The 121,896-nt window shown below is 41.8% G+C and overlaps 3 protein-coding genes across 8 annotated transcripts; all 3 read right to left on the reverse strand.

The window, feature by feature from the left end:
- Positions 1-34,410: 34,410 nt before the first annotated feature.
- LOC146962769 (chemokine-like protein TAFA-2) lies at positions 34,411-86,528 on the reverse strand. 2 transcript variants are annotated; one of them, XM_085769050.1, is made up of 6 exons: positions 85,947-86,528; positions 49,813-49,916; positions 44,989-45,141; positions 40,853-40,977; positions 39,660-39,717; positions 34,411-34,926 (listed from the first exon to the last, which is right to left on the reverse strand). In XM_085769050.1, the coding sequence occupies exons 2-5, from the start codon at positions 49,913-49,915 to the stop codon at positions 39,688-39,690; spliced, it is 411 nt and encodes a 136-aa protein (XP_085625176.1). In that variant the 5' UTR covers position 49,916; positions 85,947-86,528; the 3' UTR covers positions 34,411-34,926; positions 39,660-39,687. The 2 variants fall into 2 exon arrangements, with proteins under 2 accessions (XP_085625176.1, XP_085625175.1); XM_085769049.1 differs by having other exon boundaries at positions 44,989-45,144.
- On the reverse strand, positions 75,057-76,744 carry LOC146962770 (uncharacterized). Of its 2 annotated transcripts, XM_085769520.1 has the most exons (4): positions 76,685-76,744; positions 75,920-76,072; positions 75,724-75,828; positions 75,057-75,578 (listed from the first exon to the last, which is right to left on the reverse strand). In XM_085769520.1, exons 2-4 carry the CDS (start codon positions 76,052-76,054, stop codon positions 75,390-75,392), a joined length of 429 nt encoding a protein of 142 aa, XP_085625646.1. In that variant the 5' UTR covers positions 76,055-76,072; positions 76,685-76,744; the 3' UTR covers positions 75,057-75,389. The 2 variants fall into 2 exon arrangements, with proteins under 2 accessions (XP_085625646.1, XP_085625647.1); XM_085769521.1 differs by lacking the exon at positions 76,685-76,744 and having other exon boundaries at positions 75,920-76,193.
- A 1,767-nt stretch (positions 86,529-88,295) lies between the features above and the next one.
- etv6 (ETS variant transcription factor 6) lies at positions 88,296-121,061 on the reverse strand. 4 transcript variants are annotated; one of them, XM_085769013.1, is made up of 9 exons: positions 120,979-121,061; positions 119,239-119,349; positions 117,466-117,592; positions 100,367-100,531; positions 95,467-95,601; positions 91,957-92,568; positions 91,555-91,697; positions 88,855-88,955; positions 88,296-88,748 (listed from the first exon to the last, which is right to left on the reverse strand). In XM_085769013.1, the coding sequence occupies exons 1-9, from the start codon at positions 121,006-121,008 to the stop codon at positions 88,640-88,642; spliced, it is 1,533 nt and encodes a 510-aa protein (XP_085625139.1). In that variant the 5' UTR covers positions 121,009-121,061; the 3' UTR covers positions 88,296-88,639. The 4 variants fall into 4 exon arrangements, with proteins under 4 accessions (XP_085625139.1, XP_085625138.1, XP_085625141.1 ...); XM_085769012.1 differs by having other exon boundaries at positions 117,466-117,595; XM_085769015.1 differs by lacking the exon at positions 119,239-119,349.
- Between the last annotated feature and the right edge of the window lie 835 nt (positions 121,062-121,896).

The following is a 121,896-nucleotide window of genomic DNA, read 5'->3' on the forward strand; positions in this document are numbered from 1 at the left end:
GGTTCATTAAGAAGGTTTTTGGCTGTTTCACTAGTGTCTCTATATGGCACTGATCTCTAACAAGTAGCATTGTCTCTGTGTGTAGTTTTAGGCTCTGAGCTCAGACCACCTCACAGATGCTTATTCATTGAAAATGAACAAATCAAATGTCAAAGGTCAGACATCAAACTTTAACATGTTGGAGTCATTTGCTCCTGTTTTAGTCACAAGTTCCTAAAAACCTGTCATAGGGGAGGAGCTGTGACCCGACTTGAAACAAAAAGTTCCATCTCTAACTTGATGCCGTTAACACAGTGTTGCGCTGTAGATATTTTATCTCTATGGTGATTTGTATGGAACACAAATCCTTTGCACTGTTTCTCATGTGGCAATCATGCACCCTAAAGCTCCCCACTTCAGTAGATAATGAAACGATGTGTTCACAGCTGGGGATGCTGGTGCCACATATGCTGCTGTCAATATTGTCTAGTAAAACCTGAGCCGATGTCCCACTCTAATGCTACACTTTATACTTTAACACCAGTCATACGACGCTGCGTGTTGCACTCATATACATTATGCTGCACTAAAAAAAGAAATGACCACACTCCCCAGACACCTGCTACAGTCCAGTGTGTTAAATCATGGTTGAATGTGATTTCCTTGCTGGGCCTTAATAAGGTATTGATGACCAAAAACCATCCATAGTGGTTTTCTACACAGCCCAACGAGCAACATACAGGGAAGCATATTTCCAGTCTATTTATCTTTGCCTTAATGTGATGTAATGTACTGACAATTGTGAATACTTGATAGTATGAAGCTGATTCACTTTCTTTTTTGTGTTACACATGAAACCAGTGTAATCTGTTCCACTGTCTAACAAGTCTGTACTGTGTTGTCTCTTTAACTAACACCTAAATGAAAACTATTGATATTAATGAATGCTAAGTCCACCTGCATTTACTGTCATGGAATGTGCATTCACATGGGTGGGACATAATGTGTTACAGTTTAACTGTATGTTGCTGTATGTGTATTTAAATAGTCTGTCCATTCCATGTTAATCTTGTGATCTGAAGCTGATATGAAATAATGTCCTAACAAAGCCTGACTCTAATAACAAATGTAAGGAAAAAGAAAAAGAAATGTTTTTCATTCAATAGTTGAGTGAACCATCTTTACACAAAGAAGTCCTCTCCTCCTATGAGGTCATCAGCTGAGCTCTGTTATGAGTTCATCTAGAAAGTCCCGCAAATCAAGTCAGGTCAGCTGACTGAGCGCACGGTGCAATGTCAGGGAAAAGAGACAGAGAGAGGTACAGGTTCAGACATGCAATGTGAATAAAACTGATCGTTGAACTTCACATCAGGCAAAACCATGGTGTTCTCAGTGTGAAGCACCTTACCTTAGCCTGTTTTAAAGCAGTAACATGTAGACAAATCCAAGTTGTCATGGCTGTATTAGGACAGAATAAGGTGTTTATTAGACACCAACTTTATCTGTCAATGTAGCTACTTAAGGTCCCAAGATGCACTTTGTTCACCAGCATTTCATGTCGGCTTTAGTATTTTGATGTGTTACCATGTTTCTCATTCCTGATGAATCACATCAGCACCTTCTAATTACTTGTCCTGCCTGCACTAATTAGTGGAAAGAGGGACTGACCTCACTGTGCATGATGACTCTCAATGAGGGAAACACACTGCTGTACAATCACTGTCTAGCAAATAATGCTGCCCTCTGCTGGTGGAAATCCACCTTCGACAAAAGGTAAACTCAACTCACCATTCAGGACAACACTAGTTTTAAGACATTTCTGTCAGCACCATTCAAGAGTTTCGTGCATCTGTGCTTTTTAATTAATTTGGTGGTGGTATTGTCAATATGAATTTGCTTTCTTTAAGTTGATCAAAACACAGCCCTTTAATGGATTGATAGAACTGAGAGGAATTACACTGAATGTATTGTGCTACCTTATCATTAACAGACCAAAAAGAGTTTTTTCCTTTTGTAAATGTGGAAATATGTCCAACATATGCAATGAAGTAGTTCCCAGCCAGGGTGTCAGGACCCTGAAAGTTGTCAAGGATGTATCTATGTAACTATGTAATGTGTTTTTTTTTTGTTTTTTTTTTTAATTAAGGGCAGTTTGTTCTCTTTGGGTTGCTTAAAGCATATTTCATCTGTGGGTTGAAGTAATTTCACTTTCTTTAAAAGTGATGGAAATCAAAATGTTGGGAACAACTACTTTGGAGGCCCCTAACATTAACCTCCACCCCCAACCCCTTTTCTGCCACTGTTGAAGCAGTTGTTGTTTCCATAGTGACAACACATGACATCTAGGACATTTGGTGTTATTCTCTTTATTTGACCTTGTGATATTATACCATGAAGTCTTCAGATCTAAGCAATACAAGTATATGTATTTGATACAAAACCTTTATTATAAGAAGAAAAGATAATATTATAAAATCATTGACTTAAATATAAGTAGCTAATAGGATTCAACATGCACCAATAGCCTTATTAATTACAAAGATTGCAGTTATATTGTCTTTCTTTTCCTTTACATTTAGAACTCTATTCAGAAAATTTTATTTTAAAAAATTAAGACACCTCTAAGACCTTTAGTGGGTCATGGCAAGCAGGTTTAAATGAACAAATTTATTTACTGTTACTAGTATTTCTATGAACACACAAAATGCATGTTCACTGGCTGAAACTTGTTTTATTGTTTAATATATAGCTTGGCCGGTTGTGTTGGATTTTTTGCGATGTATGAAATCAATAGAGAGAATGTACAAGAATGTACAAGATTTAAAGTGTATGGTCCTGTTGAAAACCCTTGGTAGCTGACTCTCTGAGTATATCTAACCATCTGATTGAATTCATCATTTCAAGGTGGAGCTAAGAAAACTGAGGCAAAAAGATGGTGTTTCATAGAAATTAAATTAAATCATGATCTGATTTTCAACTTGTTTGTATTATGTGCAGAATTCACACATACTTATTTTTCTAAACTGAATTTTCATGATTTTATTTTGTGTTTTGACTTTTAAAAATTCAGATTTTAAGCCATAAATTGTATCCTTTGAGCCAGTGGGTTTGTTTCTGCCTCTGTGGAGTCTTTTTTAGAAGAAGACTCCAGTCTAGGATTAACTCTTCCAGCTTTGCTTATTGATGTGGTGAGAGGATACATGTTTGTAGAGTGAATACCAGGTAATTTGCCACTAGGAGGTTGTGGGTCTGTTAAGCTAACTGTGCCTTACTGTGCTACACTGACCATTATATAAAAAAAGCTCTTTGTGTATGAAGTAACATGATATTCAAACATTCAGTTCAGTTCATTACTGCATTCTGTCATTGGTTGTAAATAATCAGCATATGTAGCTACTAATCCAGAGTCCACTTCTGTATTTCTTTACACATGAACAAACAACCTGCAAGAATGTATAACACCACATGTAGTCTGTTTATCACTACATTGTTTAGTCTTTGGTGTGTTTACTGTATGTTTTGTTAAATGGTCTTTGTGTACAGTGTTAAGGATGCAAATATTTCTGTAAAGACTCCTGAGGACAGTGGTGTTAATGTTTGGGCCTCCTGCTGTAGCTCATTCAATATGTACCTCCAGTGGCAGAAACACTGTGTGCTTTCCATCAGGGCAACTGTGATGTATGGCATTAAACCAAGTTTGTCAATTGTGTTAGTCTTTCCGCTACCTCTGCAGCCATCAAGTCAGAATGAGGAAAAGTACCACACGGGTATTCAAGACTGATGTTTTTGTAACTGCAATGTGAAGTACTAATTCTTATCACAGTAGACCAAATGAATAAATGATATTCAAACTAGAAATGTGACTGTTCATAATTCTATGTATTGACTGGTGTTTATTACCCCTGTATGGGTTTTCCCATAGTCCTCAGTTAAACAACGATCAGTTTGTTGGACATACAATTGGGCTCTGGGGGGTTAACTTAAGTTCAGGAGCAGGGCCACGCCTCAACCACACATCTAATCACTCGTCAAACCTCTAGCTGGCTACCTGGTCAACCCCGTCTTCCTCCATTTGCCTCATGGACCCCAAAATGCACATCAATTTACCTGAGTCAGACAGTGATCTCTATCATAAACTATAGTTCATCTCCAGTCACCTACAGCCTCAGATCTCCCAGCAGAGCCGCACGCCTCGGCTCTTAACGATCTCCTACTCCCAGTGGATCCCTAGGCACTTACTTTGTTATCCCGATATAACCCTTTTCTAGTGATATCTCAAAATAATAAAGTCTGTTTTCTTGTGATAACTACTAAATTTGTTATCTCGAAATAAGAAAGTCCGATTTCCCATGATAACGTATTAATTTATTGTAAACCTGCTAATTTTAAAAGGACACCGGCAGTAGCGACCACTGATCTGTACTGGCACTGTTGTTATCCTGTCACCTGAGTTAAGCATCCTACTTTGAATGGTGACGTCATGGAGATAAGGGCCATCATTACTTTCAGTGTATTTGCTGGAGTTGTTGCTTATTCCTTTTAATAAGGCCATGACCTTGCTCTATTATAGAGACAAAGCAACAGCTCACAATGTAAATTGTGATTGGAGATGAGATTCTAATGGATGCAAATTGACAGTTTAGACCAAATCCAGGATTTATTATTTTTATTTTTCTGAACAAAGTAAAAAAAAAAATCTGACTGGAAGTCTATGAAGTTGAAGATAAAAGACCATCTTTCATTCTTACACAAAAGCAAAACTACTGCTTCTACTCTGAAACCATCCTATAAATAACTCCCCACTGGCTGCATGTAAAACAACAGCAGAGAAAGCTGGGCTAACACCGCCCTCTAGGTGCAGGCTGCTGCTGTTCCCTGTACTGTGGCACACTGTCCTGTAAAAAGGTCGGAAAATTAGACTGAGTGTACAGAATCAGGCAGCAGCCGACAGGAGGAGTAGGCCTAAAGGTCTTCTTTTTACACAAAGGAGCATCTTAGGGGAAATCAGAGCTCCACGTTCCCATGTCCCTTCAAGTGCATCATCAGAAGTTAAGACCTCTAAGTCTCTTACAAAGCCATGGAAACTGAAGAGAGTGTCACAACCAAGACTTGATCAGTCTGACATTAACAAAACTATGTATGGCAATCCACCAACACTGAGAGTAAGCAGAAATATAAGCAGCCGGTTTCAACTCAGACTTAAAGCAGAAGTAAGTGATATATTTGTGTTAATATAAGTCTTAAATAGTTATATCTTCCGGCAGCAATCACTTACATAGAGTGTTTGGACTGAAACACGGGTCTGTCAGTCACTCTGCTCTGCTCTGAGCCGAAGAGAAAACATTTATCGTATCCTACAGTTTTTATCCAATGAGGAGAGAGAACGGCATGCAGGGCTGTGTGTGCAGCCAAGGGACGCCGTGAATGTGGTGACGTAGCGACGAGGACTGTTATGGTGCGTTCAAGGAAACTCGTATTTTTCCGACTGTGAAGTGGTACCAGTTCGATCTGGTACGAGTTCACCGGTCGGAAGTTACGAGTGGCCGTTATAGTGACTTTCACCGGTAAAACAGGTCGGAAAAACACGAGTGGGTTGCCTGAAACGCTACAAAGTCGTAAGTTGTGACTTGAAGCTGTAATTTACGATTTAAAAAGCCTGCCTGGAACGCAGCATTAGCGAAAACGACCGGACCACTTACTTCTGCTTTAAGGTTCCTAGGCACCCAAATTAAGGAGGACCTGACCTGGACTGCAAACACCCCTGTGCTTTTGAACACCAAAACGGAGACTGTATTTCCTGGATCCTCGGGAAAAACAACTCGGCAGAGAGACAAATTTGTGATGCTATTTTTCTTTTGTGAAGCATTTTGTAATTCATGTGTTGAAAAGTAACACATAAATATTTTACTTACTTGCTCCCAATATAAATAATTACTTATCCTTCGTTTTGTGTTAGCTTTCTACTGCCAATGGTGTAATGACCCGAACACCAGAGAAGGGTTATAATACACCACGTGTGCATTATACTTTTATATCTACATTTCTATATGTATACAACCAGGCTCCCTTCTCTATAAGATCAGTATGCTGTTTCTAAAGTCTTCCTGGCACTGAGCCTCAATGAGATCCACTAAGTGAGCAGCAGAGCCAACAGCCAGCTCTTCAATACACAAGCTAGCTGTGGAACAGACAGATCTGCTGATATGCCATCTATAGCCCCGGGCCTTTTCTCACTTCTAAGGGCTTCTGCTGTCAAAATGGGGCGCCTGGGAGAGCATGACACAAAAGTTAAATGAAGGTTAAATGGAAGAACTTCAAAGTAGGAGATCTCCACAGACAAATAACGGAAGGAAAGGTTAATATGTGTCTTGTTGAGACACCGGCACAGCTTGTAGCTTTTGGGTATATGACGGTTTGAGGTCCAGTTTGGGTCAAGCAGCCTCAGGGCCACCGTTTATTGGTTTCATTCAGACTTTAGCCGTGTGCAAAGTGATAAGGGGGTTTAAAGCGATGCTCTTATCCTGTAGCTCCACGTTTATGTTGTACTTGTAAGTGTACCATGTCACTTTAAATCATTGTTTTTTTAATCTCTGAGATTAAAATGGGGCCGTAATCCTTATCCATACAACTCAGCCACCAGCAGCTATCTTAGTGTAGAATTAACAATGCACATAGGGGAGCATGCAACTCGGCTATGTCTGACAACAGCTTTTTTTTCCATTTGCAATGACTGTTTGATCACTTCATTTATGAGTTGCACAGCTGGACTTTGTACATTACATTACATTGTGTAACCCTTTTTGATGTGTCTTCTCAAAGCAGGTAAGGAATGTCTTGAAGCTGATTTCTTGTTAACAGCAGGTTTATTATCTGTACTCCTGTATTCATGACAAAAGGGTAGTGGGCACAGCGCATGCTCTCTTGTTTGAATCCTCCATTACACTGAGGATTACCTATTCACACAATCACAAATAAGGTCTAGCCCCCTAATACAAATAAAATAAAATACAATACAATACTTTTGCTGTCATCGTATATAGTTGGTGTTTGATATAATAGTGAATGTGTAAATAAAATAAAAATCTATTTTAAAATGAAATGCAGGCTATTTTTTTTTTCAGTAAGCTGTTACCTTTTTATGTTTTTATATTCAACATGGTTGGCATGGAATAAACACGAAACAATTTCACACTAACAACAGGAAACACTCATCTGCTGTCTCGAACATTCTCACACACATACCTGACAAAGATACTCTATAAAGATACCCCATGAGAGGCTGCTCCAATGATGGTAGGCCTACAGTTCCCGTCTCCTAAATGGGCGTGGTCACCCGTCCCCCCACCTCATGCTGTGAACCTGTGTGGATTTATAAAATTTGTATAGATGAAAGTGAGACATTTAGTTCTAAATAATTTTTGAATTACTGTAATATGTTTTTATGTCTCCTAATAATTTTATACAGATTTTGTTACCTTTTGTATCCTTAATATTGTTGCTAGCCTAAGTCATTTTATTCTCCTGATTATCTTATCATATTTGTCCTAGTTTTTATTCTATTCTATTGGACACAATAATTGCCTGCAAAGGATTAATAAAGTACTATTCTATTGTAATCTGCAGATGATGAAATAATGTCTGTTTCCTTTTAGAAAGAACATTTTTCATGTAATAAAACCTGAGCAGACTACAGTAAAAACAAGGACATTTTGTTTCTCTTTGTAAATACATTCACAGTGTTAAACCCTACGTGCTTTATTCTGACTGGTTTGTTAATCTCATGTCTTATGCCAGCATATAAAACTGAATTGTATGTTGTCCAGCTGAGGGGACACATGAATAACTCCACGACATAAAAAATTCAGGTGAATAGTTTTTTCATGCCTTAAGAGTAACAAAAAACTCTGTTTAAAGTTGTCATAATTCATGCATTAAAGAGTTGACTGATGGAGGCTTTACTGTAATAACTGATAAAGTCGGAGCACTGGAATCTCCGCTGTAATATCTGATGGAGACTCCACTGTATCATCTGATGGAGTCTCTGTGTTCTGGATTGGTTTTACTCAGTAAAACTTAAAGCTCTTGCAGCCTTTCTCCCGCTCCAGGCACTGTCACGTCTCTTTCAGCCCAGAGAAATGGAGTTTGACTCGGGCTATTCTTGCTGTGAATCCCCCGGGGGCTGTATTAAAAAGGCATTGCAGCAATGTTGACAGGAATACATTTATCGGGATTGTGTCTCCTTTCAAGAGGCAGCTGAGGGTGGAGCTGACTGCCACAAGTCACTGTGGCTGGCCGCTAGGTCATCTGATCTCCATATCACCTGCAGACTCATACAGCTCATACAGACTGGCTCTCAGGACAGTACGGTGCAAACAGAGATCAGATGGAGGATGCTTTTTCCAATCATTTTTTAAAGCTCAGTTTTGGTAAATAAATGTGTGAGCAGCACTTACTGTTCATCTCACATTTCTCATCAGGTTTTGAGTAACTGTCCAGCTCTGAGGCTGTTAGAGTATGAGTGTATTGTAGAAAGTAATCAGACCTGCATAAAAGATGCTGCAGTGTGTTTAAAAGCAACGAAGATCTATGCCAAAAAAGCTCAGTAGGTTAGTGACGCTCTGTCTTTATGGTGGTGGAAGTTGTGCTCCAAGATCAAAACCAAAAAATAAAATGCAAGCCAGAAAAACAAACTTTTGCAAAAAACACACAAAATGATGTGGCGCCAGTTAAAGCTGTGTGTAACTTCTATCGCCCCCTAGAAGATTTTTGCGTTATTACAACAATACGGCCAGCATCTATGGCCCGGTGTAACTCGCCCCTCTCCCCACCGCTACCCCTGTAGCTCTCCATGGTACCGATCACACACAGTTAACACTCACCAGACACATACTGTTCAACAAAGTAACACTGGCTACAAAATGTGTAGGTTTGCTCGTCCCGTTACACGGACTAACACTCGCAACAAACCACATGCTGCTGGTCACGGACCACGGTTCACAGACTATAACACTCGCGACTCGCCGCACACTGCTCGTCACAGCACACAGACTCCCCGCAGCAAGTTACATACAGCAACACAGGCTACACACCTTGTAACTTACTGCTCGTTAGGCTAACGATGTGGCGAACACCAGGCTGCTAACAATTACATTCATAGCTGTGTTGCTTCTAGCAGCGCTCTCCTCCCTCCTCCCTTCTCGTTGTCAGGTAATACCAGCGACGTTCTAATATGAGGAGACAGACCACTCTGCCCGTTTTGAATGGGGAAAGCTGCGACGCCAAAGATGGCTCATGTCCCGCCCCTTTTCACCAGCAGCCAATCACCTGCGTTGCCAGAGCTGAACTAGGCCAATCATGTTGTTGCACCAGCGCATGCTGTAGATTTACGACAGACAAACCTACCTGGTGGCAACAACAACGAAAACTAAATGAACGAAAGAGCTACCTCGGGGCTACGTATACAGAATTCACCACATTCACATCAATAAGCGTTTTACAGTGAACCGATCAGTCCACATTTTCTTTAATTTAATTTTTGAATGTATAGTTTTGTTCGTTTCATTTTTTAACCTAAACATTCAAACTGGGCCCCCTCCCCTGGGGGCGTTAGCCGATCCTGTCCATGATAGCAGCAGCAGCAGCAGCAGTCCACTCCAAAAAAAAAAAAAACACACGGGCGAAGCACTGGAGCCGTGGACCGATAGACACCGTCACCATTAACGAGAGTCTCTATTGTTTTATTGTACCGAGTACGAGAGGCTTGTTGTGAGCTGAGAAGCGACTGTTAGCGGCGGATGCTAACCGAAGCTAGCGACGGATGCTAACCGCTACCGCTAGTCGAAGTTAGCATCGAGCTAGCGCAGCACAACGCCCCTCATGCTTGTTACCGGTCGAGGCTTTAGTTGTCAGTGATGGTCGGTAATCCAGGGTTGCCAACTTTTGGTCCTGGGCTGGAGTGAGATTCTGTTGGCGGGGGGGGGGTTGTCTATAATAATAATAATTATGTTTATTGTAGTTTTTCTCTCTGTCTCTCTCTCTCTCACACACACACACACACACACACATTATACCTGCAAACTGAGTAGGCTAGAGGTGTAATAGGTGACAAAATACGTATATCCCTCTAGGGGGGTCTGGGGGCACCCCCCCCAGGAAAAAATTGTGATTTTAACATGTATTTGAAGCATTCTGGTGTACTCTGAGAAGAAAATAAAGGGAAAACACAACATTTGCTTCAGATAACAGGGGGAAAAAAGCAGATCTGTGGTTCCTATCATTGTATGGCTGGAGTGTATGAAACTGGTCTAGTGGGGAGCTCTGGCTTTTGGCCTGGACCATAGAGGCCTGGACCAGCCTATTGAGCCTATTAATATATGAAAGGACAGAACAGACATGTCCAGTGATTTTCAGTCTTCTACTACAGCCTGATGATACAAGTCAGGTCCTGAAATGTGTGTTTCTCTTCTGTAATAAACATTCTACAGTCCTGACAATACCCATTCGGAGTTTGCAGGTATGGCCCACGTGCATGCGCAGTTGCGCACACACGTACACACAGACGTACACACACACACCTGTTGCTGCGCTGTCTCTCTCTCCTCTGCTCTCTGGACTGAGCTGCCTGGCTGTACTTTTGTGCTACCCAGTCTGCATCTTGATGTTATAGTTTTAACGGACTGGCCCAACCAGCCCGACCGCAGGCGTCAGTTCGAGCCGCGTTCAGTCTGAAAACATAACTCAGTCAGGTCAGGTTGTGTCTCGGGCTTCGCTCTCTCCCTCTTTTTTTGGCCATCGGATTCGGACCAAGTCGGGTCCAGGCTTCAGCACCGTGCTGCTGTTGGTGGGGGGGGGGGGGGGTCGCGGATCGACAACTCCCCGTCCTACTGTGCTGTGATCACAGGCTTGAGCAGCCGTCCAATCGACACGCGGATAAGCAACGCGCACACCAATCAGAGAGCCTATTGACGAGTGCCAAGCTTGCTTTAATTTTTTTTTTTTTTTTTTTTTGCCAAATCGCTTGATTTTGGCGTGAGAATTGTTTGAGTGGCGTGAGAGCGTGAGACAGGACCTAAAAGCGTGTGACACACGCCAGATGCGTGAGAGTTGGCAACCCTGCGGTAATCAGTCCGTGGCTCCAGCGGTTCACTCGGACTGTATTTATTTATTTTAACTGAATGCTGCTGCTGAGACGACATGCTAGCACTTGATAGCATCCGAGACAGCTAACGTTAGTGGGGCTCGGGGGAGCAGACACAGTCACCACACACAGGAGCCCATAGGTGATGATGAAGACGGATTTCATAAGTCTAGCGTTTATGTTTGGGCAAAAATCTCCGACTCAAGCCAGAGCAGGGCAGACCGGTGTAGGTATGCTCGGGCTGCTGCTAGATCACGGACTCAGCCGTTACAGCCGTACAGTGACGGCGGTGTCGTAAATCCGCGCGCATGCGCAGTTGAGTACTCCCTGTGGAAAAATAGCGATTTAAACGTCATTCTGCGGTAAAGTCTATGTTTTTTTTGGTTTTTATTTTTATCTTATTTCACTGGCTAGCACGTCTGTATGTTTTTTCCGCCCTGCTATCACGTTAAAGGGTGGATTTGACCATCCCTCCATTCATTTAGATAGGGGTCTGGTCTCCTTGGGGTTTTAGTGGCGTCGCCAAGATGGCCGCCGAGTGGCATGACTTGCCTAGAAGGACTTTGGTAATACCGAGTAAAACGTGTCGTTTCGGTCGTTTCCTGTGAGCCAGCGCGGCAATGTCGCCGTTCTACACCAAATACAAAAAGAACAATTATAGCTGCTGCGCAGCGATGGGTCGGGTCCGGGCTACTTTTGGGCAAATTTAGGCAATTCTGAGCAACAAACAGGAGAATAGGAAGACAAGACAGTTGACCTTATAATGTTCAATTTGCATCAGTTGAGGATTGAACCCACAACCTCTAGAACCAAAGACTGTTGTCTTTCGCACTGAGCTAATTGACAAATGGCATACAACAGTGGCTTCACAAATTGAGTAAGCCATTCACTGTCGTGTAGGCAGATTTGAAACCACAGTAAAAAGAAAAATCAGTTTTTGAGGTAAAATAATGATATGTATTTGTCAAACATCTACTATGAATCTAAGATGTTAGGAGCCTTTGCACATGGTCCAGTCCAAGCTATTTGGATTTTTAAACTTAGAGGCTTTCTGTGACTCGACAATTAGGACAATTGTCTTGTATTTCATGTTGAGGATATCAACATGAGAGCCAAGAACCAGCTCTTAACCCGCTGAGCTAATTAGCTGGTAGAGAGACCTGCTGTGTAGCTTCATTTATCCACTCAGGTGAGTCAGTGCCCGGGCAGCTGTTGTGAACGCAGATTTCAAAAATGGTCAAAAAGTCAGAAATTCTATTATCTAAACAAAAATCTGTTAATACATAAATTGCATCTAGACAGCAAAACAGCTTGAGGACATGTGACATTTTGATCTGTCATCATCATCATCATCACCCTTGCTGGGTCTCGAACCCACAGCCTCTAACACCAAGAACCAGCTCCTAACTCGCTGAGCTAATTAGCTGGTAGTGAGACCTGCTGTGTAGCTTCATTTATCCACTCAGGTGAGCCAGTGCCCGGGCAGCTGTTGTGATGAAATGGTCAAAATTTCAGAAATTCAGTCATCTAATCAAAAATCTGATAATACATAAATTGCATCTTGACAGCATGGAAATGTTGGTGATTTGTTTTTAATGATAAGTGTTTTGCTTCATAAGAGAAAATATGATGTTTATAAATTCCACTCTCACATTGGCTGCAGTTGTTCCCATGAGAGCAGAATTCAAAATGTTCTCAAAAATTCAGTTTTTGAGATAAAATTCTGATATTTGCCAAACTTCATCAACCATGACTCCAGAATATTCTCATTTTTTTTCAGGAAGATTGAAAATGTATTTATCAAGAATTTGATGGTATATGTTTACAGTACTGTTTACAGTCAAACGTTTTCATGCACTGTAGGCTCAATTTTTGCTTAATCAAAAATCCGAGAAACAAGTTTTGTGGAGGACGGTCTGGAGATGCTCTGTAGCAAGTTTGGTGTCAATTGAGCAAAAATTGTGGGAGGAAATACATTTTAAAAGTTTTACAGTTATTGAAAAAAACAGAGTGATGGACTTCATAATTTGTAATGAGTTTAAGTGGACAAAAGTTTCAGCAGTATTGAGGCTACATTGTGGTGAAGTTTCAACACTGTAGCATCTACCGTTGGTTTGGTAGGAATTTTTAAAGTTTTTAAATTTAAACGCTTATTGTGCCCCCCCTAGGAGGGGGGGGGGCACATGTCCTTGGAGTTGAGTGAATCTGGCATGGGACTGAACCTTTGTGCAAAGTTTGGTGAGTTTTCGCCCATGGGAAGTATGACTTCCTTGGAAGAAGAAAGAAAGAAAGAAAGAAAGAAGAAGAAGAAGAAGAAGAAGAAGAAGAAGAAGAAGAAGAAGAAGAAGAAGAAGAAGAAGAAGAAGAAGAAGAAGAAGAAGAAGAAGAATTCCTAGGAATACAATAGTGTCCCGGCAGCTTAGCTGCCCGGACCCTAAATACTGAAAAATGCCGCGAGGTGTTAGAGGAGCTGAACGGCTTAATCAGCGTTGTATCATCTCCTCTTGTAGTGGCTTGGGTGAAACGGATATTTACAGACACGTAGAAGTTACGCACTATGGCTTAAGTCTCAAATTTTAGATACCAGACTTTTTGTTCACTTTCCTAAGATACTCATCTGCATGTTCCTGAATCCAACAGTGATAAAATCCTATTTGCTTTAAATTTGTTTTACAAACAAATGACATGAGTTCATAAGCTACAAGAAAGCTTTCATTTGTATGCAACTGTGATTAGACATTGGTAAATACGTATTTATGAAAGCAATAGGCTATTTGATTTATGCTAATAAAAAGCCAAATAAGTTCCTCACTGTACCTGTCACTTAAAGGTAAAGTTGAGGACTGGGTTTGCGTGATACTGATGCCTTAGTCCAGTGTTTTGCTTTTTGGTGTTGTGCCTGCCTGCAGCTCAAACACCATCATGGGTAGAGTGGATATGAAAGTTGTGCCTGCACCTCTTCACCATATTGAGTGCCCTTGTGTACTGGTTTCTTTCCAGTCATAATGTTGGACCAAAAAAAAGTCAACTTTTTCTGTCAATACTACTATCCATGATATACAGAGGATTGAAATTGGGTTTCTCTCAGTCCATGGTTCCATTTAAATAAGAATAAATAGCCTAAGATGTATTTGATGCTACCTCTTGTGTGGTGATAGGTGGTGGTGCTCTGACCACAGTTCATTTAGACAGGACAAAGAGAAATCTGTTGCATTGTGGTGTTGAAAGTAAACTTGAGCAAAATCATTGTCAGTGATTTCTGTTAGTTGACAATTTGGATTTCATCATAGGCAAATGTATTATAAATGTAATTCTTGCTTATTTGTCATTTAGACTGTGAATTTCGATCATTGACAAATGGCCCTTTAGTTCTTGATTTATCCCTGCAACATGATACTCTCTAATCAGAAACCTGAAAACAAATCATTTTAGCTACCTGCTCTTTTGCTTCATCCTCAGTTGGGCCAAGTAAACTCTGCAGAGTTCAGATGGCTGTGAACACAGAGCTGCTCAAACCAAATACACACAGCCAAAATAGACTCGCTCAGCCCCGAATGATGCTCACAAATGTGTTCTGCCACATGAGTGAGATAAAAGGACGCAGTGGGAAACTAATATGAGAGATATCCCTGCTCAGATTGTTGTTATGTCTCAGTTACTTGTCACAGTCTTTGTAACCTCTGACTGGCATAATCTTTTAATATCTGAATATGTGTGTGTGTGTGTGTGTGATGGAGTTGGGGGTCGGTTCACTGAGACAGCAGAGAGTGTTTCTGGTCACAGTCTTATCACCGGTCTCATTTCACCCTGGGAAAATGAAACCGAGGGAAGGTAGCACACACAGCTGTACTGTAATGGAGAGATATCATGCAGCAAGTTCAGCTCAAAAACAAATTTCTTGAATCTACTGTTTTCTTTCATTATACCACAAAGTGCTCCTCAAAGTATGAAGTCATTTGCATGTAAAGTGTCTTGATTTCCAAACCCTGGCTTTTATTTTGGCTGCAGGGGGAACAGGCAGTATCGCTCATTGCTGCTCACACTCGCAAGAATTTGCTGCCCACCCCTAAATCCACACAGTCTTGTAAATGCTTCCTTCAATGTTCATGAGGGAGATGGAGGACAACGCCATGACCTTAACCTTCATACATACACTATCCCGGTCATTTTTTTTTTAACTTTCTTTTTAATTTTTAATTTACATTGACAGCAAGACAAGCTCATCAGAAAAACAACACAAATGTACAGCCTTCCGCTGTCGCGAACACAACATACAACACAAAATAATACTACATAATATAATAAGAACCAAAAACACAAAAGACAGGAAAAAGAAAAGAAAAGAACAAAAAAAAAAAAAAGGTGTGTGTGTGGGGGTGTTGTCTTAATTTACACCAACACTTATTATTGAAGGCCACTCGCATCCAAAAAACATACTCAGGGGGGTCCACTCTTTAACAAATTCATCTAAGGTTCCTTGCACCACATGAGATAGTCTTTCATAAGGAACAATTGATAACAGTTTCTCATACCACATTGCTAACGTAGGCGGGTGCTCGTCAAGCCAAGCATGCAAAATTGACAGACGTGCGGCATACAACATAATATTCAACAATTTACCCGTTTGACCAGACAAAGACAAAAGATCGATACCAAGAATACACTGTTTAGGATCCATTACCATTTTAATGCCAAGGAACTTCTCTATCTCTGTTTGGACAGTAGACCAGAATATTTTAATCAATGGACATGACCACATTAAATGAAAATAAGTGCCTGGTTGTTTTTGACACTTCTTGCATGCTACCGAACATGAGTCATCATATTTACTACGTATTTCAGGAGTCACATGCAGTTTGTTAATTATCTTATATTGTACTTCATGTGATTTGTCTGATCTAGTAATTTTCTTGGCATTATTTAACACCTTACGCCAGGTCTGGTCATCTAGGTGAGCACCAAAGTCTTTTTCCCAACTATTTTTGATATTAATTATAGTCCCATCATTCGTAAGCAACTGATCGTATATATAAGTAATCACTTTTTTATTAATTGTTGCTGCTTTCATGATGAGACTATCAAGAATATTCAGCTTACTACCACTTTTGTAATATGAAATTGAGATTAAATAACTCCTCATTTGTAAGTAACGATAAAATTGAGTTCGAGAAAGCTTAAACTCTTCTTGCAGTTGCTGAAAAGACTTTAGTGCACCACCTATATACATATCACCAATTTTTGTAATACCAGCGGTCTTCCAATCTCTGAATCCCACATCTACACAAGAATTTTCAAAGTCAGGATTATTTGCAATGGGTGCTAAGAATGAATATTGATTTAAACCAAAGTATTTACGTATGCTGGTCAAAGACTTGCATATATTTGTAGCTATGAAATTATCCTTCATCTTAATTTGCAGTTTCCTAGAACATACAAAGGGAAGGTCTGCTATTAATACTTTATCTAGCCCTATACTTTCCAGATCTATGAAGGAAACCTGACTATCTTTTACCCAGTCTGTGACATATCTCAATTGTGAAGCCCAATGATAATAAATAAAATTGGGTAAAGCTAAGCCACCATTTTTTATGGGTGATTGAAGCTTTTGCAGCTTTAACCTAGGACGTTTGTTTCTCCAAACAAATCTACGAATTGCACCATGTATTGATTTAAACAATTTTAACGGAATATAAGTAGGTAGCATCTGAATTGGGTACAATAATCGTGGCAAAACATTCATTTTAATAATTGCAATTCGGCCTAATAAAGACACTGGTAAGTTCACCCATCTTTGAAGGTCTGATTTGATTTTAGTAACTACAGGTAAAAAATTAAATTTAGTTAAATCAGAGAGATTGGGCGAGAAGAAAATCCCAAGATATTTAAATCCGTTGTAGGTCACCTTAAAAGGCAGATATTCTGAATCACTGCAGGTCTTCCCAAGAGGTAAGGCCAGGGACTTCTCATAATTTATTTTATATCCAGAAAAAGTACTAAATTGATCTATAATCTTAATTAAAGCTGGTATAGATTTAGATGGCTCCTTCATAAATAAAAGTACATCATCAGCGTATAATGATATTTTATGTGTTCTGATATTAGTTTGAATGCCCATCACCTGATCACTTACTCTTACAGTCTCAGCTAAAGGCTCTATAATCAGAGCAAAGAGTAAGGGAGACAGTGGACAGCCTTGTTTTGTGCCTCTCTCTAAGGAAAACATCTGGGAGGACAAACCATTAACAGACACAGCAGCTTGTGGAGATGCATAGAGCAATTTGACCCAATCAATAAAAATACTACCAAAAGAAAATTCATTGAGTGTTCTAAATAAATAATTCCATTGTACTCGATCATAAGCTTTTTCAGCATCTAATGTAACTATAACCGCATTGTTCATATTAAGTCTTGAATACTGCATAATGCCCAATAATCGTCTGATATTTGTATACGAGTGACGATTTCGAACAAAACCAGTTTGGTCTGTGTCCACTAATTTGGGCAGCACTAAGTTAAGTCTTGTTGCCAAAATATTGGCCAATATTTTAGAGTCTATATTTTGAATTGATAAAGGTCTATATGAAGAAGGGTTATCCGGATCTTTCTGTTCTTTCGGTATTACCTTGATAGTGGCAAAATGCATTGTCTTAGGTAGTTTCCTAACCTGAAAGGAATACTGAAACATATTTGTTAATACAGGTACAAAAATAGATTTAAAGGTCTTATATACTTCAGAAGGGAAGCCATCTGGGCCACAAGCTTTTCCATTTTTTAAATTAATAATAGCTTTTTCAACCTCTTCAGATGTAATTTCAGCATCAAGCCTCTTCCTATCACCATCGCTAACTTTAGGTAACTTAAGTTTTTGAAAGAAAGTATTCATCCCCTCCTCTTCTCCTGAATTTTCTGATTTATATAATGAGCAGAAAAAGTCTTTGAAAACATTTGAAATCTCAGAGGATGTATATACTAATTTACCATTTTTATCTTTCAATTTTGTAATTATATTACTAGGTTTTTTATTATTAATTAGATTAGCTAAATAATGTCCTGATTTATTTCCATATTCATACCTCTTGTGCTTCTGTAAGAATAAGGCTCTTTCTGACTTTTGAGATTGCAATGTATTAAATGCAGATCGATAAATTAAAACTTTGTCCCAGCTTTCCTTAGAAAGAGTCAGCTTGTGCTCCAATTCTGCATCCTGTAGCTTTAATTCTAATCTCCTCTGTTCTTCCACAAACTTCTTCTTTCTGGCAGAACAGTACGATATCATCAGGCCCCTCAAATAGGCTTTTGTTGTCTCCCATAGGTTTGATGGATCTGTTTCCCCATTATCATTCACTTCTAAAAATTCCAAAAGTTCCCTTTTTATCATAGAGCAAAATTCAGGGTCAGACAATATTGACCTATTACACTGCCAGGGATGTCGATATTTATGTGATTTACTTATGGAGATCTCTATTATAATTGGGGCATGATCCGATATATGAATGCTCCCAATACTGCTACTTAATACAAGCTCTGTAGATACTTTAGATACCAAAAAGAAATCTATTCTAGTATATGTTTTATGTGGATTAGAGAAAAAAAGTATAATCTTTATCATAAGGGTGCATTAACCTCCATATATCTACAACATCTACCTCATCCAACATTTGCTGTAGAGCTCGTTGTCTAGGATTCCTTTTCGTTGTGTTCAAACTTGGGTTCCTATCTAATGTATTGTCCATTACACAGTTCCAATCCCCACCCACAATCATAACTGGACAACTATATTTAAGCAATAAATCAGTCATAGTAGTAAAGATGGATACATTTATATCAGGAGCAGCGTACACATTAAGGATAGTAATTTCTTCACCATACAAGGAACCATGAATCAACACATAGCAACCACTTAAATCAGCCTCAAAGTGATCAATAATGAGCGGTAATTTTTTATGGATTAATATTGACACTCCTCTACTTTTACTATTAAATGAAGAAAAATACACTTGCCCTACCCAGTCTTTTTTAAGCTTTTTATGTTCTTCATCCGTTAAGTGGGTCTCTTGTAACATTGCAATGGAAACATTTTCTTTCCTGAAAGAGGATAATAGCCTACTTCGCTTAACTGGATTTTTACAGCCCTTGATATTAAGGGAACAGATTTTAATCGAGGATTGAGGCATTATCATAGCAGACAAAGTGTAGTATATTCCTCAATCCAATAGGCCTTTTGTAAACCATCTAATAAGAGTGATCTCAAAATAAATCTCCCCACACTGAAAATAAAAAGAGCAAAAACCCCAAAAAACTAACAAACAAACAAAAAACAAAAGTTGGCCATATATCAATCTCATACTGATATAAGCCATCACCTTACCCTATCTAGACTGGGTATGTCTGCCATTTAAATATCATATAGGTTCCACTACATTTAGCACTTCATACTTATTAACCAAACAAAATGGAGGAGAGAGAGAAAAGAGAAATAAGAATACATAAATAAATAAATAAATAAATAAATAAATAAATAAATAAAAATAAAAAAAGGGGTAAATAAAAGGGAGGGGGGGGGGGGGGGGACACACACACAAAAACAAAAAAAAGAAAAACAAAAACAAATAGACACATCATTCCTGACTACTAAGTCTGTCTCAAAATAAAAATAAAAAATTTATTATTATATATATATATTATATTATTATTATAGTAGTCTATATCTTAGATTTAACAAAAGCACAGAGAGCACAAATGAAAGAGAAGGAAAAGCAGAACATTCTACTTTCCCCTAGCTATATTCACAAATTATGGACTCCTGGTGCCCTCAACAGTAGCAGTCTATCAGCTTTGTAATGAAAAATAAATCATCTCTCTCTTAGTCATTTCATCGGTGATTCTTCACTGTCCGCTTCCAGTTCATTGAGAAAATCCTGAGCCTCAGCGGGAGATTTGAAACTCTTTTTAGAGCCCCTGTGCTTGACAAAAAGCGTAGCAGGATAATGCATTTCATACCTTATGCCAGCGGCCTGCAGTCTCTGTTTCACTGGAGCGAAGAGTTTACGTTTCTTCTGGACGGCTGCGCTGAAGTCAGGATAAATAGAAACCCTTTTGCCCTTGAAAATGAGTTCTCCTCGTTCCCGGGCACAGTGCATCACTTTTATTTTCTGTTGATAATTCCCAAACTTCACGATGATAGGTCTTATCCTCGATGTGTCCCGTGTAGAGATGCGGTGCGCCCTTTCTATTTGCAGTGGGGATTCCGCCTGTATATCCCGGCCCAGGATCTCCGGCAAAAAGCGGCGAATAAACGCCACGGTGTTCTTCTCTTCTTCACCCTCCATCACGCCATAAATCAGCAGATTGGACTGTCGACTTTTATTTTCCAAATAGTCCACCTTCGTTTCCAAGATCTCCACTGTTTTAAGCAGCCCCGTGATCTTCTTATCAGCGACCACCACATTATCCTCCGTCGCACTCACTCTGATTTGAACTTCAGCAATTTGTTCATTTAATGCGTGCATTGAGGAGCGTATTTGAGCCATTTGTTCGTCAATATTCGTCAATCTGAGCAAGAGTTCATTTTTACTTCCATTCACTGCTTCCCATAAAGTTTGCAAAGTGATGTTACCCTCAGCCATTGTTCCGCGAGGCAGTCAGCAGGTGCAATCACTCAGTAAGATTGACGTAGATTTTTCAGGTCGCTGTATCAGGCTCAAAAGTAAGTTTCTTAGTAATATTGTGACATCAACAGAAGGTCCACTGGCAAAGTCACATTTAACTTCGAACTTGAAGCGTTCAGCATATAGTGCTACCAATGTAGAAGTTAAATTGGCAGACTACCCTGCGCTGTCTACTCGCGCACGTCCGACCCGTCGGCCGCCATGTCATAATAGGTCATAATAGTACCTATTCTGGGAGGAAACCAGTGTGAAGTGAACAAATATGTAAGGCAAGGCAAGGCAAGTTTATTTATAGCCCGTTTTTACAAACAGTTTGTCTCAAAGGGCTTTAACAGCATCATTACAACATCTTCCCCCAGGACGGGCAGACGTGCAATAGATGTTGTATACAGACAAGAAAACAGTTTACAACATGCAACAGGCTGGGCCATATACAGGAAAGGCAGGGAGAGCAGGCCAGCTTAATGGGAGTACTGGAGGACAGGCTGGGCCATAGGAGCAGAGGAAAGGGGGTGATGTAGGTGGCAGTTGGTTGGTGCAGGCGGATGAAGATATTGCAATGTGCTGTAAAACTGTCATAAAACTTGAGCACCATTCACTCCTGCCCATGTGAAGTTTGATGGTCACAAAAAATGAAAAAAAAGTGATGGAAGATGGGAATGTGATTACAGCTGGCCCTCGTTAGCGAACCTGCTGGATTTTTTTTTTTTTTTGAAGTATTCACTCTCTTAGTTATTTATATGAACACCTCCCTGTGCTTTCTCTCTCCATCGGCAGAACAGCACATTTTATCAGCGGCAGACTGTACCAGGAATCATTTACCTATATAATTACATATTGACAAAAGGCAATTTGTACTGATGCCAAGTGAATGGAATCAATATCACCATCCAGCCTTTCTGGTAAATTAAAGGTCTTTGAGGTGTGCTTTGTCTCACTTCACACACCCACATGTTACTGTCTATTTTATATTTGCTTTATGTTTAGCTCTGCTCTGTATTTCACTGCCTCATCCAATCACATTCCTCAGCCGCAGATGAAGTAATGCTGCTCAGTTATCATTTAGATACAACAGACTTGGGGTTTTTTCATTTTCTCATGCGTAGGAGACCAGTTTTTCCACCTTAACATGGTGTTCTGTTAAAAGTTTCAGCTCCAGCTCACAACTTGACTTTTTTAATGATATAATGTTCCATACATGCCATTACATCCCAGTCCTGATAATACGTTTTGATTCATGTGAGAAACAGTTACAGAAGTTCAGAGAAATAAACTGCCTCTGTCTGTGTACACTTGACTATCCTTCCAGCAGTTTGCAGTTTATACAAATAGATTTCAGATGGGTTGAAATGACTTCCTTTTATGAGGACGTCAGGTGATTGATTCCAGAGAGAAACATCATGCAGTTACAGTATGATGTGAAAACAGAACAAGGCTCCGGAAATTATGGGTGGAACAAACTCTGTGCTTGTTAACCATGATGGATGATCTCACTGTGTAAGTGCTGTGCCTTATGATGAGCTGCAGTGAATGGAAGAATACTATATTTTTGTCTTTTTTATTCAGAGAAGGGCCAGTGCTGTCTGTTCTCTGCTGTTGTCTATTACCTACAGTGGTTTGTTTGGTCTCTAATCAACAGTTATTTGACTATTGAGACTTTTAGTTTTTTTTGTTTGTTTAATAGGTTTTAGGTTTAGAGGTGCGGTTTCAACAAGATTCTTAAAAGGAAAGATAACCATCCTGTAATGAGATTATCCACAACCCTCAACCTTCTTAAGTTTATCCGAGAAATAAAGACCCATGTAAAGTTTTATTTCGATTCCAATCTAATCCTTTTGTGATTTGGCTACAATGGATCCTGGTATTATAACCTAATTACTGTGAATGAAAAGGGTTTTCAACCTGTGACCTTTTTCTTATAAGGAGGCGATAACTCTCCTCCAGCCTTTCACCCTGTGCTGCCACATTGACATAAAAAATGTACTTTTCAGTATTTTATTTTATTTATTTATTTAAATTAAAGTACTTCAGTTCTTAAAATATGACTGAACAACTTGGACTTGTATTTGGAGTCATATTTGACCAGGGGGTTCTATGCTTTGACTCACTTGACGGTGCTGTGGATTTTATTCACCTGTGTAGCTGTTTTCTGTCAAATATTTAGGAAGCTGTTTGGTGTTTGGTGATGAGTGGGAAGGTGGGTGGGGTTAGTGTCACAGCATCAGAAGGTGGCAATGCTGCTGGGTGTTGTGGTGGTTTTGTCATCCTCCAAACTTTAAAGGGGAACTACGCAAGTCTGGTCGCTTTTCCACTGTTTTGCTAACGCTCCTCTTGTCTATGTGTATTTGTTTACAACAAAGCTGGCGAAAAATCAATACATGGAGCGGTGGATTATGTTATAGATGTTATGACGTGTGTGTTTGTGTAGTCTTAACCGTCTTAAACAAAGGATTGCTGGTTACAGAGCGCGTTTGTGTGGCGGTGTGCAGAGAGGAGAGCTGGGACACCGGGGCGGCGACCGAGTAACTACCCTGATGTTACAAGGTTGGTTTTCTGCCATGAGACGCCAGGTGAAGGCAGAGAGCCTCCATTCTCACTCGTAACAAGTCACAAGTCATGTAGTAAACTATCACAACTATCACAATTAGTCTGGAGCTTTTTATTTAAGGTAAAAATGTAGCATAGCCACAGGAGAAATCCTACTTAGTTCCTCTTTAATGATTAGATTTTCAAACAAGGAGTTTCCAAAGATTAATTGACTTGATTCCATCATTTCTAGCAAATTCAAAACTAAATACTAACTAAAGTAACCTAATGCCAGTATGGGTGGAGAAAGGGTGTGGTCAAAGCTGCATTTGAACTGCAGCATCACTTCTGAACTACTACAGTAGCTGCCATACTCAGGTGACTGGGATCTCAGGTGAAAAACCCTGCCTACTTGCCACAGGTAATTAAGGTAATCCTTAAATCTACAATATGCAAAGACATGAGTCCTGGCCCTTGGTGTATGTGGTGTGACACACGCAGACACACACACGCACATACAACTCGGTTGACTGATTCAGTAAGATGACAGGTCCATGCAGGAGGGAGATGGAGGCAAGGCCTTGAAGGAGTACAATTGTTGTAAACAAGGGGAAAATAATCAGGTGACGGGGGGCCTAGAGCTCTCTGAGGGCCGTGCTGCAGTCACAGACCAGGAGCCAGCACAGTCCTGAACCACTAGGCTACATACATCCTGCTTAGAAATCACATGTGTAGCTGCAGTCAGCTTTGCTTAGCCTCTCACTCCTTATACACTCCTTACATAGAAGCTTTATTAACAATTGTTTCATGCAGCCATCACTGCATTCCTCAAGTTTTTTTTTTCTTTTTTTTTTTTTTTTCTTAAAGCAGAAGTAAGTGGTCCGGTCGTTTTCGCTAATGCTGCGTTCCAGGCAGGCTTTTGAAATCGTAAATTACAGCTTCAAGTCACAACTTACGACTTTGTAGCGTTCCAGGCAACCCACTCGTGTTTTTCCGACCTGTTTTATCTGTGAAAGTCACTATAACGGCCACTCGTAACTTCTGACCCGTGAACTCGTACCAGATCAAACTGGTACCACTTCACGGTCGGAAAAATACGAGTTTCCTTGAACGCACCATAACAGTCCTCGTCGCTACGTCACCACATTCACGGCGTCCCTTGGCTACACACACAGCCCTGCATGCTGTTCTCTCTCCTCATTGGATAAAAACTGTAGGATACGATAAATGTTTTCTCCTCGGCTCAGAGCAGAGCAGAGTGACTGACAGACCCGTGTTTCAGACCAAACACTCTATGTAAGTGATTGCTGTCGGAAGATATAACTATTTAAGACTTATATTAACACAAATATATCACTTACTTCTGCTTTAACATTTTTGCAAATATTTCAGTTCTTGTTGCCAAAAACATATTAATACTAGTATTATAGCATGTTAATATCAGTCCTGCATCCTTAAAGAAGTATGGAGAATCATAATGATGTTCCTCAGGTTGGGGATGTTTTCAAACATAGACTTGGTTTAGGTGTAAGCTTTTTTAAATTCTGGCCTATAGGCCTAAGACATTAAAATGTGTGAAGATATAAAATGTTCATGAATTCACCATTAAACTTTTTTTTTTTTTGTACATTATGTTCATATTGTTTTATATTGAGTGCTTACTGCTTAGCCACATGTAGTCCGCATGTCTGTAACTCTCTGAAAAAATCATATAAAAAAAAAAATGTGGACAGATCATAAAAGATAGGACCAGACACAAAGAAATAAATGTTAGTGGGTCTTTAATACCCCGACTGACCTCGAATGAGCACAGCATTAATTTCCTAATTGTGAGGCAGATGTTTGTCACAGTCAAATAATACTGTTTCCTTTCTTTCCTGACAATCTTACAACAACGCTTACAACCCTGTCGATACAAAACAGACAGCAGCAGTGGGCGTATTTTCCTAGCTTGAGAGCCTCACCCCTCTCCTGGACGTAGCACACAGCTCTATCTCTCCTGCTGACCTGTGGCCATCTACTGTAGGTCGGCTCCCAGCACAATGGAGACCATGAACACTCCCTCTACCAATGAGAAACAAGCGCAAAAGTCTTCAGTCACAAACGTCCGTCGGTCGGCTCAGTTACACTCTAATCGTTTAACTCTATCAAGTTCTCAAGTCTCATGCAATTTCCTTGTTCTCACGAAATTTTCGACCTGGCTGGCCTTACTGACATTAGGCATTGTACTAGGGCCCTGCTGATACAAAAAACACAGTAATCCCTATCCACTTGGCTACAAAAAATAAAATATTTAAGAAGCATATAAACACTTAATGAAAAAATCCAGTCTCAGGCCATCACAATTAATACATCAGAGGTACAACAGGTAGTTACTGTGAGGAAAAAAAAACAACAGAAACTCCAGAGACCTGTCCTTCCTGTGCACGGGGATAGGTTTGTCTACAGGAATACACCAATGCAAGAGTAATTTGACCTGTGTGTGAATGCCATTTAAAGGGATATTTCAACATTTTGGCAAATTCGGCTATTCCCATAATCCCTATAGTTTTACGAGTAGGTTTATTACCTTTAATTGTCGGTGCATGTTGTTTTGAGATCTGCGGGGGAGAGACGGAGGCGCATGGTATTTCCATGTTTCCCTCATCAAACTAAATACACAATCCAATCCAAAAACTCAACACAAGTTGTGACCTGCACATTCACCATGCTTCTTGACTCTGACTGTTAAAAGGAAAGAAAAAAAAACAGAAGATGGAAATCTTCAGACTTCAGAATCTAAATCCTGTACAGCTTTAAAAGGTGAAGACAAAAAGGTTTTCTACTGAATGTGTGAACTCAGCTTCATGTTCGTGGTCTTCTCCTCCGAGGCCGCTGCCATTATACAAGGAAAGGCAGGTTTTCAAAGAGGGCAATTGTTCATTAAATTAGTGTGGAAATTAGACTCTGCTGGTTGTGTACTGATGAATTACAGTGCTAGTAATTTGCACTGTAATTAAAGATTTGAGCTCCTCACCACAGCATGAGCATCAATCCCATTTGTAAAGATGTGGAGCAGAATCTAAGGAGCTCCCCCTCACACAGTTTACACAGATTAAAATGGAGCTGTGATCACACTCTATGACTACAGCAGCTCTACCATTAGAGAGTAGGGGTGTGCAGAGCATCCAGTATCTGTATTTGTTGAGAGGGAACAAAGTATTTGTATTTGTATTTGTATTCAAGTGTCAAGTGGTAGTTTGGCTGATGGGAGCACAGTGCGCACTTGTCACCAAAACCTCACAGGCAGGTTTCCAGAATGCAATGAATAATCACAGCAGCCACTATTCAATGAAACTATCTGAAACAGCACATGAATGTATATCTATATCGATTGGTGTGATCTGTGCACACTGCTCATCTTTGTTACACGGGGTTTAAATAGAGGTACTTAATGTGAGTGTCTTTATTAGTGGACAAAGGGTGTTTATTTTTTCACTGGGCAACGGTTCTCATTATCAGGGCAAATCTGATTAATGATATTGGTAACCTCCTCCCAGACTACTTTTGCTCATTTCCTGTGGAGGTCTGTTTGTGTTACAATACATTTGGCCACTGTGAGCTTGGACCTCCCGCACCAAAACATCAGTTTCCTCCTGGAAAAAGTTTGGCCGTCTGGCGTCACTGTCTCCTTCGTCCTTGTCGAAATATAAAATTGCAAAGTTGCAATGCGCCTTGCCCACAGCGCATTTAAAGGTGAGGAGAGGGGCTCATTTGATTGGTGAAGATCTGAGTCGGGGTGCGTGGCGTGCCAAACTTGCAAAATGCGCCTTGACACCTGCTCTGCGCTTTACTTGTGCCTGGGCCCTGTTTCAGGAAGCAGGTTTAGTGAAAACTCTGAGTTAGTTGACTCAGAGTTAGAGGAAACTCTGGGTTTTCAGTTTCACAAAGCCGGTTCAGCTTAAAGGACAATTCCAGGCGAATTCAACTCAGGGGTGTATTTTCATATCATTTTAGGTCTAAAAGAATGAATCTGAAGATTTTCAGTTTAATCGCTCCTGTTTTGCGGTAGTTGCGTCTGTCCGTGCATCGCCACGGCAGCAATGAATGGGAGTGGATGTAAGTTCCGCTGTTTAGGCTGTTTCCAGCCCTCAAAGCCGCATTTTTTTTCCACAGACAGCATCAGATGGCTACTCAAACATGCACCGAGAAGTTTATTTACTTCAAGCAAGCCGACATGTTTGTAAAAGTCAATCTAATTCAAAGTCTCCCGGAGTCTCGCGCGAGCCCGAAGTTGCAGTGCTGGTGTATTCAGGCGCAGTAGGAGCTACCGCTTGTGTCATAAACACAGGAATATCAACTCTTTACTTGCTTGAAGTGTACATTTTTTTCCACAGACAGCGTCAGATGGCTACTCAAAGATGCGCCGAGAAGTTTTTTTTACTTGAAGCAAGTAAAGAGTTGATATTCCTGTGTTTATGACACAAACGGTAGCTTTTCCCACTGCTCCTGAACACACCGTGCACGGCAACTGGGTCTCGCGCGAGACTCCGGGAGACTTTGAATTAGATCGACTTTTACAAACATGTCGGCTTGCTTGAAGTAAATAAACTTCTCGGTGCATGTTTGAGTAGCCATCTGATGCTGTCTGTGGGAAAAAAATGCGGCTTTGAGGGCTGGAAACAGCCTAAACAGCGGAACTTACATCCACTCCCATTCATTGCTGCCGTGGCGATGCGCGACATACGCAACTACCGCAAAACAGGAGCGATTAAACTGAAAATCTTTAGATTCATTCTTTTAGACCTAAAATGATATGAAAATACACCCCTGAGTTGAATTCGCCTGGAATTGTCCTTTAACTCTGAGTCGATGCACTTATCAATTTATTTTCAGGTGTGACTGATGACTACACACACATCCCCATCACGTTATAATGGAGCCAAACTTAAAAATATGCAAACACACATTTGGAGACTGCAGTGTAGACATTTAGCTAGGTGTTGCTTTTAATTTTTCAAAAATACTGGCAGGGTTGGGACAGCTGAAAAATTGACTTTTTTGCTAAGAATATTTAATAATAGTGATAGAAGATCTGCTGCCAGTGTATTTAACTGTTGGCAGATGGTCTTAGACCTTACTGTGTAGTAAGTACATAGAGAGAGAGAGATTTCACTCTGATGATCCAGTGCAATAGGGGATTTTAACCATGTCACCCTCACCCCTCACTCAGCATGTTGACAGTCCCACAAGAGAAAACAAGACACTTCATCTGTTGTATGCAAATGTCAGGGAGGCTTAACACTGCTTCGGCTCTACCAAGGCTTTGCAGATCAGGTCATAATCTGTTTCTTCTGCAGTCTTCCAACAAAGGAATGTTTTGAGTGCACAGATGGGAAGGTGCTGCTGGAGCTGCAGGATAAACAGCAGGAACACTGACTGAAGGGACATCAGTAGTGGCTGATGCCTTTCTCTATGCTTCAGTGTGCTGTCTGACCTGAACACTAGCTTGGTCTGAAGTTTCTGAACTCACTCAGGACTCTTGTTGAGTCATACAAAGTGAGATAGACAGTACCAAACCTCTGAACAGGCAAGGCAGGCAACTGCTCCTCCAAACAGGAGAGGAGACAATAGAAAGATTAGGATAATGTTTAAGATGATAATGAAGACAACAAAGATGAGGGGGTTTGAATTTGGATATATTTTCACATGAGGACGGAGGCCCAGTCGGAGTCTGAGGTCGGAAAAACTGAATACATCTTCAACCTCAGTGACTGCAGAACGCCAACAGCTCCTAATACCATCTGTGTTTGTGGCCTGATGCTTCCTGCTGCCTGTTGTAGTCACACAGATCACACACAAGACGCTGCTACACTGACACTCGCGGTCAAGATCCATCTATCATCCCCAGCCGGCAGCAAGCTCGCTTCACCCTTCCTGTGAAGTGCTACAGTAGGAAGGAGAGACCATCATGCCTCCTGGTCTAACTGAGAGCAGGGTTGAGATGAGAGAAGTTCTGAATTCACCATGACAACAGCTCTCCCAGTCAGGTGATGCTGCATGCACTCTGATAAAGTAATCATCAGGTTTTCACATTACAGTCACTGGGACATGAGCTCAGTCTTGACAACTGGTAGTTCTCCACTCAAGTGAACCAAATCGTGAACCAAGTCCTGATCAGATCAGGGCCCAAATGCTTTAATTTAACAGCTTCTGGAGATCTTTGACATGGAAGCTAATGGCTGATAATGAGTTCAGGACTGTGTGCATATTGATTTACTTTACAACCATTTCTGAAACAATGTCATATTTGTTTTTCACCTTCACTAAAGAAAACATAAAAAGATGACTATCTGATGTTTGTTGGGCCTGTAGTAAAACGACATGTTCCTCTGAACCGTCATTATCTGCTGCACCTTGTAGTTTGGCCTTGGTGTCTCACACTGTCTCTGTGTTTCTTGAGCTCCCCTGCTGTTAAACCGGCCTGCCCTCCCTGCTCCTATGAACCAGCCTGTCATCCAGTACTCCCATTAGCTGGCCTGCTCTCCCTGCCTTCATCAGCTCTTGTTAACTGACTGATTCCATTTCCATATTGTAAACTGTTTTCTTTTATACAACATCTATGTCACATCTGCTCATCCTGGGTGAGGGATCCCTCCTTTGTCCCTCACCCTCTCCTGTTTTTTCTTGGGAGTTTTCCCTCAGTGGATGGGAGGGTCTAAGGACAGAGGATGTTGTTATGATGCTGTGTAAAGCCCCTTGAGACAAACTGTTTGTAAAAATGGGCTGTACTAATAAACTTGCCTTGCCTTTGAGTAGAATACACTCTGTAGGCCAGTATGCCACCATATCATTACAACATTGCATCACACATTATAGCTCCTATATGATTTGTATATTGTTCTTTGTCATTCTGTGACTTTGATGGTGTTTTGATCGATCACAGTGGATTCCTCTATTTGATTGAATCTGTAGTGATTAACCCATTGCACACAACTCTGTCAGAACCAGCTTCTTCTTGGATGTTTCAAATTGTCTTACACTAAAAGCAAGCTGGGGTTGCTATGGTTACTGTGATTGGTCAGGTCACCAGACTCTGACCTGAAAATATTCTCTATAAACATCTCCCTGCTTGCTGTAGAGAGAACTCAGGGTCACATGAGTTTAGCTGCTTCACAGAGGTCACCGATGTTTCAACAAGCAAAGAAAGTACCGGTAACACTTAACAATAAGGGCCCCTTAATTTACGTTAGTTACTACATTATTAAGCATTAATTAACTGTTTACAGAAATATTAACAATCATTATTATGTATAGGATTAGGAAACACATTAATTAATGTAGCCTTAATTAATTAATGTTTACTACTCAAAGTTAGTTAATAAATTATTAAGTAATAATAAAAGTTGAATAATGTAATTAGTTATCATTGCATTACTCAGCATTAATTAACATATTATTATTATTACTTACCTGTGGTTAGCACTGTTGCCTCACAGCAAGAAGGTCCTGGGTTCGAATCCCGGGCCGCCCAGGGCCTTTCTGTGTGGAGTTTGCATGTTCTCCCCGTGTCTGCGTGGGTTTCCTCCGGGTGCTCCGGTTTCCCCCACCACTAAAAACATGTCGGCTAGGTTAATCCTCCAGTCAGTGCCCCTGACCAAAGGCACTGGCTCATAATCTGGAGTTGGTCCCCGAGCGCTGCACCGCGGCTGCCCACTGCTCCTCAGGGATGGGTTAAATGCAGAGAAAGAATTTCACTGTACTAGCTGTATATGTGACTAATAAAGTACCTTTACCTTTACCTATAATGTACTAACTAACGTTAATTAAGGGACCCTTATTGTAAAGTGTTACCGAAAGTAGCTCTCAGTTGGCTCTGCGCTGTTAACATCTAATTAGAGGCTTCATACTGTAAAAATACATCATGTTGACTCTGTTGCAGTGGCAACAACCTCACAAGCTCACATTTACACCTATGGAAAGTTTAAAGTCATCAACTCACACACACACATAGACACACCCCTGCACAAAGCTGCAAGTGTTCAAATAGAGTTGTAGAAACGGGAGAATCTGCAGCTTTGAGAACAAAAGAAGAGGCCAAGCTGGAGCGAGACGGAGAGACTCAGTGAGATTAGAGCCGTCAATTTGACCTCTCCAGTGAGGCCTCCTCGTGGGATCAACAAACAAAGTAGTAATAGAGATGAAGGAACTTTTCTAGCCTGCCACCACTCTCTGCAGCCCCTCCCCTTCCATTCTCTGTACAGCAGGGCCAGGTTTGAATGAGATTTCAGTGGGTGGGGAGGCTGAAAAACTTTCCCTGAACTCTTGTTGGATTTGTGTCTCCTGCTTTCATCTCAGGTCACTGTCAGTGGTGGGTTTATCTAGTTAAGGCAGCCCCGAGATGAAACAGGGACTATAGAGCTGGCCTGGGCCTGAGTTGCTGCTGTTTTCTCTCCACATACGTCAGAGTGAAGTTTTTTCTTTGGGGTGAACACGGGTCATTTCATCCTGAACTGCAGTACTCTCCTCTAACTAATGAAGTAACTGTGAGAAATAAAATGCACACATACAGTAGGTTTCATTATTCTATTCTTGATAACTGAAGGAGTATGAAAAGATATCATCTGGGGCAGGGGCGTAGCACCAAATTCTGGGCCCCGTACACTGGTAATGTCAGTGGGCCCCTATCCATGCCAGTGCACGAAGCGCAGAGTTGTTTTTGAGGTAAATTTATACAAAGCCGCCAAAGCGTGTTTCCATCTGGGGCAGTTTTTCGGCAAGCAATCTCTTTTCGGCACTATACTGGCTTTGCATTTACCTCGAAAACAACTCGTAACGTCCCGTTATGATCTCATATCATATCTCCGCCAATCTAAAAATAGCTTGCACCGACAATTAAAGGTAACAAATCTACTCCTAAAACTATAGGGACTATGGCATTGGGCCAATTTGCCAAAATGTTGAAATATCCCTTTAACAGTTGCTTCCCCTAATTCTGCCTTCTTTCTTTTTCTTTTTCTGATACCCCGATTTATGTTTTTTGGGTGGCATAATGAAAGCTAGCCTCATTCAATCACTGACGTTACACTTGTCGCCGGCCGCTGTCTATGGGCGGACTAAACCATTTTACGCCTCCCAATATGTGGGGACCCACACTCTATATCCTGTCACTGCACAGATAGCTGGGCTGTGAACTCTTTTAGACTGTTCTTGTCCACACTGCACATGTGACACCGACTCACCTGTTTGCCTCAAAGATGAGATGCTCATCAGAGGATCTGGTTTAGGTGTTTACTGTTCAGACAAAGAAGAGTGGGAGGAAACAATGTCTACTGATAAACTGGTGCTGATTGCAACTGAGCCTCTTTACTGTGATGCTGCTGCTTCTCTGCAGATGAAACATTGCTTGGATGCTGTGACACATCTCTCTCGTAACATCTCTCTTCCTGCCTGGAAAGTTTTGGGAATGATTTCCCCTCACTCCAGTGCCTGTTGTAACACGATTAAATGAAATTAGAGAACAAAGCTGTTGATAGAATCGATGGTTTACTGAGTGGCTGTAATGAAATTTGTACTTCCAGAGAATGAATGAGCTCTGTTCCCCTTGTGGACTGTATAATTACAAAAACCCTCATTAGATTATGAAACTATAGAGCATATGGGGAGAGGATGAGATTCCTTTGATGTGCTTGTGTAATGACTGCAGCGAAGGGAGAGAGAGAAAGAGAGAGAAACTCGCCAGCCGTTGCTTCATTTAAATCTCTTGAAAGAAATCAAAGCTTTGAAAAGAGGTTTTCTGTTTTGAGCCTCCCTGCCCCCGAACCCTGCCTCCACTCCTCTGAAGAGACTAGAGTCTGGCTCTGACCCTGTAAATGGGTTTTGACAGAGCAGGGCTGGCGGAGGTTCACACTTCTGATTCACAGGGAATAGGCCCTCACTCCTCATCCAAGGGGTGAGAGAGAGTGAGTGTGAGTGTGTGTGTGCTCTGCAGTTGTAAACCTCTGGAGGAGATCACAAACATGTCTTCATATAATTTCCCCAAAGAGAAGAATTAAAACTGAGGCATCAGCACTGAAGTAAGAAAAAAAAGGATGTCTTCTATGACTTCACTGACTCAGCTCCTCCAGATCTAGATTGACTTACAGGCCTGTTGCTCCCTTTATGACCAGGATATGGAATATTTAATAAACCTGATTCCCCAAGCAATGAGAGCAAATTCCTCACTGGAGTCCATAGCTGAAACAATTTAACCACCACCACCCTTTTTAAAACACAAAATTATGGTTAAACAGACGATTTAACACTGCAGGAAAGAAAAGGGGAAAAAAAGTTTTCTGATCAGCCATCACATGACACAAGAGAATGAACTCTGACCTTATCTGAACCTTTTGCATCAGGACCAGAGGCTTTATCTTGTTAGATTGTCTGTTCAAATCAATTTGCCAGACAAAAACCTGGGAAACAAATTAGATGGTGAGTTTTCTATGAGCATCAGAACCAAAAAGTCAACAATTCGGGTGATGATTCTCTTCACTGATGTCGCTTTAGCCAACAGCTGGCTTCCAAAGACATCACAAAAAGTAGGAAATATTATGTGTGGCATATTACATACAGTACATCATCTAAATCTTTGTACATATATATTATTATGTGTAATTATATTTAATATATTCTATTATTTTGTGAGTTTGGCCTTAATTGAAAGAACATCTGACTTTGAGCTAGACCTCAACCTAAAGGAGGGAACCAACCTACCTTTTTGTCTCTCTCTCTATCTCCTTATTATTTCAGTCACAATTGTGCCCTTCAACAACCCTGAGAGCAAATTTGATATTCCTTATCATAAATAATAACTAACAAACAATAACTAAGGTTAAGCATAATCAATCCCTGGTAGTCTGCTGCAGGTGAAGCCACTTGATGTTTGCTGTTGTCTCCTGTCATTGTCTCCTATCATCACATTCTTGCCCAACGCTCATCTGTATTGATATGTGACAGCCAGGTAACAGACAAATGCTTAAAAGACACAAAGCTGTAGTTACACAATCATAGTTTAATTCTAATGTCATTAGTTACACAGACAGAGAGAATGTTACCCACGGAAGGTGATCAGACCGATGAACTAGTTGTTGTTGTAGTTGTAGTTGTTGTCCAGTCACTGACGAGATGTTGCTCTCATTTACAAAGTTGTAATAGAGAGATACGAGTCAGAGTGAGGTCAGGACTGAATCCAGTTGTGTGTCTGTCAACATCTGGGTGGATGCTTAACTTTAAGTTGAGTTGAATATTTGTAATTCTATCCACGTAACTGCCTGCTGTTCACAGTGGTCGACCTGTGATGCAAAATCCCCCTTAAAGAACATGATTCTCTATAAATTAACATATGGGAAAAGTTTTCCATTGTGTTCCACTACAAGCAGTAGAATGTCAGAGTAAATCCTGTTGTCTGGTCAGGGTCATCACGCGTCTTTTAAGAAGAAGTGCTGACTGATCAGATCTACTCCTCTTCAGAGGTCAGAGTTTTACAAAGATTCACTGCAGTCCAGAAGAAAAGAGGCCTCTTCACAGAAAGGTCCTCTGCTTGACTCCCCTTGTTCTCCCCTGATCACCTGACAAAGGCCAGAAGCGTTGAGCCACCTGTGAAGACATCATTAGTTTTAGAGCCTGTGAAGGCCACATCTACACATGGTTAAGTACACAGCATTCTAAACTTTTATATAACACAATAACAACACCAAAAAAGATAACATGAGCAGAAAGAAACAAGTGTAACCCACAGCATTGCTGACAGAAAGTTGCCTAAAAGAGTGGACTAGTTCAAACAGTTGCTGATGATGATGTTCATCATTCAACACACTGAAAATCATATATGAGGCCAGTTCCAGTTTAGTGTCAGCTGGTATCAGCTGGTTTTAGTAAAAACAATGGTTAGGCTGGGGCTTACCAATTTTATCTTATTTCCTTCATAGCTGTGCTCAATGATATCAATAACATAATCATTGACATTATATCCAAGGTTCATAAGCTTGCATTCTTAAGGTATGAGGACATCTTTAATTTTAGCATTTACATTCTCCAAGAATTCATGGAATTTCAATCAGACAACTCTGGAATGAGAAGAAATCATTTATTGAGCGTAAGCATAGCAAGCTGAAGCACAGCATGGACAGCATATTCTTGAGCATGGCTGCAGCAGGTTTGGCGTCAGGCTCTGACTCATATTCGTTCCCTCAATGATCTGCTTTGCCAGACATTACAGGGAATGAAGCGGACCCCCCACAGGGAATCAAGAGACAGAGCCCACAGGTGGATGCTGGGGAGGTGGTGGGTTTGCAAAACCCCATGGGCAGCAAGGCAGCAGCAGCAGTAGCGAAGGCAGAGCGGCAGCAGAGTAGCAGCAGAAGCATAGCCAGGGATGAGCAGGTAAACTGGGGATTTAAATAACCCACCCTATTTGTGACTGATCAGCTGATCAGGATGGGCGCGGCTTGAGTTGTCTGCCTGAACTAGCTCCGCAGGCTTGGCATCATTAATGCCATTCCCCAAATATGTACTTATGATTGGCTCTTTTTTCTTTCTTCAAAAAAAAAATGTATGGCCCATTTTTACAAACAATTTGTCTCAAAGGGCGTTACACAGCATCAGAACAACATCATCCCCCATAGAACCTCACACCGATTGAGGAAAACCCTTAACAGGTTTATTCCCGTATGTCTGTCAACATAATTGTTGTCATTTCATGACAGGCATGATGAAGTTACATTCCAACTCAAACTTGCTCCATGTCTTCAAACTTGTCATGATGTGTTGAGCTTCCTACATGTTGAACCAATTTGTCCATGTCTGTCTCCCAAAACAGACAAGATTTAGGGCTTTTGTGTTTTGTATTCTCATCAACATTATGTCCTCATTTTCTAATCCTGAAAACCCATTGTATTCCCAGCCTTAGTTATTGTGCACAACTCAGTTATCACCCCCAGTGTGGAGGTCATGGTCAGTCAGACTCACTTGACTTGCATCTATCATCATATGCAAACCACCTGAGCAGTCTCATTTCCCATTCTAATTTGTGCTGTTTAATTAGATCAAACCAAGTATTCGGTCAGTGAGACCTAATTGGATCTAATTAATCTTGCAGTGACTTCACTGCTTCATTGCTACAAATAAAGGTCTGAACTGGGGTTTCCAGCACAGTTCTATCAATATTTTTCCACAATATACAGTAGTTAGTGAGACACAACTTGACTTATTGATTAGAGTTATATCTATTTAAATATTTTCTATCACTGTGCTTCTCTTCCCCATTGTCTCTCTGATTCCTGTCAAAGCTCCACTGTTCTGTCCAAATAAAGGCCAAATGCTAGGAAAAAAAAAAGAAATATTATTTATTGAACCATAAGAAAAACAGCCATTTGTATTTGATAGCAACTTCACACCATCCACAGAGGTCAAACTTCAATCTTCTGACGCGGTGATCTGTCCGAGTTAACGGTCAGAAACACCTGAGGGATCTGATAATAGACTCACAGTTCTGGCCAAACCACAAGTGGCTTGTTCTTTAGTGTTCAGGATAACTGGGTTTGTGTTTCATATTCAGGTTTTCTACTTGATGCTGTCAGACACTTTGAAGATCTGCTTTCTCCTTTCGCATTAATTGCTGTCTTGAGGCTCAGTTTTTGACTGACATGTCCTTTACTTGCCCAAAAGTACATTCCGGAAAAGACTCTCAAAGAACATAACAACCTTTATCACAACGTCCACTATCGATTCCCAGCTGTCAGCTGCCATGCAGGTTTGATGGACTGAGGTTAGCCACATTGAATGTGTAAAGCTCCATTATCAATGCTGAACCCCTGATAGGAAACAGACAGCTCTAACAAGCTGTTTTGATGAACTGGTACAGTATATGGTTGATAGATGGTATGACATAGTGCAGGCCAGAGCAGCAGCATGGCTCTGCAAGGCATCATATAAATCACCCCCAATTTTGCAAGCAAAACATTTAGAAACTCCATCATCGTCTCTGAGCTGCTCGCCACTCTGCTCTGCAGTTCTAAAAATAGCTTGCACTGACAATTAAAGGTAACAAACCTACTCCTAAAACTATGGATTATGGCAATGGGCCAATTTGTCAAAATGTTGAACTATCCCTTTAACAATGTTTAACTGATTGTTAATGCTAAAATTACAGGTAGCTAAACCAAGTCTTCAGTAGGTATTGCTTTCATCTAACTGGTGGCTGTTAAGTGTTAATTTATCAGGCAAAGGATTCATTTGCCCTCAGAGTAACTGGTACACTGTGGTGTCCTCCTAAGCAATATGCTTTCTGTTGAAAGTCATCTGGAATGACATCTGGATTGTTAAATAAGGATCAGGGGGGAGAAACAAGCAGTTCTGCTTTTTACCTAACAATTTGTGATACATAGCACTGGGACTGGGTCACAGAGATCCCAATGTCCAGAAAATGTGTGACCACATATAAAACATTGACTAACATAGACTACAGAGATTAAATACAACAGTGGCTGTTTTTTCTGCTAACATCTTTCTTTTAGGGTTGCAAGCTGGTGCTGAAGTTGTAGCTTTTAGTGTTTTCCAACAAGCTGCAGTTTCTCTTTAAGTGCTGCTTGTCTGAGTCCAGGGCATAATGATCAGTAGTAAGTGTGAGTGCACAGCCAGAGTAAGCATAGGCTAGTGAGAGGTTGACTGACAGGTAGCCCAGCAAATCTTTGCTCCCAGCCCAAATGAATATTTAAACTTTTAATGAGGTGGTGTACTATTCACCTGAGGAAAACATCTGACGACCACTCTCACTACATTATGAGCCACTATTAAAATTTCACATGTTCATTAACATCAGAGGGCTATCAGAGTGTTAGCGCAACAACAGAGAAAAGCTCAGGTGTGTGCAAGAGGAGCTGAGAATCACTGTGGATTCCTGCTCCACATCATGTCAGGGTGCATAACAGTGAAACGCACTCTCTCTGCTCTGTGTTTCCAGATCCACCGGAGCTCCATCTCTCTGCACCAACTGCCGCCTGCATCGCCCCCTTACCCCCCTTTCCCCTGCTGTTAAACCAGCCTGCCCTCCCTTCCCATGAACCAGTCTGCCATCCAGTCCTCCCATTAAACTGGCCTGCTCTCCCTGCCTTCCTCCCACCAGAAGCTGCCTTCATCAACTTTTGTTAACATTTCCATGTTTTGCATATTCTATGCTATAAAACTGTTTTCTTGTCTGTACCCTACTGTATACAACATCTATTGCATGTCTGCCTGTCCTGGGTGAGGGATCCCTCCTCTTTTGCTCACCCTGAGGTATCTCCAATTTTTTCCTGTTAAAAGAGTTTCCGGGTGTTTTTCCTCAGTGGATGTGAGAGTCAAAGGGCAGAGGATGTTGTTATAGGCTATACAGATAAAATTGCCTTGCCTTGCCTTGCCCTGCCTTACAGTATCACACAGTGAGCAGCCTATTTTCATCATAGGATTTCTGTGTTATTAGAAATTATGATCGTTCAAATAAATCTGCCAGCTCCTTGAAAATGTACAAATGCAGCATTTTAAACTTGTTTAAAAAAACAAAGCAAAACAAACATTTTCACATTTTGAATTGGGAAGATGTTTCCTGTCAATATGACTGCATGTCTCATATAGAGCAGTGGAGGTCAGTATTGCATTTGTATAGTGACATCAGACTTAGACAGTGATGATCCCTGCAGGGAGAATAAAAACAAGTAGAATTATACAGTAGCTGCAACTACTGCAGCAATGGTCGGGGCCAGAGTTTTGGCAAAATTAGGCAATTTGAAAATAAAGGTTCCAAAGCTGTAGCACAAAGGTTGATTTGTTATGAATTTTCAAAATTTTGAAATTTTCTTGCTGTAGTGCCACCATCTGCTAACACCCTGCTAACACTTCCATATTTCGCACATTATGTGACATAAACTGTAAACTGTTTTCTTGTCTGTAACAACATCTATTGCATGTCTGTCCGTCCTGGGTGAGGGATCCCTCCTCTGTTGCTCACCCTGAGGTTTCTCCGATTTTTCCCTGTTAAAAGGGTTTTCCATGGAGTTTTTCCTCAGTCAATGTGAGGGTCTAAGGGCAGAGGATGTTGTTACGATGCCATGTAAAGCCCTTTGAGACAAACTGTTTGTAAAAACGGGCTATACAAATAAAATTGCCTTGCCTTGACTTGCCATCAGGACTATTGGCCTGTTTCTGCAGCTAAGGTAATCTGGCATGGGACTGGACCTTTGTGCAAAGTTTGGTGATTTTTCACGGGATGGGAAGTAGGATTTCCTCGGAAGAAGAAGAAGAAAGAAGAAAGAAGAAGTACATGCAGGATAACAAGAGATAAAAATACTGTTTACCTGGACTCTGTAGTGAAGGGATCTGACGTTACCACAGTTGGTCTCTTTCTCCAGAGATCTGTCAGTCATCCACAGAGGACAAGAACAGAAAAGACATGGTCAGCTTTCATCAAGATCTCATAATTACCAACATCTATTTCCTGACAACACACACACCCCGGCTTGGGCCCCGGCCAGAATAAAAATAAAAATAATATAAAGGATCCCATTCTGAGGTCCCGACAAGTCCCAGAATCAATAGCCTCAGGCTCCAGGCTCCGGGCTCTGGGCTTCTGGCTCCAGGCAGGTGTGCTGTGGGCAGTTTAAATAATTAAGTACACAGAGAGAAGCAGAACTGAAGTCCATGGGTCGTCATAACACAGTGAAGAATCCAGCATTGTGTTACCATGTTAAAAGCAAGTAATTGGAGTGAGTAATTGGCCAGTTTGTCTGCTCATAGTGGCCTGAAAGTGCTAAGGAGACATCACAGCCCATTGATTACCAGCCCCTGGGGGTCCAAGAACAGGCGGCTCTTTTTAGGTAATCATGGGGCAGACGACTGTAACAGGAGCCTCGGCCTCTTGACTTTGAGGAGTCACAGTGCAAAGTGTGATTCAACAGGCGTGAATGTAGCGACAGATTCTTAGTATCCACAATAGTTATTTTTTTTATTGATTCAGTGTTTCAGCCACATGGAAACACTGTTTTTGGAGCCCAAAAACTATAGGAAACAGAGCCCAAGGGTGAATCTTAAAACGTCCCCCCAGCTTTTTCGTGTAGACAACCAAAACGGATCTTTTGTAAAATGAGGATGTCATAGCGTTAGGGTTATCCCCACCCCTCTAACCTGTAACATGAACGACAGACACGTAAAAACAACAACAATGGTGGACTACTGTCTCGTCATCGGATACTGGACCTAAAAGCATCTATTAAATTATCATATTTGGACAGATATGACTCCAAGTCAATATTATGTTTGAAGATTTCCACATCTTCTACATTTTTGGTATATTTGTGTGGCAGCATTACAGCGCCAGATACAGGCCTGGCATATGTACTACAGCATCTTGAGTCATTTTCAGTGGATTTGTGTGTACACAGACATTTCTTGAAAGCATGCTGTGAATATGGAAAACTTTTTCTGTTTATGCAAAAAAAAGAAGATCTTTTGGGAAATCTCAGTTTCCATGTGGACAAGGCCTTTAACTTACCTTGGTGGTTTTGATCTTGTTCCCTGTAGCACAGCTCCAGCCCTTCAGGTCAGGAAGGACTTTGCACTCCTCCCCATCAAGGCATGGCTGCATCTGACACCACCACCTCTGCTCTACTATGGAGGCTAGAAACACACATGAGGAGGTCAAAATGTTACAGTTGTTGTGTTCACTGATCAAATCATGATGAAATGTGTTATAAGATAACAGAAACCATTGTTTTCCAAACTTTCCCAACGCATGACCCACTCGAAAAATCTCAAAGATGCTGGCAACAGATTTGACATTTCCCATGTGAACAAAGCTTCTTTAGCTCAGCTGGTATAGGACATTTACTGTAGTCTATCTCTAGTAGAATAGCTGGATAAGTTCTGTAAGTGAGTATTTTTGTTATATGCTATGACGTTCCTGGATTTTCTCATGTGCCCCAGAAACAGCATAGAAAAACAACTGTGTTGTCACACACCAGTTTTGCTACATGGAAAACTCGCATGCCAGGACTACCGCACGCCAGGAGTAGGTTGTAAAATAAGAAAAAGAAGCACTGTATAACGTCATTGTCTGTCATGGAGTTTTATGGATCAAATAACGTGTGTCATTCATTTGAGCATTTGTTTATTGCCAAGGGCAGCTGGATTTTGAGTGGGTTATGTGATGAAGATGAGAGTTTTGCATCCTTGGTGGGCAAAGTGAGGTATTCGTACATATGCTAAATGTTGGAGTTCTGTATTGTTGCTGCTTGGGTGGAGTGCAATATTAATGTCATTTCATTGTGCTTCAAATAAAATAGATGTGTGGTTTAAAAAAATATGCTATAAAATTGTGTGGATATTAAATAAGCTTGTCAATAATGGGAATGCTATTTGAAATGAATTAATATGAAGATATGTACTATTTTGGATATGTGCAAAACGTATACATTTAAGTTTATCTGTGCTCTGCAAGGAATAAAAGATTATGCACCAGTTGAGCTTCATGCTTACTGCAGGTTCCCTCTTCAGTCCAAAGAGATGCACAGTAGGTTAACTGAGATGGTGGTGGTGGTGTGGACAGAACAACAGAGGACCAATCCAGGAAGGAATGCTTGCATTTGAGATGGCAAAGGACAAGCTGGCAAAGGAGGCTCATAATGACTTAACTGGCAAGGAGTATAGGTGCTTAGTTGGCTGATGAGGGGGCGTGGCTGGCAGGTAGACTGGAGCAGAGGGGGTATGAGAGAAAAAGTACTGGGATATCAAGTGAGCAATGAGCCTGATTTATCTGATTCCTGGAGAAAACACTCCATGCACACATAGACAAACATAACACTGCCTCATTCATTGATGTAATGTTAGCAGCCTTCATGTTGCTTTCTGGAATAAGTGCACTTTGTTTCTAGGTTGTTTGTTGTTTTACATACAGTAGATGCTCCCTAAGGAGATGTTACTATTAACATATCATCATCATTTACATTATCAAATGTTAACTTCAGTATCCTGCCATTAGAAGAAGCAACATTTAAAGCTAAAAAGCAACATCAGTTGATTGTATCTATGATTTATGTCTCTGTTTTTGCAGGAGTGACTATGATGCTGTGATTTGGAAGGTGTGAGGCCAGAGAGCGGTTGGCTTCCCTTGGCAGTCCTGACTAATTAGAGTTTGGCAGTGGCCTAATGGTATTGTCATGTGATCAGTTGTTTATTTTTATTTATTTTTGACTGGCATCAGGTATAATCTCCTTCAGTTGACTTTATGGTTTCAGGACAGGGAGCAGCAGTGAAGACAACTACAGAGAATACTTAGAGAGTTCAAGGGTTTTTTAAAGTGACAACTGCAGTCTGAAAAAAAGGCAGGGGAAGCGTGGTTGCCCTTGGCCTCCAGGAGGCAATACGTATATCAGTATGGACGTTTTGTGGACGTGTGTGTGTGTGAGAGAGATAGAAAGTGAGTGAGTGAAGAGAGAGTTAGAAAGCACGAGTGTAGCTGTGGGGTTTAGGCTGTTAGTCAGTAAATACATGCTACAGCTCCTCAAGTTCCCATCTCTCCCCTCTGCTTCAGCTATGGAGCAGAGGATGAGCCAGGAGAGGTTAACAAACCTGTGGCTGGAAAATGCAGGGTCTTCTACATCATCAGTTATCATCAGTTGGTGCAGGTATGTTGCAGAATATTTTGAGGTTTGTTGCCCTCTTGTTAAAGGTCACCTCTGGTTTGCTTGTATTAGTTGTCATAAGCATCCACACCACACTGGATTTTGAGCTTTAAATTAGTTAATATGACCTTGTTATTTAACCTGTTTCACGACATTATCTTTCACAGCTTAAGGGTGTCATGAGTCTAAAATATAGTGTCTCCCTTCAAACACCAAGCATCATCATCATCATCATCATCATCATAGATGTGTGACATTTTGACTGCTGTCTCAAGTGATGTAACATTTGCTCTTTGACTGGCAACACTCACCCAGTTTGGCCTGAACACATGAGAACTGACTGTGCTACCACCTTCAGTCTGAGGACTGTCACCATAGCTAACAGAGTCAGACGTCATCAAAAGCTATTGTGATTGATTTGTTAAAGGTGCATTCCACAAGTTTAGCTAGTGGGGTGTTGAGGCTGAGAATAGTTGAAAGATTAAAAACAATTGTTTTTGGTCAAAAGATGTGTTTTAGATTTCCACTGAAAACTTCTGACAAATCATTTCTTCAAATGTAGGCCTACCTATAAAGTGAAGGTAACAATCCATGTGCTCAAAAAATTAAATAAGATATATGCAGTTCAATAATATTGTCAACAGAGAAATGTATAGAAAATAATATCACTGGGAACTGTAGAAACTTTATCTCTATGTGACACAGATACAGTATTCTCTGGATCCTCAGAATTTTACATACAGGTTTTTTGCATGTCTGCAAGTTCATTTATCTTCCTGTCAGGTGGAGATGTCTAACAGCGAGAGGAGCGAGGTAAATCCCTGGTTGTAGAAAAAAGAATAATTAAAAGGTTAAGTGCTGATAAGTTTTTCCTGAGATCACCCATGGAGCTTTAAACTGAGGCTGCTGGCTCACAGCTCTAATTTGCAGAAAATGTCAATAGTTAAATGTCAAGGAATAGGTCAAACATGATTGGCTCCAGAGTTCAGCCATAAACCTTTGCTTTTCAGACCAAAGTGAAGCATCCACTTTAGCCAATTCGGGGTTCTAACCTATTAGCATGCTAACAGACCCTCTGAGTCGTGGACTTTACAATTGACGGCTACACATTTATTCAAAGGTGATGAAAGAAAATGTCCAGCAGAAAGGATTCAAAATCAAGAAGTACTGCCAACACAGCTGCCAATGCTACTGAAAATAATCCTGCTGTTATCAGGGCCCAGAGAGGAGGCCTGATAAAGGAGATTCATACACACCGAAGTAGATATAGTAGATATACCTGGCAGGCACAAATTGCATTAAAACCATCTGCCTTCATCTGTTTGTTCGTTACAGTTTGTTTTGTTTTTGTTTTTTACTTTCGGCAAAACACAGTTTTTAAAACTATGGAACCTTTTGTCAAAACTTAACACACAAAAACCAAAAACAGATACACAAAATACAAAATTTCAGACACCTCTTGCACAGCAAACACTTCATTCAAAACTACTGTATATAAACTTTTTAAAAATTGTACTTTTCCATGTCAACTTTATACACAAATAGCATAAGACACGTTTCCTACACACACTGACTACTAGGGACTGGGAGATGGCTCTCTGATTGGTTTATTAGTTAAAAGTTAATGCTGAAAACACAAGAAACAATAGGCTATAGTCTGGGTTTTTTGAAGTGGAGTTTTGTGCGGTCTTGCTCAGTAGTTCATTACAGACAGTTAAACAGTGCACTCTCAGTTGGAGAGCCGACTGGGAGACAAGCAGGGCTATGCACAAAGCCACGCAGAAAAAAACATGTTTTAGACACTTAATCAACAAAATTGGTTTATTCCCATGAGTGTTTCGGTGTTTTCACATTGAAGTGCAAAAGGAAAGTGTTTTCTTTTTTCATGGGAAGATAATCTCACTGAAAGTACTCTACATGAAGTGTGCATTACTGTAACAGATATTCATTTTCTCACAGAAAGGAAGAGAGAGAAAGTCATGAAATGAATTAAATTGCTGCAGCATACCGTCTACACATGATGGGGCAGCTCTGGTGGTGCCGGCCACTTGCCCAGGAAAACAGGAGCACTTCACCGTCTGTGACCGCTCCTCAATTTTGTTCTTGTTGCAGCAGCGATGCAGCGCCACCACCTCACAGGTGCCTGTCGGGGCACGGTGAGCTGCTGGAGAGAGGATGGGAGACATGGAGTAATCAGTTGTAGTGCAGCAGTTATCACCCCCATCAACGGCCCCATCCTGCTGCCATTGGACTAAGTGCCATAAGAGTCTCATGCATGGTTCTACCATCTCCACTGCTAGTGGAGGTCAGTCTAGTAGTCTACTGAGCACATTTCCAGATGAAGTTATTTCATTAAAGCTACTTGGACCTCAAATGAAGATTTTTTGAGTGCCACATATTCAGAATCAGCACAGCCCCAGGTAGTTGTATATTTAAGCAATACATCACTCCAGGCCATTATACCACAGCTAAGGGGCGTCGTTAGCGTCGGGCCGAAAAAACCCATAGCTGTGGTATAATTAGCGTGGAGTGATGTATTGCTTTTATAATACAGTTACTAATAATGAAAATATGAAATAAGAATACACAAACAATCTTAAGTCATTTTTATTTGGGCGGAAACAAAATAATTACACCGTTAGGACATGAAAAACATCAGCACCTACTTTGTTTGTTGTTGCTAGCACTTTGGTTAGTCTAACGTTAGTGGTGGATGCTATAGCCGCCACATGCCACATAACCACTTTCGTGCTCACCGCGACATCCCTTCTACTCTTCATAGCCCTCGAGGCTCGACGGCCATGGCCAAATGAATGTTTGACAAAACCCTGACTAGGCCCTGACCATGTCAAGTCTCTGGAGGTTTAAAGACGGGGAAACCAAAAATAAATATGTGTTTTAAGTTTATAATACCACAGGACAACATATTATTAACCACTCTGTCAAATTTGAAGTCAAAATTGAAAGTTGTTAAGTAAGGCCTATATAAAATTATACTGTACATCAAAGTTGTTGATAAATGAGCAGCATTCTCTGCCTCAGGACGGTGGGGGCGTGTCCGCTGCAGGCAAAGAAACCACGCCCCATCACAGAAGAATGTCTCTGATACAACCTAAAAATGTACGCGTCGTCAAAAAATATAGAAGGGAAATTGGTCAGAGTTTTGTCAGTCCTGCAGCTGCCACAGAGGTCTGATTATTTCCGTTCCTTTTTCTGAATGCATAATGTATTGACAACTCTAAGATAGAAGGACCATTTCACCCAGTATAACAAAAAGTGTTTCTGAACATCATGATTGCCTACCATAACTTTAAATCATTATCTAAATATTAATGAACTCAAATTGCATTTAGGCTCCTACACTTGTCACAGTCCTTCAGCTCCAGACTGAACACAGCTGATGGAGAATGGACACTGGTGTCTGTCTGGTAGTTACTGCTTTTTCTGGGTTAACAAGAGTTTTCTCTCTTGGTAAAATGCTTTTTATTCACCACTTCATTTTATAACATTTGAGGTGCAGAGCCAGGAACATCTGTGATGCATACAGGACAGGTAGTATGTTAAGTAAGACACCAAGGTCACACGTCACTACAACAGGAGAGTGAGTGTGTCTAAAAACACATCAAATATGCCTCCTCTCAGGTTCACCTCCCCTCACAAACCTATGAGCTCTGATTCTTGCTAAGTGCTTTCACATTGTGGACTCTGAAATTCAAGGCTGTAATGTGTCTGTGGGGATTACAACGTAATCTGAAGGTCAACAGCTCAACTCTTTGCACTCACTTAGGAACAATGAACCACAACGGCTCTGTGAGCAGATACATGCTGTATTAATAAAGTCACTAGCTGCCGGTCCATATAATGGTTCAGAAACTTGTTCCAATCAATCAGTTCCTCTTTACATAACTGGTTAATTATATTGAAAAATACAAAAGGTAATGCAGTAGGCTAGATAGAGTAAAACCCAGATGAGCTTCCATTTGTCACAGACTGGTTCAGTGGACATAAAAAAAGAAATTCACATGAAGATAAGAAAATAAACAGCATGCTGTGGAAATCAGCAGTGCATGGCTCAGTGTAATGATGATCCAAGCAGGGCTAAGAGTACACGACAGGTTGCTTCACACACTCACGTTCACATCCATGGGGACTTTAGATTCACTAATTAACATAGTTTGCAGTCTCTAGGAAGCTAAAACACAGGAGAGAACTCACAGGTTGCATAGAGTCTCCTCCTCTCCACTCCTTAAAAATGGTGGTGAGTGTAGATTGACGACAAAAAAATGAATTTTATTTAATGAGACCCATTACCTATGTCTCGTAACGTTCCATTATTATCTCATAGCGTAGTGAATGTGCAGGTCACAACTTGTCCACCAGAGTGTTTTGAGTTGCTGGATTGTGTATTTGATGAATTTGATGAGGGAAAGACAATGCCTTCGTAGCGTTAGCTGAGCAGCTCGTATCTCTGCCCCGCCAATCAAAGAACAGCTTGCACCGACAATTACAGGTACAAATCTACCCCTAAAACTAAAGGGATTATGGGCAATGGGTGAATTTGCCAAAATGTTGAACTATCCCTTTAACCTTTATCATATTCATTTATATCGCTTTAATGGCTGCAAATTGCAACACTAGCTGTGTTATGAGGAGGGAAAAAACAAAAGAATTCTGATAAGCTCTTTCTGATTCTCACTATTAACACCGCAAACATGAAATCTGCAATACCACCCCGACACACACATAATAGAGACACACACCCTCGCACCCCCCGCCCCACCCCCCCACCCCCCTCGCTTTTGAAGCTTGTGCTGAAACATCCTCTTCAATAAAGACTGAGCAAAGGCAAATCCTCAAAATAAAGTGGCTTCACATCGGAGGAGAAAAGCATGTTTGATGGAGCAGACATGATCCCGTCTTCACTGGCACCCAGCAGTTATTTAAAGTGGTCAAAGCCTGTGTGTAAGTGAATCAAGTCTCCTCTATGCTGAAATAATCTACACTTGCCCTGGTTTCTAGGGGGGGGGGGTTGTCCTGCTTTGTTGTCCTCTTCTCCTTTTTCCTCTTCTTCTGTATTTTCTGTAGGCCCTCTTCACATGCTCTGCTCTTCGTTTCATCCGTTGAATGATAATAGGTATGCAGCTACAGAAATAACACCCAGGGGAAATTAGGAGGATGCCGTGGCAATCACAGAAATATTGTACGCGAGTGAGATCGTTGTGATCCACTTCCTGTTGAAAACATGCATGGGGGGTTAGCTTCCAATCAAAGCCATGCATATCAAAGCAGCACTGTGTTGCCTTCTAATTGGTTGACAAAGACAGGAGAGGTATGCATGATTTCTATCATGCTCGCAATTGGACAAGGCACCAATTAACCTGAGGTGGAAAGCTGCCAGAGGGATGATGGTGGAGCGAAGTCGGCCTCCACCTGTGATGTTGTGAGCTGCCATAATTGATCTCCCTGGGTTTTCTAGTCATGATTCCACACAACATTAATGAGGAAACGAGTCCCCCATCTGACATGGTGTTGTGTAAGGCCTTTCAGGTGGAAGCCTCTGTCTTTCTGATGTCTGTCCTCCAAATGTATGTCTTGCAGGTGTCTGTCCTCCACAAGCTGAGAGTTGTAAACAAGTCTAGACATGTCCAACTGGTTCCTACTCAGCTGACTGGACAGGTGGAAGCTGTTACTTCCTTGTTTTCTTTCCAGTTCCATATTACAGACTGAATAACCCAAGTTATCCCAGCAGTAATATGTCATGTAGCTGAGTCAGTGTCTTTTTCATTTTATTCCTTTTTATCATTTTGGGTGTGTATTGTATTTCTGGCTCCTTTTGAATGGATTGTTCCTCATAGTTGTCAATTTAATATCTGTAGCAAAGAGGGCCATGGATCAACAGAAATGTACAGTAAATACAAAAAACCAGAAATGAAATGAAATGAAATGGTATAGCAGGGCATAAAAAATAAATGAAAATGTGAAAAGTTATAATGTTTTGAAAGAAAGAAAATGTGCATAGAGAGGAGGCCATATTTCAAAGTAAAATGCCATTTGGGTTAAACTGATTTGAAGTTAGCCAGTATTAGCTGCAACTGCTAATGTTAATGGTAGTGTTATGTGATGGAGTTGAATCTTCCCACCCCGAATGACAACGTAAGCAAAGATGACGACGCTGTGAATATGGCTAATTGTCACAAAGTCAGTCTTCTTCTGTCAGACTTCTTCCTTCATTTGCATGTTTGCCTCAGAGTCAGAGAGGCAGAGAGCCGTTACTGTGTGTTCACTCTATGCCTTCTCGCTTCTCTAGAACAAATGAGCATATCCTCATTCCTGTTACACATTGTGTTCTTCTTTCTGTGAGCAGCTACTCCGAGAGACCAGAGCTGAAGGATCAAATTAAAAGCAGGAGCGAAAAGTCAAAATAATCCAAGCCTTTCCCCTGACCTCAGTGGGAAAGGTCATGAGGTCAAGGACTGGACAGATGACTGGGAGAAGATTCAGATGGCACTGACACTTTTCAATGTAACTTTATTTTACACATGGATGATAAATCCATCTGCAAATCCTTTAGTAAGCACAGAAACACAGGGAATAGGACTGAAATGTTGAGTCAATTAGAGGACAGGACATTCTGACATGAAACAAGTTTATGCAGGAGTGTTGACTGAAATCCAGTGTTTGAAAGGCTTAAAGAGGAACTACGCAAGATGTTTACCTTTATAAAGTTTAGATTGTTAATTTATTGAACAGGAGTAATTGTGATGGCTAAGAAAAAAAAAACAACAACTTTTCAACCACTGACCAGGTGTTCCCGTTGCTGTGGAGACCTCACCTGTAGCTCCCTCTGTGGGCGTGGTCATCTCCCAGACACTGATCACCAGCACCATGACGAGTAGAGCCACTTTACTTCCTGTCTGTGTGTGTCGTTGACTCATCCTGAGAAACACAGAGGAGAAAACATGAGGGCTGAATAAATAAATAAAAAATCTTTGCACATGTGTGTGTCTGTGTGTGTGGGGGGCGCTTGGCAGAGGTTCATAAGGGACTTGACGGAGTATTGTCTTGAAATTTCCAACCAAGTCGCAGAGTTTAACTTCACTTTCGTCAACTTACCAACTGAAGCTTTAATAGTGTGTACTTACTATAAAGTGTTCCCCCTTTTTTTTGTTCAAGTCATGTGATCCTGCTCTTAACATATCACCTCATTGAATCATTTTTTGGACGTCGCTGTAACTGAATTTATCTTGGTGTTTTTTCTCTTCATATGAAGAAGTTCATCCATGGATCTGATCATGTTACTGCTGCCTCTTTTGCTTTAATGTGCTTGTAGCCTGGGATAACTGAACAAGCTGATGACGAGCTTCCTCGTACAGGTTTATCATGATGGACAATGCAGGGCCAGCCCCTGGGCAGGATTTCCTGTATTGTGTGCCCAATAATTTCTCCATCTCAAAAGCAGACAGTTTCATGCATCACATCATGATATCAGACAGTGTTCATTATGCTGTCAACCTGTGACTGACAGTTCAGGGGACGCAGTATGTCTATTTTTGTAATCAGGGCCTGAGTGCGCTGAATGAAACACAGCGATGTGTGTGAGGAACTTTTAAAGGGGGTCAAATGCCCCTAAGTTTAACCTGCAGGAACAAGAATCAAAGGTTCGACTGGGTCTTGTATTTCCATCACTGCTAATCAGTGCTGGAGCAGATAAACACCTGCAAATACACTGCAGAGTCATATGACCTGAGCCTTAGTGGGTTTTGACATATTACTTCATGTGTGATCCGGATATTTGGTCGTTTCGTGATATTTATTTCAACACCAGACACTGCCTTATTATCCATCATCATATATCATCATCTCCCCAGCCAGTCACCATTTCCATTGTGAGCCTCTCTTAGATTTGAAGGCTTGATGGCTAAGAGCAGTAGGAGGAGGAGGAGGAGGAGATGCTGCTCTAACCCCAACCCTAACTTCACCATGGTTTATCTTGTCTGAATGTCTGTTTTCTCTTATCACACAGAGATACTACAGCCTCTCATCCCTCTCCTTGCTTTTCAAAACAATCTACAGCTGTGAATACTGTCTCCAAATCCTCCCTGTCCTCCCTCAACCTCAACCACCCCCACCCCCCCCCCAGCAGAGTGGATCCTCTGCTGCCCCCGACAGGCCTCTGTTGGCCACAGTCCTTCCTGCCATGATACCTTTCCCTCCTGCTTAATGAAGTGTGGTGTACCAGGGGCCACACAGCTTACTGTAAACCACCTACAGTAGCTTAGAATGCCGTCTCTGACATGCTGCGATCACGTTTCAGCTGTAGGAGCACGGCAGTAATTAAGGACGGAAAGAGGCGGGTGTCGTATAACATGAGCATACACCATTACAAGCTGACTGTATGTCTCCTGCTTCTTCTCTGACTCCCTTATTGACATATAGATAGGCTAAACTATGTTGGGGTTCTCTTATCTTGCCCACGAGTAAAAGTCCAAGATTTACCCGATTTGTCCCATCCCTTGCTTGGCTTCTCTCTCTTTTTCTCTTTCTTTTTACCAGTGGCGCTCATAATCTAGCAGCAGCAGTGAGGTAATGAATGAATGTAAGTGAAACACTGGATCCTGACCAAAAATACACTACAATACAGAAAGTCATTCAGAAAGTTTGTTTACTAGTCAGTGTCAGAGCTCTCTGAGCGGGACGGGGGAAGCTGTCAAAGAGAGGAAGGTTCACAGCTCAGAACAGAAGCTTCCAAATAAATGTAAATGATTATTACTGAATGAATACAAAATTGACAGAACTTCTGAGAAACTTCTTGTGATAGCAGAACAACAGTAAGGGGAGATTAACTGATCAGAGATGCCACTGTTTTCTCAGATGGGTTGAAACATTCTAAAATGGGTTGACAAAATGAGTTTTTCCTCAGACTCTGAGCTAGAAATCTCCACTTGAGTAGCACCTACAGACACCAAACCCTCCAGTTTTATCCCTTTCTATATTCTGAGGATTTTCACAGAGGAGTTTGTTGATACGGTACTATATCATTCACAGCCTGATTTATACAACATTTTAATTTTTTTTTTTTTTTACAGCTGATGACAGTATTTTCTCATTTACAGATTGATAGAAAAGAAAATCCCCTCTGTAAAAACTTCTGACTCTAAAATGTCAACAAAATAAAACAAGAATTTTGAAAGTAGCTTTATCCATTGTTCAGATTTCTGTTTAGGAAATATGATTATGCAAATCGCATATTTAATTAGACATTGCCTTATTTACATACTTAAACATAAAATTTGACAAGACTTGACATAAAAAAAATATTTGTCTCAATGTAAGTGATAAACTTGGGAAGTTTCATGGTGATATCCAGGGACGTGCACATGACTATAGAGGGGCAGGGGCTCAACATCAGAAAAGGGCAGTACCTATGTACAATTTTTTCAGGCCTTAATATCAAAATAAATAAATAAAAAAAAAATTACAGTTACTATTTAGTCGGTAGAGAAAGCCTGCACGCCTTCAGGACTGCAGTCAACATGCTGGACCAATTTCCCAACTTCCCGAAACAGAGTCATGACTTCTGAACTGGTAGGCTAAGGCTAATATTGGGTGCACATTAACATGGCTTGCAGAAAAAAAAATCATGTGAGTGCAAGTGCAAAATAGAAGTAGGCTAAGCCTACAGGCTACACACACAAAACCAAGAAATGACTACTGTGACTGCTACTGTGCATATTTCAGAACAGCAGCAATATTTACAACAGCAAAGTCACAATTACCAGTAACTCAACATCTGGAAACAAATTCAAATAGTCAGTGAAATCAAGCGGAGTGAGTGATTCCTCCTGTTGCTGTTGTTCACTACATCCAGGTGATGTTAGACAGAGGACGGGGTGGGGCTTAACTCTTAACAAGCAGTTAGCTAAACAAACACAAATGGGTCTTTTCTGAAATATGACTCATTAAGCTCCTTGAATAAGTGGACGGCGACTTGTCAGAACCGACAAGGAAGTTATGTTGGTGGATTTATAACTCACAAGATTCGACACAAGTCTCTCCACTGTCACGTCTCATCTACATGCGGCACACACAGAGTTATCGATGAGGCAGCTTCTACTTCTCTCTCTCTCTCTCTGGACGTGCATGTGAGGGAGCGCGCACCGCGGGGCAGCTCCCCCCCCCCCGCCCCTCAGTGAGGGACAGAGCGGAGCAGCAGCGGACAACACACACACCGACGTACATACACAATACCGTGTGTATTACAAGGAAATGCGTACGGTAGATAACCTAGATAACCGTGGCATTTTTACAGCGCGGTTGTTTACATCCTCATGCACAACAGGAATGCATTTATTGAAAAAAACAAAAAAAAAAAAACATAACAAAAGGGCACTTTTTAATACGAGGCAAAAAGGGCAGGGGCTCAAGCACCCTTTGGGCCCTATGTGTGCACGTGCCTGGTGATATCTGTTAGTTTAATTTTTTTTTTTTAACCCTATTCACCTGTAGTGTCTCACTCAACAAAGACATAACTGATATTGTAATAACAAGATGTTTATCATTTTAACCATGACAGGGTCTGGTACGGGTGACACTAGGGGCATATTACAGTGGTTATGATTTCCCTTTCCTCTAATACATTACAGACTGTTTAAGCTTACACTTCTCCCCAGGTTTCTTTTGTTTTCTCTTTTCATGTGCGTGAATATGACTTTTTTTGACACCTCTTTCCAGGACAATTTCAACATTTCAATCATTTTCTGTTTTTTTGTGAAATTGCGTTCAGATGTAAGAGTAATATTTCATGTAATACTTAATAATGAAGACCGGCTGAACTGACCTCTTTTCTCTGCTGTCCCACTTGTGTCACATGTCTCCTGATTCGATGAACTAACATAAAAACACAACATTTCTCATTAAGCAGTGAAGGACAGTGTGACCTCCACCTATTCCTAGGAAATATTGTCCGTAAAGGAGCTGCAGCAGCAATGAATTGGCCCTCATGCTCCTGTTCCTGCACATCACATCATATACAGCTTTTTCACCAAAAATAACCTGGTGCTAGTTCGGTGCTGGTGCCAGTACTTAACTAGTTCAACTCTGGTTCTTCCAAAGAACCAGTTTGCTTTTCCGCTGGTAAGGAGCTAAGTCATACAGGGTGGCCAAAAAGATGTGAAAAAAAAAAAAAAACGCTGCCAGTTCTCACTATTTTTTATGAGTTTTCAAGGATGATAAACTCTTCAAAGAGCAAATTCGTTATGATAATAATTTTCAGTGCAAAACAAAAGTCTTTAGCTAGTGGCTCTCACATGAAGACTCTGGAGCAGGTACATGAAGAACATGTAATAGACTCTTCAGTTTGCCTACAATGAACATACGTATTCATAGTCACTGACTTCTCTTGTTTAGCTTAGAATACAGCTAAAACATTAGCACTATCAACATGACATGACATTTTCCTAACCCTCCTGTTGTCCTTATGGGTCAAATTGACGCAATCTGTTCTCTTCCTCCATCCTTCCTTCTTTCCACAATCCTTATTCCCTTCCTTCTTTCTTTCTCCCCTTCGTCCTTACTTACTTACTCCTTCCTCTTTTGATCCAATTGACCTGATCTGTTCCCTCCCTGCATCTTTCTTTCCTTCCTTTTTCCCTTCCTTCTTTCCCTTCTTCCTCCCTTGAACGAATCTGCTCCCTCCCTCCATCTTTCTTTCCTTCCTTTTCCCCTTCCTTCTTTCCACAATCCTTATTCCCTTCCTTCATTCCTTCCCTTTGTCCTTACTTTCTTCCTCTTTTGATCCAATTGACCTGATCTGTTCCCTCCCTTCTTCCTTCCTTGAACAAATCTGCTCCCTCCCTCCATCTTTCTTCCCTTCCTTTTCCCCTCCCTTCCTTTCTTTCCTTCGTCCTTACTTCTTCCTTCCTTTTTGACCTAATCAACCCAATCTGTCCCCCCCCCCCTTCCTTTTTCCCTTCCTTCTTTCCTTCCATCTTTCCCTTTGTCCTTCCTTCCTTGACCCAGGAGGACAACAGGAGGGTTAAGTCAGATCATCACAGGCTGCTCACAAGCTGAATCAGGAGGTGTTTAACTGACCCATGTCACATCCACACCGTCTCCTCCTCTCCTCGTTGCTGGTTCAAACATCTCAGTGAAGTACCAAGACAGACTGTCAGTGTCACTTTGTGGGAAAGTTTCTTCCATTTAAAGACTGTGGTATTTTCCATAAATATACTGAAGCAGCTTTAACAGTAAACTATAATGTGCTTTGCTGTCACGCCACTAATCATTTTAAAAGTGTATGATTCAATTTTTACTTTCCCTCCAATTGTAGCAAGATCCACCACTGAAACGCACAAGGCCAGTGTGTAATCCACAGTATCACAGAGATTGCAGGGTGGGAGCTGAGAGCGTTACTAAACTGTAAAGAGCTGGACTTTCCCTCACTGTTTCTACAGCTGGATTTGCTACAGGGATTACCCCAGCACCACCGCCCCCCTGTCCATCTCTATCTTGCTCTTCACTTGGACTGCGGAAGAGGCTGTCACCTTGGACGGCTGCAGGGAGCCGATTGCTCCGTCACAGAACAAACATCGCTTGCTCGCCAGAACACAGATGTTCCCTTCTGACAGCTGAGAAGGGACGCTCTCAACCCTGTCACACCAGTGAGCCCCCTCTTTGTCAAACACTCTGCTACAAATCCTGCTCAGCTCACTCCATGGAGATGATGAGACAGCTGTCAGGTCTGTGTTGAGGACGATGTAGGAACACATGTCGACAATTAAAATATCCTTTCTTTAGTACATTGTCCTGACGTTTAGTTAATCAAATCATTATCCAGCAGCCTGCAGCAACACAGAGCTGTGCGCATCTCCATCCAGACTCACTCCTCAGGTCTACATGCTCATTTCAGAATAGATCTGAATAGATTTGACAGATCTATGGAACAATTAAAAAGAAAATCTGAATTGATCACCAATAAAACCTTGGCTTTCTTTGGTCTGTGGGCCCTAACAGCTTTACAAACTGACAGTGTAGGATAAACATTGTGGATTTCAAAAAATCACAAACCATCTGATTCCACCTGCTTTTGACCAAACCTGCAGAAAGCGAAATATCGCTTCTCCGCTCACTCTGACTGTAAACGAGATCTCTGACTCACATGTAACAGAGAAACTGAGTGAGACCCTTCCCGCTGTGGCAGTGGAAAGGCCTTGATTTCAAAGGAAGCCACGGCAGGGCAGAGACCAGGCTGTTATTCGACACTAAGGGCTGAGTGCCCTCTCAGAGTTAACCACCACCACGACCTTCCGTAACGACATCCAGATGCCATATGAGAGGCCGCTCATCAAAACCGCAACAGCCAAATTGTCTCAACCTTAGTTTTCCTTTGTTCAAAGTGTCTATACATCAGTCTCGGGATCCAGTGTGCTGTTTCAGGCCATCATCCGTCACCATCAGCAGTAAGGAGCATTCACACACATCACATTGCACTTGTGAGTCTTTTCATAGTGAGGATCTGATAACCGTAACTCGTTGCTTGCTTCTCTTTAATTGCTCTTTTATCTGAGCTTTATGGATTATCATTGAGCCGGCCTGAAACTTCTTGGTAAAAATGAGCAGGTAGGTGGTTCAACAGAAACACATATTCAAATAATAATATCACTTTCCCAAAATCAGCTGTGCTGCAGAACTTTTAAAGAGCTTTACTTGTTGAGGTCTATATTTACCTTTAATGCTTACATGGCACATAGATGAATATTGGTTTTCTCCTGCACAACAATTCCATTCCGACTTGGTCATAGTTTGAAGTCTGATTATCTCATAGAACATGCTGGATAATGTCTCATAAATGGTAAATTATAAATCAATATAGAATTATTATACATGACATAGACTTTGAGCGTGGTGTAACCTATAAGGTGATATATTATTGTCACATATGCACATCCTCAGCCTATAAACATTTTTATAAATGTTGAATACAGCAGTCAAAATGCTGTTTATACAATTTACAATAATACAGCATTTAGAATTACATTTACACCTTTGGCAGAAGATTTCATCCAAAACAAGTTACAAGACCATTATACTAACAATCAAACTAGATCAAATAAAAGCCTCCCAACCCTGAAAAAAGGGTTAAAATGGTAGAAGGTTGCGGGACACTATATATCTTCACACTCATACAAGACAAATAATTTGTATAATTGAGATATCATTTTAACCTACACCATCTCTGTATTATAATACAGTCAAACTGTGCTCTGATGTCCAGAAAGTCTGTTTTCTTCTTGCTCTTTGTTTCATTATGTTACTCAAAAAACGGATTGTATTCAGCAAGAGGCACAATGGAGTATCACTATATAGTTAGCATAATAGTAACTCACTCACATACCTGCAGCTTGGGCTCTTCGCTGACACTCTGAATAACTTGCTTCAGCCCTTTTTAAGATTAGATGATTTAAGAGAAACTGCAATCCAAACAGGAAACACAGACTGAAGCAAGTCATGGTTCACCCTCCTCATTAATATTCATATTAATATTCAACATATAATGCCTATGAGAGGAGGGGATCTGAAGAAACTCAGAGAGAGAAAGAGAGATGTCTGACACCAGATGTTCAGTTTGAAGTTTTTTGTAAACTAAAGACTGTTAAGTGACCTGTAGCTACTTTTTTATTTAGCAAAACTGATGTTAGGGTTTTGATCAGGAACAATAATCTGTGAAATATTACAGTACAGTATATATAGGAGGTGGAAGTTAGACCAACAACTCTCTGCCATAGCTGGACCCACACGATGAAAGTGAGTGGTTCCCAGTTTATTAGGTCCAGCCCATAATGATGTGAGAGTTTCACTGTCTGCTCTCTTTTGTTTCAATTCAAAGTTGAACATGTGCAGCATGGACATGACACTGTGCCAAATAGTTCAGCAGGTATGTAGACATCTATAAAACTACAACAGGTCATGACTTTTATCTAAATGAAAGGAACAAGATCAACGTGTTAAAGGGTGCAGAGGTGCTGGTAAACAGTTAGATGTTTCCCCTCATTTCCAGTTTTGATGTTAATGTTCTAGGGCCTCTGTAGTGTCCTTTTATGATCTGCATGTGTTTCAGGGGTTCTTCTGTATCAACCACCTAAACAAAAGAAAATTACTGCACCTAGTCATGACAAAACATCAGTCAAAAAAGCTGCAATTTAAAAAGAAACGCTCCGAGCACAGCAGTCCAAATCCACATTTACAAGCTTCAGCCTTCATGTGCCCAGATGGTTTTTGAAGGACGAGGCGGACAAGTTAAACTGTCAGGGCTGCATCAAGGACTAAAGTAGGTTAAATGAGCAGCACTTTAAAGAGTGTGTCAGAATGTGGTGTCAGTGTGCCCTTGCAACTACAGAGGCTGTCCTGTAACTGGAGGGACGTGAGTTTGACAGCCCAGTGTCCTTCTCCCTGTCATTGTGTCAGCTCAGTAACTGCAGAACAACATGGAGGATGATAAATAAATGATGTATGAAAGATTATATTTGTCCCTGACAACCCAGCAGGTGTGTGGGAGTCAGCAGGAAGATCTCTGATTTCACGCTTTCATGCTGCTGTAGTTTCTAATGTGTTATATATTTGCTTTGATTAATTCAGTTGGCTGCAGTTTTTTATTGTCTGACTGCCGACTTGCTAACACTTCAGACACACAGACAGATAATAATAGTTCAGGGCATCTGGGGCAGGATAACAGGACCGGACCAGAGTCTGAGTGACTGCTCCTGCTCCTCAGCCCCATCATCAGTTTGAGATAACAGACAAGTCAAAGACATTTTCATTTTAAATGTATCAGAATATTAAATGTAATTTCCGTTGTTTGATAACAGTGGAATAATCTGGAATCAGAGCAGGCCGGAGCTACACCTGGGAAACTACTGATGACTGTATCATGGGTAAGTTAGGAGTCAGCTGATTCAGTCTACTGCTGCTCAGTTGAGTCTTTATTCAACAGGAAAAGAAGGAAGAGAAAGGAGAGAAGGAAAAAAAAAATGTTTGTGGGCGAGAAAGTATTGCCAAAAATCTTATGAGCCTGACCAGAGCCTGAGATCTTCCAGCAGGGCCCTTTTAGAGGAACCTAAAACTCACCTGGTCCCTGAAGAGGACCGGGTCTTTGTTGCCCGGGCCCCTCAGTTATGAAAGGCCCTGCCTGGAGATCTCAGCAAACTAAATTATCCTCTTTTAAATCACTTATTAAAACTCACTTTTATCGTCTGTTTTCTTATGTGACTCTCATAGTTGTTGTTGTAGTTTTTTTACATATTCCTGTATTTTAATGTTATTTTATTCTTATGTATTTCAATTATATTTATTGATAAGCACCTTGTAATCTTGTTTTGAAAGGGGCTCTATAAAATTATTATTATTATTATAAATTATTATTATAGGTCTTATAGGCTTGTGCCGATCGGAGACCTGATCCTCTATCGGCGACATGAGAGAATGATCGTTGATGTTTTTTTGGTTTTTTTTGTCTTTTCGTTATAAAACACACACTGCTACTGCTTTTCTTCAAAGCATCTGTCAGGTTCGCAAAAGCGTGTGGTGGTACATGTGTTGGTAGGCCATTCTTTCACTTTTGTTGTGCATGTGTACCTGCGTACCAGTTATGTTCATCCCTGTTTATAACACATTTTTACACAGAGCTGAAGGAAAATGGAAAGAACACTTCTCAGGCAAGGCCTCACTGTGCACATTGTGATGTGTGCACAGTCGTCAAGTCAAGTTAAACAGACTGATCGAGTGTTCGAGAATTAGCTGTGCAGAGAGCAGAGGAGGAAGAAAAGGACAGACCATGAGTCTCAGTCATGACACTACCTGACACTGTGTCTTTATTTTATTTGGTGCCTTTCTGACTCATCCCAGTTGTGACTATAAACGTGTGTTTGATAACAGCCTCAGCCTCGGCGCTTCAGTCTGTCTGATCGCAACCCCCAAAATTCCCACCTTGGATTAGTTGGAGCCAATTTGCACAGCACACTTTGATGAGAAGAAAGGGTGAGGAGTGAGGTGTCAGAGCACAGGGGAAATCTTTTTTTAAGCGTCTAATGAAACTTCTCAATGCTGCGCCGAGGACTAGAGAGAAGTTGACAGGTGATTATGATAGTCTTTAATTAGCTCCCGAGCTCTGCTGTGGCTGTTGGCCAATTATCATCACTGAACACCACGTTTCAAGCCTCCTACCTGAGCTGCATGTCACAAGGCCCAGGAAATACACATTACATGATAAAGGTTTTTATGATACAGCATGTATGCAGGACAGATGAGACCTCATCATAGGAACAAGAGTCTTCCTCAAGAGGAAGGAGGAGGAGGAATATAGGACCTGAGCTCTGAGACAGGATCAGTGTAAAACATCAATCAACTTAAACGCATTTTTGCAAATGTAGGACATTGGTAAATAAGATTTTTGTAATTGGTCAATAAGCTAATTATTTGACAATAATATTTAAGAAATCAGTGTCCATCACAAATTCCCATTTTAAGGTGACGTCCTCACGTCTTGTTTTGTCTCATGGATTCAGGTGATAGTGACACAGTGAATCAACCATTCCTCACATTTGACCACATTATTGGTTGGGCTTAGGCAATGAAGAAAGGAGTTGGTTAAGTTTAGTAAAAAGACCAGGTAGAGGCTAGACAGGCTAGAAGCATAATGAACGTTATATGTCATTAATATGAAGTGCTTGTTTTGCAGTTAATTATGCACATGATCCATTTGACCCCAAAAAGTAAAAAAGGATCAATGCGCATTGCGCACTGCACAGCCTCCGGTTCCTTTCTGATTACGTCCGTCTGTCCGTTCGGAGTGGGGGGATTTCTGAATGGAGGGGTTTCCCCAAAAGCCTTTTCGGAATAGCGGGGTCTTTAGAAAAAATAGAAAACCCCATTCAATTACGATGAATGGAAGTCTATTTTCAGAAAGGCGGGGTGTGACCCTTGTTGTGCTGTGCGCGTCACCTGACTGGCTGAGCCAAATGACTGTCAGTGATTGTTACATGCTGTCATTCCAATATCCCACTATTTAGACATACTGACATACCGCTATTCCGACACACGAACGTCCCACCATTCCGACAAGGCTTTCAATATGTGCGTTTCTGAAGGCCCTCACAGAGTCGGGCATACTGTGCACGTACTGTGAGCCGCGCACACTGTCCACGGATGTTTGAGGTTTTTGTCGGGGCAGGATGTTTAAATGAAGAAAGAAAAAAACACTGTCATTCCGACGACTACATGCTGCTATTCCAACATGCCGCTATTTAGACATTGACTTCGGCATTAACATTATTTTTCAAGCGTCCCACTACTTTGACTTTTTTTTTTCATTGTTGGAGTAGCGGCACTTTACTATTTTTTCAAACATTCCACTTTTCTAACGTTGATTGATTATGTTGTTACGTTGTTGCAAAGGTAAGTGTCATATTACGGGCAGTGGAGCATGTGAGGTGCGGATATCAGGAGGAGTTGGTTTTGCAAGTAAAAAAAAAAAAAAAAACTTTATTTCCTATAAGTTAACAATTCTAAAATCAGGGGAAAGGGGAGGTGGAATAAAGTTACTGTCTCTCAGTGGCGTCATCCAGGTGCTGCACATCAGGCCCTAAGCCCAGAGCCCAGACGCTCACAGCTGCAGCTTCTCTGCGGCGCTGTCCGTGGTGCTGAAGGTGACAGGTTAATTTGACAAACAAACTGAAACATAGCATGGCTATACCTGGTGCTGATTGCCCGCGGTGGATGCATTTCTACACGACGATGCGTCGCGACCGGCTCTGGGTCAGCTTGGAAAGGCTCGAGGCGAAGGAGACTCACGGCTTATGTGTTTGCCTATATCTTCTCTTTTTGCCACCGGCTTTCCTGTTTGTGTACATTTTGTGGAGCAGTAAATGTCTCTGGGTGGTTTGCACATGGTCCAGTGGAGGTTTCAGGTGTTCCCAGATAGCAGCAGGACTCTTGTGCCTCAATGGTGAGATGGAGGTGAAGCAGGTCGGCTCTTCGTTTCCACCAACACCACCTGTATGAAGTGTGGCTTGTTGACGATTTGATCCATAGTATGTTGACTGGATTCCACTACTGTATTTGCAAGAAAAGTTTTCAGAGAAATCAATGTGAATCAGGTATTCATCATTGGCCATGTTGCTGTGCAGCACACGGGAGTAGGCATACTGTTGCCGTATGTTCAAGAGATGCCGTTTGAGCTAGTGGAACCTTTCCACAAGTTCCTCTTGACTGCTCTCCACCTTTTTCTTTTTTTCTGAATGAGCTCTCTTCTTTGTGAGCTTTTTCTTCTGTGGCCCACTGCACATAGGTTCTCCCTCTGCTCTCTGTGTGTAACGGATGTGCACTCACTCCACCCATAAAAGACGTGCTAACCAACTTGCCAAGCGGTTGTCAACCTCTTGGCGAAGAGGTTAGCATCGTCGCCTCCGATGCGGGAGGTCGTGGGATCGAACCCCACCTAGGGCAGGCCGTGAGAAACACAACGCAGAGGGCCAGATATGACATCGGCTACATGTGCACCGTCATATTCATTCAAGAGGGGTATGATGGTGTTTTTGCAATCCTCACACTCGCCATACATGCAGGCCTTCCTGCCAATGTCACAGCACACAAGTTCCGCGAGGCTCTTTAAATTTGCAGTTTCGATGACCTTCAGCTGATGAAGCTTTCTGCCAGGAAGCCCAGGTTTTCATGCAGCTTGCACTGACAAGTGTCACGATCTGAAAGGGCGGGATGGACAACCCAATGGGTCTCAGCCGGCAAAATGCAGAGTATGAAATGTTGCTTGTGTTATTCTCAGCCAGAAGATGAAGGTTTAGCATTGTGTCCACAAGAAACCGTTTTTGCATTTTTATTTTCTTTCTTGTGATTGTTTGTTTTTTACCCGTTGTCATGCAGCTAACGTCATCCCTTGTGAAGAAGGTCTTCATTTTGCTCTCGATCGAGTTATCGGCATACCTGTTGCATGAGTTTCTCGGATCTTCATTTTGGAGGGTCCAGCGTTTCTTTGAGAAGCCTGAGACTTTTCCCGACCACCCCTGCATCTTGTATCTTTTCACTATCTTCCCCACAACAACCTGAGCTACAGATTGTTTATTTTTTTCATTTCTGGCATTCTTGTTTTTTCTTTTACAATGAGGACCTCGTGCTGACGCAAAGTTTTCCTCACTTAATTGTTCAAAGTACAAATTTTCAGATAGCGCACATGGATCTGGGAGAGTGCTGATTTTTGCTCACTCGCTGGAGTCTCTTCTTCTATTTCTCGTTTTGCTATTTTTGATAGTGCAGTTCCTTTCTGAGGTCTTCTATTTCTTTTCTGAGTTTATCTTGTGCTTTTTTCGATTCTTGCCTGCTGAACGCCTACAATGAAACGATGCATAAGACATTGATGTTTAGTTTTACATATGTAGTAACAATTACGTATACACCAGGGCACAATAATTGACCACCATGGCTGTGTATGTGTGTTGTGTGTTTGTGCGCGTGTAGTTACATTTTTAAGGTCTGTGTGTGCCAGTCTTAATTCACAACTTAAAGCCGTCTAATTATTTATAAAAAAAAATTTTTAAGTATTTTTTTGGGGGGGTTTTCATGCCTTCCATCAATAGGACAGTTGAGAGAGACAGGAAATGGGGAAGCAGAGAGAGGGGGAACGACACGCAGGATAGGGCTGCTCAACGCAGGAATCGAACTGGGGCCACCTGCAGTGAGGACTAGCTATAGCCTCAACACATGGGGCGGGTCCTCTACCAACTGAGCTAAGCACCGCCCCAGTCTGTCTAATTATAGTGTATTTCTACCTACTGTGTGGAGATCTCCAACAACAAAGTCGGGGAGAAAGCAAGTGGGACAGATCTGCCCAGTCCCTGAGCAGCGCACGTTTTACAGACAAGCCACAAAGCAGAATGCAACAACGTCACGTGGTTCAGCACCTTGGACATTGGACAGCTGCGGGGGGAGGGTGACGGAACAGCGGTGTTTCGAAGTGGAGCTATTTCGGAACAGCTGGGTGTCGAAGTGGAGGTGTGTTGGAATGGAGAGCTGTCCCCCCCCAATCCAACACAACGCCGTAGTGGCACACATTCAGTGTGACGCGCTTGTTTTTTGGTCTTTTGGTCTTTACAGGCAGTTAACAAGATCATGGGTCTTGAGTGCGTGGCCTCTGAGAGGGCAGGGCTGCACCCCTTTTAATCCACTGTCTCTTCTCCCCTTCCCTACCTGACACCCTGGAGCTCACCTGTTTTCCCTGTTTCCTGTTTTACCTGCACATTTTCCTTAGATTGCAGCCAACATTTCCACACACCCATGCACCGCATACACAACTGACTCCCCTGACTACAGATATAAGATACACTTTGTTCTTACTGTCTTGTGTTTTCATGCAGTGCATTTATTGGCACGGCAATCCCCCTGTCTCTAAGTTCTCCGAGCCAATCTTGACAAGACACACAGTTTCCTTTTACAATGAGCTTGAAACCATGGGAGGTCAATGGACTGATGACCATTCAGAGTTTTAAGTAAGTTTTAAGTAATTAAAGGCAATAGAAAAATGGAGGATTAAGTTTAAATTAATCCACAACTTTTCCCATTTTCCTGTAGAAAGTGCTCAAATTAAAGGACGTGGAAGTCCAGCAGAGCAGAGCAGAACTAATGGCTTGGCTGAAATGAGAAGGGACTGTGGGGATCCACAGGCTGGCTAAAATGGCTGGGGCAGATTGCATGTGGATTTAAATGATTAAGTACACAGGGGCCACACTCCATCTTTGGCCACAGGAAAAGCAATGTAATACAATGAGCTTGCACACTGCAGGAGTTTTCACTGATGTGTAGTTAAAGCTTTACAAAGATAAGGCCAGATACACACATGTTTTATCATATTTTCTCAGAGGTTTCTACATGTAGTTAGAACATTAGTCCAATAACAGTAACAGGTGGGCAAAGTCCACGTCTGTATTACTTGAGTCACTGTATAGATCCTCCTGGCCCAATATGACTCCAATACAAGTTGTTCAGTCAGATTTAGACTTAGGTGAAAGTATAGCGTACTACTTGTTTTTAAAATACTTAAGCACTTAAAACTATTGTTATATTTCTCAACAATGCCTGACTATAGATGTGAGTGATGTGGTCAAAAGAAGGCTACGCACAGTGTGTATCAGCTCCTAACTCCCTCATTTGGTGCTTATTTGTATTCCTCAAACAAACAAAAAAGTTTGGAAACATTATGTCAGTCAATCCATTTCTTCCCTCTTGTGAAATGAGCAACGTAATGTCTGCTTCATAATCTAATCTCCTCTAAATGGGACATAATCTGTTCATTAAAATATCTGTATTGAAAAGGACAAATTAACAAAGCAGCTTTACTCAGATCATATCTCACATTAACTCTAGTGGTGTGGGTTGGTCTGACCACACTGTCAGACATCATACTTAATATCTCTACAGTTTGGTCAGCCGGGCATCAGGTTAGAAGAACTCATTCATGGCATCTCTGCTTCGACAAAACACATGCATAATTTGTTTAACTGTTCTCCTGGCCTAAATTAATTTGGTATTCAACCTTTATTCACTCTGGCTTTTTACTCTCCTTCATGTAGTAGAAGCTGGATCATGGTCATAAGGTCTTTGTGCATGGGCAATTAGATCTATCCAAATCACTATTCTCCATTTCCCAATCTGCCTTAATTTCTTTTCTGTCATTATTGATTTTCTTTCTGTTATGGCTTATGGCCTTTAATTTCAGTTTGGTCTTTACTGACCTTTGTTTATGTTCTACATGCCGAATTGTAGTTAGAAGGACCTGCACAGGTTGTGTATCCTCAAGCAAATTAATTGTGAGTCATACAAATTAATTTGTATCTGGTCGACCGGCAGACCTGAACGGCATATTTCCCATTTTATTGAAGTTGGTCCATTAAATTTAATATCTGTTCTGTCTTATGACCTTTTACTTCAGTTTGGTGCATGCTAACCTTGTATTATGTTCTCACAGCATTCTGAATATTCATTGTCCTAATTCTGTTTTCTGTTGAACTATATATTTCTTAACATTTCCTTTCATGACGCACATTCTATCTCATGTTTGACTGCCTTTATCTACATTTAACTAGAAGTGCTTCCTTCATTCATTTATTTCAGGTATTTACGCAGCAATGTCAGCGTCACTTATGCTAATTGTACCTTATCCACAAATTATCTCATTATTAACATGAATATTTCATACTTTTATTTCTGTATGACCTTTTGTTTGCACAAATTGCTCTTTTCTGATCATGCTGGAGCTTTACACTGCTGACTTGCTCCCTGAGACATGCCCTCTGATTTTCAGCTTAAATATGCAAGGAGGCTGACCATCACAGGACAGGTCTGACTGTTCTGATGATACAAGTCATTGGTCCTGACATGTGTGTTTCTCTTCTATAACACACATTCTACATCTCGGAGGCAACGTCTTTCCACATCAGAGGTTGCGCTAGACTTTTTCGTCGCCGGTCATTTTGACTGACGGGGTCATACAAATTCCGTCATAATCTATTTTTACCGGTCACTTTAATTTTTTTTTAAATGATAATAATGCCATATTCAATAGCATTCAATTTTAATTCATGTTTAATTCATATCAAGTCCAAACAAATTGAACAGAGAATGCTCCGGAGCAGAGTCTGCGTCAGAGCACATCTAACCGTGGGGTCAGTCAGTGAATGCGGGGGTCACTTTCTGCCACTCAACATCTAAATACAACGTTAGATGACATCAGTTTTCTGTCAACAATCAACATGCTAACCCATGTGTTATACCAAAACATCCAAAGGAGCACGTTTTCACATAGGCACCGCATAGTGCACTGGCGTTAGCTCTCTCTCTCTCTCTCTGTGCCTCTCATTTCTCTTTTACGCATGCACGCAGCCATTGCGCATCACTGAAACAACTGAAGCTATAGACCACAGCCAGATGCAGCACAAATTCAGACAGGACAAAACCCACTCAGCTTTACGTGTTATAAACAATGCCACGGCGGGCAGAATACATTAAAATAAGGCTTAACGTTACCTTTGGAAGAGTTGTGCGCGGCGAGTGTGTCCGGTGATGTCCTACCCCCATCGCTCTACCTGTACCGAGACACACCGCTGTGTAGCTACAGCTACGTAACTTAACAACAGCTGACTACTGTCGGTCCCTCAGACACTGCAGCTGAATTTCGCCCGTTAAATCATTATCGATCGTCATATTTGCACTGACACGACTCCCATCAACATAATCCACTTGAAGGAGTTTGAATACTGCGGGAAGCTTCTGTCTTCTTCTCTGTTGTTATTGTTTCTGTGTGGCAGCGCTACAGCCACACACGCTCCACACAGGCCTAGAGAAGGTACTACAGCGTTTTCTACTGAGCGCACCAGCCAGCTGTGAGGTTTTTTTTTTTTTTAATCTAATTCTCACCGTAGTGACTTCGTGACATTGTATATGTTTTATATCGTTATCCACCGCTCCATTTATTGATTATCCGCCGGCTTCATTGTAAACAAATGCACATGGCCAGACGGCCATGGCTGTGAATTGCAATCTGTCAAAATGACGGATGGCCTCAAAATCTTTCCGTCACCGTTTTAAAAAAACGGTCAATGACGGAAAATATCCGGTTAACGCGACCCCTGTTCCACATACAGGCTTCCTTCGCCTTTCAAACGAGGCAGAGCTCGGTGGGAAACATAGGGAACCGGAACACAACATCGGGGGAGAAGCAGGTCCGTGCAGCTGTGCTCCGCGGACGTGCACGGAACAGCGTCGCTAACTTTTTAGTTGGGAGCGGACATGACGTGTCTACATTGGATGGGTTTGAGTGGGCACAAAAGACGCTTCATCTGAACGGCCCCCCATGCATGATGCACACACGGTTGAACCAAGGCGGCGGCCAAAATCATCCATGGTCTTTGCAGACAGGAAGGGAAAATCCTGCAGCCCAGCCAGCTCCCCAAACATTCGCAAATGGTGGTTTGGGTACCTGGGCGTTTCCTTCCCAGTGCTGGGGCTCACAGGCACACACAAACACTTTGAGCGTGTTTCCATGTCACAGCGCATTGACTTACAGGTGCACAAAGCAACGGAGAAATACAGTACGTAAACCATTAGAACTCAGTCGCGGGCCATGGACGTCGGAACTATTTTTTGAGAGGGGGTGCGGGATTTTTGTTGGGAGAGTCGGTTATTACCCCCCCCCATCACTGAAACAACTGAAGCTACTAGACCACACAGCCAGATGCAGCATACATTCAGACAGGACAAAACCACACTCAGCTTTAAGATATAGCCTAAACAATATAAACAATGCCACGGCGGGCAAAATGCATTAAATGAGGCTTAGCGTTACCTTTAGAAGAGTGCTATGCGGTGAGTGTGGCCATTAAAGAACAGCGTCTTTCCACTGGGTTGGACATTTCCGGGTCCAGTCTCTCTCAAAGGCCAGCTGAAGCACCTGGACTTTTCTTTTATGAAGCATTGCACATTTGTGGTCCGAAAACACCCAAAACGGATCTTTTCTGAAACGATGATGTCATATCCCCACCGCTCTACCTGTACCTAGAGTGCCTATAGACACTCTACCTGTACCGAGACACACCGCTGTGTAGCCTAGCAACAGTCTATGGACGTAACTTAGCGTCTAACTAACTCGGTCCCTCGGACACTGCAGCTGAATCTCGCCCGTTAAATCATTATCGACCGTCATATTTGCACTGACACGACTCCCAGTCAACATTTAATCCACTTCTAATGTCTGAAGTTTGAATACTGCGGGGAAGCTTTCTGTCTTCTTCTCTGTTGTTGTCTTCTTTTCTGTGTGGCAGCGCTACAGCGCCACACACGCTCCACACAGGTCTGGAGTATGTACTACAGCGTTTTCTACTGAAATGGAGGGAGTGAAGCGCTACAGCAGCCTGACTCCACTATGCCAGATGCCAGGCTGCTGTATGGAGCCAGGCAGGCTGCATATCACATCAAAAGCATAGATCTGCGTTATATGAGATAAGTGTAAGTCAGACAAATTCAGTTTTTTCAGATTTTATTTTTTATTTTTATTTTTTAAGCTAATTCTGTGGATATAGGGAGGCTGGTGGAGTGCGGGAGGGGCGGATGGGAGGGGGTGCGGCCGCACCCCCCGCACCCCTAGTTCCGACGTCTATGCGTGGGCCGGATTGGAAGGTTCGGCAGATGACCCCTTGCAATTACACCATGGACCACTGGGTCCGCGGACCCCTGGTTGAGAACCATTGCTCTAAGATATCCACTTGGCTTGTGCCATAGAACCCCCACCCTACTCCTCCTCTCATTATAAGAGTGGAGGACATACAGTAGAAAGTAGAGGGGTGGGACGGCTTGCATGTCATCTGATACCGCCACGACCAGCTTCGACAGGTGCCGGCAGATAATTGGGCACCGTGCTGACTACAGCTGCCACACTGCTGTCTCCTAGAGCTCATTACTATCACTCAGAAGTTCCCCTTAAAAACCTCCACAGCCACATGACTCAACACATTTGGTAAACAGGCCAAAGAATGCTGACATTAAAGCGCCCGTCATGGCGGGCTGCTGACGTCTGTGGACAGGTAAATGATTGCACACAGCGTGTCATCAGCCTGAAGAGCAGCTGTGTGTTGAAGAGTCTTCAACACAGCTTCAGCCACGTGGAGTCACACAGACTGTATGATGAATATAGTACATCTTCTATGAAGCAGACGTGTATCAGCTACTGTATGTAGCTGCCTTATTACCATGATGCTTGGAAAGGAGAACAGGTAATTAAACTGGTTCTCGACTGCTTTGATTGGTGGGCAGTGTTACTGCCAGACTTCAAGACATGTTACCAGGGTTCTCCATGACTCTTAAGCTACAACATTGTCTCTTAAAATCTTTTATTAGCCTATTATTATTTTATTTTTTAGACTTATTCTGAGTCTTATTCTTATTTTTAATATTTGTTATTATTTCATATTTTTTATTTTGTAACCTTGTTGCCATGACAGCTAGTAAAATGAAAATCAGAGGGGACTGTAGGAAGTTAATTCATGGAGAAAAGTTGGAAAGTTATTGTATGATACATTGTTATGGAAAAGGTCTATCATCTAGGATTATTAGGCATCCAGTTGGAAATGTTGTGTTGTTGTGTATTTTATTGTGTTTTTAATGCTATTTTTGGAATCAAAAATTGTAGTTTTTAATATCATCTTCATGCTGTTTTCATATCTTTCATTTGCTTTGATGCTGATGTGTTTTTGATTATTTTTCATGGGTATGGTTTGGTAGTATTTGACTGATGTTTGTGATTTATGCGGCGTATATTCATCTGTATATGTTGGCTCAAATATCCAAGGGAGCGGGAAGGATCAATAAAACCAACCAGTAGGCTAAACCATCATCTGGCTGGGTCCACTACACACTTATCTAAAACCACAGAATCTAATAAAACTGAGGTGTACTGTTTTAATTTTAGGTTCGGTTACACTCACAAATAAGGACATTGTACTGTATGAGTTCATATCAAACTCAGACTCTGATGTTGAGACCGGGCTGTTGAACCCAGAATCAGAGATAAGAAAGGTAAGCAGCACAGAACTTTTAATGTGGTTCGCATTTTTTTTAGAATGATTAGCATAGTTAGCATCTTGTTCGAATGGGTAGTGCATGCACCATCTTTTCAGAATAGTTATTATAGGACCCTTGATTTGTTTTTGCTGTCTGCCACTTAGCTACATGGTGTCACTGGTACTGTCATTGTAAATATCATTTTGACAAAAAATAGAACTTTGTAACTGTGATGCTGTGCTTCTATTCTACTATTACATCAAATATTCTTATAAAGGCTCCTAATTGCAGGTTCATCAGTCAGGTCTGTTGAGATGAAATGTTAAGCAGAGATCATCTGGAGAGGTGAGAGGTCTCTCTGGTATTTGGCGGTTTCTCTCCACAGTTCAGCCTGAAAATAGAGCTCCGGTAAAAACAGAAAGCTGCTTTGATTAAGTTGACCTACTGATGAGACAATTATATAATGGATTCCAAATTAATGAAGATATACATTTATGAGACGACAAGCTAAAGGCATGATAGACGTACTGAACGTCATGAAGCAAAAACATCACAGACAATCGGCACAGACTAGATTAAAAGGGATTTTCAATGCAGGAAAGAGACTGTGCTGGTGACAGCTTCAGTGTCTCACTCTCATACCAGAAATAATTCTGTGAGAACAGAATTCCTGACAGTGTTGATGAGACTGAACCCAGGATCAATCAGACACAGACAAGAAATGGTCCGGTGTGTAAAGTTTACACAGTCAGTGATGATTTGGTGTGCAACGTCATCTGCTGGTGTTGGTCCACTGTGTTTTCTGAAATCCAAAGTCAACACAGCTATTTAAGGAAAGAGCACTTCATGCTTTCTTCTGCTGATGCTGCTTTAATTTTCCAGCTGGATTTGGTACCTGCCCACGCTGCCAAAAGCACCAAAAGCTGTTTAAATGACTATGATGTTACTGTGCTTGACATCAAGCCCATAAAGAATCTATGCCATTGGGTATTGTCAAGAGGAAGATGAGACACACTAGACCCAAAAATGCAGACGAGCTGAAGGCCACTATCAAAGCAACCTGGGTTTCCACAATACGTCAGCAGTGCCACAGGCTGTTTGCCTCCATGCCACGCCAAAATGATGCAGTAATTGAAGCAAAAGGAGCCCCAACCAAGTGGGGTGCATATAAATGGACATACTTTCCAGAAGACCAACAATTCTGTATTAACAATCATTTTTGGAATTTGTCTGATGTAATATTCTAATTTTTTGAGATACTGAATTTGGGGTTTTCATTAAATGTAAGCTACTTTTTGAATTGAACTATTGAAATAAATGAACTTTTCCATGATATTCTAATTTATTGAGATGCACCAGTATATTTATTTAGTGAGTTATAAAATCTCCATAGCTCTGTGATAACCCTGTCATGTGGCCATATTCCATGTTAGCACCCCAACTCTGTAAACAGGTGTTTATTAGCAAGCTAACATAGGTTTGGTGGGGTCAGATAGCAAAGGCTAAGTGCTTGTTGAGATAATTCATATTAGCTCGAGGGAAAGGTTGGAACCTTATATTACAGAGAGAAAACCAACAGTTTCCACAGTGGAAACAGAAAACATGGTGAATGGAATTGTTGCTGTGATGGTTCCAATAAAAACAACAGTCATGGATAATAGAACCAAGATTAACTCCTATTTTTATATGGGAATTGAACACTGCTCTCCTGTGTCATATTTATCCATCCACCAGCACCTTCCTCTGACCTGCACTTTGTCTCTGCTCATCACTGTATGGCACTTTTCCCTTTGCTCCTGTTATAATTGACCAACATAACCTAACTGTGGGTCTTAATAGCCTGCTGCACAGACGGCCTGTGGGCACTCCTGTTCATTCCCTTGAGGCAGACATGAATTGTGATATTGGGCTGCATAAAATAAAAGATTGAATTTAGGTGGTTTAATTTTCGCTCAGCTTGAAGGTGATGTTTCTGAACAGTCAGCTGTGAAGTCCCAACAGAGACAGTGTTCTTAAGTGTTTCTCTCTCCAGATTTTTGTAATTAGCTGTCAGCACCTCGCACTCCACTTTGTAATTGGTTCCCGTCCTGCTTTGGATTCATTAATGTTGGCTGATTTGATCTGTGTCCTTCAGAATGACTGGAGCTGATCTTGGTTCGACTGGTTGTCTTCTAGTTGATCTCCTACAGATCATGGTGGTGTTCCTCTGCCCCCAGAAGACTGACTTAAAGGTAGAGGAGGAGAACTTTTCCCGGTGCATTTCATTTTACTGTATTTCTTGAAGTAATTCACAGGGCCGTTGTATAGGGGAGAAAGATGATGATAATTCTAGGGGCCCAGCGCCCAGTAGGGCCCACAAAAAACCCCAGTAGTCATCTTTGAATGACTGAATTATTCTGCATATTAGACCATGACTAGTACTCATAGTAATGCTGCATTAGCATTAAGACAAAGTAGGCTAAATAAAAAATGATAATACATACGTAGTCTAAGAAAAAAAGTGGAAAAGTCAGGGGGCAGGGGCCCACTTTAGTATTCTTTCAGGGGGCCCAGAATTCCTAGCAACGGTCCTGGTAATTCATTGTAGCTACGGAAGGCTCATGAAAAGTCATGTAGTTTACATCCTTGTATTTAATGTATTAATTTGTGGGGGAGGGTTATATGGGGTGGTGCTGTTGCGAGTAGGCCATTCAAACTGTAACCTTGGAAAACCTCGCTCCTTTTCACAGTCCTGTGTTGGCAGGTGTGTGACAGTAGAGCGTTTGGGCTCTTGTTGTGGCCCTGTGTCATTCTGCAGCAGGAAGTCAACACAGCATCAGCCTGACACCGTCCTGCCTGTTGGTTTTACTGTCTGTGTGGTTGCACACCTCGGCTCCGCAACACCTCTCTGTAGATTTGTCACATCACAGGCCAGTGGCTATTAGTGCCCTTGCTGTGTTGTGTGTACTGACAGTGTAAGTGGTCAGTGTGTCAGAGGCCAGGTCCCCCCAGGTGGACTATAAGATTCTAAACAGACATAAACCATGTTTCTATCCACACGTTTTCATTCACATTAAAGGGATAGTTCAATATTTTGGCAAATTGGTCATAGTCAAAACAACTCTGCCTCGTAACGTTCCGTTATTATCTAATAGCGTAGTGAATGTCCAGGTCACAACTTGTCCACAAGAGCGTTTTGGAGTTGTTGGATTGTGCATTTGATGAGTTTGATGAGGGAAACCAAGAAATCCCATTAGCCTCCGTAGCGTAGCTCTGAGCAGCTCGCCGCTCGGCTCGGCGGTTCTAAAAATAGCTTACACCGACAAATAAAGGTAACGAACCTACTGCTATGACTATAGCGATTATGGCAATGGGCCAATTTGCCAAAATGTTGAACTATCCCTTTAAGTAATAACGAATTAAATGGAAACAGTAAAATTTGATTAAACGTCTTGAATATCGATAAAAAGTCAATACCCTTTTCTCTTGATCGATACAACAGTTCTTTGCCAGATAAATGTGAGTTGTATCATGTTTTATGTCAATTCTGCTACGTATTCCATCTGTTGAAAGACACGGCGGGAGTTAACAAAGAAAGATGCAGGTGTACAGGACAGACTGGCTTCATGTGAAGTGTCTCCATCTCAGCGCTGCCGTTCACAAACCACAGGTGACAGGTTCCTCAGGTGTCTGTAGAATTTAACACGCCCTGCATCTGCATCTAAAGCGGTGTTTACATGCCACTGTCTTCTGATGATGTTGCATTATAAACACCAGCCTACAGCCTAGAACTTGTGCAACAGCCTATTTACCAACTTAACTTGGCTGGTGGGCGTTTGGCTCAGAGGTTCCGGGCAACGACTCCAGCAGCTCGTCACACTTGGCCTGTCCGAAGCCTGACCTCAGATAGATTCTATTTTGCAATATAGTACAAAATGAATGGAAACACCTTGAATCAGTGGCGTCATTTGGGTATGGCGGTGTATGGCACTCGCCATACCTTGACTTTGGTAGAAAATGTTCGGAGTACTGGCACATAACCTCTGGCGTACCGGGACTTTATACACAGCAAATTCAGAAGTGTTAATTCAACTCCTAGAGAGTTAAATTCAACACTTTAAAAGTGTCTATATTGCGCCACACTAGATCGAGTTAAAATAACACTTTTGAAAGTGTTAAACAATTAACACTGTGACAGAGTTGGAACAACACTCTCAATAGTTAAAATCTAACACTCACTGTGTTGAATTTCCCTAACACTAGTGTGTAGTGTCAAAAATTAACACTATTATTGTGTTGTTTTAACACTGAATAAGGTTCAAATTATAGTAACACTATGGGAGTGTTAAATATATTATTACTGCTGCTGCTGTTAATAATAATAATAATAATAATAATAATAATAATAATAATAATAGCAATAGTAATAATATATAAATAAATCCACACAAGTTGTATTTTGAATCATCATGTATTTCAAACAAGCACACAAAAACAGCACTGGCTTTGCACTAACCACAGCACAGGTTACACAATATACACAGGATTATTATCAACAGAGAGCTGGGTAGTTATTGGAGAGTCTGTTCTCATTGCCTGTGAAGTTGAGGGCTCACCAACTTCATCCTGAGTGTCCACATCAGCAGTAGTTAAATGGAAATGAACAAGATGCTTCTGTATAGGTGCAAAATAATAAACAACATCCCGGCTCCTCACATTTTAAATGTAATGTCTTTCCAGGATAGACCATGGTGTAGTCTTAAATGCTGACAAAGCAATGCAGAACCTTTGTGGTGTGCCTGGTGTTCACGGTAGTGTAGTTCAGTTGACACTGAAGGTGAAGAAGAGTTCATCGAAAGCTGCCAAGGATGTCTGTGTCTTGTAAGGGATGGCCTTGTGATCAATGATGACGAAGTATCTTTGGATGCTGTTCTTCTTTGCGCCAACACACAGGAGGAAGGGCTGTCCCGGCACCACACCAGATAGGAAGGTATCGACACTGGCTCCCATCTTTAACAAAATGTAAAGAAGAATCATGAGAAAATTGTGAAAAGTGTTACTGCTACATTCAACTAAGTCAATAAAAAATGTGCTGAACACTTGAAGTAGGATCATCAGAATAACTGTACATACAAGTACATTAACATTTGAATACCTGCAAATATCTCACAATATGGTCCTCAGCTTGACAGGCACTGATTTTGCCACTCTTTTTGTGGCCTTTGGAGGTACTGTAGGAGAAGCAGGTCACTGTCCCGGCCTAGAGGAAAAACAGGAGACATGTCAGACACATTCACATCATAAATAACTGAGATATTTTAAAGAGAAGGAGACAAATTAACCAGACCCACCTTGTGCGGCACAGACAAGAGGTCTTCAATGTGCTCATTAGAAGTCAGTTTTTCGCAGTCTGTCAGGATCCTAGCTTTGACAAAAGTATGCCCTTTTGTCAAAACTCTGCCCGACACTTCCTCTCCAAACATCATGGTGAAGTCTTGGTCAATCTACAGAAGAACACACATTTTTATAGGCTACTATTGTTCATATGCATAGATAGCTACAACACGGCGTAACTTCAAAGTTAACGTTATAAAAACTCACAGACATTTCAGATGTTCAGCAGCTGAGGGGTGTGTGTGTGTGTGTGGCTCCTGTATTAGCTGCGGCTAATGATAGATTGAGAAAATAAAATTAAGATTAAACTCTGGGTTTAGAGAAGAGGTCGGTGTGGCAGCGCAGTGTGTCTACTACACCTGTATTCCTCCAGCAGCAACATAATTAACTTAGGCTACCACCCGGAGCTAGTCCGACTTTTAGCAGCTAATGTTATCCCTAGGCGGGAGCTCAAACCCCAGGCCTATAACATTACCAAGGTTAAGCATATTTATCAACACCCATGTCTTATGTACAAAAGGAACATTAATGCACACTTGAAAAAATAGCATCAGGCTACAACAACCATGCTAACCTTAACATTGGACTTAGCCTACCATGATGTCAGCTAACTTTACACACAGGACTCCGTTAGACTTATTATCAACACATAAAAATACTAACGTTACTGCATAGAATAGAAGGTAATTATCAAATAGGCATGCTGCCTTTCATTTACTTACGGAAAGATACTCGGTGAAGTCCCGAAAAGAAAGTGCTGTTGCCCCTGTTCAGACTCCTGCTCAGACTGGGAATCGTCCCGCTTTCAGGAAAACACGTCACAGATCCGTTGGAGAAACTCTGTTCAGTGTTGATTTTAAAGTCGACACGTAACAGAGTTGATTTTAAGTGTTGATTTTAAAATCAACACTTAATAGTGTTGTTTGGATTTAACTCCCCGGATTAACACCAACTCTTTTGAGGAATTAACTCTCACATAGTTGAATCAACTAAGCAAGTGTTGAATTAACACTGTATTTTTAACATTTAACACCAACACTGGAAATTTAACACTTTTGAATTTGCTGTGTACGCGGCGTACCGGGACGGCGTACTGTGTCCTGTTGTATCTCTCTGACCGACTCGCGGTAGTGTTGCCTCTTTCTCACTGAACACCATGCTGTCGCTCTTGCTCCTCTCTGCTCCTTTCTCTCTGTCTCACTGAGGGGCGGGGCTGCCTCGCGCCGTGTGCTGTGTCTGTGAAAGCTGCATCATAGGTGTAACTCATATGACTGTATAACTCCATGTGCTGCAGACGTGAATGTGGAGCGACTAAAACCTTTGTGAGTTATAAAGCCACCAACATGACTTCCCAGTGGTGCCTGCTAACAACTTAGTTTACCACTTATTCCACATGCTTAAATATGAGTCATATTTCAGTGCTTGTTTGGCTAAAACTAGCTACTTAGAGCACAGTAAAATGAAAGCTCTTATTTGAGAAACACTGAAGCTGCTGCAGTCATCTTGTTAAGAACAGGATAATGACAGCTGTCTGTGGAGTGTGGAGGCTGTTTATCTTGTCACAAATCACAAAAACTTCTAATTGAGACAAACAAGTCCCAAGCAAGCCCCTGTCTAACATTAGGCTACCTGAATGTAGTGAAACACAGCAGCAACAGGAGGAATCACTCATTCAGTTTAGTTGTTGTGAAAATTTTAATTTGTTCCCAGATTAAATTTATTCTGATTTTGCTGTTAAACTTTGCTGTTCTTACTGTAGAAACATGTACTGTAGATTAGCAGTGAATAAACTCATGTTGGCAATAATTTGTTGACAAGAAATGGCAAGGATACAGACACCTTTTACGGAGTGGATAAACTTCAAATAGCCTATTCATTTGTCTCCAGAGATTATTTACAAATGGATTTTAACAAGAAAATACTTGTTAATACTTCCCACGCATCCTCGAAAACCTGGAAAATGGTTATCTAGTCATGGAAAACACATGGAAATTGAGAAAAAGTGTCAAAGATCCTGGAAAAGCTTGAGTTGTCCTGGGAAATTATTTATCACACTGTTACATCAACTACGAGAGCTCTGTTTGACTTTTTCAGACCCCACTAATGATTTATTTTCAAAAGATAAATAAGTTTGATTGTGAACCCTTGTGTGGGGTATTGTGAGTATCATCCAATCCATAGCATTGATAGTGATAATTCAGAAAGCTTCGTGATTTTGCTCTCAAATCACACCAGATTGCTGCATTTCAATTTACAATGCGCACAAATTTTCAGACCCCCCGTGAGGGATTGGTCCTTGCCATACCTTGTCTAAAACTGAAATGACGCCACTGCCTTGAATTGCAAGAAAACAATTCGATACAGCAATATGATCCCAAAACAGCACATGACGTCATCATGCACGGCTTTTTATTGGATTTAAAGGTCTTAGATGGAAACGCACTTCAATCGGCATTATTTACATTAATGTTTTTATCAATTTTCAGATAATTCAATCGACAAGTGGATGGAAATATAGACAATCCTCTATTCTCCTGGCTTAACTGGTTCAGGTCATATGACATGCAAACTTGTGAGTTCACACGTGTTAAAGGCTGAACTCTGTCATGTTGAAGAGATCACTGAGGCTTGCTGTGATCTCAGTGAGCAGCAGCTCTCTCCTGAGCCCTACAGTGAGCTGCAGAAACAGCTCTGAGTCTGAAATTAATAGGATGGTCACAGCTATTTCCTGACTCTTCCTCCTCCTGGGACCCGCAGCTCTTGTTTTTCTGCGGTCCTCTCATCCTGTTACGAATGCCTGACTCTGTGTAACCCTTATCTCCACACTCTCACTACACAGCCTGATAGGGCTCTGTGTGTAAGCAATTAAAAGGGCTTATTTGCCAGATAAGTCAGACTGGAAGCCACAGGCTGCTTGTATTAGGTCTTTAGGTTACACCCCCTGGGTTAAAGAGCCCAGGGCCATGGTAAGTGAGGCGCATGTGTGAGAGAATGAAACTTTCCCTGAGGGAAACACACACATAACACACTCTGGAAAAATGAATATGATAAAGGTTAAAGGGATAGTTCAACATTTTGGCAAATTGGCCTATTGCCATAATCGCTATAGTCATAGCAGTAGCTTCGTTTATAATGAGATAATAACGGAACGTTACGAGACAGAGTTGTTTTAGAGGTAAATTCATGCAAAACCTCTGATGCGCGTTGCGTTCAGGGACAGTTTTTCAGCAAGCAGTCGCTGTATTTACCTCGAAAACAGCTCCGTTTCGTAACGTTCCATTATTATCTCATAGCGTGGTGAATGTGCAGGTCACAACTTGTCCACCAGAGCGTTTTGGAGTTGTTGGATTGTGTATTTGATGAGTTTGATGAGGGAAACCAAGAAATCCCATGAGCCTCCGTAGCTTAGCTCTGAGCAGCTTGCCGCTCTGTTCCGCTGTTCTAAAAATAGCTTATTAAAGGTAACGAACCTACTGCTGTGACTATAGGGATTATGGCAATGGGTTAATTTGCCAAAATGTTGAACTATCCCTTTAAGAGCCTTTAAAGCTCTCATACAAGTGACCCTGATCCTCTCCCATACACTAACATGAGTCTAAAGATGTTATCGAATATATCTATTTCTGTATCCAGACATATACTGTGCTGTAGTAAGTGGGGGCAAAAGATGCAATAAATGTCTGCCATCTAATCTACCAGATTCAATAGTTTTCTAATAAACAGTCAGTATAGACGGCATCCAGCGGTGAACTGTTTCAGTCTAGTATCCAGTGGATCAGCAGAGGAGCATAAGATGTGTTTAGCAAAGTCGTGTGGAGATTAGAAAAAGAGAGCGGTATGTGGACAGAGTAACGGAGAGGGAGAAGACACTGACCTTGGCAGTGACCTGAACAAACAGTAATGAGTTGAGAACTTCTGCCTCAGTATCGTTGTGGTTTTCAGAGTGCTGAGGGCTGGTAAACAGGATATTGAGTCCCAGATGGGTTTGGCTCACATCATGAAAGTACTGTAGGCCCAAATGAAACGGAGCTCATGATGTATGGTGGGAACGGAGGGCGGGAGCTGGTGGTGTTAAGAGACTGGACTCACCCTGCACGCCAGACACGTTTAAAAGCCACTAGGCCGCATAATGGAGCAACACTCAGCTGCTGCCGGAGATGTAAAAGGTCCTGGACCTGGACCAACGACGTCTCCTCTCACTCCTCTGATCAGATCTAACTGGAGGAGAACTGTTGGGTGAGAGGGAGGACATGCTTCTACAAAGACTAGGTAGAGGAGGAGGATGGTCCCTGTTACAGTCCCTGCCTTAAAGGGATATTTCAACATTTTGGCAAATTCACCTATTGCCATAATCCCTATAGATTTAGGAGTAGGTTTTAATTGTCTGCGCAAGCTGTTTTTAGATCAGCGGGGCAGAGACGCGAGCTGCACGGTATTTCCACGTTTCCCTCATCAAACTAAATACACAATCCAACAACTCCAAAACACTCTGGTGGACAAGTTGTGACCTGCACATTCACCACACTTGTGACAATCAGACATTCAGCTGACATTATGAACCATTTCATCATGTTGAGAATATGATGCAGCATCAGACAAACATCCAGCTCAGTAATATAACAGAACACCAGAGATCAGTGTGATATTAACAGGCGAATGAATGCAAGTAGTTTGTGTGTTGATGTGTCTTAACTCATTAGAGATGTAGAAACACTATAAAAACCATAAAACCATAAAAACACAATCACCAATCATCTCACATGGAGGCTCTGACATGGATGACAGATTTTTTTTGTTATCCACTGCTCAGTGTGTGTGTGTGTGTGTGTGTCATAATAATGCTCCTTGTATACAACATCTATTGCTGACTACCTGTCCTGGGTGAGGGATCCCTCCTCTGTTGCTCACCCTGGGGTTTCTCCCATTTTTCCCTGTTAAAAGGGTTTTCTATGGAGTTTTTCCTCAGTTGATGTGAGGGTCTAAGGGCAGAGGATGTTGTTATGATGCCATGTAAATCCCTCTGAGACAAACTGTTTGTAAAAATGGACTATACAAATAAAATTGCATTGCCTTGCCTCCTTGCAGTCTTGTGTGTCCTAAGTCCGAAAAACAAACTCTTCTAGCTGGCCTTATATGTGATTCTATTGTTGGGAGTGAGGACCATCACTCCGATTGGTTACAGGGTGAGTCTGTGTCCTTTCACTGGGTCACCTGAGTGATTATTTTCAGATACAGATTTATGACCTAAACACTGATACAAATTTGTCAATTTTGAGCATTTCTATTTTTAATCCTTCTTTCTGTCACCTTAACACAAACTGTTAGAAATCCATTAATGCAGCTCCAGAAGGATTTTGATCAAATGCTAACAGTCCCCGTTTCTATAAATATAGGCCATATCTTTAGAACAAAGTTTTTATTTATTATTTATTTATTGTTAAAAACAGGGAATACTTCTTTTTTTGTTTTAAGTCCAGGAGGTTCCACAGTTTATAGTGTTGAGGTTGTAAGTTAACAGCTTCAGTCATAATTTTGTGTGGCCACAGAAAAACAACTGATATGAAATCTGGTGAGAGGACACGTCTAAATAAGGTTCTAAGAGACACTGCAGTCAGTGGAAGGACAGAAAACTAGAGAGGACAAGACAGAGGTCAGAGGAAAGAATGGAAAAGAAGCGTTGTTGTTGTTGTTGTTATTGTTATATCATATGTGTCTTATGCAGAAGCTGGTGAATTTGTTTAACTTGAAATGAAACAGAGAGAAATGTGGAGTGAAAGAGTGAGAACTGCCTCACATCAAACACCAGCACAGCTGCCAAAAGGCCAACAGTCTGAGGAGAAAGGAGTGAAAACTGTCCTATCAGGGAGAACCTAACCTCTGCAGGTCTTTCATTTGTATGGAGAGGAATAAACCCACAGCCCGTTCCCTGAGGCTAACGGCTTTCAGCTCACATTCAAAAGCTTTTTTATACAGTATTTATGAACGACGTGTCCAGGTGAGTCTTCTGGACGGTTTTATTCAAATAATGAGAAGAACCTGACGCCATGTCTTTGTCTCAGGAAAAAAACATTTTCATGGTTCTAGCTGGACTTGGACACAGCTGTCAGATTGTTTGTAACATGCAGAGCTGGACAAGGTAGTATGTCGATTTTTTTGAGTTTGGGGACCGTCACCCATTGCACTGGTAAAAGACAGTAAAAGAACAAACTGAAATGTGAAGCGAGAAGAAGAGCAAGCATAATAATAATAATAATGAAAAAGCTGCATTGTAACCCATAGACAGAATATGTAGGTCATACTTTACAGTTGTGGACTGTCAGTACCAGATACCTCAACTGTGCAGAATACAGGCATCCATGTTAAATATTAATCCCAGTGAACATAGAGCGGACGCAGCAGTATAGCCTACTAATTTATCTGCTCCATTTGTGTCATGTGACGTTAGCCTGATATCTGCAGATCTTCAGTCCTCTTTACTCTGAGACTTCCCCTCCTGTAACCAGAGATGACACCTCATCCAAAACCTGCACATCAGTATAAATGTGTATCAGTCTGTTCCTGTCACAGATGTGACAGCAGATAACCAAGGTACGGAAGCCCAGAGAGCTCAACACACACTTAAGAAAACACCCATGACCAGCTTTCATTACTTTTTGAATATTTTCTAATACATCAAATTACTGAAACATACATTTAAAAAATCAAGCAGAGGCTAAGAAACATTAGTTTAGCTTATAGCATCAAGGCTGGATGAAGTCGCAGCTATCTAGTTTTGATTACATTAAAATGGTTCTGTTGAATTCAAGGAATCTCAAACACCTACTTTGAACTTATTTTATTGTTTTCACAGAAAATATCTCCAGTGAAAAGCCCATTAACTAGACAATCTCTCATATCAGAGGCAGAGCTGTGCTAAGTTGTGGTTCAATGGTAGGAGCAGTGAGCATGTTAACTTCCTGATTAATACGTGTTGGTTGTGTAGAAATGTTTTTCTAGACTGGTGGGCCTGATTCATGATTGTTATTGGTATCTCCATTCAGGAGCCCTTCAGGAGTCATGTTATCTTGCTTTTATGAACTCTCCTCTCCAATAAGGAACAGATTAGGCTAATTCACTGCTGGTGTAGTGCATGTCACAGGGGACTGAGGACCTGCTAAAAAAAACAAATAAATCTAACCCTCCCCTTTTTTCTGCCTTAAGAAAGGAAAGGAAACTTTTTTCGTGTCATGCCACCACTGTGGCCCATCCTATATGGGATTACAAGACACATTTAATGACAAATACAAAAAAAAGGACTAGACAGTCCTTCCTGTTGGTATTACCTGCAACACAAGTGTGACACATAAATAAACAATTTAAGATTACTTTCAGTAAAGTAAACTGTATATTGCTCTTTGTCTCATTGCCCAAGCCTTTTCAAGAAATAAAGAAAATGCAAATATATTCAACTGGAAAAGATGTTTTAGCTTCTCAGCATCGTCTAACCACACAAATTTGTTATTTGGATCTACCTTACTAAACAATGTTTGTCTTATAGAGTCATAGAAAGGACAGAACACAAAATTAGTTTCATTCTCCACCTCTTGGATGTCACATAAGTTACAAATTATCGTCTTCTGCTGTGCCAACATATCTGCCTGTCTCGATATGAAGACCAAGTATACCAGCTCTCAGTTGAGCACACAGGGATCTTTTCTTTTTAGACAAATTATACAAAACATAATTTTCTGGCCCAAATACCTGTTTTATTTCACAGTAAGTATGCAGCTTTGGTTTACCCCAAATATCTAATGCCCATCTGTCTTTACTTTGTGTATATATATACAAAACAGTATATATTATGAGGTATCTTGATCTGATATATTTCTCTTCATCCCAATAAATCACAATATAACAGTATACCGTTACTGTAAGTCATATACTTACTGTAGCAATAACCGTAAGATACCGTAGCTACTCTGCAACCTTGTTATGTCTTTTCACAATGTCTTGTGATTTTTTTTTGTCTTTATCCATCTTTACAAAATAAAATAAAATAAAATATCATAATGGTTTTTCAGAGCCTCTTTGCCTTTTATTTTCACTGACACAATTTGAGAGGTGGAAGGTTGTTTGTCATTGGCCAAAACCAAGCATTTGTAATGTGTTTTACAAGCTCACCATATGTTCTCTGTATGATAATGTAAATTTAAATTAGCATAAAATTGATCAACTCCAATTTGCATTAATTGTGTTAATTAAATTGTAGGATTAGAAGAATGAACCGTGCACATCATTGTATGAGCTCTGGTGATACAGTAGCCTCAGATTAGACACGGCTAAATTAGCAAACCATGATAAGCGAGGCAGGGTTTTAGTTTCATCTGTTTAGAGCTGAGACGTTTTCTAAAGGCAGAATGTTGTGTGGTCTGCTTATCACTAAATAAGTGAAAGCCACTAAGGTTGTAATGTATACACCCATCTCTGTTCTGATTGCTCTACACTTCACTCACTGTGAGCGGAGAGCTGCTCAACCCCGTAAAGAATCTAATCTGCATTTAAACCTGGATACATATACAAGTGTTCAGTTTGATTTTAAACAATTTGACAACAGGTGCTACAGAAAAAAATCTCAAATTACACAATGTGAATTTGAACAAGGCAGTTTTATCTCTTTTCCGTGTCCCCCTGGAAACACTTCTGGTGTGCTGTGAGTATTTGCAGCTCATTGTGCATGTGCATGTATTTTCTAAGGTTCTGATGGTTGATACAGGAGGATGCAAGAAAGAGAATGTATTTATAATTATCAAACATAACTTTGGAGGAAGAAAGGCAGAGGGTAGAATTAGGGGAAAGAGATCCCAGGGTACTCTTATCAGCACCAGTTTGACAGGGTTAAGGTTTTAATTTATCCCGCATCATATAACAGCCTCTGCTGTGATGGGCCAACAACTAACTGCCCATCTCCGTTTAGAGGTTTGATTTTAAATTGATGACTCAAAATCTAAAGATTATACAATTTAATGTGGAGAATGAGAGACTATGGTGTACTGAAGCCAAGAAATTGAGGTGAAAGTAAAAGGTGTGACCTGCCCTGAGGGTGTGGGATCTCACAAATGAAAGCTATTAAAATGAGTTGACAACCTGCGGCAGGCTGGGAGCACACTGTCTGTTCTCCTGCTATTCTAGGACATCACATCAGTAACATGTATTCCTAACAGCACTGGTTATGGACACCACACAGAGAGAATGCAGTATCCTACTGTAACACAGTAAATTACACAGTATATACAAATTACGTGACAGTGTAAAATATCAGCAGTAATATGTTTATTAGAATTAGATCAGACAGAATCTTTTTAGTAGTTATAATGTGACATGTCCTGTGGTTTCTCCTGCCCGGCGAGTGCATTGTGTAAAAATAATAATATTTTGTTTTGTCAGATGTTCTGTTGTTATTAGGCTGTTTTTTTAAATATTATTTTTTATGTTTTTCTAAATCGAACAACGTCCAATGTCCAACTAAAAGCAAATAGAGTTCCACAACTGGTTTCAACTCTTAGCTTTGTTTGGAGCAAATCAGGGTAACACTTTAAAATAGGTACACATTATTAAGCATTAGTTAAGCATTACATACTGAATAATAAACTACATACTGTACTAATGAGTAGGATTCATGCGTTATAAATGAATAATTCAGCATTTATTAATGTTTTACTAATGCTTAATAGTGTGTACTTATGGTAAAGTGTTACCCAAATCAGTTCGATGAGGTTTTAGTATTTAAGAGTCTGTGAGTTGCACTTGATTTGACATAATACTGTAAAAGAGCGGCACATAGTGTGACAGAGAGGGACGGGAGAGAGTCAGTGACACTGGTTTGTAATAATAATTGTATTGATCGGATATGGATGGTGATGATGATGATCATCCACAGCGACCAGCCTCACACTGGCTGACTGCTCTCCCTCTCATGCGGTGCCGAGGCGGGTTAACGGCTCTTACCTGGAATAGTCCCACTCCCTTCCCGCGCTCTGAAGCCCTTTAAACCATCGGCGGGGCCGCTGCTACAATCCAGTGGCTCTGGGACCTGGACTCATTTGCGTCCTGGTCCAAATGAAAATGATTTTCTAGTTAGTTTTTTTGTTCCAGTCACACAGATTTATTCTTCTTCCTCTTCGTCTTGCTCTAAGGCGGCAGCGCAGGGATCTCATCCACCGCACAGCCGAGACCCCCCAGCATCCAGAGCGGCTCCGCGATGGTCCACAACCCAGAGGAGGCTGTCAGTCACTCCGAGGCGGGTGATAACCTGTCGGTGGCCGGCGGTGGGTGAGCGCCACCGCCGAGGATCAGAGCGCTCTCACCGTGGGTGATGGTGGCTCTCGGCATGGGCTCGGTCCTCATCGGTCAGCCTCCAGCCTCCAGCCTCCAGCCTGCAGCCTGCGCTCCGTCGCGGCTCCTCCGATCTGACAGTTCCGCTCTGAGCGCGCCAACTTTTTATGGAGACGGAGCGCACGACGCAGATGTGCCACCTCTCTGACTGCGTTACAGTAATCTGATTACTGTGGCAGTGATCTCATTAACGTCTCTGATAACTGTTTGAGGAGAGGAAACGGGTGTCTACTGTTCTGACATGGAGATGATCCTAACAAGCCTCATCTCGACAGTGCTAAAAAAAAAAAAAAAAACGTTCATAAAACTGAAGACTGGAGCATTCTCATTCTGACCAAAGATAATAGTAAAAAAAAAAAATAGTGGCTGGAGTGGGAGGGATTAGTTAAAACAATATCAATAATGGCTCTCAACACCTGTTCCCACGTGTTGTCCTGTGAACCACCTTTGGAGTCTTGAAGGTGATAAACTGTCCAACTGGAAGAGACGTCCACCTGCCCGGAAAGTTGTGCACTACCGCCATCGTGTGGCAAAGTCTGGAACTACAGCAGTGCAGACCGGTACAAATATCGACAGAGACCAATGTTCCAGTTTTTCTCCATTGCTAAAACACTAAACCCTATTGTCTGAACCAAATCCTCAGTGCCTTGAACCCATTTATTGAATTGGTCACATTTTTGTCAGAACCTTAAGCACTTTTCACCTAGTTAGACACAACTTGCAAACATATTCTCACCCACTAAAATTATGTGTAGAGACCAGTATACGCCAGTTCAGGGAGCCCTTGTTGCTGAAGTTTCATTATGGATAGAAACAATCAGAGAGGTCAGTCCTATGTCCTGACCCAGCACGTCCACATGATGCTGTAGATGAATAATTGTAAAATAGGTACTGTATGCACTTTTGTAGTTGTAATGTGATTCTTGTTTATATTTATTGTTTTTTACTACAGGTGCTGAACAGGATTTTTGTTTTGTTTTTCAAAAAGCATTTTCCTATTGTGAATGTAAAGATTATTTCTATAGCTTTATGATCTGATCATTGTGTTTTCCTTTTTTCTATCTTGTGTGATGACTGTTCAGTGGTGTTTTTCATTTTGATTGACTCAGGGTCTGATCTGACAACAATGTTTGGTTTTGAGCTGTTTGATCTGTTTTGAGGCAATAGTTTGGTTTTGCAGAGTCAGAGGTTTTGTGAATGTAGTTTGAAAATTGTTTTTTGTATTTACAGTTTAGAGAAAAGGATGGAAGTTTTCAAGAAATGTGTCTTTGTAATTGAGAAAAACTATACACAGGCTCTGGAGCTATGATGATGACGATTCTTCTTCTTCTTATTAATAATAATAATCATAAATTGTGATAGGCTATAATATTATGGTTCAGATGTGTATTGTGTGCTGCAGCCTGGAGCTATATTATACCAACATGGATTAATGTGGAGTGTCCTGGGTGTGTTCTTCCCCAACAGTGCATCATCTGAAGTGTAGAGTGTAGTTGCAGTCACTCTGGGTTTAGTATCCTGATGGCTAGTTGTACAACTTTCACACAGTAAAAACACTCTCCAGCAGTAAAGTATGTATTACATTTGTTTCACATTTCTGTCAAAACATAACAAGTCTGCAAAAGTCAACAATGCTGTTGCTCAACAACGTTAAATGGGTTAATTATGAAAAATTAAAGCAATGTTAATTCTGTTCTTAATTTATTGTTTTTCTCTTACAAAACAGAACAAAAAGTACCTGATTGATGAGAGTACAGTTAAAGTACTGGATCAATAAGCAGAATCATTAATATGATACCCATCCCCACACACCGGTGATGTATGTGTGACCCGAGAGTGTGTCCACACTGAGGATTAGTTTGATCAAAAATGTTTATTCCATGGTGTAAACAGTCCAGTCACTCACTCACTCACACACACACACACACACACACACACACACACATACACACGCACACACACTTTTCTTCTTCTTCTTTTTTTTTTTTTTTTTTTACAAAATTCTTAGTATAATGCATGTGAGAGACAAGAATCATAAAAGTGACATAAGCACAACGTGATTGGCTTTTTCAGTTCATTAAGAAATAACAGGGAACTCCTCCTTTAATTCTGTCCATCGGGAAATCAACACAACTGATGCTGTTTGTTTTTAAGGCCACAGAGGAGAGGTCCAGGTGTCCACGGAGGACTGACCGGAGCTCATGTCCTGCTGCAGAGTCTACATGGATTGTTCAGACTGTGTCCCAAAGGCATCAGCTGTTGTAGTAGTAGTAACAAGTTCATGGACCTTTTTTCTCCACGGTTCCTTAGCACTCTTCTTTGATGTAGATTTGTTCATCTAGGCTTATGTCAGACTCCAGGTGCTCCAGCCGGTCCGTCTGTCCGTTCATGATCTCGTCGGGGGTTTTCATGAACCTGGAGAACGAGGCACGCACGAGGAGTCGGTTAAATGATGTTAAATCCAGCTATTAAAGCAAAAGTAATGATTGTCAGGTGTTGTGTTGAGGCAGGTGTGTTGTACCTGAACAGAAGTCTTTGGCCCGGCTCCTTCCTGATGATGTTCAGTTTGTAGTAGTGTCTCAGTGCTCGCGACATCTTCTCATATGTCATATTTGTCCTGTTCTGTTAGAGGTTGAAGAGCAACAGTGTCAATTACAATATTATTAACAAAAAACTAAAATAATAAATATGGTGAACACAAGAGGTGCTTATCTACAAACATGTATCTACATGAGGAGATTATTGTTCCCATTTAAAGCTGCACTAATGAATGTTTGGTCATGTGGTTGGTTGAAGTCCACAACATCCTCCATGTTATTTATATTCAGGTGTGGACTGTGACATTTACCTCAGTACTGTACTTTATAATATTGTCCAAATATGGAATATTATTATTTTGGAAACTTGTGATATGATATGATATCTCATGTCATATTATGTTGGAGTGGAATTGCTGCCTCTGCCTGAGCTGAAGCTGAACTGAGTTTGACTGTTAGAAATGACAGCGACTAGCAAAATAAGATATTTAACCCTCCTGTTGTCCTCCTGGGTCAAGGAAGGACGAAAGGAAGGAAGGACAAAGTGAAAAAGGAAGGAAAGATAGAAGGAGGGAGGGAACAGACTGGGTCAAAAAGGAAGGAAGGAAGGGAGGGAGGGAGAGAGGGAGGGAAAACGGATTGTGGAAAGAAGGAAGGGAAAAAGGAAGGAAAGAAAGATGGAGGGAGGGAACATATTTGTTCAAGGAACGAAGAAGAAGGAAGGAAGAAGGGGGAAAGAAGGGAGGAAAGAAGGAAGGGGAAAATTATGGAAAGAAAGATGGAGGGAGGGAATAGATTCGTTCAAGGGAGGAAGAAGAAGGAAGGAAGAAGGGAGGAAAGAAGGAAGGGGAAAAGGATGGAAAGAAAGATGGAGGGAGGGAAAAGATCAGGTCAATTGGATCAAAAGAGAAAGGAAGAAGAAGTAAGGACAAAGGGAAAGAATGAACAAATGAAGGAAAGGAAAAAGGATTGTGGAATGAAGGGAGAAAGGAAGGAAAGAAGGAAGAATGGAGGAAAGGAACAGATTGGGTCAATTTGACCCAGAATGACAGCAGGAGGGTTAAAATAGATCAATCTGTGTCTGGTCTCACAGTGACTGTTTTCATAGCACAAACTGTTGTTAACCTCCAGTACACAACCTATAGCTGTGCTGTGTATTAATCAAGGCATTACACTGTCTGTACTCTGTAGTGCTAAAGTAACAGACAGATTTATTCAAACTCCTTATCTGATTATTGAACTCTCTCTAAAGTCAATGTTGAGTATTAGAGATAGATGTCGCTTAAAGGGATATTCCAGCGTGTCTAACACACCGTGACACCGAGTAAGACCCCCCCCCCCCTTCCCCTCGAGAGATCAACTTTGCCGACCACTAGCTTCTCTAGTTGTAGCAACATCAGTAAAGACCGCACAATAACAATACACTGCTGCCTATTCCTCCACAATGGCAAACCGCCATCAAAAAAGCCACTCATAGCCACAAATAACGCTCATAACAGCACCGAACTTCATCAACAGTACAAACAGGGTCCCACCACATACTGTAATACGAGGCATCAAACACCTGCTGGCTTTGCCTGAAAAGAGACAAAAACAAAACTCACCCACTCTCCTCCAGCCGCTTGCTAGTTGTGGGGAAGCCCTGACGAGTCGATAACTGAGTGCAGTAGAAAAGTCAGGAGTCCAGTGATGTTTAGTTCCAAAAAAAACTCATTTAATTTCTCTGTCATAGGAACAATGATGCATTCGGTTATCGACTCGTCAGGGCTTCCCCACAACTAGCAAGTGGCTGGAGGAGAGTGGGTGAGTTCTGTTTTCGTCTCTTTTCAGGCAAAGCCAGCAGGTGTTTGATGCCTCGTATTATGGGCTGGGACACTATTTGTACTAAGTTTGGTGCTGTTCTGAGCGTTATTTGTGGCTATGAGTGGCTTTTTTGACGGCGGTTTGCTGGTGGAGGAATAGACGGCAGTGTATTGTTATCATGCGGTCTTTGCTGAAGTTGCTACAACTAGAGAAGCTAGCGAAACTTGATCTCTCGAGGGGGCGCCTTACTCTGTGTCACAGTGTGTTAGACCATGGGTTAAACGTACGCCGAATATCCCTTTAATCATCTTTGATTTTCATTTTTCCATTTCCAACCCCAATGCATTGGCTTCACTTCATCACTCCCTTCACATTAACTCTACACATTAACGTCTCTGTAGGAGTACAGTACAGTATATAGTGGGTCACAAACAGCTTTAGAAGGATCCTAACAGTTGCTCAATACATGCTGAATTTACAAGCCAACATATTTGCTTGTGTGTACAGCTGTCAACACTGTTGGTTATGTAACGCCCTAAATATTTCATCTCATTACGCTCCTTAAGGGGAACACAGGAGGAAGTCAGGGAATACCAGTTCTCTGTCTTACCAACTGCTAACAGTCGTACTATTACTCTTGATCGCATTACATCTGATGTTAACCTCTATACCACACTGCCAGCAGAGCCTAATTAACTGACCAATACTATACTGACAGTACATCACCAAATCATCTGCATAGATGCATGTTAACGAGACAATTACTGACCATGAAAATGCTCATTAGTGCAGCTTTAAATTGTTGTAGAAATGCAGAAATCAGTACTTCCTCTTCTTTCTCTGCTCACCAAACACCTGCACACAAGTGAGTGTGTGTTTACCTTGTGGTTGCCCCAGAGCCTGGCCAGGCCATTGGGGTCCATGATGCGGAAGACTTTGTTTTCTGGATCCTCCCAGCGGATGTAGTTCTCGTACCTGCTGTCAGACAGGAGCTGGTAGACGTAGTCCCACAGCAACCTGCAGTCTGTGGAGACACAGCAACACAGTTTGTTTGTGTTGGTGGTTCATCTGGTTTTAAAGGTCCAGTGTGCAAAATGGGGGGAAAACCGTGACATCCAGCCTTCAGATTCTAGATTGCAGCGCTGATTCACTATATCATACAAATATATTCATGAGTAGTATATTCAGATTTTGTCAATACACTCTGCTAATTATTACACACTGGACCTTTAAATGAAGACATTAGCTGCTGCAGCTTCAGCCACATCAGGACTGAGTCGTACCTGCTATCCGTCCAATGGGCATCTGCTGCTCCTCAGGAGGCGACACCGGCATGATGACGTGGTTCCTGTAGAGCGCCTCCTCCTGCTGCAGCAGGTGCTGCTGCTGCTGCTGCTGCTGCTGAGCCAGAGGCATCGGGTGGTGGTGGACATGGACTTTACTTTCACGGCCATTCTCCAGCATTCCCTGAGGCAGGGGTCCACCGCGGCTGTGCCTGAAGTCCATGCCGGCGCCCCCGCCGCCGCTCCTGCTGGGGCTGAGGAGCAGGGGGTTCATGATGGTGCTGGGCATGAGCTGGATGACGCGAGGAGGGCCCGCCTCCTGGCCCCCAGGGCTGCCCGGGCAGGCGGGCTCTCTGGGCGTGCTGCAGCGGCCGTTGGGCGCGGCCGGGGACACGGACAAGGGGTACATTTCCTCGGGCAGGTGGTGGTTGCTGTCGGGCAGCTGGGAGAAGGCCTGGAGGCAGTCCTCGCCGGCTGGACGAGGGTGGCCCTGCTGCAGAGGGGATCGTCCCGAGTTCTGATGGTGGGGGGAGCGGGAGCGGTGTCGCAGCTCGATGGTTGGTGGGTGCTGGGCGACCGGCTCCGTACCACGTGGCCCCCGTCGTACCGTTTCTGAGGACACACACCAAACAATGTACCGTGAATCTTCAACAACCGCACATACAACACGGATATTCTATTTCTGTACAGGACGAGTAATTATGAATGATAATAATGTTTTGTCATACGCACTGATGAAATGTTTCTCTTCTTTTATCTGTGCCCTATATTCCTTTCACTGTTCTCCAGTGTATGGCAAGTTACTTTTAAAAAGTAATTGGTTATAGTTACTAGTCACTTTCCCAAAAAAGTAACTAAGTTAGTAACTGAATTATAAAAGTAACTAACTGCCAGGAAAAGGAACTATTGCATTACTTTTTTATAAAATGCCATAACCCTAACCTCCCGTTTATCTGGAACTAACCAACTCACTCAGTATTCCTCCACACAGGCAGGCTCCGCGACTTGTTGGTTAGTTCCAGATAAATGGCTTTTTTCTGACTAGTTGATGGACTGAAAAAAAGTGTAGAGTAGGCTATATAACGTACACCTTTAACAGGTGTATTATTTCGTGCCAGGACTTCTTGAGTCAACGGTGCATTTTATTGACAGTCACTAACAGCGTTATAACGAGGGAAACAGTAACTTTTTTGACTACTCGTTACTGAAAAAAAGTTAATATTGTATTTTATAAGGCCGTTATTCCCATCACTGCTGTTCTCTACTACTGCAACACTGTACACATCTTGGGACAAATAAAGGAATATTTTACTTTATCTTAATGTCTGAGGTCCTAGAGTCAATAAAAAAAATACAGATGACAAAGTTCTCAAACATTGTTTTTTCAGAGCATCAACCTCTGAGGCCGAACAATGAAGCAGACACCAACAGAAACTGCAGTTCCTCTAATGACCACTAGAGGGAGTGAGTCTCCATAGACTCCCATGTTAAAATGTCCAACCTGACAGCAGATATGAACATACACACAGCCTGGTACAAAAAGCTCTTTATTATAAGTCATTTCCTCATTCATGTAAACGTTATGTAGCTCACCTGCTACTAGTTTTCTGAGGCTTCAGTTATGTATAATTGAGGGTGTAGTGAGCATGTGCCTGCCAGAGGGCAGATGTTTTTGGCACCACACACTCCACCTCTTTGATCTTATAAGCTGCAAGTGAAGTCAGGTACAAGAAGGCTCTGTTCATCTTTATTGATATTCTATTATTTGACATTTGGTCTTATCAGTGGACTCTACTGGGTCACAGACAGGTGAACTTGATTGCTTAGTTTACTAATAGGTGAACATAAAATCATTAATTTGACTAAGTCATCAGTGTGTGTGTGTGGATTCTACACAAAACTCTCAGGACTTCTACAAAACAGGTTTCTGCTGATTCCAGTTAAGCTGTACAGATAGACAGAAACCACTTTGAGTGTTTAACATACAGGTGTGTCGATAGTAAACAGATCCAGGTTATCAGGGTGAGACTGAGCAGGGAGTTGCAATAAAAACAGACAAGGAAACACAACGTTGATAAACTGAACACCTGGATACACACGTGTGTTGTCGCTGTGAACAGGCAGCACACATCTAATGTTGTTGCACTGGTTTGGGTTAAAATAGAACATTGTTGTGGAGACCGGCTCTGACCTGACAGAGATGACCACTGGGTGTCAGTAATCTCCTACAGCTAAAATCATTCTCTGCTCTGAGCTCAAGCTGGATCCAGTAGTTTGAAAATAACACAGGCGAGAGGTGTGAAAACAAGGAAGACAGAGGTAATAAATACCAGAGGACTGGCCTCGGTCAGTGTGTGTGCGTGTGTGTGTGTGTAAGCGCAGCTTGCGCATTGTTTCCCTGTTCAACAGGTTTTATTGTCAACATACAGGACAGCTGCTGCCACATTTTCTCGGATCAGATCAGAAACCAGTCTGACGGTGTTACAGTACTTGAACACAACAAAGTGACACGCTCTGTGTTTATGAGGGAAGAGACAACACACACAATTTACCTCCTTCACACCTGGGTGTAATATGACCTTACTGGTTCAATATTACTACTACAGTACTGTAAATACATTTCATCAGCAAATTCTTCTTCTAGCAGAAAAACAGCTAAGCTAAAACAGTCTCGAGTCACAGAGTTAATCATCTGGATTCATTCTTCAGAGGGATTTTTTTTTAAACTGTGGGGCAGTGTTTAGCTCAGTTGGTAGAGCACCTGCCCCATGTGTTGAGGCTAAATAGTCCTCACTGCAGGCGGCCCTGGTTCGAATCCCGCGCCGTGCGGCCCTATCCTGCGTGTCACCCCCCCTCTCTGCCTCCCATTTCCTGTCTCTCTCTCTCAACTGTCCTGTCCATTAAACCGCAAAAAGCCCCAAAAAATATACTTTAAAAAAACTATGTAAAATCAATCACTTAAGTGATAGTTCACCTAGTGTCTCAGTCTCAAATATCGTGCGATTTGCACTGACACAGGCAGGGTGTCAGGGAGCTTCCGCTACAAACAAGCTTAAAATATAGCCTTATTTAATTTTTTTGGGAACAATTTCTCATGTTGGGGCTTCAATACAAGAGGGGCATTACAGACGAGCATTATGGAGGTATTTTGATGTTTTTTGGTGTGACTTTTTGGACGAAGTAAAGTGAGCCCTGTTCGCTACCGTCATATGACAATGCAGTGCTGCGCCGAGCCCCCCTGTAACTCCGAGAAGGCACCTATAAATAAAATGCATTATTATTATTATTACAAGCAGAGCAGGTCCACAAGCAGTGAACCAAACTCGTGCTCATGCAGCATTATAGCCGCCAGTGAACCTCCTGAGAGTGCATTTCTGTGGCACCACCATGGAGCTATAAAGTTCCCGCTCCCCAAGGGGCAGTTGGTTCAAAGCCCTCTGAAGCCTTCAGCGGAGCCTACAGTACAATGTGATGAAGGAGAGAAGACAGTCAGACGTTGAGCGGACTAACCTTCGAGCTTCAGGTGCTGCGCGGCGCTCTCAGGCAAAGAGTGGAATGGGTTCCCGGGGAAGTACGCTGACGGGTAAAACACATGGGGCTTCCTCTGCTTTAGGATGTGCTGAAGCAGCTCATAGAGGACATCTCCTGCAGATACAAAGGTCAGAGGTCACTATACATCTCCCAGTAGCATTTCAAGTTGGAATGAGATGGGGTATCATAGGTTTCAGGACAGGATCGGCTCTGACCGATTATAAACACGTCACATTCAGAGTTATGGGTTAAAACAAAATACATTCTATGGCTTTAGTTTTATAATTAAGCAATATATCACGACAGGCCGTGGTATTTGCTCATATATCCACGGCTAAGGGGCGTTGTTCGGCCCGACGCGAAGCGGAGGGACGACAACCCCCTTAGAGTGGTATAATGAGCATATACCACGGACTGGAGTGATATATTGCTTTTATAAAACGGTTACCAATAAAGGCAATATGAAAGAGGGATACGCAATCAATTTCATGTAGTTTTATTCAACCAGAAATACATATTATCCAATAAAATAGCCTCACTGTGAAAAAAATAGTCCCACCTCTCCAGACGTTAGCTCCTAGTTAGCTCTGCATCTCGTCTTTTCCTCCGCTTTTTTTCAGATGAAAGTCACTGCTCAGTCCCCTCTACCGTTGTTAACCCTCTCCGGAGGTGAAAGTTCACCTTAAACATGTGGATTCAACTACTTTAGTCCGTTTTTTAACATCGTAAAAACATCAGCTGTCTTGAGCTACGGACTGCAACAGTCCGTTGTCATGGATACATGACAACAACTTCCATTCAGACCAGTCATACGTGCCTGACGCGGAGTGATAGCTTACGCTGTGATAAGGCTTTAGAATAGTAGCCGTGGTATATGCTCAATATACCACGGTTAACAACCAATCAGATCGCCGGATTTCACCTTTCCGTTTTATAATAATGAATAAAATCATGCATGTTCCCGTTCACAGTCCACATATCTGGGGACAAAATGTGAAGCAGTGAAAGTCTGTGTGGAGACACCAGACTCAGACCTGAGCAGGAAGTTCCACGAATGTTTAACAGCTGTTTGTTTGGCCTCACCACTGACGGCTCCGATCCAACACACATTCATCCTGTCCTTTCTTAAAGCCTTCCCATAACAAGGAAATGATTCTCAAGAAGGAAGTGATGGCGCACACACACACAGATACAGATACACCCCTCTCAGTTCTCACTTTCTGGTCCTGTGGCATTCAGCTGCAGTGTGGGGAAAATTCCTGCTTCCTGGTTCATGAGGGGTTGTTTTGATTTTCAATTTCATACATCTGTTTAAACTTCAAGCTTCATGTTTTATCAGCCATCTAAAAGGCAATCTTCTTCATGAGTTAGGATTACCAGGAAACATGTTTTGTTTTGTTTTGTTTTGTTTTGTTGCTGATTTGCATTTCTGATTTTTCCTTTATAATTGTGTTTGCATTATTCGTACAAGGAAATCTTACAGGTAAAAACAACCCTTAAGTTAGCTTTCTTATAACACCTTTTTTATTTCCCTATAAATAATTGCAGGTTTAGAGATAGGTGCTGATATAATCCAGGAACAAAGCATCAGTCTGTTGTTAGAAAGAAGCCAGCCAACAGCACTGACTGATGGGAACTGCTGTCTTATAATCACCCAAAGGAGGAAACAGTCACATCACAGGCCAGAGAATCTGCTCTGTTCCTCAAACCCATGTTTCACCGACGGTCCCGACAACACACTGCTAATACTGAAATGTGATCAGCCACCATGAACACTTTGGCTCCTTACACCTCATGACGTCTCAGGAATTAGAAAGAGAGAGAGAGGGGAAAAAAAACCTCCTCAAAATCTGAAGAGATACATGAAACAATGACTAATAAAGTCTGTGGTGAGTCACACTTTCCTCCAGACTCCCGTTTCTTTACAGGATATGAATATTTTACATCGATGTGAAATGGAAATATCCTGAGAGGAGGCTGACAACAGCTGTCAGCTGGACCACGTCTCTGTCTAACTACAGTACAGATGAATCTGTCAGAACATGGGATGTAGTGGGGGAGCAGGCTGGGAGCACCTCACTCTGACTGCTAAACTACAAGAAAGAAAATCATTATTAAATGAATGTATACATACTGTAGATGCATGTATTTATCACATGAAACCATGGAGTGTATCTGTGAACTTCTGTGGATCACTGTCAGTGAGTTGAGTTAGATTATTCTAACCTCACTATAAAGAATGCACACACATCAGTGGCATGTTTGGATAAAAGAATATAAGGACAGAATTAAAATCGTTTTTATCAGCTCAATCAGCTTTTTAAATGTTTATAATGAAGTTAGTAATTCTATTGTGAACAATGCAAATCATAAATAAGCAACTATAAACTTAAATTCCTTAAGATGAGACGACACTGTACACAGCAATCTGATCAACAGCTGTGAGTAAATAAGGAGCAGCTACAAATGCTGGATGACGGAAAAAACGGTAACACTTTAGATTAGGGAACACATATTCACCATTAACTAGGTGCTTATTAATATGCATATAAGTAGCTTACCAGCTCCTTATTAGTAATTATTAAGCACGTACACCTTATTCTACATAGCCTTATTCTACCTTTATTACACCATGAATTAAGATTTTTCCTGATATTAACTCCTAATTATCGCTTATTCATTGTAAATTAATGCATTGTTGTTTCTGAATAATGATGTGAATAACCAGTGGGTTATTGGGGCCTTGTACAGGGGCAGTACTAGCACAGGAACAGTAATTCTTCCTGTATCACTCTGAATTAGTATAGCATTAATGCATTAATTTACAATGAATAAGCGATAATTAGGAGTTAATATCAGGAAAAACTAATTTATGGTGTAATAGAGGTAGAATAAGGCTATGTAGAATAAGGTGTTAATACGTGCTTAATACTAATAAGAAGCTAGTAAGCTACTTATATGCATATTAATAAGCACCTAGTTAATGGTGAATGTGTGTTCCCTAATCTAAAGTGTTACCGAAAAAACTAATGAAATGTGAGACGTAACAATAAAGAAAGAATCTTATTAATGATTAATAAAGTGTTAACAAGCTAATAAGTAAACTTGTTATGAACCACTTAAAAATCCTTTATTGTGAAGTGGTACCCCAACTTTGTAACTTATTCATTAGATTGTTTATTATTGCATCAATATCAGCTTCCATTTACTTATTCATGGATTAAACTTAATTATTAATTTCTCTCAGCCTTTTGATCATTTGTTCACTTTAAATCATTTTTAATTCCCTGTAGCCTACATCTCCTGCACCTAAACAGTAGGATATTTCACAATTCTGACCTCACACCTCCCACTCATCTCATGACGTCCGCCCTGAACCACACAGGCTAATTTCATCCCTGTATTGTGTAAAGGTTCCAAAGACACAAACAGTCATCCAGCCTGACCAGAAATCGCCTGAAACCCCCGAGAACCTGTTGGCTCGCTGTGCTTTTATTTTCTAGAGGGCCGCCGGTGTTGCCAGGACAACGGTTGAGGTTGGTTTTCTACTTCCTGATCAACGATCTTCTAACTTCCTTCCCCCGGCAGCCACACTGTAACAGCTGCCCACCCCCCTTCCTCCACTGCCGCCTCACCCCGTCTCCCTCCCTCCTCAGCTCCAGCTGCCTATTGACTTGTAAAGGGCACAGTTTTGTTGTAAACACAAAAAACACACACCAACAATGATGTTGCACTTGATCACTGGGTGGGGCTACAGCTATTTGAGGCTCATAATGACAGTTTGCTTTTTTTTTTACTCATGATTAATGATCTAAGAAGGAACCAGGCTTCATTTCCAGTCCTGATCGGCGTGTCTGTGACAGCAGGTGTCACTTTTCTCCCGAAGAAAAAGGAACTTCTATGAATATCCACTTTTTCCATGATTTGATTTGACCTAGTCAGAGAGTTCCCATGATCTAAAACTGCTCTTCCTTCCCCACTGGTTTTCCAGTCTGCTCCAGATGGACTTAGTAAAAAATAATAATCTAATGCGATCAATAAAAGTGACTCATTTCACTGAGGCCTCCAGTTTTCCAGACCCCAGCGACATGTTGAACGCCATTAAGGTGAGACACTACAGGTGAATATAGGGTACAGATAACACCATGAAACTTTCCAAGTTTATCACTTACATTGAGACTAATATTTTTGTATTACAAATCTTGTCAAATTTTATTTGCTTAAATGTGTAAATGAGGCAATATTTGATGAAATATATGCTAATCTGCATACATTTCCAGAACAGGAATCTGAACAATGGATAAAGCTACTTTCAAAATTTTATTTTGTCAGTCAGAAGTTTTTACAGCGGGGATTTTGGATATCTCTTTTTATCACAAGAAAAAAAATCAAATTTCGCCATGTTTTTACTAAATGTTGTATAAATCAGGCTGTGAATGATATATCAACAATCTCAACAAGAGGAAAAACTCTATTTGAGAAAACGGCCGTTAAAGACTTGTACTGTAAAATTCTATTCTAGATTGTTATTGTCAATCATACTTTTATGATTGTTGCTGATACAAAGGAAATTACATTTTTTGGAGCCTGTATCATTGTTAAGGAGAGACAGGGCTTTACAATGACACCTGACATGACATGGGTCAGACAGCATGTTAACTTTTGGTGAATTTAGGAGAAATCTACCAACGCTAGAAGACAAAAGTCAAATAAGCACCTTAATGTGGATTTTCTACCATTTCTTTCCACTATTTTGAAAGAAGACACAATAAGGGAGCAAAATGGCCTAAAATCTCAAAATTGATTGATGTGTGAAAAAACAGTGTTGTGTCTCGCCTTCAGAGATTCACAAACAGGTGAGCAGGAAGACGAGGCGTACCAGAGTGGGGGGATCTGTAGCGGAAGTCCTCCTTGGTGAGCAGCAGCAGGGCTTTGCCGTTCATCTGGAAAGATGCACTTGTGATGGGCCGCAGGGCAAACTCCTTCTCAGCCCATCGCAGCCACTGGGCCACGTCCTCCCTGCTCCAAAACACCGGCTGCAAACCTGGAGAGGGGCACAGAGAAGGAGAGGAGTTAAGACCATGGAGGGTTTTAATGAGGAAGCAAAACGGAGGTGGAAGAGAGAGAGAAAAAAAAGAGGGCAGGGTGGTTGGGGGCGAGGAAGGAATAAAGATGGAAAGGCAGGAAGGGGGAGGGGGGCGAAGGAGATGAAGGGGAAAGGAGGAAGAGAGAGGAGAAGGGGGGTTACAGGAAGGAAGGAGGACAGGCAGTAAAAAGGATATTGAGGAAGTGGAGATAAAAGTCAAAAGGAGGGGGGTGATTACAGGAACAGTGGCAGGGAGGGAAAAAAAGATGAAGGAGGAGGCAGATTCAGAGGGAGAGGAGGTGAGAATAAAAGATTAGAAGATGATAGGAGGAATACAGAATGATTCATGGGGGGGGGGGGGCTGTGCTCTTGGTCCATCAGTTTATTAGTTGGGTGTATAAATGAAGGAGGACACATGTGCCGTCATGGGAACAGCAGAGTAGAACACAACAGAAACACGTTCTGACATCCACAGAACAAGTCAGTTCACTGCTGATGATACTGACAACCCACCAGACTTCACTCAACTTCAAACTGGATTTTCCACACAAATACAGTGTGAGTAACCCCCCCTATAATAACCCTGTTCAAACATGTGTTACCCTTTTACTTTTCATTCCACTCACTGGGATTATTTGGTAAACTATATACGATATAAGAGAAAGTATAATTCTAACTTTAAACAACTTTGACTCTTATTTATCCTGGTTGAACGGATATCACAACCTCATATTATCTCACTCTCTATGGAACTCAATGATTTTCACAGTGACTCAAACTCGCCCTGTCTTTTTCTTGCGCGCGCACACACACACACACACACACACACACACACACACACACATACAGAAAGGCAGAGAAACAGACATTCAGCAGCATACAGCTCTGATCACAACATCCATGACACCCACGCGGAGCACAGCTACTCATTTCTAACATCTCACTTATCGCTCAGACTCAAACACTTCCTCTGGGAGTCAGACAGCTGTTATCTTTGGCCGCCAATGTCACTGTCACATATGTAATAGGAGCCTTTTGCTGGCTTTCCAGCCCCAGTCCCTCTCCAACTCCCCCTGCTCATGAAACAAAGGAAGTTTTCACGGAGAGCAATCAATATAAAATGAAACCCTGTCTAGATTGTCAGCTTCCCATTCCTCCCCTTCCCCTGGATTTCTCCATGTTCAAACAGGAGCACGAGTGCGAGGAGGCCGAGGTTATCTGGAGCACAGCTCACTGTCCGTCAAGCTCTGACCTTCAGCCTGTCAACACACATCCTCAGAAAGTGTCGGGGAACGGAATACAGGAGTTTTTACCACTATAGAAACTAACGGTGCCATGACGAGGAGTCAAATGTCTTTACATTTAACTTTTTGAATTTGTGGAAAAGAGGCAGAATATGTCTCCTTTAATGAATTTAATATGGATCAAATTAGTAAAAGCTGTTTTAACCCTTCTGTTGTCCTCCTGGGTCAAACTGACCCAATCTGTTTCGAATGGTCCTTCTTTCCTCCCTTCTTTCTGCCTTCCTCCTTTCTCCACTCCTTTCCTTTCTTTGTTCCTCCCTTCCTCCATCCTTCTTGCCCTCCTTTCTCCCTACTTCCCACCATCATTTCCCTTCCTTCCTTGACCCAATCTGTTTCCTTCCTTTCTTTCTTTCTTTCTTTCCTCCCTCCCTTCCCTCCATCCTTCCTTCTTCCTTGACCCAATCTGTTCCCTTTGCCCATCCTTCTTTCCTTTCTTTCTCCCTTCCTTCTTCCCACCATCCTTTTCACTTCCTTCCTCCCTTCTTTCCCTTCATTCTTCTTCGTTCCCTGATCCAATCTGTTCCCTTCCTCCATCTTTCTTTCTTTCCTTCCTTCCTTCCTTGACCCAGGAGGACAACAGGATGCAGGTAAACCAACTAAGGAACGCTAAGAAAAACAGACTGACTGCTTGTCCAGTGTGGAGTCGAGTCGCCCCTTGGTCTGTGAAATGTCATTTTGCCATCTTGTTTTTTTAGAAACCAAAATATGCTACATGTATATTTGGAGGAGAGGATGGAACAGAGAGGTCAGGTCCAGTTAACAAGGAAAACTCTTGGTGATTAACTAACGCCAGCTAGTTAACTTCGTTAGCGAGGTGCGTTTGTGATTCATCTCAACTCTAAAATGAACTGAGTGCTAGAATGGAAACTTGCCTCATGAAAACAGTCTCAAGTAAAATATACTTCTTGGGGAAACTGAACATCCAGCCCCTCGTAGGTGTCTTGTTATAAAACCAAATGCTGAATACATATTTTTTTGGCAACTGAAATTAACTAACTGCCCTGAACTGACCACACAGTGAAAGGTTGAACTGCAGCGCCTATGAAAAGCTCTAAGATGACTACTGCAACTCCAATACTAAACAATACAACCAAGAACAAGTTCTCGGTTATGTAATGTCATTGTTGCGTTGGTCAGTGCCATGATGAGTTGACAAGTCTCAAGGTGTCAACCAAGACCTAGTCACACCCTTAAAACCCAGGCTGCTTTATCGTTTAGGACCATAATTTGAAGAATGAACGTCATGTTGTGTTGAGGAACGCTTTAAAGTAGCGATTAAAACCATAAAGTTGTGACGAAAATATTTGGAAAGGTAATAAACCAAATGAGAAGTAGGGTCATATTCTCACAGAAGTACATAACTTCCCTTTGTAACCAAAGCTGACAGGACTGCAAGCTGAAGTGTATCAGATAGACAGTCTGATGTCAGCAGGTCTATGTGGGCTTTTTGACCAATGGAAAAGCTGCTTTATACTACATGACTGACTGTTTATCAATATGGAATCAAGCTGCCGTCTGCACTGCATGCAGCAGCTGGACGTTGCCGACTTGCTAGAGCAGTGAGGCCGGGGCGGGCAGCAGTGCAGGCTGGGTCACGAGGTCATGGCTGCGGTATGCTCTCTCCAGGGCCAGAGAGAGGTGCTGCTCTGCCAAAACCCCTCCGAGATCCGGTCTGCCGGCCTCAGCCATCTGCACAGAGCCCAGAGGAGGAAGCAACAAGCGGAGCAGAAGGGAGGAGGAGCAGGAGGAAGAAGGGGGCCCAAACAAACGTGTCCCAGAACACACTTTGGCAGGAAGCAATCCAGCGTGGGCACGGTTTCAGCACAGGAAACTTCCTACGGTAAGGTTAGAGAGCAACGCTGCAAGGTTTATTAACAGACAGAGGGGAGAGGAGGAAAAGTGGAGGCAGAGGAGGAGAGGAGGAGAGGAGGAGTGAAAGCAGGGGATAAGAGGAGGAGTGGAGGCAGAAGAGCAGAGGAGGAGTGAAAGTAGGGGAGAGGAGGAAGAGTGGAGGAAGAGGAGGAGTGGAGGCAGAGGAGGAGAGGGGGAGTGGAGGCAGAGGAGAAGAGGAGGAGTGGAGGCAGAGGAGAAAAGGAGGAGTGGAGGCAGGGGAGAAGAAGAAGAGTGGAGGAAGAGGAGGAGTGGAGGCAGAGGAGAAGAGGAGGAGTGGCGGCAGAGGAGAAAAGGAGGAGTGGAGGCAGGGGAGAAGAGGAAGAGTGGAGGCAGATGAGAAGAGGAGTGGAGGAAGAGGAGGAGTGGAGGCAGAGGAGAAGAGGAGGCAAAGAAGGAGTGGAGAAGAGGAGGAGAGGAAGAGTGGAGGCAGAGAAGGAGTGGAGGCAGAGGAGAAGATGAGGAGTGGAGGCAGAGGAGGAAGAGGAGAGGCAGAGGAGAAGAGGAGGCAGATAAGGAGAGAAGGAGAGGAAGAGTGGAGGCAGATGAGAAGAGTAGGAGTGGAGGAAGAGGAGGAGAGGAGGAGTGGGGGCAGAGGAGGAGAGAAAGAGTGGAGGCAGATGAAAAGAGCAGTGGAGGCAGAGGAGGAGAGGAGGAGAGGAAGAGTGGAGGCAGAGGAGGAGTGGAGGAAGAGGAGGAGAGGAGGCAGAAGAGGAGTGGAGGAAGAGGAGGAGAGGAGGCAGAGGAGTAAAGAAAGAGTGAGACAGTCCTGGCCTCAGTGCTGTACAAGAGCAGAATGCCTGTTAATGCAGCTCCTCCAACAACAGTTAACCCTGAACCAGCAGCCCAAAGCGCTTTGTTTCACTCCTCTGTCTATTTAAAGTTGTCTATGATGCTGAGCCTGATGCAGCCACAAACACTCTCCGTCCAGACGTGAGGAGGAGGAGGAGAACGGATGACAAGGAACAGAGGAGAGACAGAGAAGAGACATTCACACTGATGATGTTCACTGATAGAGAATCTGTTGCAGATATGTTGCATGTTATAGGAGGAAAAATCAGTTCTAGTCTCCCCCGTCATCGGTCTTTGTCGTACACAGCTCAGGTTCACAGCGCTCATCAGAGAGTGTGTATGTGTGTTTACACTGAAAAAGAAAAAAAAAACCCTCGAGCATGACAGCAGCAGGATCCCGAGCCCTTCACTAAACCGTGGGCTCCTAATCCTCTCTGATGACACATAATTTTCACTCTGTGGTTTCTCATGCCCCCGCTCATGCTCATTAACACACATACACACACAGAGCGCGCAAGTTGCCAAGGCAACTCATAAGTGCTTGGGATGAATGAAGGGAAGAGGGAGGATGAGATCACTGGTATCTTGTTTCATTGTTGCGGTACAGAAGCCCCAAACTTCCCCTCACAGCCAGACGAGTTCGTGATGAGCTCCGTCCTGTCCACACTCTGCTCCAGGCTGCGTCCACGCTGCTCTTCTGCACTTCTTGGCCGCAATTTCATCCACGCTGCTCTGACGTTTCTGGAGACCTTTGAGGACGATGACGTACGAGACAATGATGACGTCCCTGACTGGGTCCGATCTGCCTCCACAACAAAGCCTGATAATGATTTACAAGTGTTACCCAGCCTGTTGCCTTTGCTAGAAGCTGTTAGTTCATTTTGCACTTTAGCACACTACGACTGTCATGTCATGCTGGAACTTGTTGAGTGTTTTGTGCGACAACTCAACTTCCTGTTAACACCACCTGACTTCAGTGTGTGTGGCCACTCAGGCCTGATGCTTAGAATTGTTACATTTCATCAGCTGCATCCACCACCAGTCAACTCTCATCAACCCTCTGACACCACCCATAGGAAGGGCACTGGACCTCCGCTGTCATGGTTACAAATATAAAAGATACAGACAGCGGGCACCATGGTTACCGTGATAACAGATACGGTTTGGTTAGGTTCAGGAAAAAGATGGTGATTCAGATTAAAAGTAATTACTCAACATTAGATGCTCTTTGTTGTCAGGGTTACGACCAGAACAATATTTGGCAGTCACGGATAAACGGGAACAACATAAACTGCTTTAACCCTCCTGTTGTCCTTCTGGGTCAAATTGACCCAATCTGTTCCCTTCCTCCATCCTTCCTTCTTTCCACAATCATTTTTCCATTCCTTCCTTCCTTCCTTCTTTCCCTTCACCCATCCTGCTTCCTTCCTTGATCTAATCTGTTCCTTCGCTCCATTTTTCTTTCCTTCCTTTTTCCCTCCCTTCCGTCCTTCCTTCCTTTGTTCCCTTCGTCCTTATTTCTTCTTCCTATTTCTTTTGATCTAATTGGCCCAATTTGTTGCCTCCCTCCGTTCTGTCCTTCCTTTTCCCTTCCTTCCTTCGTGCCTCCTTCCTTCCTTTCTTCTTTCCCTTTGCCCTTACTGCCTTTTTTCCCTTCACCCTTCCTTCCTTCATTTCTTCTTTCCCTTCATCCTTCCTGCCTGCCTTCTTTCCTTCTTTCCCTTCGTCCTTCCTTCTTTGACCAAGGGTTAAATGTGATCTACGAGACAACAAGAAGAAAACTGAATACCTGTGCTCATGCTTTTTATTTCTTTCTCTTTGTGTAAGACTGGAGTTTGAGTCACAGTGGGATTATAGAAAGTCTCAGATATTATTTTCTGTTAAAATCTTACGTCAAATATACACACAAGAAGTAATGCACACCGCTCAGCCATGGGTGAACACTAAAACAGAAATCCCTGGCTGCTCTCAGCTCCTCCGTTAGTCAGTCCTTCAGTCAATGTTTGTTCTCTCTCTCCAAGCAGAGGGCAGTGGATTTTGGTGTTGGTATCTGAATGAGGAAGTTTGTCTTTCTCTAGACAGAGAAGAAGGAGGAGGAGGAGGAGGAGGAAGGCTGGCCCTGACCTTCTAACACTCTGCCATGTAAGAGAGCAAACCTTAATCCTCACACACTCTTCTGTCAGGCTACGGCCACACTGTTTTGGCTTTTAAAGGAGACATATTCTGCCCCTTTTCCACAAATTAAAATAGTTCCCAGGTGTCTTAAAGACATGTATGTGACATGCTTCGGTCAAAATACCCCAAGGATCAAACATCACAGCTCTTTTCATCCTCTCCAAGCAGCCCTGTTCAGAACAGCTGGTGTCAGTGCCTGTCCCTTTAAATGCAAATGAACCACTGCTTGCCCCGCCCCTTCTACTGGTCCCAGGTAGGGGTGGGGTTATGCAAATTCAAAAACTAATTGCATCAATCGAAGACATCTGAGGGAACAGCTCATAAAACCACATGGATTTCAACCTAGAGAGCCTGAAAATTACAGATTTCTTTGTCAATTCTCACATTTTGGGGCCAGAAGGCAAAACAAACACCCATATATGTTAAAGAGCCTTCAAAAAGTGATATTTCTATAATATGTCCCCTTTAAAACACACCTCTTTGATACCTTTCCTCCTGCTGTCCATACTCTAACAATGGAAACTTCTGTGAATGTTGCTGGACATCGGTCACTCCTGATTGGTTCTCACCAGCTGTGGCTTATTGTTGTTATTGCTGCTTCAGGTAAACTGTATTTCTCTGCTGCTGCTTGTTCACAGAGTATTTCTGCAACCAGTCTTCAGCAGAGAAGAGGATCCCTGCTTCCTGTTTACTTTGGCCATGCTCATGTATGTGTTTTCAGGTGCGTTCTAGTCTGAACGGGATCTTTTTTCATTTGAAAACGTCACTTTGAAATGAAAAGCACTTTGGATTTACAGGTGTGACAGGGGGAAATCCACCTCCACACACACACAAACACACACCTTTGTTTTCCAATCACATGACCCCCCCACCCCCCACCCCCCTCCGACTCTCATATTCCTCCTGTGCTTCCTCCTGGCAGGCCAGGTCCTGTCCCCATCCAGCAGAACTGGACTCCATCCAGTCAAAACAAACATAAAACAGATCATCAATCAACTGAAACTTTTATGGGCAGGAAGTAGCGCGACCTGTTTCTGACGGCTTGTTGCTGAGTGCCGGAGCAAGCCGGCTCTTGTAGGTTAGTTCCTGCAGCCAGCGTTAACTGCCACTCTTCCTTTTGTTCCGGAGCCAGCTTTTTGTCTTGGGTTAGGGTTAACACTCCAGCTTCAAAGACCTCTGCTGGCTTGATTCTAGTTGAAGCACACACCCTGTGAGCAGCAGATCCTGAGTCAGCGCTTCATGCAGTGCAACACTCACGGCGAACATATCTGAGGCTGCACCGGTCCTTCATGAAACCTCTCTTTTATGATAAAACTACGTGGACTTGCAAATACATAGCTGACAATAACTCAGCCACATGTACACCTGTCAGAACACACTGTCACATGAAGGTTCGCCAGATGAACCTTTCTTGCTTCTCTGATTTATTTTTAATTATTTCCATGTTATTTCACACATGCAAATGAAACAAGTCCAAAGATGGCTGAAGTGAAACCTCCCATCTGGAGGAGTTTCTGTTTGTTAGTGAATGTTCAATGTTGTTTCAACACTTAATTTCCTAGAACTGACAGTCAGTTAAAGGGGAACTCTACCAGTCACAGGGAAAAGCTGCTCTGAACCAGTTTTGTCAAATGGAAGACATCACCTCAATATAAACGCCTGAAAAAGTGAAAACATTAAAGCCCAACATAAAGGCAGATGTCATGTTGTAAAGCAGCTCAGGTTCTGTATACTGTCAAACAGGGATGCACATTTTGAATTTTTTTTCTGACCAATAACCGACGCTTGTTAACCGATAAGATCGAAATGCTCTATTGAGTAGGGATGTCACGATTATAGATTTTCTTGGTACGACTTTTGTCAGAGAAATAATCATGATTATCACGATTATTCCGATTATTATATTCAATAATTTTACAACACTATGAATGTGTAAAATCAGATATAGTCAAAATATAGTTGCATTACCAATTATATAAACAAATTATTTAAAGTGTCTATTAATATAGGACCAATTATTATTCCTTCAGAGGAAATATTTGAAGTTTCTTTTAATCTTTTATTTTATTACAAATGAGGCACTAACATTTAAATTCCTACCAGCTCAGTGTTACGTTAGGTAAATTGACATTAACATAATTTAACCCAGTTACTGTGTATTTACCTTTACTCTGGGGTACAAAGCAAGGTGGTTATCCAGGTGGTGATGATTTATTATGGTTCATAATGTTGCATAACTTTGTTTACATTCCGTGTGAGTTGCGCTGATCTGCCGACATGGTTCCGACGTAATCTTTTTTGGAAAGTGACGGTGTTTAGGAACCTTTACAATTAAAAAATTGTGGCATTTTATACTGAGATAAATTGTGAAAACAAGTAATCATGACAGTGTCTGTGACTAGGCACGTGCCGATCAGCAACCCGATCGATTTAGGCCCGCGATCTACAATGATTTGTTTTTGTTGTTGTTGTTGTTGTTGTACACCTATGTCAGTGTAGGCTACATTTGACATTCCTTCACAGGGACTAGGTGAGCTGAAGACAATTAAGTTTGTGGACGCTCGACTGACAGGAACAATATTCAAATAGACTCACGGATTAGAATGAATCTGAAAAACACGTCTATCAAGTCAGTTAATCGTGTGGTTGGTGTCCCCTTGTGATATAGTTGAGATGACGACCAAAATTTCATTCAGTTTTTGTGTTTAGTTGATAATGGAGAGTTCATTTGGGTTGAGGCCTGGATGCTGTGAAAGGCATCAGGGTTGATGAAGCCATGTTGTCAACCTGACAGTGTTGAAGTGTTTCGATCGACTTAGGTACCACTAGATAAAAAAATAAAATACCACTAGATAAATATCATCAGAAGTGTTATATTGCCTTATTGGAAAGAACAAGAAAGGCTTATCTCAACTCAAAGCTAACACATCAATAATTTTCATACTCTGTTTCCATCTGCATTTGTTATGACGCATTTATGGATTGATGACTCATTGATTTAGGTCTTTCCTTTGATTTGTCAGTTGCTGACAGACGGTTTCCCAGTGCAAGATGAAGCAAGACAGACAGACAGGCACTGGCACATACTGCCAGTCCTCCTGTGTAACCTTTTGCTGCAAAATATGACTGAAGGCACGAGTGGAAGTTTGCTCTGGACCCAGGATCTCAAGTGTTCTACCTAAAATCTGCTCTATTTTTTTTTTATCAAACAAACAGTCAGCCAGCAGGAGACAGGCTCAGAGATCTCACTCTGTTGCAGTTGTTGGAACCACAGACACTGAAGGTCAAGGCACCTCAAACTGCTGCTTAAACTGTGAGTGTTGTGCGCTCTGCTCTTTGCTGATGATTGTTGAATGGCTTCACGCAGAGTGGCCTACATCAGAGCTCCACTGAAGCGTTCTGCTGCAGCTATAGTTTACTGAGGCTGATAGTGATGAGTCAAAATATGACTGGGCGAATCCTAAGGAAATATCTAGCTCTCATCCTCCTCCTTTTCTTCTTTTTCTTCTCCTTCTGAATTCAAACACACCAGCAAGAAAAATAAAACACTTCCTGTGTGGCAGGAAAGAGCCCATGGAAAAGACTTCATTTTGAGGATTGCGTGTTTGTGACTTTCCCTATTAAAGCTTGAAATCAACACACAATGAACACAGGCCTGTGTGTGTGTGTGTCTGTGTGTGTGTGGGTGTGTGTGTTCAGTGCAATGTGAGTTACGTGTGGTGTGCGTCGTGAACAGGAAGAGACGGGGGCTGTGCTTAGCTGTGTCGCTGGCATGGAATAGTTTCCCTTTCATTGGAGAAAAGAGAGCAAGTTAAAACACAGACACACATACACACACGCACGCACACACACACACACACTCACACAACAACAACAACAACATTTATTCAGGAAGCGCTGTCTGCCCACTCAGGAAATTCCTGAGGACAAGAGCTGCTTCCAGGGGCAGGAAATTTCCCCTCAAAGAGACCCAACACACACACACACACACACTCACACACACAGTAAAACGGGTAGTATAGCACAAAGAGTAACAGCAACCAAAGGAAGCTGGTGGGGGGGTTTCAGTCATGTATGTTAGCACGCACACACACACGCGCACACACATTTACTCACACATTCATACAGTACACACCTACACTACCTTTGGCAAGCCTCGCACAAAGACACAAGATTCACTCACACTCATCCACCCACTCGTACAAGCATGCATAGTGCAAACCCAGCTGTGAGTATGCACACACACACACACAATGAGGAAACCAGCCACTCTTGTTTCCATGGACATAGATTTTTTTTTTTTTAAATCATCCACTGAGATATTTCTCTTCTCTCTGTTCTTTTCTAACTCCTGCAGGTTTGCTGTAGACTGACAGAGGAACTGTTTTGTTGGAGCGTTTGTCTGTTTTCTCAGGGACTCTCTCTGTTGCATCATGTTTTTTTTAGAACACGGGCTCTGAATTGAGCAACAATTCTGGATTGAGACTAAATTAAAACACATCGGATCCAGTTCATTGTGAGCATCTGTGTCGAAAAACCCTCCCAGACCTTTTAAACGCTCGTCCTGCTTTATACACAAACAGATAAAGAAAAGCATCATGGGTGGTTGACAACACTCCTCCGCTCACTGTTTAAAGCTGCACATCCGTCTATGCGCAGACTAATGCTGCTGGATGATTCAGTTAATGACCCATTTAATGCGGATTTTTCTTTGAGGCTACAATGAAATTAAAAAAAATACAATTCTTCGTTAAAAATGTGTAATTCATGAGTAAACTCTCTCGTCATCTGCTGAGAAAATCACAAAAAAAGATCTTGATCTTGTCAATGACAGGATTTGATTGTATACTACAAAATCCCATCCATGGCAAAAAACAAATAAATAAATGGAAGGATGGATGGTGACAAGAAGAAATAAAAAGTATGGAAGGTCAACTGACAGGCGGTGAATCAACAAGTGATCTCTCCTCCATCAGTAAAAAAAAAAAAGAGGAAATGTTGGAAAAAGTAGCTCTGATTTTTATTTGGACAGGAACTGAAGCAGCACTGGTGTGTTCAGAGACAAATGAAGCCTTGAAGTCATGTAAACTGAACCACCACCTGAAGACAAAGCATGGGCAGTATGTGACCAGAGAAAGGAAATACTCAGTGGTTGTCCACTACATGGACGAGCAATGCCAACAAAGAAATGCTGTCTGCTGCAAAATACATTTATTGCAGTTTTATATGGTGAGATTGGCAGTGGCCATCACCAGCTGCTGTTACACACTCTCCAAGGAGGAGTTATTGATGTGCCTGTTCGAGTCAGAGATTTTTCTGGACACATCACTTCAGTGCCTTTCAATGGTTGGCTACATTGGGTTACCTGTCCAATATTTTCCACCACTTAAATGGACTCAACCTCAACCTCGGGGGAACAGCAGGGAATATGTTCCACATCCAGAATCAAGTGGAAACCACCATTAGAAAACTGGAACTGCAGGTTGTCAAATTATGACTGGTTTGAAAGTCTGAGACATTTTCCGAACAGGAAAAGATGAACATCCCATCACTGTGAACCATTGCTATCAAAGAGCTCCTACAAGGTTTGAAGACCCAGCTGCGTATATATTTACCTATCCATGTATGATGTATCTATGTGACGTACGGTCGGAGGGAAAAACTGTTCCCCAAACACAGTGACAAGGTCCTCGCAGACCTAACCACAAAAGACACCTTCGACAGACTTGGCTTTATGTTGCTTCGTATCCCAATCTATCAAAGATGTGAGGTTTCCAATCCCTTCCCCAACAACACAGACTGGATTTTCTGTACTTGTGGACAGTGGTGGACAGTAACAAAGTGAATTTACTTGAGTACTGTAACTAAGTACATTTTTTGAGTATCTATACATTATTTGAGTATTATCTTTGGAAGGATACTTATTACTTTCAATCCAATACATTTGAAGGTCAAATACTTTTCACGCCAATACATTTCTATTGATACTCTGGTATCAAATGGAATAAACAGTTTCTGCTGATTTGTGTGTGTTTTTAGCCATATTACCATATCTGCACTACATCATGCTCCTCCACCGTGGTCGAGCAAATACAGAGAAAACCAAACTTTGGTGGTTCACATGCGATAGATAGAAGTTTCAAGCTAATAATTTAGTAGTTTCACTGAAGCTATATTTTGACTAAGCTATTTTAACTTGTATGGGAGCAATATTGGATTTAGATATTGGAATATTGGAGTATCTGTACTTTCACTCAAGTCATGAAGTTGTGTACTTTGTCCACCTCTGTTTGTGGCACTTAAAACTATGGGAAAAAACTGAGCCAGATCTGTGACTGAGATCATCCATTGTGCCAGACACCAAGCATTTTTCAAATGAGTGTTTGAGCTGTGTTTTGCATAATGTGGAAATGTGATGGTTGTGGACCTTGTTGTGCAACTCAAATGTCCATTCAAACGGACAATAAAGGTTTATCTTATCCTATCTTATCTCATCTTATTTGGTGGCCTCCATGCAACATCAGCAATCTCATTGGGTGAGGCAACATACTGTAGGCCAGATTTACAGTCGCCTATAATTACACTCAGTTTGTACATTTATTGATTTGATATTGTTTTTTGTTAATCAGCTGTGTCTATGTCTCAGGGATGGAAGCCCCTGTAGCCAACATTGGATGTTTCATATTAACATAAAAAGGCATGCATACTGTTTTACTATGGGGGAGGTAGGTAAAATTGGTTTCATGTTTGTATATAGGCCTACCAAGTATGAAATTGTAGTTTTTTGATTTATATATTAACTAGCCTTTAATTTCTGCTCCTGCCAACTGCTATTACAAAATAAATGCAAACTTGGACAAAAATTTTGTGAATATAAATATTTATGACTCTTAAATGTAGACAGTGCGTTAATGTATGCCAAATTTACCTTGACTGAATTCCTATTGTTTTATGTGTTACACTGTGACTGACACCCTGCTTTTTAATTCCATTATTGCACCCTCATTAATTTTTTATTCATTGCGGCATTAGTGTGGTACTAGTCTAGATTTTATTTATCCATGTAAATATACTCATTTCACATGTGTATTTATTTCACAATAGCCTGGATTAAGTATATTGTGTTTTTTTTTACATTACATTACATTTTCATTGAAATGAATGAATGAATGAGTAGAAATAATTTTTGGAGAAGGGACACATGACAGAGATAAAGCTAATGAATAAAAATATGTTTCTCGTTTCATGATTGTACAAGAAGACAGTTTATTCCACATGTGCTTAGAAGAGTGTGTGTGGTGTGTTCAGGGTCTGTGTGACTGAAAGGGTTAAAGTCGAGTACGGCAGCATTCTTCAGTCTGAGAAGGCTGAAACTCTCCCCGATCTAATCCACTTCCTCCCAGGAAATGGAGAAGGCGGATTTCTGCCCGCAGTGCAATTTCCTCCCTCATTCTTCCCCCCTCTCTTTCTCCTCCCCCCATCCTCTTCCTACAAACCCCCCTCCTCCCACTCCCTCTGAGAGTGGGGGTTAATAGAAGGCTTGTTTTCCAGCACATGTGTGTTTAGACAGGCAGGAGAGGCGATGACAAAGACGCGTTTTTTCTGTCTGTGTGAGAGGAGAGGATTCAGAGCACGGACATTCACAAATGAAACAGTTGAGGAGGAGGACAAGAAGAAGACACTGTCCTGACCTGCACATGTGTCACAGTCACAGCTGTTTTGACATAAGAGTAAAACAAAGCAGGACTTCCACATGTCTGCGGATGTGAACTGACCCATCGGTTTACTTGACAGGAAACTCAACACGGACCTGTTGAACGTTCTTCCTTTTTCTGCAACAATGCAAAAGAGGAAGTGAGCTGAGGGAGTTTCCTGTGCGCCTCATCCACCCTCAGGCTTTGCAGACGCCCAGCTCAACGCCCCACAGGAGCACTGAACTTCACACTTAGCCAAAAAAAAAAAACAAGTTAAACATTGACAGACGCGTGGACAAAGCAGCAAGGTTACTCTTTGAACACGAAGCCTAGGCTATCTCTTGGCTCGGCTCCAGCCCCGCCTGCTCTGTGATTGGTTTAGCAACAGTGACCCAATGCAAGCGAACCAAGGCTCCACAGTCATCAACGGCATGTTGATCGCTCCACAATGCTTCATTTTGTTACTTTTGTAAACACATTTCAACATATTTTTCTTTACTGACTCACCGGTGGACTGCTTCTTAGCTCCTGGTCTGATTAGCAGTTAAACTAGTCGTCTATATCTGTATGTCCACCGCATCTCAGCTGATTCAGTGGCTCATTGTTTGAGTGTAAAAATCAAGCAGGCTACATGAGCTCTTTTCTCTTTAATTGATTGTAGTCTATATCATTGCTGAGTCACACAAATTTCCCAGTTGTGTTTTTTACAACACATCTGCAGTGATGGCTGTTCATGCTCTCTGTTTTCCACATGAATCACGGACTCGTCAGTTTACAGCAACTGTAAGTGTGACGACAAACTGATGTTGTCACATTGGAGTCATAAAGTCAGATATACAACACCTGTGTGAGGTTTTACACCAGCTAGTATTAGCCAACATTAGCTAATGTTAGCTAGCACTCCCTTACGTCCAGTTATTCTAGCTCATGTCAGCTAACATTAACCAACATCAGTGGTCCTGGCTGCACCTTTTTCCGAACGTCAAAAACGTAGCCTGTTTTGCCGGTTTTGCTCTTCCGGTGGAATTTTTTACGTCTCCATGGTTTCGGTAGTCGCGGTAAATGCATGGATTTTTTTTTTTTTCCCCCAATGAAAATCTGTAAAATGCATGGATCATCACACCAGCTTTTAACAGTGGATATCACACAAATTGACATCCGTGTTAAAAGCCAGCGTTAATAGATCCATGCAATAGATCCATGCGTTTACCGCAACTATGACAACGACTGAAAACCATGGAAACGTAAACGTAATAAAAAATTCCACCAAACCGGCAAAACTGGCTTCCGGTTTTGACCATAGATGACGTTCGGAAACTTGTGGATAGGCTACAACAAAATGCAAATAAAACATCCTCACACAAACACACTGACATGCTCACAACAGCGAGAGGTGAACCTAAAAAAAACAATGTTGTCACGGTGATGAGGAGGTGTTCTGAATTTATTTGCTTTGTGTGTTTGCTGAAGTTGCAGTGCCTTGAGCTCTCAAAGACACAACAACATAACATAATTGTGCATGGTTGCCAGGTCTGTGAGTCAAAAGCAGCAACTCAATACAAACCAACTATACCCAACTGGGTTTAAAAACACCCAAAAAACCCAATACCACAACTCAAAATATGCCCCAAAAGTCCATATACCGCCGGTATGTTGCTTTTAAAGTCCAACAACATTAGTGTAATTGTAAATATGTAATATCTATATAAAAAAACCCACCTTAAACAATACTGACAATTTTCCTGAAACAGTTCTTTTATGTCTGAATGGCCCCTATGCACACACACACACACACTTTAACCAAGGCAGCGGCCAAAATCACCCAGGCGGCGAAAAACCCTGCCAACCCGTGGACATCATTTTTTACCTTAAAGTAGCCCGATTCCCCAGGAAAACCACAGACCTGGCAACCCTGATTAGGTGCTATTAGCTGCTGGTCAAACCAGACAGACAGACGGACAGACACACAGACAGACACACAGACAGTGAGAGAACAAAGGAAGGTGTGGAAGTGAAAGTGTTGATCTGTTTCTCTGTTTCTGTCAGCTCCATCATAGTCATACGGTTAGGGGCAATCAACCCCGTCTCCTGGGCTCTGATTGGCTCCCATGCTTCTCAACAGAACACTTGCATCAACTTATTGATCAATTCAACTCCATTCATAAGTCAGAAGCTATTCAGACTGAATTTTCTTTCAATGACAGTGAACATCTTACTGCACAGGCTATATTGTTTTGATCATAAAGGACGAGAGTAATTTACCCTGCGGATGCATTCAAGGAGCTTCAAGGACTCGGCTAATTCAATGGTCAGATGAAAAGCAGCGGTCTATTGACCAGGCTAATAATAAGATGATGACTGACTGATGAGTAAAAAACATGAAAAAGTAGATGGATGTATGCACCACTCTGGATCCCACACACCAGCCCCTTCTACTGTCACTGTGTCTTCTGCTCTGTGTTATCTATACCTGACTGCTGTGTAACTGCTGGGTATGCCAGTGCAGCAGGTCCATCAGTTCTGGTCCGGTGGACGCGTGCACGGTTCAGGTGTCTGACCCCGGATCTGCTTCAACGCCTCCCAGATCAGAGCCGTGGCAGGACCGGGCCGGCACTCATGCGGCGATAATGGTGTGTGTGTGTTGTCCTGATTGGATGTGATGGGTTTTAACTATTAAAGTGAGGGTGTTTATTTATTCATGTTGGCTCTCCTCACCATGATGACACCATCCATAGCTTCTGTTTGCTCCGATAAACTCCAAGATATTGCACCTCCACAAATTCAAACGGTCATATAGCTATATGTTTGATTGACAGGTGATTTTTTAAATTTTTTTGGCTCAGGCCACATGAAATACCACTTCAGCCAAACATAAACATTTACAGTAAAACATCCTGCAGCGCTGACAGAAATCAATCTGTCCCGCTCAATGACCAAGTGATCAATGCATGTAGGAGTCACTGCTCCTCTGTGAGTGTGTGTGAGAGAGAGAGATTGTGTGTGTGTGTGTGTGTGTGTGTGGTTGTGGGGGACTTACGCAGGTGTGCAGGCAGCCTGGCAGGCTCGTCCTCCATTCGGGTGGCTGGCCTCGCAGCGGGAGCATGGATGGGGGAGGAAGTGGAGTTTGGCAGCGGGTTCGCGGAAGGACTGAAAGAGCGCCTCTCCTGCTATGAATAGACACAGAGACACAAAGCATGGCTCACCAAGCTCCACACACACCGCACCGGCCATGAACCCAAACATCCCCACGCTGCCTCGCCTCGCCTCACCTCGCCCCTTGCACCCACAACACCCAGCAGTACCTGTCCACACTGTTTACAGTAGCCCACAGGTCTAATAAACTGATGCAGCGCCATGACAACACCACTGTATGCTCCAACATGCGTTGCTATGCAGATTAGTAAAGTTCTAAATTGTGTAATGCAAAATTTGATAGGACAAGAACTAGCACTGTTGATGAATCAAATTTTACATTTGGTTACAATTTTGGCTGCCAACGATTATGAAAACAAGATAATGGAGATAACACCCTCTATATAAACCATTCCCCATCTGCTTCCCTGTTACAGTACGTTTTGCCATACGTTTCAGGATACGTTAGTGATATAAGGAGGAGTGAGTCATTCTGAGCTGTCAGGGTTAGACTGGCGCAAATTAGAGTAATATGAAATAGAACATACATATTGGTGAAAGTATAGTTAGTACTTTTTGAACATTTTTGGTACATTTTGTTCTACGGCTGCCAAATAGTCGACCAAGCACTGGTCGACAAAAAAATCATTAGTCGACCAAAATATCACTGGTCAATTGGTCGCAGGAAAAAAACAAAACATTTGGAGCCATGTCTTGTCAAAATTAAGTCAAAATCAACATGACTGAACTGTATATGAAAGGCTATAGGGCTTTTAATTTGAAGGGCCAGATACAGGAAGTCGTGACACTCACTAGCTGTCCGTTTTTTTTACACGGCATGGTAGGTCTCTATTTTTTTTGTCAAAAGTCAACTATTTTCAATGTTGTTACAGACGTTTCTGGTTTGGAGACTCCGACGAGGAAGCACATTATCACTGCTGTTGGGTTAGGGTTAGATTAGCGGGTGATTAGTCGACTAATCGCCATAAATGACGACCAAGAAAATCTTTGGTCGGGGGCAGCCCTATTTTGCTGTGTTACAAAATGTCTATGGAGTTTCATCTCATAGCGCTACCTACTGGAAATAGGAAATAACTCTTGCATGCATCAAATGATGATGTCTCTGAAGACATGCAGGAGACCTTATGGTGTCATGTGCTCATGACCATGCAGCATTAATTGGCCTCCCGGCACCTACAAGAGTGTGATGGCCTGTTCAACACTGCTGATGCTGATTTTTGCTATAAGAAAATATGAACAATGAATTGGTGTCAAAACCAGAGTATTAAATTCACTGTGGCATGACAAGGTTTGATGATTTTACCACAAAGTATATGTAAATCAGAAATACTAACTGCGGTGGTTACAACATCTCAAACCTGAGAATTTTTCTTTATTTCAATTAATTCATTTTTGTATAGTGCCAAATCATCATCTCACCCCCTCAAGGCATCACATTAATGTTACATCTGTGGGTTTTTGGATGTTTGCAGTGAGTGAGTGTTGAAGATCAGACCTCCGCTCTGAGACTTATTTATTGAACTGATGATCAGATTAACTGGTAACTGAGTGGAGATGATACATACATGAATTTCTCATTTCAGTTATAATGTTGTCATGCAAACTATAGTGTCCTGTTTCTAACTGCTCAGTAGAAATCAGCTGTGAGACTTCATACCTTACATTGGCCATCATCTTCTAGTTTGTACATGGAACGATGTGAATTTACAACTTGATGATCAGCCTTTCTTGATTCCTCTCTGAGTCTTGCAGTTTGTTGCTGTTGGTCCTGCAGTAAGTTATAAAGTCTTAATAACAATAATAACAGTACTCATAATAATGGTAATGTGATGGTGAAAAGAGTGGTTAGCTGCAGACAGTCATTCTCAGGACAGTCTGGCTCTGCAGTGGTAGGCTACAGCTCATGCACTGAATCTAGGTCTAGGTATGAGGTTTTCCACTTTGCGGTCACTCTCTGTCAACTGGTTTCCTTTCCTGCAAATGAGGACAGAGCAGACGCCATCACCTCAGCCTTCTCCCCCCAGCCCCAGCCCTGCTGTCACAGCCGCTCTGAGACCTGCACACCAACTGGATGGGCCAGGAATGTCCTGTGTGGAAGTAATCTCTCAGTCCTCTAATTCCTCTTCTTTCCCCCCACTTCCACATATTTATGAATATTCTGTTGTTCAGAGAGAGGAAGGAGCTTCTGCTGCAGCTCCGCACCAGCCGGGACTGAGAAGACAGCAGAGCAGAGAGAGAGAGAGAGAGACTGGCTGTGACAGGACCGGGCTGCAGGATGGAGGTGAGGGGAAGTCCAGTCTGCCGGCTGTTAGGGTGGAAAACTTCTGCATGAAACTGCAACCATGCAGTGACATCAGACTCAGTAATGTGAAGACCTCACAGTCACACACTAAACACCGCTTTTTACTCAGTCGCCAGAGATTCTGCAGCGTTTCTGTCTCAGGATGATCAACGCATCTAGAATAATACTTCACTTCATTCAGCCTGACAACTTCAGATGTGCAACAAACACTCACTCACTCTGTGGTGGGTGTCAAATTCAAAACAGGTGAACACAATGTTCAGTTTCTGTAAACACTGAGGATCATTCTGTTTAAATAAACTGTTGTGTACACTATTGATTGTTTGTTTTTGTCCAATCAAAGTCCATAAAATTGGGGGGGGTCTAAGTGATCTTCCTGTGTGTCCATTTGTTTCAGTAACAAATCCATCAATCAATTCCCTACCTCCTCTCCTCTGTGTCACGTCAGTGTAAACGCATAGTGAATATCATTTGAATCAACAACATGTAACAATCTATTAGTAGCCTAACATGATCGTCGCATGTTGGAGCAGTGAAGTGATTATTATTCGCAGCTTTTTAAACAAAAAGAAAAGCAGCAATTATCTTTTTTTCTGCATCAACGACTATCACAGCTGATGATCTGAGGATCCACAAACCATTTTTTGAGACTACAGCTCTCCATTTCTCTGTATGTTTAATAACCGGTCGGAGTTGCAGTTTTCCTGCAGGAGGCCAGTGGAGTTCACCTCCTCCAGCTCCAGCTCCGCTATCAATCCCTGTTGTTTTACCTCGCTCTCTCACGCCGCCTTTCATCACTTTTGGTGGCGGTATAAATCAAACGTTTTGCGCGTCACACGCACAGTCACGACTTCTATCACCATCATCATCATCATCCTCAAGCAGCGGCGGCGGCGGCGGCGGCACAAGTGAAACGCACGGAGCCCGCGAGCAACAGATGACGAGCAATAAAAAAAAACAAAACAAAAGTGACCCACGGCCACAACAACACGTCTGCAGCAGCAGGTGATGAGCGGCTCGGTGCTTCCCGCAGGAAGCAGCCGCGCACCGACCGCTCCAGAGGCGGCTGCAGCGGAAACAAAGAGCCGCGGTTACCTTGGTCGCAACGGAGGAGGATTCAGACATTATCTCCAGTCAACTTCTCTCCGGCTCCTTCCACTTTTCCGTTCCGCTCTCTCTCTTCTCTCTCTCCGCTCAGCGTCGGCGGCTGCTCGCTGCTCGGCTCGGCGGTAGTAGGTAGGCTACTGTATGGGAGAAGTTGTTGTTTTTGTTTTTTGTTTTTCCTCATGTAGGTATCCGCTTCGTTGTGTTTTATCTGTTCAGCTCCATAGCGACACTCCGACTGAAAACTTCTTTTGTCTGCTGCGACTGTTTTCCTTCACATGCCGCCGGCAGCGCGCTGGTTAATAATCCCTTCCTGGAAGAGCGAGGCAGAAGAGAGAGAGAGACACACACACCACGGACACCTCTCTCTCCCTCGCGCTCACACACACACACGCGCTCTCTCTCTCTCTCTCTCTCTCTCTCTCTCTCTCTCTCTCTCTCTCTCTCTCTCTCTCATTGATCTGGATGTGTGTAAAACGGCGAAATGACGTGAATTCCCAGCACCGAGCCTTGCCCCCTTTTAAAGGGAAACCCATAGCAGGAAATCGCAGCAGGTCGCGTTGCAGAAGCCCAACTAGGCTCCACACACACACACACACACACATACACAGACACACACACACCGATTCACAGGTTTTTGATGTATTGTTGGTAGCCTGAATAAGGTTACACAACAGGTAAAACCTTAGCGTATCAGCCTTTAAGATTCCAATGATAGGCTATATGAGTATCTACTAATGCAAAATTAAGACATACCCAGACTTTAGGTTAAAAACCAAATAGCATGAAAAGGTCACTTTTAAGTTTAATTTGGAATGCTGATCCACACCATAAGAACAATGTGGTCTTAAAAATAATAATAACCTAATTAAAAATGTATTTTCAGGGGCTTGTCTTTTTCAGCTCTGA

The sequence above is a fragment of the Trachurus japonicus genome, chromosome 23 (genome assembly GCF_045865225.1).
Source record: "Trachurus japonicus isolate A0001 chromosome 23, Traja_1.0".
In the NCBI taxonomy this organism is placed as follows: Eukaryota; Metazoa; Chordata; class Actinopteri; order Carangiformes; family Carangidae; genus Trachurus; species Trachurus japonicus.

Bases quoted from the DNA above. Each gene is read 5' to 3' on its own strand.
- etv6 (XM_085769012.1), bottom strand. From the start codon at position 121,008: ATGTCTGAATCCTCCTCCGTTGCGACCAAG. The intron at 95,602-100,366 runs GTACGCCTCGTC...TTGTATCTGCAG, and splicing joins CTACAGATCCCCCCACTCTG to GAGATGTCCTCTATGAGCTG. The intron at 88,749-88,854 runs GTACAACACACC...CTCGTTCTCCAG, and splicing joins GGCCAAAGACTTCTGTTCAG to GTTCATGAAAACCCCCGACG.
- LOC146962770 (XM_085769520.1), bottom strand. From the start codon at position 76,054: ATGATGTTTGGAGAGGAAGTGTCGGGCAGAGTTTTGACAAAAGGGCAT. The intron at 75,829-75,919 runs GTGGGTCTGGTT...TTTTTCCTCTAG, and splicing joins TCTTGTCTGTGCCGCACAAG to GCCGGGACAGTGACCTGCTT. The intron at 75,579-75,723 runs GTATTCAAATGT...ATTTTGTTAAAG, and splicing joins ATATTGTGAGATATTTGCAG to ATGGGAGCCAGTGTCGATAC.
- LOC146962769 (XM_085769049.1), bottom strand. From the start codon at position 49,915: ATGAGTCAACGACACACACAGACAGGAAGTAAAGTGGCTCTACTCGTC. The intron at 40,978-44,988 runs GTATGCTGCAGC...GTGTGTTTCTAG, and splicing joins TGCCCCATCATGTGTAGACG to CCTCCATAGTAGAGCAGAGG. The intron at 39,718-40,852 runs GTAAGTTAAAGG...GATGACTGACAG, and splicing joins ACAAGATCAAAACCACCAAG to ATCTCTGGAGAAAGAGACCA.